General features: G+C 40.4%; 12 protein-coding genes and 1 non-coding gene across 25 annotated transcripts in view; 5 read left to right on the plus strand and 8 right to left on the minus strand.

Annotated features, from left to right (window-relative positions):
- zgc:66433 (DUF4592 domain-containing protein) overlaps positions 1–28,057 on the plus strand; it is a 36,145-nt gene extending 8,088 nt beyond the window's left edge. For 2 of the 5 annotated variants that reach the window (XM_026357742.1, XM_026357744.1), the window contains exons 2-16: positions 9,302–9,384; positions 12,765–12,939; positions 14,379–14,505; positions 16,460–16,600; positions 16,879–16,938; positions 19,717–19,872; positions 20,071–20,167; positions 20,766–21,072; positions 21,173–21,707; positions 22,783–24,121; positions 24,255–24,358; positions 25,021–25,180; positions 25,314–25,432; positions 25,555–25,648; positions 26,272–28,057. In XM_026357742.1, coding sequence (XP_026213527.1) covers positions 9,302–9,384; positions 12,765–12,939; positions 14,379–14,505; positions 16,460–16,600; positions 16,879–16,938; positions 19,717–19,872; positions 20,071–20,167; positions 20,766–21,072; positions 21,173–21,707; positions 22,783–24,121; positions 24,255–24,358; positions 25,021–25,180; positions 25,314–25,432; positions 25,555–25,648; positions 26,272–26,780 — 4,006 coding nt within the window. In that variant the 3' untranslated portion in view covers positions 26,781–28,057. Of the gene's footprint in view, positions 1–895; positions 1,024–9,301; positions 9,385–12,764; positions 12,940–14,378; positions 14,506–16,459; positions 16,601–16,878; positions 16,939–19,716; positions 19,873–20,070; positions 20,168–20,765; positions 21,073–21,172; positions 21,708–22,782; positions 24,122–24,254; positions 24,359–25,020; positions 25,181–25,313; positions 25,433–25,554; positions 25,649–26,271 lie in introns of those variants that run through there. The other 3 variants (XM_026357743.1, XM_026357745.1, XM_026357746.1) reach the window with 2 other exon arrangements.
- Positions 28,058–34,179: 6,122 nt separating this feature from the next.
- On the minus strand, positions 34,180–44,283 carry LOC113160193 (LON peptidase N-terminal domain and RING finger protein 3). The gene is made up of 12 exons (XM_026357301.1): positions 43,497–44,283; positions 40,880–40,998; positions 40,668–40,790; positions 40,425–40,541; positions 40,116–40,326; positions 39,954–40,038; positions 39,344–39,458; positions 38,839–38,960; positions 38,199–38,357; positions 37,939–38,101; positions 37,600–37,749; positions 34,180–37,361 (listed from the first exon to the last, which is right to left on the minus strand). Exons 1-12 carry the CDS (start codon positions 44,173–44,175, stop codon positions 37,203–37,205), a joined length of 2,202 nt encoding a protein of 733 aa, XP_026213086.1. The 5' UTR covers positions 44,176–44,283; the 3' UTR covers positions 34,180–37,202.
- Positions 44,284–46,785: 2,502 nt separating this feature from the next.
- Positions 46,786–51,061, minus strand: commd5 (COMM domain containing 5). Its single transcript, XM_026357304.1, has 7 exons — positions 50,921–51,061; positions 50,630–50,790; positions 50,074–50,102; positions 49,930–49,980; positions 49,509–49,604; positions 49,117–49,192; positions 46,786–47,555 (listed from the first exon to the last, which is right to left on the minus strand). Exons 1-7 carry the CDS (start codon positions 51,039–51,041, stop codon positions 47,454–47,456), a joined length of 636 nt encoding a protein of 211 aa, XP_026213089.1. The 5' UTR covers positions 51,042–51,061; the 3' UTR covers positions 46,786–47,453.
- A 31-nt stretch (positions 51,062–51,092) lies between these two features.
- fam199x (family with sequence similarity 199, X-linked) lies at positions 51,093–57,605 on the plus strand. The gene is made up of 8 exons (XM_026357302.1): positions 51,093–51,269; positions 52,236–52,414; positions 53,083–53,302; positions 53,557–53,715; positions 53,932–54,093; positions 54,424–54,607; positions 54,801–54,904; positions 55,512–57,605. Exons 1-8 carry the CDS (start codon positions 51,093–51,095, stop codon positions 55,683–55,685), a joined length of 1,359 nt encoding a protein of 452 aa, XP_026213087.1. The 3' UTR covers positions 55,686–57,605.
- Positions 57,606–58,122: 517 nt separating this feature from the next.
- Positions 58,123–59,481, plus strand: smim19 (small integral membrane protein 19). The gene is made up of 3 exons (XM_026357878.1): positions 58,123–58,389; positions 58,501–58,625; positions 58,910–59,481. Exons 1-3 carry the CDS (start codon positions 58,256–58,258, stop codon positions 58,987–58,989), a joined length of 339 nt encoding a protein of 112 aa, XP_026213663.1. The 5' UTR covers positions 58,123–58,255; the 3' UTR covers positions 58,990–59,481.
- Positions 59,482–59,765: 284 nt separating this feature from the next.
- Positions 59,766–67,771, minus strand: pld7 (phospholipase D family, member 7). 3 transcript variants are annotated; one of them, XM_026357373.1, is made up of 12 exons: positions 67,594–67,771; positions 66,953–67,060; positions 64,385–65,326; positions 63,995–64,182; positions 63,602–63,770; positions 63,404–63,518; positions 63,112–63,239; positions 62,232–62,435; positions 61,719–61,858; positions 61,262–61,427; positions 61,076–61,175; positions 59,766–60,767 (listed from the first exon to the last, which is right to left on the minus strand). In XM_026357373.1, exons 1-12 carry the CDS (start codon positions 67,738–67,740, stop codon positions 60,571–60,573), a joined length of 2,604 nt encoding a protein of 867 aa, XP_026213158.1. In that variant the 5' UTR covers positions 67,741–67,771; the 3' UTR covers positions 59,766–60,570. The 3 variants fall into 3 exon arrangements, with proteins under 3 accessions (XP_026213158.1, XP_026213159.1, XP_026213160.1); XM_026357374.1 differs by lacking the exon at positions 67,594–67,771 and adding an exon at positions 67,280–67,561; XM_026357375.1 differs by lacking the exons at positions 66,953–67,060; positions 67,594–67,771 and adding an exon at positions 65,479–66,507.
- A 243-nt stretch (positions 67,772–68,014) lies between these two features.
- Positions 68,015–72,488, plus strand: gpr137 (G protein-coupled receptor 137). Its single transcript, XM_026357378.1, has 8 exons — positions 68,015–68,103; positions 69,152–69,624; positions 69,930–69,979; positions 70,115–70,352; positions 70,611–70,760; positions 70,881–71,006; positions 71,178–71,293; positions 71,489–72,488. The coding sequence occupies exons 2-8, from the start codon at positions 69,238–69,240 to the stop codon at positions 71,583–71,585; spliced, it is 1,164 nt and encodes a 387-aa protein (XP_026213163.1). The 5' UTR covers positions 68,015–68,103; positions 69,152–69,237; the 3' UTR covers positions 71,586–72,488.
- A 153-nt stretch (positions 72,489–72,641) lies between these two features.
- On the minus strand, positions 72,642–81,728 carry syvn1 (synovial apoptosis inhibitor 1, synoviolin). Of its 2 annotated transcripts, none has more exons than XM_026357376.1 (16): positions 81,544–81,728; positions 79,775–79,926; positions 79,578–79,670; positions 79,298–79,450; positions 78,935–78,983; positions 78,578–78,681; positions 77,570–77,696; positions 77,380–77,479; positions 77,181–77,246; positions 76,821–76,937; positions 76,100–76,257; positions 75,314–75,484; positions 74,795–74,950; positions 73,925–74,111; positions 73,640–73,755; positions 72,642–73,543 (listed from the first exon to the last, which is right to left on the minus strand). In XM_026357376.1, exons 2-16 carry the CDS (start codon positions 79,904–79,906, stop codon positions 73,341–73,343), a joined length of 1,932 nt encoding a protein of 643 aa, XP_026213161.1. In that variant the 5' UTR covers positions 79,907–79,926; positions 81,544–81,728; the 3' UTR covers positions 72,642–73,340. The 2 variants fall into 2 exon arrangements, with proteins under 2 accessions (XP_026213161.1, XP_026213162.1); XM_026357377.1 differs by having other exon boundaries at positions 73,341–73,543; positions 73,925–74,108.
- A 1,147-nt stretch (positions 81,729–82,875) lies between these two features.
- Positions 82,876–92,670, minus strand: smad5 (SMAD family member 5). The gene is made up of 8 exons (XM_026357818.1): positions 92,433–92,670; positions 91,831–91,981; positions 88,276–89,190; positions 86,403–86,687; positions 85,311–85,418; positions 84,461–84,682; positions 84,093–84,349; positions 82,876–83,956 (listed from the first exon to the last, which is right to left on the minus strand). The coding sequence occupies exons 3-8, from the start codon at positions 88,676–88,678 to the stop codon at positions 83,813–83,815; spliced, it is 1,419 nt and encodes a 472-aa protein (XP_026213603.1). The 5' UTR covers positions 88,679–89,190; positions 91,831–91,981; positions 92,433–92,670; the 3' UTR covers positions 82,876–83,812.
- Positions 92,671–94,010: 1,340 nt separating this feature from the next.
- Positions 94,011–103,592, minus strand: ap1ar (adaptor related protein complex 1 associated regulatory protein). Of its 2 annotated transcripts, none has more exons than XM_026358117.1 (10): positions 103,396–103,592; positions 102,100–102,148; positions 101,992–102,018; positions 101,692–101,723; positions 100,722–100,818; positions 100,451–100,549; positions 99,501–99,562; positions 98,894–98,967; positions 98,621–98,743; positions 94,011–97,402 (listed from the first exon to the last, which is right to left on the minus strand). In XM_026358117.1, the coding sequence occupies exons 1-10, from the start codon at positions 103,464–103,466 to the stop codon at positions 97,131–97,133; spliced, it is 906 nt and encodes a 301-aa protein (XP_026213902.1). In that variant the 5' UTR covers positions 103,467–103,592; the 3' UTR covers positions 94,011–97,130. The 2 variants fall into 2 exon arrangements, with proteins under 2 accessions (XP_026213902.1, XP_026213901.1); XM_026358116.1 differs by having other exon boundaries at positions 99,501–99,565.
- A 201-nt stretch (positions 103,593–103,793) lies between these two features.
- Positions 103,794–111,908, minus strand: cfap100 (cilia and flagella associated protein 100). Of its 4 annotated transcripts, none has more exons than XM_026357972.1 (17): positions 111,808–111,897; positions 109,202–109,273; positions 108,873–109,024; positions 108,695–108,763; positions 108,380–108,477; positions 108,043–108,259; positions 107,895–107,959; positions 107,605–107,768; positions 107,391–107,471; positions 107,123–107,277; positions 106,912–106,993; positions 106,722–106,764; positions 106,479–106,633; positions 104,997–105,126; positions 104,689–104,891; positions 104,471–104,564; positions 103,794–104,300 (listed from the first exon to the last, which is right to left on the minus strand). In XM_026357972.1, exons 5-17 carry the CDS (start codon positions 108,473–108,475, stop codon positions 104,175–104,177), a joined length of 1,611 nt encoding a protein of 536 aa, XP_026213757.1. In that variant the 5' UTR covers positions 108,476–108,477; positions 108,695–108,763; positions 108,873–109,024; positions 109,202–109,273; positions 111,808–111,897; the 3' UTR covers positions 103,794–104,174. The 4 variants fall into 4 exon arrangements, with proteins under 4 accessions (XP_026213757.1, XP_026213756.1, XP_026213755.1 ...); XM_026357971.1 differs by having other exon boundaries at positions 108,695–108,766; XM_026357970.1 differs by lacking the exon at positions 108,873–109,024 and having other exon boundaries at positions 111,808–111,908.
- On the minus strand, positions 111,256–111,329 carry trnat-agu. Its single transcript has one exon. It is a non-coding gene; the product is annotated as a tRNA-Thr (tRNA).
- A 14,864-nt stretch (positions 111,909–126,772) lies between the features above and the next one.
- The window catches only part of gabra4 (gamma-aminobutyric acid type A receptor subunit alpha4), a 20,385-nt gene continuing 7,671 nt past the window's right edge, over positions 126,773–139,486 (plus strand). For both annotated transcript variants that reach the window (XM_026358668.1, XM_026358669.1), the window contains exons 1-8: positions 126,773–127,183; positions 127,316–127,434; positions 128,601–128,668; positions 128,912–129,132; positions 129,702–129,784; positions 132,496–132,639; positions 133,119–133,271; positions 138,260–138,516. In XM_026358668.1, the coding sequence (XP_026214453.1) occupies positions 127,095–127,183; positions 127,316–127,434; positions 128,601–128,668; positions 128,912–129,132; positions 129,702–129,784; positions 132,496–132,639; positions 133,119–133,271; positions 138,260–138,516 (1,134 nt within the window). In that variant the 5' untranslated portion in view covers positions 126,773–127,094. The remainder of the gene's footprint in view (positions 127,184–127,315; positions 127,435–128,600; positions 128,669–128,911; positions 129,133–129,701; positions 129,785–132,495; positions 132,640–133,118; positions 133,272–138,259; positions 138,517–139,486) is intronic.

The raw sequence follows: 139,486 nt of genomic DNA on the forward strand, positions 1-139,486 counted from the left end.
GTAGCCTTTTTTGGTACCAGGGCTGTATAGATGTGGTTTTGAGCACACTGACACCCCTTCCACTTGCTTTGTGTCTGTCCTTTCAGTATCATGGCATGACAACAATACAGGCTTTTATGGCACACTCAGCAGAGTTGACTTAGACAAACATTTTGTTTGTGTGTGTGACACAGAGAAAGAAAGTGAATAAGGAGGAGAGAGGGTGAGCTGCAGGACAGCTCCACACAGAACCACAGCTTATCCTGAAACTGATGAAAGATATTGTAACTTCTACTCACTTATGAGTATGTGGTGTTTAGGTGGTCTCCTGTGAAGGACTAGTTCAGCTAACATTAGATTACATTTTTTTCTAGGATGTGTCACAACTTGCACATGCAGAGTAATCAGAAAGTTCAAGTACGTCAAAAGTGAGCATTCATTTCTGTTTTCAGTAGAAAGCAGCAAAAGTTACTACAAGTCAGATGGTATGACGTAACACATTTTCTAGAAACATTAAACATAGACAGTGAAAAATAAATAATAGATAATTAAATATTTTCTTATAATCCTACAATGAAAATATTGGTCAAAAGACAGGGTTTTCAGTCAACTCTCTGGTTTTAGAGTTAGCTTTAGTACGTAGCCACCCAAAAATGAAGTATCTGGTTTGAAACCTGCTCTTGTTTGCCCCTGGATAGATTAAGAATCTGTTGTTTAAATAAGAAGAATAGTTTAGAGTAGTAAATCTGCCTCTGTTTTCATTGTAAACATACAGTGTCTGCTGTTTGGGAAGGGACAGACAAACAGAACTGGATGACAGATCACTCCTCATTCCTCAGTATTTCAAGCTGCAGAGAGCAGAGCATGAGCAATTTTTAATTTTAGTATAGTAGTTGATTTGAAGTTTTACATCCAGATCACCAGTAGTATAGAACTTTACCGTCGAAACAGGTGGCATCCTTAAGGCTGACAACAAGTGTGTCTTTCCCTGGGCCCCCATCTTCCCCGATGTTTCCCTTGGCTGACAGTCGTTACGTAACCACAGTAAGTTGAGTTTGTTCAGCAGGAATGGTGATGCAGCTGTGAATGAATGTGCAGAGTGACTGATGAGGGTGTTTGGTCAGTTTCTGTCTTGAGTCCATGTAAGGCTTGTTGCTAAGAGCACAGCACCGTTTCAAACAGGAGCAGAAAGGAGATGGAGCAGCGAGTGTGGCCGAGGAAGGAGAGCTGGAAGACAAAAGAAGCCTCAAACCAGAAAGAATGCTGTGGAAATAGTAACCATACCGGGGTGAAAACGTTGTGGAGCTATTTGGACGAGATTTTCAAAGCGATTTGAAATCTTTACTGAGAATTTCACTGATTTACTGTTGTTCCAGAGTTCCTTTGGGTCTGTTCAGTTTAGACATGAGTAAAATGTTCCAGGAACAAATACTTTTGTTACAATTATTACTTTATTCTGATTGTGTCAACACTTGTAGCTCATTACTCAGTGTTACATTAGACACAGTCAGTTTGCTGGGTCACAATCTATGACCCCTGTGTTTTTTTTTCTTCTAAACTTACATTTTCCATTCAAAGCCATCTGTAACATGAAACTCAAATCAAACTGATCAGTAAAGCATGTGAAAACATTGTAACAGTTAGTTTAGCAGTGTGCACTCTCTAACCTTAAAAGAAGCGCTCCATCCTCTACCACTGTTTTGCATCATACAAACTCTGTGGCACTGACAAGGTCGCTAGAGCTAATTCTGCAGTGAAGTTCATAAACTAATCTGGTGATTTAAGCTGTCCAAAGCCCAATAGCAGCGCTTCAGATTGATCGACCCATGCGCTCTGTCATTTTGTTCCTAAGGATTTTATATCATGTTCAATTAATTTTCATTTGGAGGCAGAAGCACTTTGTATCCAGTAGATTACTGTTCTTCTCATCTTTGAATCGGTCCTGCACCTAAAATAAATTCAACAAGTGCTGCCCAATATTGTTACTTTCTCAAATCTCTTTTGCATTTCAAGGAGAGCATTTCAAATAACACGTGGGAGTTGGGGTTCATGACTGAAATTTCAGGAGTCATTTTCTTCTTAGTCACCGTTTCCTGCTGACAATGCATGCATGTTCTAAAGACCGTGTTCCCAGTTAGATATGTGCAGCTGGACAAGAGACAGAGAAACAAACCAAGAGAGATGGAGAAGGGATGCTGAGATAAAGAGGCAGGAATACAAGAATGAACAATCTGCGGGGGTGGAGGAAGTAATGAAACGTTGGTGTGTAGCCATGTTATCTGGTCACATTCTTTTATATATTTCTCATATCCTTTTATGGCCCTTTGGCTCAAAATGAGCTTCTTCATGCAACGGAGATCGGTTGGACAATAAGAGTGATCCTGATCCTGGGTGAACACCGCCCTATTTACACGCTGTTCCCCATTAATGTTTTATTAGAGAACATGTAGACATGTGTTGCAAGATGGCAGAATTCTTAGCTTTTTCCTTTCAATAGATGAGAAAACTGATCCCACTCTCGTGTTTGTATGTTACAGATGAAGCTAGAACCATCTGGTGATATTTCAGAAGACAAAGTTGAACAGCTACATTATCAAATTCTTTGTTAAAAGTTTGTATTATTTTGTGGAGGCACGTAGAGCAATTGTATGACAGCATACAGAGAAACATTCAGATAAACCCCAGTGAAGGCTGCTGGAAGACACTCAGAACATCTGACATCCATCTGTAGGTGTGGGTGGATACATAAACTCTCATCTATTGTAACTTCTTAAACACAAATACCTGCTCTGGGCAGAGCATGTTGGAAACGTAGCAGAGTGTAGAAGAGCACGGTGAGGGAGTGCTTCAAGCTTAAGTTGCATAAGGTAGATCAACTCGGTTGTAGAGTCACCAAACACTGATATCAGATTAAAATGTGTTGATTAAAGCTACTGGATATTGTCAGTGTGCACAGAGGAAAGACGACTAGAGACTGGAGCGTAAAATTCAGGCAACGTTATCAGATTTGAACCTAAAACATCATAATTCTTTACATTTTTGTGTTTAATGTTACCAGAATCTCATGTTGCTGTTAACACACCTAAAAATTGACGTGTATGCTGGACTACAGCTATATCTGTACAGAGCTGCTCCTAGTAGAGCCAGTGTATCATTTCAGCTGCGTGGAGAAAATCCCTTTTAGTGCATGTTGCATTTCTGTCTTTCTCTCTCTCTCTGGAAATTGAAGGCTTGTGGCTCGTCGTAGACCCACTAACATCATATTACAGAAGCCAATTCATCTGCACTTCCTCTGCTCAGTCTCTCATCTCCTCTTGCTATGCAGGGACTGAAGTTCAGGACCTGTTTTAGTATCTCAAATGCACTATGGTGGAACAGATGGTTGATTCCAAAATACAGTAAACTGTAGGTCCCTGACTGGTCTTTTTTAGATTTTCACATGGCTCTCACCTGTGATATACTGATGACGAACCATACTGTAGTCAAGAGAATCCAGATTAGCAGTCATGGAAGAACAATCTCAGTGCTCATCACCTCAAACATCTGGATCTTTTTTAGTTTTTTTGTGTGTGTGTGTGTTATTTTGAATGCAGTGTATCATGCTTCAGATCATATAAAAGCTACTATAATATTCCAAATGAGCCGGTTTACAGCAGGGAGTTCATTCATAGATGCTTTTAGCTTGTGCTGCTCCAACAGTTTTCACATGACTTGGGTTGAGCGCTGCTTTTACGGCGTACAACAACACAGAACAAGAGGTTTGTTCTGCTTGCCTAATGGAAAGTCATTACTGTCATTTAATCATGTTATCCAAGGCAGGGAGTGTTACGAGGTTTGCTGAACTAGTTGCAGCTAGAGCCACTGAAAATCTGCAGCACTGGACATCTGAACAATGTCAAAATATTTGGTTTAAAAGCTGCCATGAACAGTACATTTGTCCCTTGCTAGACTCTCAACCACTGTCTCTGCAACTGATTCATTGTCAATCTGTTACTCTGCTGTGCCTAATTGCTGTTGTAATGTAATCAGGTCCATACTAGCCCAGTTTAGTGCTGGTGGTACAGAAGGATTAGGACTGGAGTGGAGTGGATTTGTGTTGTAAAAGCTTTAAGTCCAACAGGGGAACTGCTATTAAAACCTCTATGTTACTAGATGAGATTATTTATTTTAGATAATCAAGATAGATACATGCTTCTGTATGCAGCAAAACCATGTTAGAATCATTAATGGGTTTTTTAATCGTATTGAAAGCACATTTTCAAGTCAAGTCAAAGGTCTGTTCTCTGTTCAGAGTTGTCGAGTCAGACGTCAGAGCAGACATCTGCATGTCTGTGCTGATGAGCCAATTAGTCAGCACCATAAGCCTGTGAGGCTGTGAGTCTGGTAACACTGGTTCCATTGAGGGATTAAGACCGGACTAGACTGGATTTGCTTTACATCAGAAGGACAGGAACTGCATGGACAGAGTCCAGCTACAGTCATAAAGGAGCCATCATTCACTCCTGTGTTTTTCGGACTCTCTCTTAGATCTAATGATGTATTTATAGGGTTTTCTCCCCTGTTAACATGTAGAGATCCTGGATGAAGGCTATTTTTACCTTGTAGACCTGGACACTGTTCAGTCCAGTCATGATGGATTTGTGTTGTCTGGATTTGGACAGTGTTCTGTCTCCTTCAGCCGGACTTCACGTACAGCACATGGCATGGCACAGAGGTGTGTGTCTTTGGTCACTCGGTTGTGTGTATGTTCGCTTCATAGCCGAGATTTAAGGTCCTGGACAAATATGGACACAATATCTTCTGTGTGTGTGTGTCAGTGTCAGTGCGTGCTTACAGTTTGTGGGTGTTAATGAGGTTATTTCATCGGTACCTGAGTCTGTATTGCGCTGAATTCCGCTACGTGCTAATCCATTGTTATGTAATGAGGCTGACACACACACACACACACACACACACACACACACACACACACACACACACACACACACACACACTCATATCCTCTCATGCACAGACACACACTTACTGGCTTCCAAATAAAGCTAATGATGTGCCTGGGAGTGTTTACACTGCATGCAATCTAATGCTGCTGAAGGATTAGTACTTGAAATAAAACAGAGTTAATAAACAACTGCAGGAAAAGCACAAGTCATGAAACAATGCAAAATGAAAAATGTAAGAAAACAATGTTTGCAATAGCCTCATACAAATAAGGTATTAAGGGTCCGAAATGGCTGTTAAGTGTTACACTGTGCCTGTGAAATATAGTTTTAACATTATGACGAAAGACTCTTAACAGATTCATAAGGCGCTTCACACCCACTTCAATGTGTTCGACTGGAAGATAATGTTATACTGCTGGAGTCCATTTATGAACAATATTTGTTTAACGCAGCTATGAAATGAGTAATAATATCTATAAAAAATGTTTGCAAATACAACGTTTTAGAAACAAATCACTTCTTCAACATGCATTTTAAGTATCATTTTTAGTTTAGTCCTATATGACGGCGCTTTTCAAATGAGATACTTACTATACCTATAGTGAGGCTTTGTGTTGTATGACTTTATGTTGAAAAAAAATACCACCTGTAACTTTAGCATGTACTCAGAAAAATACTCATCGTGTCCTGTAGCTTTCATAGTAAATACTGGTTTATAGTTGGTCCACATCCAGAGATTCATTTATCTATGACAAACATGCGTTTGTGATACGTACACATGTGGTTCAGAAATGTAAGCTTCATAACCAAATGTCTGCCTTTTGTAGCTTAAATACAGTGACTACCAGTAAAAAGCTGTTGTCAGGCTATAAATGAGCTACATGATGGTTTTAAGACTTCAACGTCACCACCAATAAGCCTTTCTGATTTACTAAGCTGAAGTAAAAGAACTACTATCAAACACTATGAGGGTCAGTGTGATGACGCTACTGTTCCCAACAGCACTGTAGTCTCATGCTGACTGTTGTCTATTGACTGTTTCCTTTTTTAAGAGGCACATAGACAGGTTGGTATATCTAACAAAAAAAAAAAAAAAATCAAAAACCCCAGTAATATGAGGATGAGGGATCGATTTCCAGGTTCACTACTACAGCACTGTAGTGTTACCTGAACTACATACACAGCTAATTCAGCTTTGATGTGATGATGATCACAGTGCATGGTGGGTTTTGTTGTGTTTAGACCGTTTACAGTCTGTAATCATGAATAAGTAAGAAATGCTATTAAAAAATGAAAGTCTCCACTCTCAGTGGGAGACTCCAGACTGTCCCCAGACACCAGAGTTAGAATTATTTCATCAAATTCAAGTCCTACTGGCTTCATTTTTTCTTCTCCACCAGAATTGCTTTGTGCTAAGCTACAGTAATGTGTGTAAAGACAATTTCACTAACAACTTTTTACCATCTTTGGTTGAGAACATCAGCACTTCAACTGTCTGTTTTTCCTTTTTGTCTCTCTTGTCTTTCTATTATTCTTGTGTTTATCTAACAGACTCTTCTTTCCTTTCATGCTGCTCTTTCCCACAACCCCTCTCTCTGACCTCTTCCCTCCTCGTCTTGTATTTATCCCGCTGTCTTCGCTCTCACTCTCTCTTGCTTCTTATTTATGTGCCTCTTTCTCATCCTCTTCAGTGTCGCCTTCTGCTTGTGCTCCTCCTGCTCCATTCCTCACCTTTTCCCCCATCATCCCTCCATCTGTCTCGTAGATGAAGCGGGGGATGACACCGTGGGGAGCTGGCTTTGGAAGTGGGCGCAGGTCAGTCACTTTGACCCCTGACACTATGCCTTTGACCTTGGCACATGTCCACATAAAAAAAAAAAAAAAAGTTCCCTGACATGGCGGTTGAACTGGAAAGAACCAGTTTAACATTCAGAAATATACTTAGTAAGATAAGAAGATTGATGCCTGTGCATCATGTGTGGAGCTGGATTAACTTACTGTCACAGTGCTTACGGTTAATTTATACTTTCTGCAGATAGTATATTTTTTTATCAGATTGTTAAGATAGCATATTGGCATTATTTGCGTACATTTTCCTCACCAGATATAAAAAATATAAGAGTAAAATGTGAATACTCCTTGTATCTAGTTATTGTGACTATTTCTGGGTGGTGGTGTTTACTTTCTCTTACTTTCTTTAACTAGCTCTTCGTTGTTTGCCGTCTCCATAGCTGATGGTTTGTTAAAGCAGTGGTATCACAGACTTCAGTGGTTTCTGATGTATAAAGGAAAAAATGACAACAAAAATCATTCTCACGACTTTCACCAAAGGTTAAGACGATGATACAAGTTAAGCTTTATGTAATAATGACGAAAGGCCTTCAGCACGTCAACAAACTCTGGAATTTTTCCGTCTGTTTCTATAATATAAACCGTCTGTAAACAGAGTTGACAAGAAGCACTCCAGCTGCTTCCCTAATGGAGAGAGAGAGAGAGAGAGAGAGGGTCTGTTCACGCTGACAGCAAACATGGAAAACTCGGCCGTCCTGTAAACTTTGTAAAAACAAACAGCAGGAATGACAAAAATTCTCCCACTTACTAAAACACATTGTGTTTTACCATTGTGTTATAGTGTGGTGCCAAAACGATCCCAAATCAAGAGTTACTTACCAGCTTTTCCTGGAACTATGAATTATATCACATGGTCATAAGTGGATGGAGTTTGCTCAGTTGTCATGGAGATTTATGTGTTAATATACAAGCTCAGTGGTACTTCAGATTTTACTCATAGGCCTTTCAAGACTTCTCATCTTTGTTGGCTTATAGTTACACAAACCAAAAGCAGAAAAACAAATTGCTACCCACCTAAGCAGTGTCATCAACACTTTGCATTAACTCTGTTTGATCCACACAGTAACCGTAAAGTAAAATAAAAGACGTATTATTACGAGTACAAGCTTTTCCACATGCAGTATTCTCCAGGTTATGTGCACATCCAGCATGGGACTGCTTCAGATATCAACATTGTAATAAGACATATTCCTGTTTAAATACCGCACAAAACTAGCGCATTATTTGTCCCTTTAGTTTTCCTATAAGGTTGTATCTTTTTCCGCCAGTGTCACCTCTCAAAAGATTTTTCACAGCAGATTTTAAAACCTCTATTTCACCCTAAAGATATTTATTTCCCCACAAATGTTTGTGAATTTCTGTTACCATAGAATTAGTAAGGGAAAGACATCATTACATACATAATGGACAGCACTGTAATAATTAATATTTTAAATGTTATTACGTAAATCAGTTAAAAAAAAAAAAAAAAAAAGCCAGGGAGATGGAAGATTTGAGCCGGTCTCATTGTTTTGACCTGTTTGCACTCTGTGGTATTAAACGTGTGTTTCTTTGAAGTAACTCGTCATAGCTGTTTTGGAGGCGGTGCGGTTTCCTTCTTATTTATATCTGTTGTAAACGAAAGGTTTTTGAAGTTCAGCCTAAGAAAATGTTCCAGTCTCTCCAGTCCATAATCGTGTGATCATGACCACAACAAGCTTTGTGACAATGCACTGTAATGAACTGTACCAAATAAATGGTGGCTTAGCCACAATTATTCCAAGATATCAATTTACTGAAAGACAATAATGACTCAGCTTCCTGCTAAACTGCACAGGAAATATTGTGCATACAGCACACAGCTAATTAGATTTGAAACTCGAACAGGGAGTCGTGTTAAACTTTAATGGGGCCTCTGAAGGAGGGATCTAACTGGATAAGTATGGTGAGGTTGAACTCTCACATGGTGTCAAACCTCCTGGAAAAGGATCGTTTATAGTCCTGTGAAATAAAGTGAAGGTAGTGATTAAAACACTTTGATATTCCTCATAAAATATTAAATGTGTCTGATGGTAACGTCTGATGCTCTTGTCTCGTACAGTAATGATTCAGAAAACAGCCAGAATCCAGTGCTCCATGCTGCTGCACATCGAGTGATTTGTTTGTAAGGCTGTGTCATGTCTGTTGGAGGATTCTAGGTGTCCACTTGATGACTCCACAGAGGACAGGTTTAAATAGCAAACAGACATTTATCCCAACAATTGGAGATACATTACACATGGACAACTTTTAAGGAATGAAAAAATAGGTTGATGTTAATACATTTAGGACTTTATACAACGAGTTTTAGAATGATTTTGAAATAATAAAGTGGACGACCATGTAACTTGTTAATAACTGATCATATTTGAAGTGGTCAGCCTGACTAAACCCAACCCACTGGGCGGAAGTTTCAGTATTATTAATACCAATTTATCATTTTTTCATTTTAAGAACACACTATGTTGTAGGAAGCCGTTGTGCTCATCATGAGTTTCTCTCTGTCTCAGCAGTGACAGAGCTGCCATGGCGTCGGGACCTCCAGATGTGACGGCCAACCAGGAGCCTGCTGAGGTTCAGGAGGAGTGCTCAGGTACGGTACCATTTTGATCGCAGAGATCATTTTATTCATCATAATGTATTCAAAACCTTACACTTACACAACCTTGTAGAAAACCTTTTACATGGTTTTTACCTTTCTGCTTGAGTTTCATTGCATCTTTAGGGCGTAGATCACATTTACATTTACCAGCTTTTTGTCCATGTATTAATGAAGACAGTGAACTATGAATGCAGAGTTTTTACTGAATATTATTCATTTTTGTGAACCAGAAAATGCAATGATGAATGTTTTTTTAAGTGTTTGGTTGTTTACCCAGGACTACATTATTAATGCAATTGCAAACAGACATTGATCAAGTGTACTGTTTGCAAGTCTGTACTTTTTCTAAGGTGAGCTAATAATATTTGAGCAGATGTGAAGTTGGTTATATAGTTTAGTTTAAGCTTCACAGGCCCCATGACTAAAACAGCCATTACTGTAATACCACATGACACTAATACAATATGAATGGCTGCCTTTGGTAGGTCGACTAACAATCATGGTAATTTTATTATTTATTCATTTATTTCCTGTGTCACCTCTGGGCCCCCACATAACCAGGGACTCACTTAGTATGAACACCCACAAGCGTTAACTCTGAATGGTTTCACAGGAGCTGCTGTTTTCAACCTGGGTGAAAAAACAGATATCAGTTGTGGTACACGGAAGTGCGATGAGATTTCTTACACATGCAGCAGAGAAGACCAGCGCAGCTCAGCAGTCTAGATCGCCTCGCTGTGCTAGGAAGAGAAATTAAGAGAAAGAGAAAGAGAAAACTATCACTATCTCTATTGTCCATACACAGAGACGCAAACACACACCGCGTGCACGCCGTCTGTACAGATGGACAGCAGCAAATATGCTTCTGCTGATATGATGGAATAAGGAAGGAAGTATGTTGGGAATTCAGAGATATGTTTTTGGTGAAGCCACTATGGAAGGATTATTGTACACAACAATATAAGTAAACACAAAGATATATATTTTTTAATGTCAGAGCTTCATCATCAGCAACCATCACACATCATATAACCAGCAAACATCTTTTATTATTCATTATTATTATTCATGTGTTAAACAAGCAGGCTGTTAGTTCTGAGTTACGTTTTCAGTTTGAATCACTTCTATGCGTTTTCAGTGACAGAATTGAACCTCAGACATGATCCCACAGATCATAGAGTTTACCATTCATGTCCAACTCAGTCTGCTGCTGTTAACCCAGTGATGATGCCAGACAGACAGCTTATCTCTGACAGGCGCCTCCTAGAATGTGCTGTGTTTTAATTGGCTCAGCAGTGTGATTGGAGTCTTTAAATAGTAAATATGCAAGTTTGGGCTTCATTTTATTTATCTGTTTACTCATTAACTGTCAGTAAGAGGAAGCAGGGTCACAACTAACTTGGTGTGTTTTATCCCTATATGGTTGCATTTCTATTAGTTTGATGAGTGTGTTTTATGTGATTGGAGCAGCTTCCATCAGTTAATCCCCTAATTGACTATACCTTAAAATCACACCTGGGGGCTAGTTCTCCAGCACACCCCAGAAGTCAGCACTGTGTTTGCTATCAAAGCTGCTTCCGGGTACAGTTTTATAAAGATTTGACCTTGTTTCCTTGTCAAAGGTCACCATCTTTTCATTGTTTTCAGGTTGTGTTCAGGCTCTGCTTAAATTTACCTTAGACTGCCTTAGAATGCCAGTTATACCAGTGTGTGCGTGTAGTCATGGTTAATGTACTGTATATTGGGAAATTATTGTATGTTGGTCCTACAATCACCACTGACCTTCCATTGAATCAGTGGCCTTTTTTCAACTCTCTAAGAGTGCAGACCTTTAGCTTAATAGTGTATTGTGCCTAAAATAGCACAATAAATGGCACTGTCGACTGGTGTTTCCCCCGATTTTTCATCTTGGCAGTGCAGACAGGCCTCTGAAGTGTCATCAAAAAGCACGCTGGAAACTCCTCAAGTAACTAGAGCAGTTCACTTTAAGTTCCAGACAAAAGCGGGGAGCATTTGCGGCCAACATTTCCTTGCAAAACAGGATGAATAATAACATCATGTGTTGTTTGATGGCCACTCATTAAAATGATGTGGTTGTTGCGATATTTCGTATTCCGTGCAGAGAAGGCAGGTTGTCGCTGCAGTTCATTTTTCTGATGTTTTGTATCTATAAATAACACGTATAAAGCCTCAAAAGGAAAGAAAGCCAACTGCGTATATGTAAACACCTCACTCATTTCAGGATGTGTTACTAAGCAAGTGACCCAGGAGTGTGAAGCATCTTGGCTCGAGCACCACGTTTAGATTCTAGACATTTTTCCGCTCTAATTTAGCTTCAACCAGAAAGTGTATTTTTAGAGATAAGAAGGAATGCTCAAGGATTCCCCACTGGGAGAGGGACAAAAATGACACAGCTAGTATAAAAAGAATCTGTCTTCAGAGACACTTTTATGGCCCAGGGATGTAGATGCTCAGCATAATTAATTCACAGTTATCAACAGTTCAACCGTTTATTTTAGCTTCTACTTTTTCCTGTTTCCCTCTGTTGTGTCAAAATCGTCAGTCTCTGGGATTAAATGTATCAAATTGGGATAATATCAGGCGATCATTTCTCCCCTGATGATGCTCCGAAATTGTTTTAGTAACAGTGGGGATGTGTCAGTCAGATCATCCATGACAGTGAGATAACACATTAAACTCACTGATCTGTTCATCAAGGAACTGTCCTAAAATAAACAAAACTTTGTATGTTGAGTAGTAGTCTCATAAGACAAATAGAAGACAAAAAACATGCATGTTTCTTTATACTCACTGTTTGTCTTGAATGTAAAAAAGCTAAAGGTTGAGATGAGTCACAGTCCTGTGGGACAGGGAACGGACCACTGGGCATTTCAAGCTCTGGCTGAGTGCCTTGCTGACTGAAAGCAATGAAAGCAGTTTGTAGCTGTTTAATGAGTTATTAAAGAGATGTTGAGTTTTCCACTGTGGTGCTAATGGACGTGGACTCACTGGGGGGTAGGATTTACAAGTGTGTGTGTGTGTGTGTGTGTGTGTGTGTGTGTGTGTGTGTGTGTGTGTGTGTGTGTGTGTGTGTGTGTGTGTGTGTGTGTGTGTGTGTGTGTGCCTCCATGTTCGTGTACGCACTTCAGTCTGTGTGTGGTTTCTCCTGATGTGCCTCCTTGCACCTTTACAACTAATACAGGGATAATTGCTAGAGTTCATATAAGGGCAGTGTGTAAAGACGCCGCATGTGTAATTTCCTCACAATATATTTCTGTGCATCTAGTTGTAATGGCTGGGTGTAGTGCTGTGAGGAGAGTTAACATCTTTCTTTCACTGTCTTTGTCCCTTTTCTTTTTCTCTCTTTTCAGGAAAGAAAAAGTCCAAGTTCCAGACATTTAAGAAGTTCTTTGCCAGGAAGAAGAGAAAGGAGCCGTCAGCCGCCGGAGCAGACGCTGGGCTGAAAGCCAGCCAATCAAGTGACAATCTCAGCAAAACGTCAGAGAATAACACACTCACTCGATCGGAGAAGGACAAGGGCTCTGGGTAAGACCAGACTTATACACACAAATACACACAGCTAAAGTCTGGGAAAGTAAAATGACTCATTTTTTTCTAAACACATTAAATAGAGCAAACGAGAAGCTCGACGATGCACTGGATCCACGTGAACGTGACGTGAACAAACAACTCACAAAAACCCCATTCAGAATCCCATTGAGATTTTTACATCTCTAGTAAACAATGGAACACAGCACAGTTCAGTAGTGTACAGTACACCCCAGCATGTGGTGTAGCTATAATGTCTAAATGTCTTATGCAGACGGTGACGCTGTTGCAGACACATGCTGTCAGTGCCTTCAGACAGGTTTGCCTTCAGTTTCAGAATACAGCATTTATCAGTGTCACACACCAGTAGCTTTTGCAGACCGATCTAATTTGCAATGTCTGACCCTTTAAGATACCCAAGCTATACTATTCTTCCATGTTCCTGCTCCAGCTCCACACCTTGACAATGAATGAATGAATGAATGAATGAATGAACTTGTGGCTGTGCACAAGATGATCATGTATCTTTTCTCTTCAGTAATCTTTAATCAGAGAGTCGCTGGTGGTGATCAACAACATGCAAGTGGGGAAGTAAAGGAGCAGAGGCAAAAAGCTCCAGGGGCTGTTTTGAGTCACAGTTTCGACCAGGCCAGCTAACAAGTTAATGGTTAACTAACCAACTAGCCTCCTGAGTAGTCATTATATCGCCAAGCTTCCTGCCCCACCTGTTTCACATGGATAAGCAAATATCACAATTAAGATACCAATAACATATTGTTGCTATGACCAGCTCTTACTTCACATCATAGCTGCCACATTTCTGGTACACGCCACTTCTGAAAACCTTTGGACCTTTCCCCCCTGCTGCACAGCAGGGGGTCTCTACTTGTTATGTTGGTGTCCCTCTTTCAGATAAACATCTCCTCTTGTGTGAAAAGGATAAGGATAGTTTAGGAAAGGAAGATCGTGTTTTAACAAGCATCTCCTGTTCTGCCAGCCCACCTCAGTGGAGGCTCATTGCTTCCTGTTTTGCTAACAAGTAGTGAAATGTCTCTTCCTGTGAGCAGTCCTGATTTCCTTTGTTTTCCTAACTGTGCCACTTCCTGCCTTCTTGACTCTTGACTTCTCCTCAGCACCACAGGATAAACACTATCTGGTGGTTTTAATGTTGTGGTGGCACACACAGCAAGTTGTGTGCTGACACCTGTCGATCGTGGCCTCCACAACATCGCACGCCACCAGGTGTTGTGGCTGTTTGATTTATGAAATAAACTTCATCACAGCTGTCTTTATTGAAATTTCAAGCCCACATTCTTGTTACTAGATAGTATTTTTCTTAATGGTATTTATTTGAGTTAGTTTATTTTCTGTTAGAAGCTGTGAAACACACCCTTCTGCTTTGTTTATTTCTTCCTCCCTCTTCCTGTTTCCCAAAGGTCAAAGATAAGCCTGGGCAGCAAGGCCTTGTCACATGACTCCGTCTTTGTTTCGGACTCATCGGAGGCCAATGAGGCCCTGGGGGCGTCTCAGGACAGCATTCATGGGAAAGTGAAATCAATACAGGTACCGCTGCACAGATACACTTAAACATGCACATATTTTTTTTTTTTTAAAGTGCATTTGACCTTGTAGTTTGATAGTTTTCTTCAAGGATCCAGTTTTAAGCTTCTGGGGGAAAATTCAATCCCTGTGAGGTCTACGATGCCAACCTTTGACCCACATTTGACCCCTATAGAGACGGGGAAGAGAAAAGAGGATTTGACTGTGTAAAGAATAATAAACAAATAAAGACGCATACTGAAACTATTTTTAGCGTGTTTAAGGGTGAGAGCGTCTGACTGTGCTGCTCTCAACTGTCATAAACAGTATTTATCAATAAAGGAGTTGACACCAAGTATATTTACCTCAGGGATGTGGATGCAACAAGTAGCATGGAATCAGCTTAGACGCAACACTGTCGATCCATGCTTAAGGGTAATGCCTTGTGATGTGGTAAATGTGACAGCCGGAACAGCCAGAGCTGATGTGTGTCACAAGGACAGGTTAAAACTGACGCATAATGAAACGACTGGAAAACGATAAGAAAAGCAGACAGACAGAAGAAATGTCTGTCACAACAACCAGCTAAAACAGAAAGACGGGAGACGCAGGCGGACTGACCGACCTCCACTAAGCTACCTACGAGGCATTAAGACATTAACAGTGTTTCAGGGGGATTTGCTGAAAACTTTCTTCTGTAGCTGAACTGCGGAGAACATTTTTGGTTTGGGCTTGTTCACCGATGAGAAAAGAAAAGAAGCAGGGACAGTGTTTAATCATCATTTCAAAGATGGAACAATTTTCAAGCACAAGTTCATAACCTAGATACAAGTTAAGACGTTGAGAGTAAAGATTATTCAGTAAATTGAATTTACTGTATAAATTCAATTGAAATTTACTGTATAAATTCAATTTACAATAATAAGAATATTTTCTTTCTCTGAGCATTATATTATTATTATTATTATTATTATTATTATTATTATTATTATTATTATTATTATTATTATTATTATTATTATTATAACATAATTCCTACATTCACCCAATGATAGATCATTTTAATGTGCAGATATTGCAGAAATCCCTGTTCTGGAAGTAGGAGTCCAAATTCCTCTTATAATAATAAGAGGAAATATTTATATACTTTTTTTTAATAATTATTGTACAGAGTCAGATTTCAGAGCAGAAACAGGAAGTAATATCTCTTTCCAAAACTGATGGAAGAAGCAGAATCCAAGACGTTATTTTTTTTTTTGTCTTTTGTCACAAACCTACACATTTTAAATATTACTTACAGCACACATTCTCCAACAACAGAAACAAAAATGTAATATACTGTATGTTACACACAGTATGTTGACTTAAACAGGTTAAACTTTCAACTAGTAAAACCGATAACTGCGAGACAAGCACTTCCTGTGCCGTTATTTGAGTTGGAGCTCCTCTGTCTGACATTGTTGAAGAGTTACCGTAACAATACTTAAATGTTAATGTTGGTCAGTTCCTCCTGGATCAGTTCCTGGTGTGGGCCAGAGTTCAGCCTAACTAAAGAATAGGTGGTTTGTCCAGTGTTTATTTTGCACCTTGAGTCCTTGAGTGCTACAGGGTAACACAGTAAGCAGATAACATGTGCACACATACACACAAGGCCTAAAATAAACACTGTGTTGAGTGCCAGCTGACTGTCCTCACTATTTAATTTCTGTTAATCATATGCCACATTTGTGGGGATTTCTAGAAAGTAAAAAGGAAACACTGTAAAGACTTTAATGCATAGTCAAACACACCTTTGTTACTTTTTCACAAGGTTGTAGTTTATCAGATTTGGCTCCTGTGCAGCTCCACAAAACCTTGAAAACAGCTTCACTCTACTGTGACGTACTTGTATGAACAGAGATTATGACTCAGGTGTTTTTGGTCCCTACATGGGTGAAACACATCCATGTAAACACTGTTTGTGTTTGTTTTGCTGCAGCTCCAGCTGAAGCAGGCCATCAAACTGGGCTCTCCTCCATCCCTGATATGCATGAAGGGGAGACAAGATGCAGGAACCATGTCTGAGGACGATGGTCTGCCCTGTAGTCCACCTGAATACACCACACTTCACACAGTCATGGTAACACACACACATATACAGTGGTAAGTAAAAGTAGGTGAACATTTTGGAATTTCATGGTTTTCTTCCATTTTTCTGTCGTTCTGTTGCTGTTGTCTTGACTTAGATGAAGGTCAGATCACATTTTATGACAAATTAATGCAGAAAACCAAAGAATTCCAAAGGGTTCACATACTTTTTGTTACCACTGTCGTACTGATTGATTAGTGCTATTTGTTGCATTTGGTGTTACTAACATTTTTTTTGTCCACTATTTCCTCTCTCGCTGTATCTCATAGAATCAGGCTCAGGGGAACAGCTCCATCAGTCTGGAGGGAGTAGACCATGATGATGATCAGGTAAACACACTGTTAAAGGACTACTCCGCTGCACTAGACTCTTGTAAACTAGGAGTGTTTTGTTTCCTTCATGTACATTACACACAGTGTAACACAACAACCAACAGTTAATCCAGGTGTAGAACAATGAGCCCAAAGATGCTAAAATGTCTAATAAGCAGCAGAGTTTGGTGATATGTTTAGAAAAAAAATATTAATGCAACTTTAAAGTTTCAGTTCATTTACAACTTTTAGCCTCCAATACGTAAAGCACATAGCATCACTTGTCATTGTGGATGGGTTCTCTGTCAAATCTGTTCACATAGTTTCTAGTTAGGACACGTAAGGGATTGAAAGAGGTGAGCATCTCATGATCCAGTCCAGTCGCTGAAGCGCTGCTCTTGTAAATAAAAGCTCCTTTCATGCACTTTTTTTTTACCAGTCTCTCAGTGCCTATTCTTTCTTCCTGTCTTTGCCTCCCCCCCCCCCACCGTGTATCCTTCTAACCAACAGTATGAGCAGTTCAGCCCAGTGACTTTAAGTGTCCTATATGCTCCTTAACAGCTCTGTTGGCTTAAACAATTCCCTAAAGTAGTACAGGATGGACAGAAACAAAGTGCCAGTTTGTGATAAGAAAAACATCCAGAGACCCTCAACTAATCATTTAGCTTTAGTAGCTATAATGTGGGCAAAAGGCACAGTTAGCAAAATATGACAAATGAGCATTTAATGATAGTGCTGTTTTAGCAATTTCAGAAGGGTTTTGGCCCGTCATTTTCCCACTGAAAAGGACCACAAATGGCAAGCTAGGAAGACACGCACACGAAAACCTGAAAAAATATCCCTTTTAAAGTGCATTCCACACACAGGAATGTGGTCAAGGAGTCAGAAATCGCAGTCACAGTGGCCCTTTCTGGAGCCTTTCAAGACTTCATGGAGACACTGAATGAGATTTTGTTCTGAAATCAGAGTTGATTCCATCGCAGCACTTATTGAGCCAGACCAAAATGGCCGTATCAGTCAGAAATTGCCCTGCGCTCATGCTTCTGGGTCAGTCTGCCCTCTCTTTACTGTAAATGCTTTGTCATATGGCGAAATGTAGTTTATCACTCTACTGTTTAGTTCTTCTGCCCTGGGATTTAAAGGAAGTTATTAAAGACATGGAAAATTATATAAAATAATTTAAAAAGTAGTCAAAGGTATGCCATATTAAAGCTGCACCGATGGACAATGGAACATATGGCTGTAATAAACCCACCCAGACACTGGCACCAACACTTTTAATGTGTCTGTCACTGTTCTACAGCTTCGAAGTGGACGAGAGACAATGTTGAACTTGTTACTCAGAAGATGATGCATCACAAAGACGTTTTGTCTTGGAATCTTTCTGTTTGTCTTTCAGTCTTATTTGTTTTTACCCTGTTGGATCACAAACATTTTCTCAAATGAGATGCACTTTGTATTTACACATTAGAATTTAGCTTTAGCTCAAACAAATGCATATGGTGTCTGTGTCATAGTAAACAACTGTCATGTGCTTGATGCTTGAAAACAAACTTTGTGATGTGTGTGTAACAGCGGGTGTGGTCATAACGCAACTCTCAAGCAGCTCCTCCAACCTTAAATGGAAGTCTGCTGCTTAACCTCCCCATCCCCTGCACAGTGTGTCACTTTCTCTATTTCCTTGTGTCTGTTTTTCTGACCTTCCTCTTTTCTCCAGCCACAGTACTGTACATGTTATTCCACTGACTGTGTGTGTGTGTGTGTGTGTGTGTGTGTGTGTGTGTGTGTGTGTGTGTGTGTGTGTGTGTGTGTGTGTGTGTGTGTATTCAGACTACATTCCAATGGTTTCTCTGGCAGTCAGCATGTCTGCTTGTAGTTATAGCATTCAGAGTCTGCCATCGGCTTGCCTCTGACACTCTTTTTTTGTTTTTATTTGGTGAGGTTTAGAAATATACATCTCTGAGACTTTTGTCACACATCCAGTTGAGTGCGGCCAACTTGAGCAAAGAACGGTGGCTGAAAGTTGCATTTGAAAATCCAAAACAATGGATACTCCAATAACAAAGCCTCGGTTACTCAGAATAATTCAGGCATCACTGTGGACAGTTTTTTGATATATAACTAATAATAACTAGTTTCCTGAAGCTGTCAGTTGTTGGATAGATTCATATGCGAGGAGAGGCTGGAATAACGTGAATTTGTCTGAGCAGCGAGGGAAACATCTGCAGTGACAACAATGTAAGTGTTGGTCTTGCAGATAAGGATGACTAATATTTATACAGCTGGATTCACTTTCTCTTGCTCTCTCTCTCTCTCTTTGCTGGTGTTGCTCTATTTCCTTTATTTTATCCTTATCTGCCGCCTTCATCATTTAAGTGAAAACGCTCCTTTTATCATAATAAACACACCGGGTTCTTTCCAGCCTCGGCGTTGGGTCGTTTCGTTTCTCAAATCTGGCAACAAAGTGGAGAGAAAAGATTAAAAGCTGCGATGTGCCTCAGTCTGTCTGGAGTTGATCCTCTGGGAAACGATGGGGGACAAACTTTGAGGATATAGTGACGTGTGTTTGTGTATACAAATTCCCCTGGCCATGAGTGGACAAATCCCACATTCTGTCGATAGAGCTCCTCTAGAGGTGTCTCCAGATGATAATAAATATTTAAGTGTTGGTTTTTTTTGGAGTCCAGCTGCAGCAGGGAATTCATTTACCTGCAATAACAAATGCCTAAGGAGTTTCTAGTTAACAAGCTATCTGAATCTTTCAGTAAAACCTTATGTCTGTTTGTTTCTTCCCAGCTGTCCTGTGCTACTTCCAGTAGAGCAGTGAGCCCCCTGGTGGTTCCTGGGGACTTTAGTCAGCCGGCCAGTCCCTACGGCTGTCTGGATAACTCTGCTGCCAAACATAAGATGGGCCTCAGACACAAAGCCTGCAACAAGAGGAAACCTGCCAGTGTAAGACACGTACAATATGTTAACACAAGTACATACACTGATACACACACAACCAGGCACATCATCAGATGGTTGCTGATTTTGCGACTTTGCTTCTTCTGGTTAGAAGACTCTCTAGCTTGATCTCAGCGTCACTCTGGACGTCTGAGTGGTACTGATGGTGCTGATGTCATTGCTAATGTCATTGCGTCTATTCAGAGGCTGGAGCTGAAAGCAGAGACAGACTCTGTGGACGAGGTGCTGAATAACTCCATAACCGAAGCTTTAGCAGCTCATGAACAGCAGAAGGCAGAAGGTCAGATAGTTTTCTTCTATTTCAAAATACATGCATGGACGTCTCTGACTGTCAATTTTAAAATGAAATCTCTAATTCATGTTTCATATTCCACTGTTGTATTTATGTACGTTTGTGACACATTCACACAAGATTAAAGTTCTATTATTCACTTTTAAAATCAAGATTTGAAAATCAAGTTACTGAAAATAACTAAAACAAGGAATAAAAACTTTGCATCCAGAACTACTTCCTCATTTTAAAAAGAGTCCTGGGAGAATCCTACCCTAAAAAACCCAAAACTCAAATGCAAGTCTGCAGATTAATGAAGTTTAGGTTGATCGTTCATTAGCGTAACAATGGTAACATTGTAAGAGTGCACTATGATGTTATAATGTTTTTATTAATTACAAACTGTTTCTTTATTTTCTTATTAATCCTAAATTACGCATTTTAAGACTACTGTGTGATTATTTTTCCATATTCCATGCGTACACAAACTGATAATGAAATTTTAATTTAATGAGAACATTTCATTTCTACATTGCCAGCTGCAGACCTCCATGTACTTGCTGTCACTGTATGAGATCATTGACCTTTGTTTCTGTCTGTGATGCAGGTGTAAGTTTTGATGAGCTGAAATTGAAAGTGGAGCGGGAAGAAGACAATGAAGAAGAAGAGGACGAAGAGATGGAGAGAGAGAAACCGCAGAGTTCCTCACAGTCCCTGTTGAGAGATCAGGAGGAGGGGGAGGAGGAGAGGGAGGAAGGAGAGGAAGAGTCGGAGGCAGGACAGGATGTTTCTCACGGCCCAGACACTTCTCCTCCTCCTCCTCAGCCAAGTCTCTCAGAGGAGGACGTTTCAGACGCCCAGCCCCTGCCCTGCTCCACTCCCAGCTCCACAGCTTCCCCTGTGGACAGTCCCAGGTGATTAGAAGTGTTTTCCTCCCTGTTTTATCTTCCTTGCAGTCTCACTTGTTTTTGTTTTCTCTTCCTGTTAATCTGACCTATTAGTTTCTGCTTCCAGAGCCACACCAGAGCCCCCTGCTGGTCCAAGAGAGTATGTGTTGGACCCTGCTGGCCTTGCCTATGGAGCTGAGGAGAACAGAGATGAAAGTGCATTAGCACTGATAGGAGAGAAAGACAGAGTCCAGGAAGATGAAGATGAAGAGGAGGAGGAGGAGGAGGAGGAAGGGGAGAAGGAGGAGGAGAGTTCCTTCTTACAGGAGGTGCTGAGCTCCTTGAAGACTCCTCTTGCGTCTTGCTCGCTGGGTGTGGAGACTGAGGATGTCGTCCTGAAGACGGAAGAGGAGGTAAAAGAAAAGGAGGTCGAAGAGTTTGACATAGAAGAGGGAGAGGAGATGACAGAAGAGGAGCCAGAGGTGAATGAGGTTGTCACTTATCAGGCTGCTACCTTGGGCTCCTTATTGTTGGCCCACACCACAGAGGAAGAGGAGGACACTGCCACTGTTTCCTGTCAAGAAGAGGTAGTTCCTGAAGAGGATTTGAAAGAAGAAGAAACAGAAGAAGAAGTAGCAGTGGAACAAATCAGTCAACATGGTGTATGTATTTTTATTGATGATGTTATAACATCATGAATTACAGAGCACAGTAGGCCTTATGCAGGAACCTTGACTTACCCTAAATGTAAGGCTTGTTATTTTTTTATTAGTGTTCCATGTGGGATTCACAAATCTATTAGTGTATTTACAGTATAAAGCTCCATGAGCCACAAAATTCCCGTTTTCATTCACAAAAAAAGGCCCCTAGGAAAAAAAAGTCACGACAGAGTTTCAAGTTGTGCTGTTCAGCAAGTTCATTCAAATCTAGCAGCATGATTAGTGTCAAATGACTACAGGTGTCAAAACTTTCTTAGCAAAGGGGTACAGTGACATTAATAATAAAGAGGCCACGGTTTGATATGATATTGAAAAGTGAAAGTTCAGAGTTCACAGATAAATCACAGAACACTTGCCAGGTACATACTACTGAACAGCACAAGTTGTCATGGTGCCAAACACGAATCTAATAAATCAATCATGTACATTACAATGAAATGGTGAAGAGAATATTCATTATATATGTGTGTGGCCCCTGTGAATAAACATCCTATTAGCTCTGTTTTTGTGTTATTAAACCAAAACAATAAGCTAAAAGAGACTAAGTGGCAAATGTGTCCTTTGAAGCAGCTGCTTTTATTTGTCCTCCTCCAAATTAAACGACCAAAAAACAGGAGGCACCAAAAAATGAAAAGAAATCCTGAAACTCTTTTAAAGGGTTTTTGCACTTGGGAGAGTTGCTGCATTAATAAAAGTAAATCCCATAAAGTGAACTGTGACTGGTGTCCTTGTAATTATGTCAACTTGTTGTGCCCTCTCCTTTATTAGTGGTTCAATGCCACCTGTTCGAATATCACCTCATTCATCTGCATGTTGTGTGTGCTTGTGTTCAAATTTGTGCTTCATTTGGATAACAAGGTTAGTGAATGTCTAGCTTTGTAATCACAAGTTAATATAAAAGCATTAATATTAGTTGAGGTCTAGAAACCAAAACAATGAGCTGAAAGATGCCAAAATGCAATTTCTGACTCTCTATGGATCTCTGCTTTTCTCAATTTTCTCTCTATTTGTCCTCCAGCAAGCAGAGAAAGAGGCAGATGAACTCAAACCTGAGGATGAAAATGATGCAGTTACTACACAAACAGACATCCAGGTAGAGGAAGAAGCAGAAGAAGAGGAGGAATACCAGAGTGAGGGTGAGGAGGAGGCGATTGAGCTGGAGAAGGAGCCAGATGTGGAAGAGGAAGGGTGGGAGAAAACAGAGGAGGCTGATGAGGAGGTGGAGAAGAAAGAAGGGAAGGAGAGAGTAGAGGAGGCGGAGGAAGCGGTAGAAGACGAGGATGATGCCGAAGAGATGACGGAGAGGTTTCCCGATGCCGCAGATGATGAAGAGCAGATTGCTGTGCCACTGCAGGAGGCAGATGAAGGTGCTGCTGTGGTTGAACATGACACCACAAAACTCACAGACGGTGACGAAGTTCCTACAGAAGTGGATGATGAGGGATTCACCGCCGTGCACGAGTGCCACGCAAATTACAAGCAGGACCCAGGAGATGAGAGGGAGGGCGAGGAAGAGAGAGTGGAGAATGCCGTAGAGATCGAATCCACCAAAGAAAAAGCAGAACCAGAGAAAGATGTGGAGGCAAAGCAGCAAGTTGCAGATGAAACTGAAAAAGATCTGGAACAGGACAGCCCGTCGGAAGTGTCCCCTCTAGATTTGAAAGAAGTGGAAAATGATCAAAGAGAGGCCGCCGAACAAGTTATTGTTTCTTCCAAGCCATCTTCTTTGTCTATTCCAAAGTCCACCTTCGAGACTCAGTCACAAGAAAGCGAGTGCATCAGTCCCAGTAAGACCAGCACTACCACCATCCACATCAATCTAGTCTCTCCCAGCTCAGAGAAGGTTACATCCTTCTTCCAACAGTCACCAACTGCTGCACTGCCCGAAGAAAGTAAGTCAGCTTCTCATGCAGCAGAGCAGGCTACAGTATGTGCAGAAGAAGAAGAAGCTGTGGACACAGAGGAGGAAACAAAAGAAGAGAAACAGTCAGACCTGGAGGAAGAAGCTACGCCTACGGACTCTGTGGAGGCAACCATCAACCAACCATGCAGCAGTTCGGATCAGGGTAAAGTCCGTTTCACCATCACCCCCGCCTGGCAGAGAAAACAAAGTTTGACTTCTCCTTCCTCCCCGCCTGCCTGCCTATCTTCCTCGCCATCCACCACTGCAGGACCTGGAGCTGAAGAGGCGGAGGCTGCTCCAGCTGCTAACACGGAGCCAGCAAGTTCAGCTAAAGTTGAGCTGGTGCTGAGCCCTGGTAGAGTGAGGAGTGCAGGGAGCATCACGGCCAAACCACAGAACAGCGCAGCACCGCCTCCCTGCTCTGGTAAACCTGAAGCTGCTGCAGGCGCCAAAGGTAACAGCATGAAACATAATCATTTGTACAACATAAGCAATGAAAGGAGCCTGATCAAAGTCACATGAGCTGAAGTATTGAATTTAAAACGAAAGTTAAAGCACAGACAAACTTTCCCACCTCCCACCTACAGGGAGCTCTGTCATAGTGGAGGGAAACCCGGACAATCCATTTGGAGTTCGTCTGAGGAAGACATCAGCTCTGCAGCGCTTCAGCTCTGAGGAGGAAAACACAGAGGTGGGTGATGGCTGTTTGATGGCTGTTCTTCATCTACTTTTAAGGAATACAGTTAAGTGCAGCTTACTAAGCACTCATATTAAAGCCATGATTAAATAGTTACAGTTGTTCCCATCAGTCTACTCTCAACCACCCATAAAAATATATTAATAATACAAAAGTAATTAGACTTTTTTTGAAGCGCCTTTGGCCGCAGTTACAGCTTCAAGTCTTCGTGGGTGAGTCCCTACAAGCTAGGGTCTGTATACTGAAGCCTCTCTATTAATAACCAATGTAGAAAAAAATCCTCCAGCAACAGACAGGACCAAGACATGTGGCTGTGGACTAGTCATCTTAAACAATTCTCATCTGCTCCAGGAAATAGATCTGCTGCCTGTCAGATGATGCCTATGAATTCCTCTGAACTTTAGTAGCCTGCGTCTGATGCATATTGATTACCATAAATGACACGAACACTGACTGATCTTCCTTCCTCTTGCCATTCCAGCTTAATGTAGTTTAAGAAAGAGGATGTGACTGACTGGATCAAATAGTTACTACATCCATCTACATGAATGAGAAATATTCAGAGGTCAAACTGTTTACAAGAAGCTTTAACTAACTCTAGCCTTTACAGTTTTACTTTTAATTGTTTATTTAATATCAGATTTTCTCTTTTTCAGTCTCCCACTGAGGCACCAATTCAGCCAACCAGCTGTAAAGTCGAATCGCCGCAGCCAATCAGTGTTAAGCCCCCCATAAGTCAGCCAGGCAGCAACAAGCCTGCACTCCCTAAGAAACCAGATGTACATGGAGACGTTGGAAAGACCAAGCGCATCTCAGGTGCGTACACACATAAATACACATCTATTTGTCACTTGCTGTCCTTGTACTAGGTGCACGAGGCTTACGGCCTTCTTGTACGTACAGTAAGGTGCTCACCTGTAACAGTGTATCTGCGGTGTTATTGATTCAGAACCAGCTCCAGGCCACGTTGTGTCTGGTGCATCGGATTCTCCCAGCTGGATTTCTGTGGCCAAACAGAAACAGAAGATCTATAAAGAAAACTCACTAGACGAGATTACGGTCAAGAAGGTAATTGGCCACAATCTGTGTGTCTTTCATGTAGAACTGTGAGGTGACATACACTAAAGGATTAGGTGTTAGAATATGTTGCGTAAAAAAGTCTTTTGTGTCTTTTTCTTCTCTGACATCAGGAGGAACCGGAGAGGAAGAATTCACTTCCAACGTATGTCACCTCAGCTGCGAACAGGGAGCAGAGCAACAAAACAGCTGAACCTGCCAGCAAAGGTCAGAACACAAACACACAGGTCATTTGAAGTTAAACTGAAGAAGAAACTGTAGTTCACTGACGTTACACATAAGTATAGTGTGTACAGTAATAACACTGTAGGTATGAACCAAGCAGCAGTTCATGTCCTGTGTGTGTATTGACTGATTGTGTTGAGTGAAACACAGAATAAAAACAATGATGCTGGCAAAAGTGTTTAATTTAACATTACTAAATAACTGACTTTGCTCCCACTCAACTCATTCAAGAAGCTTTTATGAAAACAACACACAAAACTCCACCCTGCTGTTAATCCTGCTGCCTTTGGTACAATCGTTTTGACTGATGTAGTGCTGCCCTCATCTGGACAACATCTGCTACTGTCAGCTCTCGCAGAAGAAATTTCCGTCTAGTGGTTAAAGCAGTTTGGATTGATTGCTCATGTCTACAAGAAATATAGTTATGTTTACTGGACAAAATTACAAATGAGTGTCTAAGAATATAGAAATAGTAATGTAACACACACACACACACACACACACACACACAGCTTGTTTTTTCATGCTCGTGCAGTTTTTTCAATGCTTCTGTAATTTTGTCTGTTTGACATCTTCATGATTTGTTTTTTTTCTTCTTGCTTCAGTGAGTCTGTTGGAGACCAGTAAACCTTCAGCATCTGTAGATAAGGAGGCTAGGAGACCTCTTTCACCTCCAACTCCAGTGCCACTTCAACCGTCAAAGTCCCCGTCTCTGCCCTGCCCCGTCCCTCCAAAACCCCATGTTCTGCCTTCCACCGCAAAACCTCCACCCCAGCCCAACTCAGCCCTAAGATCCCTCTCCCCACCTACTCCAGTTCCAGTTTCCCAAAAATCTCCTTCTTGCACAAGCCCACCCTCTGTCACCAAAGCTGCCCCTTCCCTACCTTTATCAAAAACAACACAGCCCCAGAGTACAACAGTCACCTCCCCTCCTTTTTCATCGAGGACCACCCTGGAAAGTACTGGTTCAAGAGCTCCAGGGATTTCTGGGCAGGTCCCGTCTTCCCAGAGAGGCCTGCCTGCCCCAGCTTTGCCACAGGACGAGCCTCCCTGGATGGCACTGGCCAAGAAGAAGGCGAAAGCCTGGAGCGAGATGCCCCAGATCGTCCAGTGACGAGCCCCTGTGTGAATAAGGTCACGTGAATGGGCAGAATCTGGCTCAAAGAAAGACCCAAGCGGGTCAGATCTGAAAGTGGGCTGAGGGTCTGCATGGACGAGTATGCATTTGCACAGTTTGAGTTGTTTTCTGTTGTTTTAACGTTGTTTTCTTAGTATCCTGGCTTCAGGCTTCAGATTGGTACAAACTCTCCAATCGCGCAGCTAAAGACAGGCTCTGTTTAACCCTTTCTTCTTTATTTTTTATGTTGTACAGTCGAGGTTTCTAAATGACAGGCCAGGACCCCAAAAGTTAGTGCGTCTAGTGCTACTTGAAGTGGATCCATATTTGTTTCAACAAATCTGTCTGTCAGTCTGTCAGAAGGTGCCTACACATGTAGCCTCAGTAAATATTCATTTTTATCTAAGGTAACAGCACCTGAGATGTTTCAGGTGAAAGAGGAAAGCATCGTTTTTTTTTTTTTTTTATAAAGAGGATCCTTTATTCAGAGAATAAAGAGAAAATACATCTTGGGGTTGGTGATTCATTTATTCTAAGAATGAGTGTTTCTGTCAGTTAGTGTTTCTATGTGTGTGTGTGTGTGTTTATTTTAATGTTCACATTTGGAGGAATGTGGAGAATCTTCATGGCCAGAGAGTAAAAACGGGAAAACATCCAACTAAAGCTGGGGAACAATGTGCTGCACTAACCGCTGCTGGTCATGAGCTTTGGTGAAAAATGTGCTGATCCACTTTTCCACTAACTGTTGTCTGTGTATCACGTTCTTCAGACAAATATGTATCTTGCAACATGATCCACAGACACTAAACTAATGATGTTGTGTTGTTGTGAGTTTGTCCAGCATTTAACATGTCAATGTAAATTATTTTCTGACTTTCTCTTTAAATAATTCAGATGATCTAACAGCATACAGCAGAAATCTAATATGTCCAAAATGTCAGAGGTTAAGAAAAGCTATTACATCATTGACCTTTGTGTCTTTTTAATATTTTTTACTGCATCATCAGTGTGTTGCGTGTTGTGAAACCTTTTCCTGTCACAACTGAGCTTGTAAATAAGCAAATCAGTACCTATACATAGTTAGCCACTTGGAGATTGGTTTGGTGCAGGGTGCAAAGCGTCAGTAAAGCAAAGCGAGTGTCACAGCTGAAGTTTTAAGTCTTATCTATCTCACAGTAACTATGTATGTTTTATGAATTTAGTTTTATTTTGAAATGCCTTTTTGAGAATTGGTGGTGTACATAAAATGTGCAGTAAAGAACAAATGAAATCACTTTCTGTGTTTTTATTATCTCATCTGTGCATTTGTCCACGCTGAGCTATCAAGTCCACTCCATCTGACTATTGGAATTTAAAGTCTCTTTAATGTACAATAAATCATGATCACATATGACAATATTAACATCAACCTGCATGTGTTGCGTGTGCCTTGTTATAAATGCTTGTTAAGTAAGTAAGTAAATGAAAATTATTATTTCTTAAATTTGAGAATTCATATCTGGTCAGACGATTCTGGTGGAAAAAAGATTTCATTAGGTCAGTTAGTTAGTATCACACATGCAATTAAAGGACTGTGCTATGTTGCATTTAAAAACCAGAACTATTGTTTACAACTGATAAAGTGCCTCTGCTTCCAGACTATCTCAAAGTAGATGCCAAATTTGAAAGTTTTATAAACAGCCGACTCTTTGTGCCACGCCGATGATTTCATAATGTGCCTCTGTTTTTATGATGGTAAACAACAAGCTGTGCAGTTCCCAATAAAAAGACAAGCAGAAAACAAAATGAATGTCAACATTGTTCCAGAAGATCCTGTTCTAAAATTTATAATTTGACCGAAACATGACTGTGGAATGATCATAACAAAATCAACAGAGAGGAAGAAACAGTTTCCTGTTCAGCAGTGGAAGCTGACAGGCTGTCTGTGGATAAACTGACTCAGTTTCAATTCCACAAATGGCTTTATTTCATATTAAAGCACTTTTAAAGGTGTACTCTGGCATTTTGGGGATTTAACACTTAAAATCACTGCATCTCATTTTTAGCTCCTTGTAAAGCTCCAAAATTATAGATTCTACTTTTATCATAATTAAAACAGTCTGAACCTTTGAACAAAACCTTGCTTTCTTGCTGAGAGTTAGACTGAGAAAAGCTACTGTCATGTTTCTGCTTTGTTGAAGTTGTATTCTATTTCTAAGCTTCGTTTCTAATATTGAGAGTTATCTTGGTCTGTTCATAATCTTTAAAACTATTGTACAATAGTTGCAGGCACACAAAATGTCAGTTGGTGTGTACACGATTTTCATCTCGTAAGGGTCAAAATTAGAGCCAAATGTTTGTGCATGTGCATTGTGTGTTTGTGTGTGTGTGTGTGTGTGTGTGTGTGTTTGTGTGTGTGTGTGTGTACAGGAAGCTGTGATCAGAAGGCTCCTTAAACTCTACAGATATCTTTTCTGGGTGAGTTAGGTAACGCCACTGCTGCCCTACTTCTGATACACACACTATCACACACACATGCAGCTCCAAACCGGACCAGCCAAGATGTACGATGTGTAAGTGTCCGTGCCAAGTATCCATAGTGATGACTGCTGGGTGCTGACCTTCTCATTTGCAGGTTATATAACCAACCAACTTGGCAGCAATCAGAGGCACAGGGTGAGAAGACGAGGAGAGGAGAGGAGAGGAGAGGAGAAGAGGGGTATTAATGGCAACTTAAAAGAACACAAGAGACCACAGAAACTTTGGAAGACAAAAACAAAAACAGCTAATGGTCCTTGAACTTGGAACCAGGGAAACCGTTTCCTGTTTACGACTAAGACATTGTTTTAACCACGACCACCATCATACTCTAACCTTAACCATGTTGTTATGGCTAACAACATGCTAATATTAACCAAAGCACACATCATGAAAGACCTGGTTATCAGTTTGTTCATTGAAAACACAGCAGTGAGACTGGTCCGATTAAATAAACTTACATTTACTCATTTTGCAGGAATACATTTAACATTTCAGATAACTGTTTATCAGTCCTGCACACCAGTCTGGAGGAATTTTAGCTCATTCCTTTTATTAAAAAAATGCATTTTAGCATCAACATCTATAGCATTCAGGTCCGGGCTGGTCTCATCCAATCTAAAACATGCTTTGGTAGGAAGACTTGTGTGATTTGGGTGTTATTTTGCTACGTAATACAACAGAGATTAAGTTTCCTGTAAAATGTACAACTCTGAATTGATAGCTTCATCAATTATGACAGGTCGTCCTCGTCCAGATGCAACAAAAATCCCGATCCTGCTACCAACATATTTTAGCACTGGGCTGCACGCAGTTGTGTTTAGTGTTCTTCTAAGAACATCACTCCTGGGGAGGCAACAATGGTGTTAACGTCCACGGTCTTCAGAAATCCCCTCTGTTTGAACCATGACCCACTTCTACAAACGTGTGTTGTCAAGATCAGACTTTGATGGTGAAGACCCAGATTTCCCCTCTTTAAATAAGGCAGAACCTCGCAGACGCACACCTTAATGAAACATCTGAGTATAATTTCCCCTTTGAGAACTTCACATACTTTGTACTTATCTCACAAGTATGTCAGATTGGGTCATTTTCAACAATTAATAATTTCATTAGTCTATTTTTATTTTAACTTGGTTAAATTTGATTCTTTTGTCTAGTTTTTGCACCTGAGTGAAAATGTGATCATGTTTTTAGTCATATTTATACAGTTCACAGACATCACTGAAATATGCTGCTGGCTGCTTGTACTCTTTTAAAGCTAAACTTGTCTCCAAACAGCTGAGATGATTAGTTACTGTTATAGTTATAGCTCTCTGTTCTCCTTTTTTTTGGACATGACAGAGGAAGGCAGGCTAAACTTCCGCGGCGTCACAACAGACACTGCTTTGGGTTTGCCCAGGGCATCCGACCTCACTGACCTCACACTGGAATGACCCTGCACTGGGTGAGGTCAGATTTTCAAATTGTCATCGTTTCCCGCAACACTGAAGCTGAACATTTGATCCAAAGAAAGGCTACCGTCATCACTGGGACTGTGAATTTCAATGAACACAACAAGGACAACACAAAACTGATGTGTCTGTGAACTCTCTGTACAAACTGTATAATGCACGAGGACATTTTCATGTTCGCTGCTAAAGCCTTCGCCAAATTCAATCTTTCTGGTTGTTTTTCTTTCTCATTTCATGGCAGACCGTACTGAAACAGTTTCCTGTCACACATTCCAAATTACTGCTGTTTGAACAGTTCTCATCTGTGTAAAAGCAAAAACATGCTGTGCCTCTATTTATTAGAAGTCACTCCGAATTAACAGGTGGCACTGGAAGCAAATATCTTATGGAAGAAATTGACAAGTTTGAAATATGCAGGTCTTGCTAAAGCTTTCACCTCTACATTTAGATGGACTAGGACTGGCATACATCGGCTTTCTAAATCTGCAGTGTAATTATATTAAAGAACAATAATTAAAGAGTAAGCCAGGAAGGGAATGAGACGCTGCTCATTCCTAATTTGTTTGCTACATTAGCCCTGCATGGCACTTTTTAAGTTTCCTGACTGACCTAAATTCACATTGCATAAACAGTTTGTCCTCGTGTCTGCCCAGCCTCGCTCCGCTCCCTGCAGATCTCTAACACCCAGCTGAACAGTTTATTCAGTGTACAGTTAAAACATATTGGAGATGTACTCTGTGCATGTGTGAAGATAAGTTGTCACTTTCCCGTGGTTTAAAATCCCAACTTGTGACTTGTTTTGTCATTTTATGATTTTTTTATTTCCCTATTCACTTTTGTTTGTTCTCCCTTGGGTTTCCACACATATGCACAACCCCCCCACCCCACTCCAGCCTTATGTCCTATTCAACTACTGCTAATTTAGTAGTGCGGTAGTGCTACAACCTGCAAATACTAAATGTGATGACTAACTCCCTCCTAACCCACTTTATGTAAGTTGTTTGCTGACTGATATATAACAGCGCTTACTTATGAAATGCAGCAGCTCTGGTCACATTGCCAGCATGTGAACGAATAAGCCAGTGTTGTTTTCATTTCACTTATCCCCGCTCAACTTGAAATGTCATCCTACTTCATTCCTTCTCTGTCCTTTGCAAACTAAATTTTTTAACTCTTTAGTTTCATATGTTAAAGTTAGTTACAACTCTATCATGGTCAGTTCCATATGGTAATATGACTGTTAGCTTAGCATAGCATAAAAGATCAAAGAATGGATAAAACAAACATAATACTTCACATACTAAGCTTATATCTGCAGGTTAGTGGAGTTTTTGTTTTTTCTCTATGCTTCGCTCCAACACACTCTGCACAGCTCTTTTTTTTTTATTAGTCATCGCCAAATTACAGTAAATAATATGCTGCAACAATTACTAATGAAGCTGAATAACTTAAATTACCTAAAGCGAAACCTGTGACCTTTTTTGTCTCTTTTTGTAAAGTCTTTTGTAACAATTTTAGAGAAAAGAACCAAACCCTTTTGGTTTATTCACAAGCTGTAGCTTCAGACTTTGCATTGACATTGACACTTTGCATACATAACGAATACTAAAGTTAAACTATCAAAAAAACAAACAAACAAAAATAAACAGACAAGCACAGAAAACATCAGAGAGATGTCAAGACATACATACATACATACATTCATCTTGTATGATGTTACCCGGACACATTTAAAGACCAAGAAGTTCTATAGGACGGCCTGCAGGAAGCAGGCGATGCAGAATTTGACGTCGCTGCAAATATTTCGAAATACCAGGAGCGCCTAGTGAAGCTTTTCTTTTTTCTTTTTTTTAAGACATTACAATTTTAGAGGCCTAATAGTTAGCAAAGCACAAATATTACGCAGTGAAGGTTTGGACAGAGAGACCAATGCTGGACATCAGATGTGTTTCAGATCACTTAAACCGAAGCCTCAAAACAGTGATGGTGATTTTGGTTCTGAGAAGCAGCTCAACATGACAGAGATGTTGAATGACACACTTCTTCAAATGATTGAAATATTTGGGATCTGTCAAAATTCTGAATTTATAGCTCGGCTCAAAGTTCACATAATCTTAAAAACTTGATGTGTTCATGAAGAAAGAAGTAACATTTAAATCAATACAAAGAAAAAACACGTTTTGAAGTATAATGGGACACTGATGATATACAATATTTGTACTGTGTCTGAAACTTCACTTTCAACATGAATGAAACAATAGTAGGAAAATAATACAATTAGGAAGCATCATTTTTCTTTCCCTCTTTGTGGAAGTGCTTGAGGGAGGATCCAGAGGTAGTTCCACTTCTTCAAAAAGTCAAACATTGAATTCTGAAAGGTCAAGATATCAATGACTACACAGCCCAGTCCTATTTTTGTTGCATAGCAGTAAATATCCATTTTCTTCGTCATCTGCATGGTCATTATTTGAACATGTAGTTGGAGCTGGAGCACGCTGGTGCTGTTTACATGATGTGTGTTTGAGGGTAACTCTGGGATGCTCTGTTAGCCCAACATGATAAATGCCATGTCAGTGCCAGTTTGTCAGCATGATCACAGTTATAGAGAGATTGGAGTGCTACTAAAAATGATACTATCAAGCTGTAAAAACAGCTTAAATACATCCTGACCTTTAAGGATTCAGTAATTGACACAAAGACAAATGCCACTGTATTTAGAGTCTTACTTATTACATGCTGTTTGCTACTGAACAATGTCTAAGCTGTGATAAACCATGTATGGAGTCTCATTCATGACAAAAATATTCTTCAATTTCTGTAAACTGTAAAAAAAACAAAACAAAAAAAAAACAAACAAAACAAATTGGAGCTGTAATTGTTTGGGGTTTTTTTTTTACATATATTAATATAAGTCAACCAGGATTGCAAGGGGTCAAACTAAGCACAACATTTGTTGTGGGAAAATTAAATCCTGCAGTGCTTTTAAAAAACAGGACTATGATAAGTGACTTTTAGCAAAGAGATTAGCATTACTCATGTACATAACACCCATATGTCCAGTCACTCTATGAAAAGCACAGTTTGACACTAGGAAATGCACTTGTTCTGCATTCTTGCCAAGAGCTAGCTCAAAATATTAATATCACTCTCATGTCTCTATGCCAAATATGAAGCTAAAGCCTGCAGCATGTTAGCTTAAGTTAGCATAGAGAGTCGAAGCAGATGAAAAAGTTGGCCTGGTTGTGTGCAAAGTAAAAAAAAAGCTGCCATCCAACACTACATTTCATTAAAATGTTGAGATATAGAATTGGTTTTAAAACGTGTACCAACACCCAGTTGTATTTTCAGGGGACATTGAGCTAAGCTAACTGTCTGCTAGTGCTAGTGTTGTATTTAGTGTATATACAGTAGACATGAGAGTGGTATCAATTATGTCATTTAATTCTCTGCAAGAAACCAAATTAGCATACAAACTTTTTCAAACCGATTTATACATATATTTCAAATTGCTTTAGAAGTCAAGGTGGTATCTGTTTCAAATGAATGTGACAAACATATTTTATTTGGTCTTAAGATGCTTAATAGAGAACTCCAGGTTTTTGCACATCGTGTTACCCTCGTTGCCACTTCAGGTTTTACACCAACGAGAAAATGGAAGAAGTCTAACTTAAGGCACTAAAACTGCTGCCATAAATGAACAATAATTCACAGATATCAGCTTTAAGTCCAAATTAATTTTGGTGTCACACTTATGTTATGTTATGTTATATGCAATTCTATCAAATGAAGAAATAAATAAAACATTGGCTGTGATTTTAGTAATTTTCACAAATTATAAAAATAATAGGAATTGATGTCATTTCATTTGTCCCTTTACTTGAAGCTCTTTCCTCATGAGGAAATACATTTTTCCTAGAATCTAAAATAAATCTAAGTGATATGCTTTTATATAGGTTACAATTGATGCATGGGTTTTCACTTTCCTGCCCACTTTCACCCGGCTAATCATAAACTCTTAGTTGTGGTGTTACTGGAGGGATTTTATTATATGTGGTTGAAGCCAGTTATTTTTGTTTTGCAAGTTATTTCAAAAGCATTTATAAATGCTTGAATTAAGCACTTGGGTCATTACACAATAAATGATAATAATCCCATAAATTAAAAAGTACTTTTCATGTAATATCCAGGTCACATTGCAATGATCTGAAGGAAGTAAAATTTCCATTATGTATCAAAACAATATCTATAAATTATTGTAAGAAATAAAAAGGGTGACATTACACTTTACCATTTCTCCATTCTTCAGCAGTACATGGCTTTGTCCCTTTCAATACCAAATAATAATTGTGATGATTTAACATGACACACCCTGTGCTATTACACATAACATAAAGCGACAAATACACTAGTGAGTGAAGAAAACAATAAAATACAAAGAACCTGACCGACATAGAAACATGTCAAACAAAACACATGTAGATAAAATAAAAGATTTTGCAGACAAAGCTCAACAAGCTCTTGCATTTTCCAGAGATGAGCTTTTGTCATGTAAAAACAGTCATGTCGCAGACATCACCAAGGCCTCAATAATATCAAAATGTGTTTCTATTGTTTAATTTCTGTTTATATTGTCATGGAAACTATATTTGAATGAACAACTTTTCATAGAAGGGGTAAAATGAACCTGTTGTGCTTACATGTTCCATGTTCAAAGGTTCAACCCCATGTTGATTATTTCTGTGAAAAGAAGGCACTGGCCTTTGCTAATTGCTTAACGTCTCACTCAAATGAACGGAGATCTGCAAATAGACTTACAATAAGGGACTGTTACCTATTTAACCATCAGAAGCCTTAACTCAATTAAGTGGTAATTTAAGTACTTAAGTAATCTGTCTCCTGCCAGGCTGGAAATAAATAAACTGAGGCCTGTTTGCATGTTTCATTCCCTTATTTAAAGTGGAAGTGCAAAATACATCAGAATAAATACTAAATAAATACACTTAGAAAATAATGGGAGACAGTTGGGGAATCAAAGTCCACATATAGTAGTTCAGATTATGACAGGGCAATAAATTACTACATAGATTTGGGTCATCAGTGATCTATAAATAGGTGGTCTGAGACAGAATCTGGCCACAACTCCAGTTTCCAGAATTCATCCTGTGCAGGTTTTAGTTATAGTTATGTCAGTTCCATGTTGTTAAACCTCAACTGGTTTTAGATTGGTTCTTTTGGACTTAACAGGTAATTACTGCTGATGACTGGGGTCGGGTGCTAAAAGTAAAAAAAAAAAAAGCCTTTGGAAAGCAAGCAGCTCAGCATGTCTTTCTGTGAAATGTAAACAATGTCACTGCATGCATAAATAATGACAAAAATAAATAATGGAAGAAAATCCCAAAAAATAAAAATAAAAGGGTGAAAACAAAAACACAGAAACACAAGCCTTAAAGCACACTGATGTACAGGTTCAGTCTGTTATTATTCAGCTGGATGAGACACAGACAGAAATGGAAGGAAGCTATTAATATTATCAGTTACAGTAATTAAAGGTTTGTCTGTAAATGCATACACTTAATAATGGACATACCATTTACAGAGGTTACCAATCATAATCAATCATGTCTAATCAGTATTGTTATCATCATTCACTCTGGTATAGTGAGTGAAGGCAAATGCATAGTTGGGAATTTGTACTTAACTTTAAAAAACATTCAGTATGGAGGGGGACAATGCTGCTGATTTAGTGCTTCTGAAATTGAGAGTTGGCTTTGTCTTTGCTGTAAAGCTATGCTGGGACAAGCAGTGTAGTGTTTTGAAAAGATTATTGTTATTTTTGAGAATCACAGAATGTGTTTTTTGTTCTTTTGGGTTTTTTGCTTCTTGTTTTTTGGTGTATGCAGGAGAGGAAGTGGAGAACTGCACCAATGGAGAGGGTCCAAAAGGCAACAGGAAGATGGACAGATGAAGACACACCAGCTTATTGCTGTACAGTAGTAGTTAGACAAAAACATAAACAGTGCTTGTGCGCATTAGCATTGTTACATTTACATCAAATGTTATAACGGAAGCTGATGATACTGTTTCAACATATCGAGTCACTTTTTTGGCTGATTTTAATGAGAATCAGCCAGAAATCTGATTTCCCTCCTGTCTAAACATAGGTTAGGTCTACAGGTGTGTACTGTTGGTTTCCATAAGGAAAAATGATGAGAACATTGGAAGATATCTATTCATTCAGATCTCTGTTATTTTTGCTTGCTGTTGATGTGTAGGTGAAATGCAGCACTGCTTTCTGTATGAGACAGCAGAAGGAGTAACATCAACGTTCTTTGTGCATCAGAAGGAAAAGCAACAGGTCAACTGCTGCTTTTGGGCAAGGGGCTGCACACTGGGGAAGGGAACGTGGTTACTGCATTTTCCAGGTAGCTAAGTGTCTGTGGAGAGCATGTCACCGGTGTCTGCACTGGGTCATGAAGAGCAGCACCTTGCGGATGCCGCTGAGGCGATCTTTCAGAGAAGTGAGGGCCAGGAAGGGCAGCTGAGCTCGGCCCTCCAACGGAAGAACGGCTAATAACCACCAACACCATGACGGACCATTAGGACTGGCCTGAAGGGAGAGAGAGTAATGAAGAGAGAGTAGTGTGAGAGGGTTTAGAAGACTTTACACTCGCCATGTCTGTTGCAGAGATTTGGAAACTAGATCCAGTATTACAGTAGCACTTTCTTATTAAACTTCAGTTTAACATAAATCATTTCATGTCTCATGTAAAAATTTAAAACATGAGACACATTTGACAACAAGAATAAATCATTTAGCTCGGTAAATTCTGTGTATGTAGTTTCACCTGAAGTTCGCAGTCTTTCTCGGGCATGGGTCCAAAGTGTCCTTCAATGCGTTCCTTCTGCTCAGCCTTCAGGGAGTTGACCCAAACCAGGGCCTGGTCATACACAGCATCGTGCAGCGATTGTAGCTCACGTTTTGCTACACCCTCCACCTACACGCACACACACATTTCAATTACAACGGTTTCTGGTAAATCCTTCAGTTCTCCTATTCCATCGTCCTTGTCTTGCTATCTCTACAGCTCCCAGTAAATACGTCATCACATCACTTCGTCACATTTACTACATATGTCCACGCCTCTTTCCTGTCCTTACTTTTCTTTCCCCCACCCCCATCATACCTTTACATCCTCGAGGTACTCTATATCAGCTGTATTATATCCATCCCTCTCGCTGTGCTGAATGACTTTAAACCTCCGTCTGCCGATGGTGTCCACCACTGAGCGTCCGTCAGAGAAGAACTTCACATTACGGATCTCCAACAGACAGCCGTAGTCTGCAAACCTGGAGGCAGGAGAGGCCATTATTACACTTCCTGAATACATACTTGCATATTAAAACACATAAGCCAAGCACACATGGTTACTATCCTAGCACTGACCCTTTCAGGTTGTCTCCCAGACACATGCCAAAGCAGTTGGTTCCCGTCTCCATGCACCGGCGAATCATCAGTCTGTAGCAGGGCTCGAAGATATGGAGAGGACACGGCACAGTGGGGAAGGCCATGGTGCACACGAATATAGGCACATTCTTGTTGAGACTGCAGAGAGAGACACAAAATAAAAAAATTGTTTGGAGTTGTATAAATATAATAACATTTTCTACATTTCAAAGTTCAGGAATGAACTTTCAACTTTTAAGCAATGAATGAGAAGTCCTTAAAACAAACAGAGAAAAACAAACTTTAGCATCTACAATTCCATAACTGCTGGGCAAACTCCAGCTGTACCAATAATTAAAGCTAACCTTTAGCTACTGTGAGAGTGCATCAGTTTAAGGGCAGTTATTTATTGGTGGAACAAGTTTGTGTCGGCCTGCAGGAAAGTGATACCTGATGCCTCACATGACGTCAGTCTAAGTCAGTGTGTCAGAGGACTTATCTACTCTAGGTTAGTAGGTCAAACATTCACGTAGAGCGTGTTATATTAGTGGCCACGATCTATGATAAAAGAGGAGCATAAAGAATGAGAGTGACGTGATGGTAAGAAAGAGGAGAAGAGCAGAGGGGGACGTCGACTTACTTGGAGAGCTCAGCCATCTCCTCCTGGTGGATTTTCTGTCTTTCCATGAGTTCAGTGGGAAGGTACTTAGATATCAGGTTCTCCATTAATACTGTCTTACTGTACTGCCTCTGGACCAGGTACTGGAGAGGAGACAATGTCAGATATTTAAACAGCAGCAGAACAAAACAAATACTGACTTTGGCTCACAAAGTGTTTAGTGATGCTCATGTTAAGGCCTGCATGCAGCAACCTGATACACAGGATCCAGCTGTTTAGTGACCTTGTAAATGATCATGTAACAACATAACCAGTCCAAATCAAATCTAGTTTCTGTGTTATTCCAAAATTCACTATGAGCTACATTCATTCAACATATCACTGACACTAATTTTAATTCCATACGATCCCTGATACTGGTACTTTCTGTCCAAATATTGCAAACGGTATTGTATACAGATTTTAAATTGGGGAAAAAGAGGCTGCTATTTGTTGCAACACAGTAGGGGAGTATTTCACCACGTACCTCAGACAGCTCTTCTTTACAGAGTGGACACTTTGGGTTGTGATCCAGACACCTCTCCAGACACTGAAGACAGAACGTGTGACCGCACGGTGTCGTCACTGGCTCGTAGAACAGTCTGTGTGGGAAACACCACGCAGACCTGTTAAAACCAGTCACATAAGACTGAAAGATACACACAGCTCTACTGCCAATAAAACTCCGGACAAGTAGAAAGTTTGTAGGGTTGTAAATGTAATAATAACGTAGGCCTGTAGCCACACAGAAACAAAACCTTTTTAAAAAGAAATCTACAAGATTTTTCCAGAGCCAAATACGATCTTTGAACAAAAGGTTGGCGACAGGCCCAGTCGTGCAACACGCCCCAAATGTACAGCCACCTGTTGTATCACATAATCCAAGTTCCATAGCTCAGGTTGTTAAACGACAGCAGAGCAAACTCCAGGAGCTGAAGACGACTTTGATATGTGTTTGGAAGCTCTAGAAAAGCTAGTCTAAGTTCCTTGGGGCTTAAGTTGTCTGTCGGTTCAGCCTGGTCCTGGCTACCAGCCAACTAGCTGTCGGACTCTTGTTAAACATTTAGGCCTGAATCGAGCGTTGAAGTAAATCTCACCTCATACACAGAGAACACTCCAGATCTGTCGGATCCAAGATGCCACCAACCACAGAGCTCAATGAATCAGTTCCGTCTGATGGCTCTAAACAGAGAGAGTATGAGACAATAAGTAAGATACAAATGTTTCCAACACTGTAGCTGCACCTTTCAACAGCTCACCAGATTTGGCTCTCTTGTGGTCGTCGTTCCGCCCCGCATCCTTGGCCTCCTCTTCTGTGCTCTGTCGTTTCCGTTTAAGAAGAAAACAGTGGTCCAGCCTCCTGACTTCAGGCTTTTGCTGACCTTTGACCTCACTCCCCTCTAACCTCTCAAGTGCAAGAGGAGTGGCAGCAAGGCTGGACTCAGAAGACAGCAAGCTGGGACTAAGGGTCTGAGAGAAGAAAAGAATGGAAGGAGAGGATAGTGAAACCTTGTGTGTCTTGTTTTATTTAGACTGGGCTCTCTGTCAGGGGTGAGGACATCGCCTACCTGGAATCGAGCACTGATGTTGTTTTTGATGTGTGCTCTGGAAGACAGTATGTTGGAGTAGTCTGAGATGTGTTCAGGGACCTGATCTGTGACTGGAGCCAGAAGGTCACTGAGGAGCTGAGAGGAGAAACAAACAAATATATATAAACACTTATGTGCAGTGTAGTGCAGTATAATGTAGGATAATGAGGAAGATTTAATAAAATACATTAAAGATATATGTGAATCTGATGTAGGATTTACCTTCTGAGCCTCAGTCCTAGCCAGTTTACAGTCAGGTTCTATGGACAGACAAGTCAGGTACTCTCTCAGAGCCTCCTCTGTCCTGCACAATGACACCAGAGCCTGGGCCTTACGAACATAACCCTGTAGGCAGGAGGAACACACATTTACACGGTGCGTCACATATGTGTTTGTTATGCTGGACAAGTAAAGCCACAGTTAACCTGCCATACCTTGGACCAGTGAGGCATGAGTCTGCAGGCCATCTCAGCGTCTCTCAGAGCCTTTTCATAGTGTTTCAGGCTGGAGTGGATCTGGGAGCGATTACTGAACAGTATGTGGTCCATAGGTGCTGAGGAAGAATAAGTCATAAATTCATGTGTAAAACGAAAGCAAATGTAAAAAATAGTCATGATGATTTCCTGTGGCAACGTATTAAAATGTCTTATATCTAACTGACAATAAAATAAAACCGAGTAGAGCAGACATTTCTCACACTAGAGAAGGTAAAACCAGATAATATGTGGTATCTTTGCTGGAAAATTATTAACATAATTAGTTGATAAGCAGAACATTAACTGATCACTGTTACTGATTAACATAGCTAATCCTTTCAAACCTTTCAAATTAAAATAAATACAAATATTAAACAGAACTGAGAATTGAATAGAACAAATATTGATTTTGTATTGATTAACTCACATTTCTCTATATGTGACTTAAACAATTTATTATGTGTATGATAAATTATTTAACAAACCGTTTTCCTCTTAAAACTGTAAGATATTCACAGCCTATTGCAGAATCGAAAAAAAAAAAAAAATCCATAGCCACTGCCTAAAACGCTGACCTTAATGGTGATATAAGGTTTCGAGATCTATGACAGAGGGAATGTTTAAAATGGATCAGTTTCCACATTACAAAATGTGTTAGGAAAAAAACTGTGCCTTACAAAACCATGCAGCACTATAAAGGTCACCCACATTCCAGGTTTCATAACTATAAAAACTTATGCAAGTTGCAGTTAGCCCAGTGGCAATCAGAAGAAAATATGTTTCTGGCTTTTGTACGGACACAGGTAGTAAATCATTCAGTTACATAAAAATAGAAATGGAAACATAGGAGGTTCCCAGATCAAATATGATGGACCTACAGGTTGTAACATTAATCTCTGAGAACAGAAGAAGAACCACTGTTTAGAACTGGATGCTTATAAGTCAGCACTTATTTTGAACAATGCAGCTTTATTATAAATGCATATGGACACACGCACACATCTGTGCTAATTATAACTCGGAGTACATTGTACTGACTTGGATTAACTCCCTGGAGGCTTGTCCTAACCTGAACCATAATGCATGCCTAAACACAGACTTCATCCTCAATCCTAACCCAGATCCAACTCTATAATTAGAGTTAAAATTATGTGTTCACGCTAAAATAAATGATGTGTTCGCGTTAAAATAAGAGGCTAACCCAGCGGTGACCACATGTGAGGTAAAGCCTCAGATCAGAAGTCTTTTAAAACACTGACAGAGTGACTGGACCTGAATCGAGTAAATATTAATAAATGAGGTAACGCTCAGTACAGATTCTACATGTACTACCTATGTTTGACTCTGGTTCACACGCTTATTTGCACAACGCTTTGGTTAAGCAGGTGTTCCATTGTGAGTTTAGAGCCTTTGGTTAACAACCCAAAATGAGCCACGATGACACAGTTAATGGGGCAGCCTTTCAACCATCCACTAACATCAAAGATTAACATCCTGTGCAGGCCTGCAAGTGATTACAAGCCAGACTTTCCAAAATAAGACAGTTATGTCCGCCTTTGTTAATCATTACATGTATTTATAATGCAGAATCACACTGAATAACACCCTGGTACACACTCAGACCTGTGGACAACCTGGGACAAGCACTATCTATTACTGTGGGAGCTAACAAGGTCAACAACTGTTGGCGTCCTTGCAGCTCCACTGCAGCAGCTGGGAGATAAATGCTCCACCGGTGGAGCCCACCTTGTACAAGGAGGTTGGTGCGGTTGATAAATGATTTTTGCAGTTCAAAGCAGCTGTTAAGTGATCAGCCAGGGAAACAGCCTCAGAGGAGTCGACTGTGTGCGAGAGAAGTAGCTGGCAAAGTTGCCCAACCAATCCAGCACAGCAGAGTGAAGTCAAATGAGGTCAGTGATGAAAGACTGTTCTGCCCGAGTCTCTCCACTGACAGCAGCACAGAGTCTGTTCCACTGCTGTTAAACTAACACGTCTACATTTACTTTATTAGCATAGTGACTCAAATGATAAACACCATCCATAACTCTTTTTGAAATTCATATTTCACATCTGCACACTTATAGTTCACATTTGAAAATACTGGCAAGTGCCTCCCTATAATAACCCCTGTATGGAGGTCAAAGTTCACCTATTCCATCTCCACACCACCTCTGCCTATAGGAACCCTCTGGTATCCACCAGTGTACCTTGTGGTGACCTGCAGTAATACCCTTGACCTACATTTGCCTGAATCATTGTTTGACGTTACACAATGAGGGGCTGAGGGAGGCGGGTTACGTGCTTACGCAATGTTTGGTCCACTGGCCCAGCCTACATAACCCTGTTATCCAACACATGGTGATCTGGCTCAGATGCCAGCAGAGAGCCGGGAGCTCCTGCACACTGTGTCACTGTCACACCGAGTATGTAACACTCTTACCAAACTAAGTCATACATTAGTTGTTGTCACATGATCATATGATAATAATGTCATAAAGAATCGAGCCCTGTCTCCCTGTTGTCTTTATTTTCTCCAGCAGCTCTGATGACATTAGTCTTTTATTCAGTGTCCTACCTATCCGTATGGCTTGGTTGTACTTCTCCAGCGCAGCTTCCATCTTTTTCTCCGCGTACAGCCCGTTGCCCTCCCTCCTCAGCCGGCCGGCCTGGTGCAGGCTCGGGAACCACTTGGCCAGCAGGTTGCTGAGGACCACGTTCACCCTGTAGCTCTGGACGTCGGCCACCCTGGAGCTGTCCCTGCACTCCTTACACATCACCGGCCGCTCCTTCTCCTTCCTCTCCCTCTCCAGACACTTCTTGCAGAAGCAGTGTCCGCACGGCAGAGTCACGGGCTCGAACAGAAAGCTGAGGCACATCCGACAGGAGAAGTCTTCATGGCCGCGACCCGTGGCGGCAGCGGCGGCCGCCGCCAGCTCTCCTCTCCTCCGGCCACCGCTGTGACTCTCCCCCCCGTCCTGCCTCCTGATGCTCCCGGACAGGTACTCTATGAGGGCGGCCAGGTGAACAGGTCTCAGTCTCTGTATCTCCGCCGCTTGGCGGTACACAGCGAAAGCCTCTGTGAATTTGCCCCCGAAGGCGAGCGCATCAGCCCGCTTTACCATCAGCTCCTGCCGGCTCCCCGAATCCCCGAGTCCCGCTAACTGGCACTCGTAGATATCCGCCGCCAGGTCGAAGTTTCTCGACTGGAAAGCCTCCGCTGCGAGCTGCAGCATGCTCTCACTCTCTGTCCCCATCGCCCCGCAGGCTGAAGTCTATCCCCTCATCTGTGAGGTGCATATGTGATGCACCCCCCCGCTGCCATTCATGTTTGGATCCTCTGCTGAGAAGCACAGCACGCTCATGCTCCGCTCCAGGAAGTACTGATATTATTCTCAATGGAGCAGGGGAGGGGGGGGGTCTGTTATGTAAAGGTGCTGTCATGTGACGGCGGCCAGCTGATCCCATTGGGCGAGTGTAGAAAAACTGTTACAAAACAATTGAGCATGTAACAGTTTCAGCGTCGGGCCGGGAGCCGTCTGACCTGCATGCGGGACTCCAGTGAGCGGAGACGGGTCAGTGTGGGAGCCGGGAGGCGGGGGGGAGGGCACCAGAGGTCACCATCGGCGGGGCTGGAGGGTTTCTCACCACATGACGAACCTTACTGGTGTTACTACTGTAGAGGTTATTCCAAGTTATTGATGTGTTATAAGGACTATTGTAGCCCCCTGAACAGTAGCTGAGACTGAATCTGAAATCATCAGTCATCATGTTACATGTCTTTGAGTTGAGGATTCATGAGTTGCTCGTTCTGTTACAAAACTGACCTCTTTTTAAAAGAAAAGTTATGTGGCACAATAATTAAGCCACGGGTGTGAGCTTTTATAAGCACTGCATCCTGTTTGAGTTTAAGAAACAGCTGTTACATGACCTGCAGACAGCTGCTAAGAGTTACTTGACAGTGAAAACGGCTTTATACGAGGGTTATTGGCAAAATCAGGATACTTTGATCACTTCTTTTATTAAAGCTGAAATCAAATAAACTTTTCTTTGGAAAAAACTTTACTAAATGCTATGGCACACGGGCTAAAGGATGTTTAATATTACATTTTAATATAAGATAAGCTGTGAGAACAGATCAAATACAGCACCCTTTGGAAACAGAAGGGACCAAACACTTTTGCTCATGGGAACTTTGGAAAGTCTTTGGAGTCTGTTAGCACAAAGTTGGAAAATACAGTACTGTATATCAGTCCTGGGAAGTTGTCACACATCTTACCACTCACTCACTCCACCCACTAGACTGCTGAGACAGACAGGTGCAGAGCAGATAAACCTGTTCAGCTCTTACACAAACTTTACATACGAAGATAATGCACTTTATGAATAATGCCCGCATGAAGGAGGCTGCTGCCTGTTGTCACTGTCCTCAGATAACCCTGGGTATCAAAAAGGGCCCCATAGGGCAATAAAACCTGGCCACATGTCAGGTTATCAAACTGTGACACTGTCAGAGAACACAGTGTGTTTGATAACTGTCACAGGAATACATCAGTGAGTACGCTCCAGTTTAACCAGGCACTGTTGCATAAAAGTGCGTTATGACAAAGGAAATCATGCTGAATGAATCACATCAAGTACACTGTTAATTATAGCACCATGCACAGTATGTACATTGTTGTCAGCTGCAACACTAGCACTACTACTACTGATAATAATAGTCTATTCACAGCAGTTATTTGACATGGGGAAAATGAAACATAAACATAAATAACTAAAACAAACATGACACAGACAAGCTATGAAGCTAGATTTGGAAGTAGGTTGTGGTTAAAGTTAAGTTTAATGGCTCTGGTTAAGGGATTGTCCTCTAAATGGCTCAGATACTAGACTACATGGTATTATTAGCATTACCTGAAGCCTATCAGTAGTATTTCCTGCATCTCAAAATAGGCACTGTGTGTTACAGGGGTGTGAGGTGTGTGAATGGGGATTACAGGCTGGTCAGTCGATCAGTGTCCATGTCAGTAGTCACAGTGCTGGTAATATAGGTCGGCCGGTCTAGGCTGTGAACTCAATCCCTCACACAGACAATCTCTGACATATACACAGCTGCAGACAGACAGGCTGATACACATTTGAAAAGAGACAGACTGACATATATGCAAACGAGGACACACAGTATTACACAAGCACACAGATGCACACTGACCACATGCACACACACACACACACACACACACACAGTAGGAGTCTGTCGGGCATCCTCATGCCCCTTCACACCTTGAAATTCTGTTGTGCGTGTTTCTAAATAGGCCAACAACACAGTCTAGCCAGCTCTTCTAGCACAGGCTGTCTGGACATTAAATACTGGGCTGAGACCAGCAGTTATCCTCAAAGTCACCTCAAAGACTGTTATAAAACATGGCCCTACTTGTCTGGAAGAAAAGATGGATATTGATGTGCTGGACTCCAGTCCTGCACTGCCACCTGTATGTGATTTCACAATGAAATCTCAAATGTCAGTGCATTCATGTGGGAAATAACACTTAAACAATGGCAAAAAGGACAGAGGCTGACAGCATCTAGCTCCCTGCAATGATGAATAAACTATGTGGAAAACATACCGGTCTTCAGCTGCGCTAACATCACTGCCAATTGGTAATGAACAATTAGTCTTTGTTAATTGTGTAACACAACTTACATTTACACTGGCATTAACAAACATAACCTTTTTTGTACAAACACTGAATCACTATATGATTAAAGACTTTTGATAGATGAAAAGGTGAAAAGTGTTTATGCAACGATATGACACCGCCACCTCTTTGACACAGTGTTACAAACCAAACTTACTCTTTGTGATATAATAATGGACACATTTTATTAGAATTAGTTCATTACATATAGGTAAAAATGCTGTATCCAAACATGTGAAACAACACCAAGCATCATTACTTTTTATACAATAGTCATATAACCATTTTGTTCTGTTGCTGGTTTAAAGTACAGGTACAAATACACAAGTAGACAAAAAAAAATCCTCACTTTGTTCATTCTTTGACTCGTCCTCATGTTTCAGGAGCATGTGAACACTGTGTTCAGTCTCAAACAACAGAGCAGATCACATGACACCTGTTCAAGTGGCCACTTAGTGAAAGAGTCTGACTGCTCACTTGACTCCAATTGTATGCTGGCACAAAGGATGCTTTGCAGCGGTCTCAAATGCAATGACCACTAAACTGCATAACGCTAATGTACCTTTGTAGAGCAAAGCACTTAAATGAATGAAACCATTGTTTTTAAAGCACAGCGTCTTGTCTTTAGTCCTGTGATGCAGTCTGCTCTCTGTCCCGCCTTTACTATTATAAGTCTGTCGAGTTTGTTGGATCACCTTTAACGGCTAACATCAAGACAGGTTGTTACTCATATTTTACATTTTTTAAATAAACGTCATTGTGGGTGCTGTATATTTACAAAATTCTACTGAATGTCAAAAGCTAAAACCTACATAGAACGTATGATTTCCGGTTTGTCAATCTTGGATTTTGAGAATGCTCTTCTTCTCCAGATCGTTCATCTCTTTGAGGATAGAAGCCACGTTGTAACGAAGATCGTGGAACTTAGACACTGGCACCTGAACAGTGAAACGACAACATCAATTCACTGTATAAAATACTACAGGGTAGGATGATGGCTATTAGCGAGAAAAGTAAAGTACATTTTCACACAACTTAGTGATGACACTATAAAATGCACATATAGTTATGAAATATATTATAAACTACCATGCAATATGGAACATAATTCATATTCCTGTCTTCTTTGTGTTACAAGTTCAGAGTTGAGTGCAAGTCATCATTTGTTTGTGACTGTACTAGAAAAGATACTCCTGCTAATTAAACAAAGTGCAGAGAACTCTTTTGACAGTTTTCTGTGGTTACAGCAGGTGATGACGGATTGTCACGCTGCGAAACACATCCAGAGAAGCACACATCAGGTGGAGATAAGGCCCATCAATAGAATCTGCACATCGGATGTTGTTCCTACTAATCTTCTAATACAGCTGTAATCTGATTACATAACTTCACAGGACAGCTCTAGAAGTCCTCTCTCCTGCTCCCACTTTGCAGGAGCATAGCGCCCCCTGTTGATTTGATTGATCTTACTGTCCAGTTTGGCTCTGTGCTCACTCTTTGTATTAAAATCTTTATTAATCATTTATAACCAACTGTTATTATGACTTAGCAGTAAATAGTCATAATACAACTTATCAGTATTATAGTAATAAAACAGCTGATTCTGCGTTACACAAACTGCTCTTGTTGGCAGAGAAAAACTACATCCCTTGGTAAAAAAGAAGAAGGAGATGTAATTCAAAGATATTGATATCAAACTAAATGCAAATTAAATTCAAAAATTTAATACATTCATTACATTTTATGTTATTTTATTGAATTTAGTTCTATACCAATTAATTCTGTTCTGCTTGCTTTATTTTTGGAGTGTAATTCATATTTTGTTATATGCCATTTATAACAAGCAGAAACATGCAAATGCTGCAAAGCCAACGAAATAAAACTGCCAGAATGTGTCAGAAATACTTAATCACATTCTAGGTTAGGCTGTATTCAATTATTCCACTGTGATCCTGTTATGTAACACGTAAAACAGACCTACATTAGCTCACTGGCTAATGACCAACTTCTTTATACCCACAGGCTTAAGATGAACTTAGAATGTATACCATAGTGCAAACCATATCTAGTGTAGCCAAACTTAAAGACATTTATAAGTCAGTAGCTGATGTACAGTAAGTACTCAAAGTTAAAGAAAGTATTTATGCATAGAACAGTTTTTTTATTTATTTTGTTCTAAATGTGTAAACCAGTCCTTTGTCAGTTTAAAAGTAAAATGCATTGCACAGGATGATGCACTGTAATGTGAAAAGAAAAGAAAAAAAAAAACCTCAATAACTCTAATTAACGCATAGAAAAAAAATTACACTAGACTAAAGTATTCTCCAATACCTGTATCTGAAATAGAGAATTTAGGCACATTGATCTTTATGTCTCCAGTAATGTAGTGTCAATTTAGACTTAGATTGGGTTTCAATGTATTAACTGGATTTATAAATTCACAATGAGAACAAGCTATTTTAAAGACACTGTAAAAAAACTAGTCAATCCGTTATGTACCTCAAATCGGTGAAAACTCCCATCTGACAGTTTCATCTGCATCAGTACAGATGGCTGCAGGGCTCTGGCTAAAGAGCTGGAGAGACACAGGAGAAAGGGACAGACAATGATCTCATTAAAGCGGCAAGTCAGACACCACAGTTCATGAAAAGCAAAGCATGCATTATCACATGTAAATTTCCTCTTGATGGATTATGACTATGGTTCTTTTTTGCATTTACTGTTTTAATAATGTCAGATTAAAACACCTCGCACTCTACAGTAGAACTGGTCATGTTTAAGAAAGCACTTTTATGTTCCTTTCCTACTTCACTAATTCTAATGTAGTTCCCATTTTACAAATATTGGTATGAGAATAATTAGTTCAGTGTATTTATCAACCTATATATTACCTTGTTGAAATGGCAACGTCTACTCTCCAGTTAAAGTTTTCTATTGTTGGCAGCTGGGGATCCTTCTGGGAGGCCGCTGACTCTAGAGCTGCACGACTAAAAATACAGAAAGAGATGTGACATAGTGATCACAGTGTCTCCATGAATGGTATCTGAGTAACAGTCTTACCAGCAGCATTGTTCAGAAATATCGGTGTCCTGTGGCAGATGATTAATGAACATGCTGTTTTAGGGTGATGGTAACCAACCACAACACTGACTAAACAGGTTTTGTTTACAATGATGTGAAACAGGTCCATCTTTACTGTATTTACTGTTAAATATACTATAAATAGTGCTTTTTGCCTTCCTGACTGAACATAAAAACACTCAAATTAAATGTATAAATGGTCCAAACTGAGAACCTGTGAATTCAACATACCGATTTCCAAAAACAACACTGGAGAAATCTGTGATGAAGTCTTCTGATATTCTGATTGAGAGAAATAGGACAAATCCATCAGTTAAGACTGAAGCTGTGTTGTGTAAAAACAGGAGTGACAGTGAATGAAAAACTGAGCCTTACTTTAGTTCTCTGAGATCTTCTTTGAAGGCCTAAACAGAGACACAAACAAAATGTTAGTCTTTATTTATGGGATTAGAAATGTTTAAATACAATAATGAATTATAATGGATATAATTATGGTGAATAGAATTAAACATTTTCCCTCAGCAATTTATAACATTCTTTAAATGTTGAAAGGGGAAGAAATGAGAATTTTCTGTCCTAGATGTGTGGATGTGGGTATCTAAGATGGCATCTTATCAGGCAGATAAAGTGGAAATACCTGTGTGGGCGGGCGACCCATGATCATGTAAGGCCTTCAATAAACTCAGCACATACTCATAGTTAACATAATGTATTGTATCAGTTGACATAGGTACAAATGTATGACAGGACCTGGAAAACAAAGCTACTAACATATAACACATTGATATAACATGTAAAAAGCTCTTTGTTGCAAAGTGATGTCTACGTGTTCTAATAAGTCCAGATGTGGATCATTCTGCAGCTGAGTCGTTGAACTGAATTCAGTGTCAGTGTTTCAACGTATAAATCCCCAAGTTTAACACCAGCCTACCTCTTGTTTAAGTGATGCTGTGGGGATGCGGATGGCCTCAGACAGCACTCTGTACATCCCAGCTACGATGTGACTGAGCCTGTCCTGTGGGATCACACTGCTCTCTGCTATGGACTTCATCACCTCTCTGCAGTCCTTCCCCTCCAGGGCACTGACCACAGCTGGGCAAAGAACAATTCACACACATTTCACTTACTTACCAAAGGCTTCACCTGCAAGCACTTGTATTTGTACTAGTCTCAGTGGTTGGATTTTATTACAGCCTCAGTCTCACACAGAATTGGTTTTCACCTTTCAGTATTTTTCTGAACAACTCCTGGTCCACATCCTTAAGGTTTTTCGAGAGAGACTCGATTTCTGGTGGTATCCTGCCCCCCAAAAAGCTGGAGTCCTTTGCAAAACCCGAAGACATGACAAACCATACACTTAGAATCGCTGTTTACGGAAAACAGAGAGCAAAACGATGAATTTAAACGCACAAGTCTGTGCTGTATGTGTCTGTGTGACAACTTCCGCCTTCTGGTCACATGACGCAGGCCTGGCTCCCGGGAGTCTCGCGGTGACAGCTCCGATTATCGGTGGAAGAGAAACGATTTGCAAATGGAGGTGGCAGAAATGGTCTCAGTTTGAACGACAAAAGGTTGGTGTTTTAACTCACGGAGCGTCTTAAATACCACTGTAAATGGTTTATCAGTAGCTAAGAGTTGCCACTGTGGGGAAACGATTAGTTATCTGTCGTTTTATTGCTTAGCAAACGCTAACGTTTGCTGTGTTAGCAACCAGCTGACGATGTTAGCTTGTGTTGTTGTCACATGCTAACTGTTCGCATTCACTAGACACGGTAACGTTACAATGAAGTGTGCCAAAACGTTCATTAATGTCACACTTGCTACCTTTTTAATGCCGGATCGTCACTTTTTCAGTCTTTTTCCCCAACGTTGGTATGTTTACAGTAAATAATTTCAGTGCATTGTTGAGGAAAACAAACATTTAACGCTACGAGAGGCTTAACGTGAGAAACGTCTATTGTCAACAATTAAAATAAAACGCAGCGGGTTGTTATTTAGCATCTGTAGAGGCTAAAAGAAAACATCACCACTAAGTTATGTAACTAGATTTGCTGTCAGCAGTGTTGGTAGTAAAGTAAATACGCCCTTATATAAATGTAGTTATGTAGTTAAACTAATCCAGCTCCACTGATGTTACCTCTTTCTATTAGAAAGTTTTCATTTTATTAAAGAGTAATAGTGTGAGAGTTTTGTAGTATCCTATTTAATACTACATAATACTATAATCAATCTCATTAACATTATTGTGGTACAATAATTAACTAACTAACTAATGTTTGTTGGCATTGTTGCATTAGAGAACAATTCAAAACGTCAGAAATGTATTAGCCAATCTAAACTTGGCATCAATATGTTGTCTACAGACTGAGTGAAAAATACCACTTGCAGAGTAGTAAAAGTGCCTTTCTACATAATGTTCAATCTATACCACTTTTTGTTAGTTTTTCCATCAGATGTATTTGTGTGGTGACTTTTGAGGCTGTATTCGTATGTGCCATCTTACATGTGTTTTATCTTTGGCTCTGTTGCTGTGCCAGGTACATATAGCGATGTCTGAATCTCTGTATGAAAAGTTTTTGGCCCCGGAGGAGCCATTCCCTCTCCTCTCCCAAAGGGCGAATCTCAGTGATGTGGGAACTCTGGATGTCAGTGACTTTGGCTGTCAGCTTTCATCTTGTCACAGAACAGACCCTCTACATCGCTTCCACAGTAACAGGCAAGTAGAGTGTTATAAGATTATACAATGATTATATGTACAACTTACCTACCTTTTATGTTTGAATATCCTGTAGCCCAGAATCTGGATCACCGGCTGCTGAAAGATGTGACTTTGCAGCTGTTGTTGGTATTCATCTTACCTGTCTGAGAATTGTCAATGTACTTCACAGAGCCAGTAATTTCTGTGTACAACCATGGCAGTTGCTAGAACGTTTTATGTTGTCTCACCACACATAGCTTTTGCAGTTACTGGTGAAGAAGCATAATCAGAAACTCCACCATACCACCTATGGAAAGAGTAACAGTATTTGAAATGTTTCAACTTACTGCCCTGAATAATTGTCACATGGTGCTTGAAATGCTATTGGAAAATGTGAAACAACATTGTTTGATTCTGTTGTTCTGAAGGATTAGAAAAACCAAGGTCTAAATATTATGCTCAGTGTATTGGTGTATTATACTCAATGACTCTTGTCTATATAATTGTGTTTATCCATTGTTTGGCTTAGTTTTGTTGACATTTAGTTGTCAGTGTGTTTCCCAGAGGTTCAGTAGTTGAAATGAATTGTACATATGTTGATTCTGTAGCACTTCTTGGAAGTGGTCAGAATAATCTCCAGAAATGACTCACATCATTGACTTAGATCCACTCATTGTTCTCCCCAGGTGGAATCTAACTTCCTGTGGGACCAGTGTTGCCAGCTCAGAGTGCAGTGAGGAACTTTTCTCCTCTGTGTCTGTGGGGGATCAGGATGACTGCTACTCACTTCTGGATGACCAAGAACTAACTTCCCTGGACTTGTTTCCAGAGGGCAGTGTCTGTAGTGACGTTTCTTCCTCTATCAGCACCTACTGGGACTGGTCTGACAGCGAGTTTGAGTGGCAGGTTGGTTGTTAGCTGATCTGCTAATGCATGAATGATTCTATTGCAGATTTTAGTATACTGTTGGTGCTGATATACTGGAAGTTAGTAGAACAGGGTTTCCTAATTGTTTGGGTGTTAAACTGGTTGATCTAACTGAAATCACTGTAAAAAAAAAAAAAAAAAAAAAAAAGTAACTGGAAATCCTTTATAAACACAGTTCTTTTTTGTTGTCTCCATATTTCATTGTCGATCGGTCTTATACTTCCTCCCTCCAGTTGCCAGGGAGTGACATAGCCAGTGGCAGTGATGTCCTCTCTGACATCATCCCAAGCGTGCCAAGTTCACCTTGTTTGTTTTCCAAGAGAAAGCCAAAGCCTCACCCTCATCGGAACCTGGATGAACTACCATGGAGTGCCATGACGAATGATGAACAAGTAAACAAAGCTTTCTGTGCTTTTGCAGAGTGCACACAGTCAACAACAATAAAGCTGAGAACCTGAGTCAAACTATTAGCCTACTGTTTTGTGACATAACTGTGTGATAACTGTGTGTGTGTGTGTGTGTGTGTGTGTGTGTGTGTGTGTGTGTGTGTGTGTGTGTGTGTGTGTGTGTGTGTGTGTGTGTGTGTGTGTGTGTGTTGCCATCACCAGGTGGAGTACATTGAGTATCTGAGTCGGAAGGTCAGCACAGAGATGGGTCTGAGAGAACAGCTGGACATCATCAAGATCATCGACCCATGTGCTCAGATCTCTCCCACTGACAGCGAGTTTATCATCGAGCTCAACTGTCTCACCGATGAGAAACTGAAACAGGTGTTTACAAAAAAAAACATGTTTACAGAACAGAGAAGCTACACCAATAAACAAATCCTGGTTTTCTTCACACATCAACTCATGCCAACAGCAAATTCTGACTGTGATTATCACCATCAGGGGACACCTAAACACATAAAGAAAATGTTGCTTCCTGTGAAAGGTTTTAGCAGATGGTCGTTTTTTCAGCTTTGTTTGCTTTGTCATCATTTTGGATGACAAAGCAAAGTGCTTACTGCTAATCCATCACTGAGTAAACTAGGATAAGCAAGATAACAGTGTCATTCTGCATTTGAAAACATTAATTTATTGCCTGTGTGATGTCATCAGGTGCGTAACTACATCAGAGAGCACAGCCCCAGGCAGCGCGCCAGCAGCACCAGAGAGGGCTGGAAGAGGAGCAGCCACAGCAGTGCCAGCACTGGCGGTGTCAGTGGAGCCAGCAGCAGTAACGCCAGCATGGTTAGCTCGGCTAGCTCCTCCACTAGTTCTACAGCCTCCAACTCTGTAGCAGGTAAGAAGCAACCTGGTTGGCTAGCAGTCCATTTGCCAGTGATAGTGCCACCATCAGAAGGGCCTGCATTAATGGGGTATTCCATCTTGGTTGCCTTGGTTTAGCAGTCACAGTATCGTTTTTATTAATTAGAAATCAATAGTTACATTTGCATCTTTGTTGGAATTATTGGGCTATTGTACTTATGTTGCAGGTGGCACAGCCTCAGCCTGCAGTGGCAGCAGTGTTGCTAACATTAGCAGAGCCCACAGTGACGGCAACCTTTCGAGCGCTGCGGAACGTATAAGAGACTCTAAAGTAAGAAACATGAATGTTTGTGTGCATGTTGAAAAATGAGAGTGATTACCCATCATACATTATATGCAGAACATGATGTCTCTGTATGTATGAAGGAATTCCTGTACTTTCACGTCACTGTGTTGCAGGACTGAAAGGTACAGGAGTTCCTTTATTCCCACTGCCATCAGGCTCTACAACACCCCAGCCAATGACAGATGATGACTCAGTACTTTCACTAGCTTTCTATCTTCAAGAATACCTGAACTTCCCTTTGGGGATTATTAAAGTTTATCTTTATACTAGTGTCAATACAAGAACAAAATAGTAGAAACCGCAGCTAGCCCATAGACTAGATAATCTGCTAAGATCTTGGGAGTATGTTTTGAACGGATGAAGAAATATGGCTGCAACCCCTAAAAACTTTATGCAAACAAGTTGGTACAGTTTGATATAGGTTTGCAGCTCCCAGTGACATTTGTGTTGCTTATTAATGAGTAAGTGGTTTAATTTTCTAGGAACCTGAGCATATGAGCTAGTTTTTGGAGATCAAAGCGAGACACAATACAATCCAGTTGGCTCTTAACCTAGTTAACATTCCTAACCTCTCTCCCCTCTGACTTTTCAGAAACGATCGAAGCAGCGTAAGCTTCAGCAGAAAGCCCTCCGGAAGCGGCAGCTTAAAGAGCAGCGACAGGCTCGCAAGGAGCGACTCAGCGGACTGTTTCTGAATGAGGAGGTGCTGTCACTGCGGGTGACAGAGGAGGACGACCATGGTGACGACCTGGACATACTAATGTGACACCAGTGAATCAATCAGTGCTCCCTCTACGCCTGCTCTCTTACCACCCAGCCACTATCATAGAGCTTAGAGACCATGCTAATCGAAATCGCTGTGGGCATTAAAGCTAACATGCTCATAATGCATTTTTGTAATGTCTGCCAATAGTCGTTTCTAACATAGTTTGCTTTCTAATGCTAGTGCTAAAACTGTTAGCAGCTGCAGTCACTGCTAAGTTTGCTTTAGTAATAATGCTAAAATCCTGCCAGTGCTTACATTAGATACTGACCTCAGTCTAGCTGTGGATAGCATATGCTAATGTTGCAGCCTAGAAGCTTGCAGAAAAACAGAAATATACACTACTTTCGACACAATTTATTTCAGCTTTATACAAGATGATTGCTTATAGATTTCGTAACCGCTTCTATGCACTGCTACTAACACAGCCACTGCTGGCAGAAGGACAGATCAGGCAAGAGAAGCATAGTTTAACCATATTGTGTAGATGTTCTTCTCTGCGGTGATGGCAGCAAGTCTGCTTACAAATACATCCATCTTCTTCAGGGCTGTTCCATCTACACTGGCCTAACTGTGCTCATCTGTACCTCTGATTTAATCTGCTGCAGGTTGAGTAACAGCAGTAAAGAAAACAGCCAACACGACTGAAGTGTAAAGTATCGTCACCATCAGTTTGAACATGACAGCAGACTGACTGTAATGATTGAGTTCCCTCATAGGGACACATCTGAGGCAGACACGCTTACTGGTGAAATCTAATTAGCAGTTAATTTTGAAATGATTTGGTTCTTGATGTGGAAACTGAAGTAGAAAACTGACCTGTCTTTCTCTCAGTGTCGTGGTCCCATTTCACTGTCAAGGCTTAGAGGGAGCACTGAAACACTGCATGTTTAAGTCGTCACCCACACTGAGTCCCCACGTGGTCCAGTTAACTAACAACTTGCTTCATCATTTACATACACCTGTTAAATAGCTTCTGTGTTGTAAATAAATGATATATAACAGCATATTTACTGCATATTTGAGTCAAAGGGTTTTTTTTTTCTTTTCATGTTTGTGTGTATATATTAAGATAAAGTACTGAACTAATTGGTTATTTTAGCTTTAGCGCTGTAAATTGCCACTGGTTCTTTTAAAAAAAGATCTTATTTTGCTGCATTTAGTTGTGTTTAGTAAGTACTTGAGTTTGGTCTTTGTCTCAGACATGTTATGAACTTGGACTTTGTCAAATCTTTTTTTTTTTTCTAACACTACTATTGAGACACACTAATAATCACAGATTTACCATCACCCCTGTGCATGCTTTAGATTTATTTGACCTCTATGATATTTTTCAAGCATCGGAGCACTGCGTCATTCTAAACAGGAGGTTTTTACAGATCAGTGTCTGGCCATGTACTGTATGACTGATTTGGTTTTGGCGCTACACTTGAGCTGGTTTCTTAAGCAAGTGCAGCCAACATCAAGTCATTAACTCAGCTTAACTAGCTCAGATCAAATGTTTCAAATCTACAACCAAGTAGCTACTATGTCATTATCATATTTGCTAGAAGTAGCAAACAGAAATATTGTGTCTGTTTCTTTTTCTATTTGTCTTTTCTGTTTACCTTTAAAAGAGTTACTTTCCTATGGCTTCTCAGTTCTAACACAGTGAACCACTGCAGCCTGTTGTCCTGTCTGATACTTTGAGTACTGAGCTTCGGCTCTCGTCTGTCTAATGTACAGCAAGTGTGTTAAAAGCAGCTTCATGTATTCTGTACTAATGACTCAGTAAAAATCTATTTTGAAAAATAAGAGAATTTTGAAAAAAAATAATTAAAACAAGCCGCAGTATGATGCAACAGATGTATTTGTGTTTATAAGGTACCATGTAAATGCTGAAAGTGAATGGCATTCAACGGATTAAATGTGGTTTCAAAAAGGTTTTAGTGTGAGCTGAACTTTTTGTTTTTCGAATATTTCCTCTCTGTCCCATTATTTCACACCATTCATACCATCAGATGAAACCAACCGTGTTGTTCCCATGTGTTAGTTCCTCATGAACCACAACACAGTAGTATTGCGTCCACTGTCGTCCTCAGAGATGTTATTGCTGCAGGGGAGTTCAGTCACCCACCTTAGAAATGTTGTAACCATTACAAATAAACATATTGTTGCATCCTGTTGGTTTTGTCTGTGATGATATTTTCTGGATGTGTTGTGTTTACATACGGCAAAATAAAGGATTGCAGAAAATATAATGAAGCACACAGGAGATTATTTTTATTTATTACAAACCAATTTTTCACAGCACATGGTAAATAAAACAACAAGAAAAAAAATCTTCACAATTGGTTTTAAAAATGTAGCTCGTACTTGATTGAACTCAGCTGTGTTTGCGTGGTCAGACTGTAGGGGGCAGCAGAGCTCTGTGGGAAACAGAGTGCACGAAGAAGAAAAGTGCGGACGTGACGTCGTTGTGTTTACAATACAGCGACAAGACGCAAGAGGAAACGCGAGCTAACAAAGCGAATGTGACTCAATATTTTTATATATAATTAGTCGCAGTGTTTGGAGGGGGTTGTCGTGTTTTAATGGGTGCTCACGGGCTGTTGGGGAACGAGCCCGAGTCTATAGACTACTCGGTGCACGAAGCCTGGAATGAGGCCACTAACGTGTACCTGCTGGTTATCCTGGTCAGCTTCGGCCTGCTCATGTACGCCAGAAAGTAAGCGGCCTCTTCTCTCGCAGTCTGCTCCTTATAGCTGCTCTAATAAAGCTCCGATGGGTTATGTACTATTATTGATTCCTCTTTTTTTTTTTTCTTCATCTGATTTAGGAACAAGAGGAAGATCATGCGCATCTTCACTCTGCCTCCCACTGTAGGTAGCAGCCCGGAGCCCAACTTCTATGACAGCCTGCAGAAGGTCCGCCTGCGACAGCAGCTGGAGATGTACTCTCTGGGTGAGTATCAGTAGAAAACTGTTCCCCAAGATAGTGACCCGGTTCAAGTGTCTTGTTGACGATAGGGTCATGGTATATTCCTCACAATCTGTCTCACACATATTCATCTATATTATATTCATCTCTTCCTGCTTTATAATAACTACCTCTACAAAATGTTTTCTGCACATGATTTGATTGCTACATTCAGACATCGCCCTTTATGTAGTTAATTCATTTTATGACCCAGACTTCAGTCAGTCTGAATAGATACATGTCCTTCTAACTTCTGTTGTGTCTCTCAGCCAGAAAATTTGAACAGCAGCAGCAGCAGCAGCAGCAGCAGCAGGGTCAGACGGACAGTGTGCAGCTCTCCATAGAATGAGAGCAGGAGGACACTTGACTGTCACTGTGGGAGAAACACTCCTGTGTCTTCAGGAAAGGACTTGAAAGGCTGGCATGGTCAGAGATCTTGAAAAAGATGCCACTCCCATCCTATTTGTTTACGTCTGGCTCCCTGAATGAAAACTATCTTCGTTCACCTTCGACTGTACACATGGTGCAGACTCAGCTGGGTGGACCAACAGAAGACAGGAAGGCTTTGCAGAGTTTAGAAGCAGATCTGCTGTGGCACAGTCAGGACTGACAGGCGTGTAGCTACAGCAAATGTCACTGAGGTACTTTCAATACAGTATGAGGAAAAATGTCCAGTACGTAGACTCTCTAGCACATCAAACACTAATCCTCCATATTTAACATGGGTGTTAATTTTTTTCTTTAACATTTGGTAGATATTGTATGTTTGTGAGGTGTTTTGTCAAGTATGTAACCTAACCCTAACTTTCCAATGTGAAAATAAAAGGCACAAAACCCTAAAGTGTTTCCGTCAGGTGATCATATTAACATTTAGCTCGAAGTACCACTGGGTGCTTTACAAATTCACAGAGCTGCTGGTGTGGCTTATTTAAAATGACTGTTCTGTAGGCTTTGAGAGCCTCTCATAAAACCTGCTCATTAGTGTAACTGTGCAACATTTTAGATACTTTAAGCAGTTCTCAATAATTAATTTAAAGGCTTGATGCTAGGAGATAGTAGGGACAGATACTGATCTATAACAAATCAACAGTGTGCTTTTATAGTACTTAAAGAAACACACAAAGATCACCAACCAGTGAGCAGGTTTTATTTCTACTGAAACATCCAGTAAACTGCTCTGGTTGCCAGGGATCAGCTGAGGTGCTTCCAGGAGGTCCCTTTGTTTAACAGTCCACCAGTCTGAAATGACATCGGTCTGCTGACGACAAAAGCAGGATCTCAAGCATACAATCGAGAACCCTGGTAATTCTTTGATTAAGCAAACAGCACAGTAATTATCAGTACAGTAAAACAGAAATGGTTTTCTTTCAAATACACAGTAAACAAATCAAGAACAAAGCATGCTCCCTTATCTGAGTGAGTCTTTATATACAGTGGCAAACATTCAAAGTGTTTCTTCATGAGCCAGCCATTAATTATACATGGACAAATGACAGTATTTACAATAATGTAGTACTTATAGACTGAGCTCAAATGTGTTCACTGCATAAACATTACCAGCGAGTAGCTTCACTACCATAAACATCGTGGATACAGCTCTTTGGATATATGTTGTTTCTGCATCAGGCTGTTAAAGCTGTGCACAGATATCTTTGCAGAAGAAATATACAAAATACCAAGAACACAAGATGAGTTGCCCCATTTGAAGTAAGAAATTTGAATATAAAAATAAAACGTCCTGAAACCAAATATAAAAACACAAATTTATACAGAAAAAGGCAGCCAGTCAGGAAACAGCAGTAAACTGTGTTCATTCAGACAGTACAGCAAACCGATTTGTGCATAACAAAAATAAAGTTCAAGTGGCGAGGGCAAGCGAGATACTCATCTATTATACAAACGTGCTTTATTGAACAGCAAACTTTCATGGTCACCCTTGAGGGCACACGTCCACGTCATCAATAGAAAGCGTGCTGGCGTAGCTGGACCTCCAGTCTCTGAGGAAGAGCTCCTCTGCCTGGTTCTGCAGAGTCTGCTGGCCTCTTCCAACATCTGAGCCCGTCTGGTTTACAACCACGCCCACACCAGCCGTCTGAGTGAAGTAGTTCTCTGACCAGTTGGATGTCCCTGTGGGCACAAATTCTCTTATCGGGGTAGTCTTAAAAAACATTTTTAATCCCTGCATGTTTTGATTGAGGTGTACTGAGTTGCACTGCATTCACAAAAGAAAACTAATCGGGCACATTAACTGGCAATTATAACTAACTAGTTTGTAATTATGGATGGATGGATTATGGATCTTGTAATTATGAGATAATGCATAGCAGTATTGCTGTGCAAAAGTGGAACAACTCAAAACCTGCCTGAGTATACTGCAAATACTGACTCTCCGTATTTGCACAGTAATTAATTTGACAGTTCTGGAGAGAACATACCTATATAGACCACTCTGTCTGTAACCATGAACTTGGCGTGATTGACTCGAGCAAATGGGATCTTCATCTGCTCCGCTGTTGAAGGAACTGTGAAGATTTTCTGCACAGAAACAAAAACCAACACGAGTTAGACAGATCCGTTCTGTGAGATCCATCATGTAAAAGATAAGAGGTCTTCAAACATACCACGTGAATGTCACATTTCAGTGGATGCCTGCTGAGTACCAGCAGGGACTGCAGGAAGGTGAACATGGAGCCAGGAGAGTGCTTCCAGCAGCTGACCATCAGTCTGACCTCCACCCCTCTAGTGCAGCTTGCAGCTCGCAGGGCTGAGTCAATGGGGGGCCAGAACCTGAAATCACGAGACCAGAACAGTTAGAACAGTCTGGCAGAGGAAGCCGTTCAGAAGACCGCTCAATATTATCAATATTTAAAAAAGGACACAGAGGAGGACACATTTTCAATCAGCAGGATATCTGTGTCAGACACTGGAAAATGATATTTTTTCACAAGCTTCATTCAGTACGTGCCCCTTTCCTAGTCCTCATTCCATTATTTTGTTGGTAATACAGTAGCATGCATCTAATCACGCAACGTGAGTAATTGTGACAGTGATACTGGTGGTTCTTTGAGTGGACTGTACCTAAGTGGGTCTGTGAACTGAGACAGAGGAAGGTAGTCCATCACAGAGATGTAAACAAATCTCTGGGCGTCGTTGATGACAGACAGGATGGTGGAGAGATCATCAGAGCGGCCACGGGCTGAGATCTGTGGAGGGGCACTCTGCAGGAAACAGACACGGAACAAGTACTGAACATCATAAAAGCAACAGGAAGAGTTAAAATTAGAGCTGTGCCATGTGGTATTGTCTATAACAGGGGTTCTCAGTAGAGGTGGGTTTAAAATATCATGATAAAGTATTGAGTCTCAGCCACCTCAGACTGAACTGATACTCAGAAAAACATTTTATGGCATTTGTAGACATGTTAATAGATTCAATGTTTTGAATTCCTTATTTGGGATCACAGTCACTGGGGATGTTTTAGGACTCTGACACTGAGGTGACATCATTTTTATCGAACATCATTATAATATACTATCACATCTGCAGAAAGCGTGATCATTGGAAACAGGCTTCTAGCCGTGGTGAACTTACAGATAGGTAGACTCGTGCAGGTACTCCATTAAACTTCAGGTTCAGGGGATTCTGGGAGCTGGACAGGGCAGAGAGGCGAGCAGGCCAATATGGAGGCAGAGAACCATTGTTCAAACCACTGATGCTCCAGTACACCCCGAAGATACGATAGGCATCCTGAGCCAGGCAGCTGCAGTCCTCCACAGACAGACCCACCTCCTTCACCTAGATTCAGCAAAAAGCACATGATGTGTTCATTCTGTCACAGAAAGCACTCTGTCTGTGTTGGTGTGCAATCAGTGGTGCTGTTACTCCAGCAGGAGGAATGATTCTAGATGGATTTACTAAGCACAGGCATGGAACCACTTTGATCTGGAAGCAGCACAGTTACAGTATGTTGCACTACTGCACAGCTAAGACCTAAATGAAAAGTTAAAGATCAAGGACTTATCATGTCTAATCTGATCTAGACTGTAAACATACAGTCAGTTATACTGAGCATTAAAGCATCATCTCTGGATGCAGCTTTACTCTGTGTGGGACATCAACAATACTAAACAGTAATGTAACTCCCTCCTATCACAATGCATGATTGCACCCTTAAGCAATTTCCCAAGAAAAGCAGATGCAAATGTTTAGTTTATATACAAGCAGTAGTATTACTGGTTCACTAGTGCTATGTTATGTGTTAACATAACTGAAACACGAGTCCAATGAGTTGGGTAAATAAGCTGTAAGGTGGAAAGACAAATGTGCAGACTCTTGATTACTCTTATTTTCTTCATCTTGTTTGAGTTTTGCAGACAATAGTTGTATGTATGTTCTAAAAAAAGGAATACTGCATTTTCTGGTTTACTATTCCAAAATCAAAAATGGTAAAAAAAGAATAAGCATGTTTTACCTGACTGAGAGAGCGCCAGTCCATGTTGGCACTGCCCAAGTAGAGGTGTTTCTGATCGACCACCCAGAGCTTGGTGTGGATGATGCCTCCAGTTACATCCTTCAGGTCTACCTTTCTAACTTCTGCACCTGGAAAACACGTAATGCTCCCAGTTCTTTATCTATATATAAATACAGATGTTACTGTTTAATAAAATTATATTCCATCTGCATAGCATCTCCTGAGAAATGCATCTATTGCTGACAATGACAATGAGTTATTAGAGATGCTCTTTATCTGTCTAATGATGTACCTGTTGCAGCCAGTTCTGCTGTGTCTTTAGTTGACGTCTGGGGGGAGTTGACAGCGATCTGGAGATTCACACCTCTAGATTCAAGATGTTTCAGGTGCTCAAAAACCTTTTTTCCCTGCAAAACACACATATCAAATGATTTAATTTAAGATAGGGATTCAGGTTAAACATGACACTGGGGCATGATATGAAACTAACCTCAGAGTCAGACTCCAAATCATCTCCTCGAAGTGTGAAGTAGAAGGCAGCGATGTGAACGGAGCTGTTGGCCTTGTTCAGCAGATGCAGCCAGCTGTCCGCAATGCTCTGCCTGGACGACGGAGAAGACGTGTAGAGACCCACAGGGATGCTCTCCACCAGAGTCACTCTGAACAAGGAGAGGAAGGCTCAAGCTTTAACAACCACACGCGATCTGGCGAGCATCTCAAATTAGCAGACAGTAAAATCAGCGTGTCGTATTTGATGGTCCTTTTTATTTTTAATATGCTTTCAGTGTTTGATTTTTAGCCTTCATAAGATCACATATTCTTATTTTTGTTACAGGGGACTACTACACAGAACAGGATAGGACAGTTTGCTGATATTTCTTACCGACAATCAGCGCTACAAGACTCTGGCACTAAGCCAAAGCCCTCCAGCCAGTGCAGTTCCAGCTGAGCTGCGAGCTGAGCTACAGACATGGGAAGCCCATAATGCCAAACGTGCTGACCGAATCCTCCTAAAAGCAGCAAGGTGGTGGGCAGGAAGAAGCAGAGGACAAAACTGGAGCATCCTGAGTTCTACAAAATTATAGACATTTTACTTTAGGACAAATAGGTAAAGTTAGTTATGCCAACTATGACTGTGTGTTGCATGCCCTGCACTGTTACTGCAGGGTGTGGTGAAATTCCTATATATATGACTGACTCAGCTGAGAACACCAAGATGACAGTATGACTTGATGTCAGTGGAATCTCTGTCGCATGCTGCAAAACAACTCACCTTAGTGGACTTGCTTGATTGAGCTGTAACAGGCTTCTTGGCTGCACGAGAGGTGCTTTCATCTATTCTGCCTCCTTCCTCTGTAGGATTTGACAACTCTGACTTGCTGACTGGCTTGTGATGATCCTCCACCTGCCCTGAGCTATCACCCTCAGGCTTTTCACCTTCCAAATCCTCCTCACATTCAGCATCTGATGATGATCTACTGTCCTTGAATTCAAGCGTGTTCGTTGGCTCCGTCACCCACGGTGGTTCTTCATCCATTATAGCATCCACTTCCGCTGTGTCGGCGATCTCTTCAGACTCCGACTTATCAGTATCCCCAGAGGCTGTGAGGGAAATCCTGCTTTTGATGTCAACCTCATGCTTCTCTGCTGTGTCTTCTTTTGGCCTCTGTCTGAGGAGGTCCACATGTGGAACGTGACTTAGAGCAGCAACTGCTTTGGTAGCATCTTCTACTTCTGAGGTTTTTCTCTTGTCTTGCTCTGGTAAATGCTGCTCTGAGCCTTGCTCTGGTCTGAGGGCAGGCCTGGGGCTTGCAGTCATGAGCTGCTCAGACCCAGATAAACTCCAGCTCTTGGGTGCAGTAACTAGAGAGCTATGAGGTGCTGGTTCTGTGCTTTCCAAGCTGACTTTAGGGGATCGGACTGATGGGAGCAGGAGTGCTGTTTCTTTGGCATCAGGCGGTTTGGACTTCGAAACCTCAACACTTCCGCTACCAGTTTTCTGGGGAGGTTGAGTTACGTTGACAGCAGTCTCTTTTCTGAGAACAGGCGACTCTGTGTTCTGGTTGGCGCCGGGTGGTCGTTTATGGAAAGTAGGGATCCGGGAGGTGTGTTTGCCACCTTTGCGGTTCATGTCTTCCTTTTCCTCAAGCTCTTTTTTTGCAGCCTTTTCGTCGGCATGGAGACGGTCCAGCAAAACACTACAGTGCTTTAGCTCCTGAGAGAAACAGACCTTCTTTACAAGAAGCACACAACACCCAAAATACCTTTAAAAAATAAGCTGTTAAACACTAGACATTTCTAAACTCTAAATCTTCTTGTCTTTTGTCCATTATATTATTACTGGGTAACAACAACACTGCATATTACCTTGAGAAGCTTCTGTAGCGTGACAGGAGCTAGAATAGCCACACCTATTCAAATCAGCTCCCCAGGCATGTAACAGCTACACCTGAGCATGACTGCTAGAGACTTCTTAACATCTTGTTATATGAGAAGTACTTGTTTATGAATGTGACATGAGTTACCATGGGTACAGCATCATTCAACTTTACATTCTGAGAGCAGGTGAAAGCTGAATGCTCATTTTGTTCTGCTCCAAACTCCATTCACAAACCTAATTTTCATAAATACTAATATTGGCCCAAAGATCAGTGTATTACAAACACATATTGGCTTTCAGAACATGGATAGTAGCAGGCTCATGATTGTCAGCTAGAAGTCTCTTCTTAGACCATCAGGGAGAACCTCGCCAATCCACCAACATCGCTGTCAACACTCACTGGTAGCACCTAACGTTTAATAGCGATTAAAATGTTGAAACAATAATGCTGGAGCACATTGAAAAATAAACGTTTTATTATATATGTGTTCCTCCTTGTCTGCCTTATGTCTCTGTCTGCCTAGCAAGTGACAAAACAAAACTGTGTACAAATGTACCAAGGGAAATTGTGCCATTACAAAAGAGTGGTCAAAGCAAATATGAATTTGGGGCTTTTCTGCTTATTGCATTTTACTGCAGTTCGATTTCAAAGCAAAATGAAATATTTCTGATTGCATCTATAGTTCTAGTTTGGGGAGTAGATTCTAAATGTTCTCTGTACTGTTTCTGTGGTTCTTAAGTTGATCTGGAGGAGCAGGTTGATCAAGACCACAATCTCTGTAGAGCAAGCAACCCATGACATTATTTGAGCTAAAAAAAACTCATTTTAATCAAAAGAAAGAAAAACCAAAGAAAGAAAAGAAAATAATACTAAAAGGTAAAGCTATGAGACGATCTCCAAGCAGCTTTATGTCCCTGTGACTACAGTTGCAAATAGTATTAAGACGTTTAAGATCAATGGGACTGGTGCCAATCTCCCTAGATCTGGCTCCAAAATGAAAATCAGACATCTTGCTGAGACTGAGAGCTACAGAAACCACTCACTGCAACAAGCTAGAACCATGAGATCCCTAGAACCTTTAAGATTACTAACCTTATTATTATTGTTAATTACCTAACAATATATTTGCCCATGTTTAACCCCAAACATTTGCCTCAAAACTGAGTCAGTTATACTGTTAATAAGCGACTAACTAAGTCATCACTGTTACCTAAGATGTAAATCAGCTGTACTTATCTACAAGCAGAGTAAAGGAGATTAGGACACTTCCGCGCAAGCCTCCAATAGTTCCTGGTGATGATTACATGCTGCTGCACACACTGGGTATTATTTCTGTCATCACTGGGCTGTTGAAATACGAGCTGTGCCACACCCAGGCATCATAGGTGACCATGCTTTTTCTGCACTACAGGACAGAGGTGTGCTTATTTGGGTTTTGTGTAAGGTGAATTATAGCCTACCGTCAGATCTGCTTCCTCAGCAGCTTCCTCCTCTAGCTCGGTCGGGACACTCTGATGTTTCTCCATCACTTGGCTCTGGATGAGCTCGGAGTCTGACTCATCTGACTCCTGACGGGACCAGACAGGTGATATGGAAACTTAATGAGGCAACAGCATTGTGGCAAAGCACTAGCTAGCTATGTAGTCGTGTAAGAATGGACTAGCTATGCAATAGCAGTGTTATAGTAAACCATGCCTCTGATAAAAGTAGAACAAATAGAAACACAAAAATAAACGTTTAGTCATCTTCCCTCACAAAGAAACTCCATTAACGTGAGAAACACTTACCAGAGCTCAGAAACGTCCGGGCTAATAAGTTTTGGCTGGGCTCCCTCACGGTGTAACGTTACTTTCTTTAGCTCTTAACTGTTATGCTAACGAGCTACCACACATTACAGGCATAAAGTGATAACTAGTGGCTGTTAATATAGTGCAGTTGACAGCAGGCTGGTGTCGGGGTAGTGCCTCCTTGAGTATTTGTGTCGGGTTAGCCAGCTAACGTCGCCGCCGTTTACGTTAGCGAGCCAGCTACGTGGCCGACTGTGAAGTTTTCAGCAGCGGAGGAAGAGGAGGCGGAAAAGCTGAGTAATAAAAATACCCACCTCGTACGTCGCTCTCTCCTCGGCTACTTTCCTGTGCAGGCGGGTCGACCTTCTTGGCGTTACAGCTCCTGTACCCCGTAACTCGAACTGTACCTCAGTCGCCTGGCTGCGGTGGATGGATTTTCTGGATCGCAGTACCATCGGCATCTTGGAGCACTTTAATAATGCAGCACCGCCGCGACACCAGATTAACGGACGGGACGGAGCCTGCGGAGCACTCGCGTCTGTCTGCACGATAAACAACGATGGATTCGTCAGCGGGTACCAGCTTGCATCTAACAACTGCTATAGTTATTAAAACCCTTTGAGTGAGCCATCAAACCTGAATGTATAATATGATTTGTATGTGCCGTCTCTCTAGAAAAGTAAACAACAAGTTGAAGATACCGCGATTTCCTGATGTCGCTGATTGGCGGTTGGAATCTGAACCGTGGCCCCGCCCACCAGACGTTACGCTCGATACAAAACACGGAAACGAGGGATTAACGTCGTGTGCTGCTCGAAAATAAGGTCTGTTATTATTGTTAAATTATAAACGACTCCTTGATCGGGTGGTATTATCTCAGCAAGCGAATCACAGTGGAGCGACGGCACGAAATAGTGGGCGTTTGTACAAAGTTAGTTTCAGTTAGCGCAGCCGTTAAAGTGCTGGTTAAAGCGGAACACGGCTGCTTGTTTATGTGTCTCAGAAAGTAACGTTGAAGACAGTTCAGTGAATGCTAACTCAGCTAGCAGCTGAGTTTCAAAGGTCACGGCTATATGCACATGACTTAAACAGCACTTCCCGAAAGTAGTCATATCTCACATAGGTAGTCTATATAATATTTTAGAAGGCTAAAATGTAATTCGATGTATGTATGTCGACATGACAAGAGAGCGTTTGTGCTGTTGTATTGTTAGCGTTACAGTAGTTAAGTGGTGGGACAGCTAGCCACAGTAATGTTGTGTTGTTATACAGTTATAATCCTGTAATTTAATCATCCTTGGGGTTTACATACAACTTTATCATTTAACAGTGTTATTAATGGTAAATGACAGTAAAGTCCAATTTCTCCCAGTATGTGTGTTATGAATATATCAGACAAAGAAAAACTGTAAATGTCTCTACAGAGAAGAATCAGAGTAATTAGCTGTCTTGATTGCATGTGATGATGTAAGTACATTTTTAGTACTTTAGAGTATGATAATACAGCTTTAGAAGGTGATCCATGTAGATGACACTGTTATAAAGCTGAAAAAGGATTGTTTTCCAAAATAGTCCAAGAATGGCTTTAAAGATGAAAAGATGCATATGAATTTTTGGCCCATACAGTTGACATGGGTAAATTAGAGATAAATCAAAGACAGCGTCAACCCAACAAAGTAATAAGTCTGACTTATCAGAATCAATATTATTTCTTGCTGCTAAAAGAGACATGCTTTCTGAAATGATATATTTAATGAATATTCCATTTGTACATCCATACTGGTATACTATATATACTAATATTATAAGAGCTGTCAAGATCCAATTTATTTCCTCCATGCTGATTTCTTGTGTTTTTATTTTTGCCTTCAGGTCTTTGATGTAAACTCCTCAGACTGAGAGGAGCAGATCATCCATTTTCTCTGTAATGATGGACAGTTAATTCTGATAATAGTGAAATGGAAGCCCCGGTCACAGCTGCCCGTCCTTCCAACTCCTCGAGCCTGCCTCCCCCAGTCCCCATCCCACTTCACCCGGCTGTCATCCCATCAGTTGAGCTTGGTTTCACTATCCTCTACACCACGTTGTACGCTGGACTCTTCCTGGTGGTGTACGTCCAGCTGTGGCTGCTGTACCTCTACAAGCACAAAAGATGGAGCTACCAGAGTGTCTTCCTGTTCCTCTGCGTTTTCTGGGCTGCCCTCCGCACCACTCTGTTCTCCTTTTACTTCTGTAATGCCCTGGAAGCCAATCACCTACCTGTTGCAGTCTACTGGCTGCTCTACTGCTTCCCTGTGTGTCTGCAGTTCTTCACTCTCAGCCTAATTAGCCTGTATTTTACTCAGGTAAGACTGGGGAGGGTGGAGCAGGGGATATTCACTTAGTAGAACACACCAGCTGTAATGTGCATGGGACATATGGATTAAAACCTGACAGGATGACAACCAGAAAATGCAACCATAATAGAGAACTTGGAGTACCGTGGGATTATACAGTATTTGAGCAGGGGAATTCCTTTCAGTATTAATCAATGTGTCAAACAAAAAGAAAACCTTGTGCAGTTGCTTTAGAGAAACTGATGTGGCATTTGTGTTGCTTTCTATTTCATTCCTTAAGTCAACTGTGTTGGTTTCTCTCTCTTGTACCACAGGTGTTTCTCAAAGCGAGAGAGTCTTACAGAGCAGAAGGGAACAAAAAGCTGTAAGATTCAATTCTCTGTTAACGTTTTGGAAAAGATCCCTTCTTGCATCAACAACAGTGATGATGTCACCAAGCCTCTGCAACACCATCAGACTGCAAATTCATTTGTTACTCTCGCTCCCACATCTTCCACAGGTGGGCATCGCGGTTGGTGTACGGTGGTCTGAGCGCCATCTTCCTCTGCGTCAACATGGTGTGTGCGGCCCTCGGGGACAGAGGCCGCGGTGGATCCGGGGATCAGACATGGAATCTTGTCCTGGTTCGGGTTCTAGTCAACGATTCTCTCTTCATCTTGGATGCAGTGTTTCTGGCTGCTTTGCTGTTGCTCCTGACGCGACACTCGCGCTCCACCAGCCCCTACCTGATCAGCAAGGTGTGCCAGACTTCAGTCCAAATAGCAGCAAAATAAGACAATGCAGCAGTGAACCTTACTTACAAACACACCCCACAGAGTTTTAACACATCAACATTTGCTTTCACTGCACAATAAGTGTGACATCATCAGGACTAAAAAGTTATGACGTCTGCCTCTATTTTAACTTTGAAGTGCTCCTTTAAACATAAACCACTTCTTCCTCCTCTCTGTAAGGTGATGATATCCAGGCTAACTGTGCTTTTTCTACCTCACCAGGGGACAACGGTGTGGCGTACAGCAACGCTGGGAGCAGCAGTGATCTTGTTGTTTGTCAGCCGAGCCTGCTACAACCTGACAGCCCTCTTTCTTTCCCAGAACCACCCGGTAGAGTCGTTCAACTATGACTGGTACAACGTCTCTGACCAGGTAATCATGTAATGTTTTGGTTGGGGCACTCTTATTAACTAGTGTAAATCACTCTTCAGGCAGGAGTGTTGTCAGTATTCTTATATGTACCACTGCTACATAACCTTGGTGTTTTTTTAGGCTGATTTACGTAATGAACTGGGTGAAAAAGGCTACCTGGTCTTCGGCGCCATCCTCTTTATATGGGAGTTGCTCCCAACCACTCTGCTCATTGTCATCTTCAGGGTTCGCCGGCCGACTCTGGAGGTAGGTAGTGTGTCCGACAGAAACTAAAGTAAAAGTCAGCCAAGTAATCTGGAAACTGAGAATCTTCACCAACCAGTCCACTAGGTACTTAGACATTTAAACAGAAATGGGATGCAGGTTCTGCATTGTTGAAGCAGTTACATGAGTCCGTTTTATGTTTGTTTTAAACAGGCCAGCAGCATGGCCATCAACAACAGGGTCCTGCCTCGGCCATATTTCTTTGATGACCCTCAAGGCAGTGAGGATGCACCTATTCCATGGGATAACAGTTCACAACCACACTCAAGGTACGGTCATTACAAGCCTTCATGAAAGGGTTTGTTGAGCCACCACTCATCAGTGAGACATTGTAATCAATTTAAACACATTCTGATGTTGTAAGGCAACAAAGACCAATTACATCACTCCCCTGACTCCTCAGACCCTGCGCACCAGGTACAGCTGTCATTACTTCAATATTTGTGCTTTTCACTCTGTTTCAGCTGGTATGGAGGAGAGACTGCTCCTCTCCTGTTTGCCAGCAACCCTATACACCAGAACTACCAGCACCACTCGTTCTACTCAACCCCCCAGAACTGATCCTGAGTCCTGGCCACGATAAGGGTTGTGGTGGAATCCACTCCACAGACCTAGCGGCCTGTAGGACTTCTTTCTGTGAGCAGTTTTTGCACTGAAGATCTCAGGAAGTCACCAGACATTGAATATGCACCTTGTACTTTTTTTGTACAGACAATATATTTAAAATCTTTCTTTGCTCAAAGGGAACAAAGTCAGCGGGAGAATCCCTGGCACATGTGAGTCCAGAAACGCTAAGCTCAGTGAGCTTCAGCCACTTTTATTATGTGTCCTAAAATTGCACATTTAGCTTTATAATTCCTTAATAAATTAATATACAGTATGTAATGCAATATAGTTGCATTACACGTACCACTTTTCTCTTGTATAAGAAACAGACTAAATACAAATGATCCACTGTTTCTTCTGACACCTTTGTTAACTGCAACATTTAGTGTCTTTAAAACTTTAATTCCACATTAGCTCAGCAGGATCTTTTCTAATCACACATTTACACATTGCTGCAGGCATTCCATTACCAATTTAAAATTTAAGGCCTTTTGTCTGCTATTCCTCTGGTTTGTGTGCTCCATTTGTTTAGCACTTGTTCATTTTAAAGGTAATTTTGATTTGTATTCTTTTATCCAGATTAGCTTAGTTCATAACTACAGTTCTGCATTTTCTTAAAGCTGACAGATATTTTTGTCTTTACTGGAATGAGGTTTCCTCATAGGTCACTCACATGGGTCACTATGATTATCTACTGTGTAAACAAACTAATAAAAATAAAAATGAACTTACAGCCTGTTGCTAAGCAAAAAAACATAAGGGACTTGGCTGATGCGAAAACCTTTAGTGTTAGCCCCATTATCACAAAACATTAATATGTAAAACATGCTTCATTCATTAAAAAAAAAAAAAAAAAGACCTGATTCCTTAGAATATCATTTTGGTAGTAATTATATGGATATTCAACTCGCACACCACACACAAACATGTCCATAAAGAAAAAGGTTGTGTAAAAACACAAAGACCTCACAGTAATAACATTAGTACTATAACAAACCAGCAAACAGGATGTGCCACTGTCATTTCAGTCAAACACTTTATTCTGCATTATGTACAGATCTTCCTATTAAAACTTTTTATACAGTATGTACATGTTCAAATAAATCAATATGTTACAGTGTCTGCAGTGGCGACATTTGAAGAAACCAGGAAAAAAGTTGATGTGTTAAGAGGAAAGGGGAAAAAAAAAGTCAACTATTGGCTTCTGTGCATGTGAATCCGCTGGATGAGAAGCTGGATCCAGGTGCCATGTAACATGTTGATGTGGTGAATAAACCACCTTTATACTGAAGAAAGCTGAAGTAACCCTAAATCAAAGATGCCACCAACAGTAAAACTAGCAAACACAAATTCAAAGCGCTTCTCCCCATCATTCAGCAAATCTAGGTTTGAAATGAGAGTTTTGCTTCCATGTGATTAAACTTACAAACAGCTGCTGTAGTCAATCTGGGTGGAGAGAGAAAATGAGAAGAAAAGAAAAAACAGCAGACATGCTATTGCTTTCTAACAGAAACAGTCCAGACAGGCAGATCACTGCGTCTCCCAGCAGCCTGAGTCCAACTCGACACAGTAAGAAACCTGAGCCTGTGGAAGGCGAGAGCCATGAGGAAGAGAGGCAATGAAGAACCAAAGCAACCATCTAACACCGGATTATCCAAGTCCAGAGTTCCTGTTGGTCCAGAGCGGCACGCTTGAGTCAGAACACAAGGATCAGTTGTCTGGAGGGGGTGATGATGACGATGATGATGTTGGCGTTTCCAGCTTACGAAGGCGACGGCGCCTCAGCTCTGCAGCGTTCGGCTCTCCGTCATCATCCTCCACCAGTTCTTCGTCCATCTTCTCTTTTCTTTCCGACTCAGTAGAAGTAGAATCAGCAGGCTGAGAAGAAACTGTGGCTCCGTTCACTTGATCAGCTGGACATACACACACACACACATAAGAAAAATCAGAGCCAAAGGTTTTTATTTGGTGTTGTGGTGTCAGTTGATGCAAGCTGTGAGTTTGCTTACAGTTGGATGAGCCCTTCTTCTGCCTCTGGTTCTCTGTGCTAGTGCTAGCAGCAAGGGATGATGCAGTGTGATTTGTCCCACTGGCCTCTCCAGCACTGCCCTCAGTTCGAGGAGGCCTGTGGTGGAAACAGCAGAGCAGAAAGACAATGAAGCCTTCAAATGAGAATGACACTGTGATTGTTTGTACTGCTAATTCTAGTTAAGTTAATCAAAGGTTTGCTCTAATATATACATTTTACAACAACTCGGAAAAAAACTAATCAAGAATCAGAAATGTTCATTTACGTGAGTGTGGCGACGGTGCTGAGGTAGTGGTGGATGTTGAGCATGGCAGCGTCCAGCAGGGTGTGGATGTTTTGGAGACACTGGAGTCTGGCCTCGAGGCCCCGCCGACCTTCTGCCTCCAGCTCCCTTAGCTCCTCCTCGGACAATCGAGACAGAGACGCGGGAGGGGGAGGCATAGACGACACTGCTAAAGAAGATGAAATAACTGTAAAACCACTGATATGTTGACTTAGTAAATGAGTAAAGGCTTGCCAAGTATTTGAACACATTTGAACAGATCAGGCAGTTGGACAAATTTTAAAGTTTACATATACAGAATAAAGTAGAGGTTACACGTTATACATAGCAATCTATGAACAGAGCTGGTAGACCTGAGAATCCTTAAATGAAAGCCTGAGTGGACAGGATCACTTAACATCACAGGATTCTGTGTGTTCAATGAATGAGCCATCCAGACTAACACTGAACATTAGATCACATGAAATGATTGTTAAACAATTTGTGATTTACAAATGGAATGACACACGCCAGAAAAATATCCAAGAGGGACCATAGAGTAATGTTCAGCAAGTACAATGTACAAAATTTAGCCACATATAGCTCAAAGTGTACATATCTTATTTCTAGTCTCTCAGAAAAGTGACCTGACAGCCTCCCGGCAAAACCAGCAGGGTGGACAAGTTTAACTGTGCGACTGCTCCAAATGATTATTTCTAACATTTCTACTAATTGTTGCTAAAGTGAGCTGCAACAAGAGAAACTGATCAAGATTGTCAGGCGAAAAAAGTATTAACTAATCTTTCATGTGTGTTGCAAATGAAACCTTTGGTAACAATGCAGAGAGTATATTGAAAAATGACTGGTGCTTACCAAAGGGAGGAGGAGGTGGCATGGGCAGCCATGGTGCAGTGGGGAAGGGAGGAGGTGGGAAGGAGAAGGGGAAGCCGGGCATTGCAGATCCTGGAGCAGCAGCAGCAGCAGTTGCTGTTGCAGTGTCTGTGGTAGATGAGGTGGATTGGCTGGTGCCTAATGGAAACACACACACACACACACACACACACACACACACCACAAAGAATACTTTGATGATTAGAAATTAGAAGACTGATTAGAGAAAAAGACATGAATACAGTATATCTGTGAATGTGGGGTGATGGGTTCAAAAGGTTAACATCATCAGTTAAACATTAAAATAAATCATTTGATTCGCACAATGAGGTCATTGTTGATGGCATACTACCGATAAGAGCCTCAATCAGAACTCAAAACAGGATGATCAACTTCAACAATCACAACATCTGCAGATGCTGAGACAACTATAATTCAGTAGATGGTGTATTTTGAATCCTTTTTGTGAGCATTTGATGAGGTAGTATGAAGTCACACTACCAGCTGCCTGTGTAGCCTCTGTGCTGCTCTGTGGAGTATCCGCAGCATTAGGAGCTGCAGCTGCTGCAGCAGCAGTAGCAGCAGGAGGAGGAGGAGGAGGAGGGACTGCAGGAAAGGGACCCCAGAAGGGGAAGATACCAGGAGGAAAGCCTGGTAACATGCCTGGAGCCACTGAAAAGATACAAGAATAAAATAGATCATTAAAAATGGTCCAAATAAGTATTTACTGAAACTCAAAGCATAATTAACACTCTCTGCACAGAGGCTGACATTACCAGTAAGACTGTTTGATGATTAAGCAAAGAAAATGTGAACTGAGCTGATTTGCCATATGCAAGCCAGTTATCTGGAATATTGACTCGAAACATAAAGTCACTCATTGTATAATTTAAAAATGTCTGACTGTGGCTTATCATGACACAGAGCTTTCATTTAAAAGGACACTAGATGAGTGGGCCGACCACAAGCTCACAAACACAATGTCAATTCAAAGTTTTACAATGACAAAGCCTGTAAAGGGAAATGTAATAGCAGTAGGTACAAAGGTAAATTATGTAAGTGAAAAAGATAAATGCATCCAGGTAAAACAAAGTATTATTCTATGGTAGTGGAATGTGCAGTTGTGTAACTTTCACTGTTGCACAGTGGTTCTTTTAAAGCTCACTGCAACCACATGAGGGACGTTCTGCACTGCTAATAACTTGGGTGTTGAAAAGTTTCACGTACTGCTGCTTGCTGTGGAAACATGTTCAGGTTGTGTTCATATGTGCTGGTCATTACTCTTACCGTTAGCAGGTGGAGCTGGTGGGGCATTGGCAGGGGCTGCAGGTGCAGGGGGCGGGGCCTGGGCTGGGGCAGGAGTCTGATTGGTATTTGATGCTCGGAGGACATCCATGCGACAGGTAGGACAGGTCTGCTGTCTCTGGAACCAGGAGCGCAGGCAACTGTGGGGACAACAGAAAGGTAGCACAACATTATTTGAAATATTAGATGAAGCAATAGCAACTTACTACTTACTTTTAAGCACAAGGTAATACTATAGGTTCTTGTTTTAAGCTGCGTTTATTTGCCACACAGGCTGCACGATTTGGTGAAAAATTCCTACTGCAATTAGCGATATAAACAAAAACAATGAACTCTGTAAAAGTCATGTGACAATAAACAAAACTCACTCCCTGCTGCCTAAAAAGAGATAGACTAGGCTTTTCTTTATTAGAGCAGCAGATAATGAGCTAAATGCACACACACAAAAAAAGAATAGGTTGTCTTTTGCAGCTATATAATTGCACAGGCTAACATTGCAATTCCAACTGCTATTAGATCAAGCAGCACTATACAGGATGTGTGTGTAACATCAGTTACTACAGATGATGCTGACCACATCTGAAAGTCATGTTGTTTCGTTGCAGTCTCAAATTCAAGATTCAAGATTCAAGATTCAAAAAACTTTATTAATCCCAGAGGGAAATTGTTGTTGCTGAGACCGAGTTTTTACCACACGACTTACCTGGAGTGGAAAATGTGATTACAAGGCAGTTTTTTGGCTCCAGTGACCATTTCCTCCCGACAGATGATACAGACATTGTCGGAAGCCTGCAGATCTTCAGGAGTAGCATCAGGATACCTGAACACGAAAATGACAGGCAAAATGAAGAGAAACTTGAGCATGTTTTATATAGACTTGTACTATTTGTAGTGTCTGCTCGTCAATATCCTGACAATGTGCATATAGGCCAATCCTTTTCAATAATGGAACATTAAAATATCTGTCTACTCAAATAACATGCTAATTAATTCACTCACACTTTGAAATTAGAATTTTGCTAATACAATACGGTGCAATCAGAAAAAACTTAACATTACTCACAGAGTATTCATGTTGCGGATGGCCCTTCGAGACATGATAGCATCTGTTACAGCTTTCTTGAATTGCCTGGTAAAGACATAATAATAGAAACCTTAAGACTTAAGTATGAAATCATGAATACAATTATGTGATAAAATTATCTTTTCCAAAAACATCTCAAGTACTGAAAATAACAAACACAGATCACAAAGCTGCTAACCTCATAGCCAGATACATGGGGCGGATGGCAAACAGAGGGAAGGTGTGGACCTTGATCATGATAGTCATAAAGGCAATGTACAGGAGCACTTTGATGAAACCTGAAATTAAAAAAAAAAAAAAAGTACAATCAGATCAGAAAACCGCTAAAAAAAAAATGTATACCAGCATCACAGTGTGAACTACACTACCTGTGAAGAGCTCAGTGTAGAGCATATACACAGCCTTATTGTCCCAGGGGTTTTCACTCTGCAGGTCAATGGTGTGCAGGACATATTTGATGAATGTCGTCAGCACCATGGTCAGCAGGATGGCATACTGAGGAGAACACAGAGAGGACAAACCTTATTTACAAGAGGCATTTCAAATGTTATGCAGCAAAGTGATACAGCGCAAAAACAATAGAACTAACAAAATACACTATTCCAGAGTGACTTGATAGTCTTGAGATTTCATTGTACCCTCCACAGATTTAAGAAACCCTGTGCCAGATGCAGCAAAGCATCCCAGAACATAACCGAGCCTCCTCTGCGTTTCACAGTTGGTACAGTGTTACGTATCCTTAATTTTTGTGAAATCTGAACAAAATGTTTTGTCTCATCTGTCCAAAGGATATTTTCCCAGAAGCTTTGTGGTTTGTCAATGTGCGTTTTCTATTTTTTTTTTTTTTAAACAATTAACTTTCATCAGTGGAGTCCTCCTCGGTCGTCTTTTATTAAGTCCACTTTGGCTTAAACAGTGACTGATGGTATGCTCTGACTCCAATGTACCTCGACGTTGGATTTCACATCTAATCTCTATGTTAGTTGTTCTGAGTTCTTTAGTTACCATTTGTATTTTCTTTTCTGTATTTTAGTTAATTTTTATTTAATATTACTTTGTCAGTTTCAAGTTATTTCAGTGACCTTTGTGAGTTTTTCTTTCTTTAACGGAATGGTACCAACAATTTTGTCCACGTGTGTAGCTGATCTGACATTTTTCATTTTTGCATTTGTTTACTAATCATGTGGTATAGGTTCAGTCAGTAATCACATGTAGAGAAGGTTGTGTGAAAACATTTAACAAAAATGATAGAATCAGCTTCAGAGAGGAATGAGGGATTAAGGTTTTAAAAAGGGTCATAAGATGAGTTTGTTTCTATTTAAAAAAACAAACAAACAAACAAAAAAAAAGCTAAGATTTATTTCAAATGCACAAACCTCAAATCCAAAAACAAGCTGGACTGAAGCACCTCGGGTAATGATGCTGTGACAGGCATGGTTGACAAACAGGAAGTCCAGGACCCCCAGCAATCCCATGAGAGCTGCAGAAAAACAACATAAACCACATCTGTGTTGGGCTGCAGTACCTACTTTATATGAATAAACTCCATAGAAATCTATTACACTGAAGCACCTGGCCTATGCAGACAAAATGTTTTGCATACAGTTCAAGACATGTTTCACAAGCACAATCAATGGAAAGCGAAACAGATTAAGGGAGAAGTGAAACATTAAAAAAAAAAAAAACGCGAACACAGAAGGACATGTGTGACGTAGCTGATAATGTGTGCTTACATAACACTCTGAAGTGAAAAACCCAGGATATGTTTGGACTCCGTTCCATCTGACAGAAAATAAAGATTAGAAACACAGAAATAAATATTATTTGTTAGTTAATGCAGTTTGGTAATTATTCCTGCACTTGCAATGTCCTCTCTAGCCAAAATGGTTTTAATTAAGACCCTTCACAGTAGGAGCTATTTACACTAAATTTGTAACTCAGTTATCAACTACAAAATGTTAAACAACATTACTTGCTCAACTATGGTAGGAAGTCACACAACATCTGTCCCATGCTTTGTCCTGCGTTTCCTTTCTACCTCTAAACAATGTACTTTATATGTAGGATAAGGAAGCAGTTTCTCTATTATCACTTACAAAGTCCACCCGATCCTCTGCCAGCCAGTGGAAGCACTTAAGGAAGAGCAGGAGGGTGAAGAGGGCAACAAAGCGAGGGGAGAAATCATCCCTGAACACAGTGAATGCCAGGCACGTCTCGGTCACTGCGTACCAGGAGCGCTCAATGAGGTGCTGGAAAACAGGGATGACGATGCACATTAAACACAGTCTGACTGTTATAATTTACAACAATGACCATGCATTCAATAATAAAGGGAATGTGTGATTAAAGTGAGTAATAAGAAGAACAGAACTATACCTCCATCTCTGCAGCCCTGAGCTGCCCAAAAAATACCTTCCTCATGAACTTTCCCAGCAGAAACACCAGCACAAAGGCCTGAATGTACAACACCTGATAGCAGAAGCAAAATGGAAATAAAAAGCTTATTAGTCTTTAGGCTATTAGGCCGTAGGTAAAGGTAAGAGATAAACTCAAGATTTAGGAACTGCTCTTACTGCCATGCTGGGGCTGCTCTTGGTGAGGTAGACCACAGTTGGGTAGAACTGGTGTTTGAGGAAGTAAGCATGTGCCACCACAGCCCCAGTCAGTGCTAGACTGGTGGCAGTCACCAAGGCCGCTCGAACCATTTTGGACTCCACTACTGATACTGTGGATGGGAAACAGATGCGGGCAGAAAAGAAGACAGTCATTACTAGTGAAAGCAGAGTGATATGCAAATAAAGGATATCTCTTTGCTGGAAAGAAATCATTCTGGTGAAATACTACTGCTGCTATGTTCACTTTACTCAGACAGAAAACAAGTTTTTTTTTTTTTAAATACACCAATAAAAATATATGTACAGCATATGTTCGCAAAGCTTTGAAAGCATGATAGCAAATCATGACAAATTTGCTCTGTGGCCCTCAATAATTAAGGCTTTTGAAAAACAATATCACCTTGTTTGTAATGTTTTTTTTTTTTTATTTGTTGGCTTTGTACAACAGGACTGACAGTGCCCTTCTCTCTTTCAGTCTATGTCATAAAGTGCAGAGGGGTTAAAGAAACCCCTATCACAAATTACTGCTAAGTTTTTCACTTTTACCATTTACATTGATGGTTTCTAAAAAGTAGGATATGAAATACTTGCACTAGAGTCATTCAAACAACAAACTAAAACAAGCCTAAATATTTGATAAAACTCAGCACTGACACATACTTTATAACAGCATAGTATAAACAGAGTAGTGTAAAGTACCACATATAAAAATAAATAGATATGCCAATTATCAGCATTTTAATTTGTACTCAATCATTTTTGCACAAACAACAGATGATTTTGTTTTAATAAACAACACATTGAAACGGTGCAGTATCAGAGGATGTTCCAAAGACCAGTTGCTATATCTTTAAATATTACACTATACTGCATAGTGCATGTATGTGTTATATCATATCTGAGCTAACACTAACAAAACAAGATGGTGCTTGTTATTGATTACTGATATTACAGTAACTTAACTCATTCTCGAGTGTTATACACAGAAAGTCTTCAGGGATGTTCGGGTGACATGTGGCGAGGAATCAAAGAGCCGCCAAACTACCAGGTGAACTTCAGTGATAAGTTTGAAACCCCACCCTTTGGTTTGACATTGGGCTTTTGGCCAAAATGTGATTGGAAAATATTCTGCTGTCACCTTTATTAAAATAATAGATTCGTGAAAGTATAAAGCGGATATAGTATTCAGTTAATATACGTCTTAAAGTCACCGCCGGAACATCAGGTGTATATGTTTCGTATTAGGGTGCAATTAAATAATAAATATATGAATATAGATAGTTTTATTTTTTTACTGCTTTAATACAGACTAGTAAATTTGGGCACCACTGGGTACACTCTACATATAATATTTATTATACAATGAAAACGACTATCTTATCGACTATTCTATTATTTCGTGTAAACACGAACTATCCTATTTGAGGGACAAATCTTTTAGCCAACTTAGCTTGCTAACATTCAGGCTAATATGGTAAAACTGAGTGTCAGAAATTCAGTAGCATTGTGACAGCTTTCCAATGAAGGGAGAGACACTTGGAGTTGCAAACGCAATGTAATTATACACTTCCTAAAGCTGACCCACAAGTTATTAATTTGCACAAGTCACGTTATTTATTTCTAGTGGGTATCTAACGTTTACTATCAAATACACGTAATTAGGTTAGTTAGCTGTAGCTAACGTTAGCTCGCTAGCTTGTAACGTAGCGTTACTCTGCGGGACTTACCGCCTCGTTGTCTGCGGAAGACTTGCTCCTTGGTTAATCTGACGGATGTTTTCTTGCCTCCTAGAACCTCTCTATTCTTAGCAGCTACTCCATTTCACAGGTTTCACAGCAGCCTCCCTATAATATTTATTATCCTCGCCCTTGTTCGTCTGGCTACGTGTTTATCTTTGGCTTGCTCCTTAGGAGCCACCTCACATCCGGCTGTTAAGGTAAAATGACGCAAAAGCAATTCTGGGAACATCGGGGACATGGTGCCTGTTCGTCTTTGAGTAGGTGTAAAAAGCATTTAAAAGGTAATATTAGCTAAAACACAGTATCTGCATTCAAACGACAATTCTCGTAGTAATATTTGTAAAATAAATTTGATGTATTGCATTTATAAATGTTAGATGACCACCTTTTAGGAGATTTACGGTAAATACCAACGTGGCCCAATAAGAAGTTGTGTGACTGTAGCGTGAAGAACGAGACTGGTCCATCAGCTGTGTGAACATGCAACAGGGAACCAAAGTCAGTCTGGAAAAAAAGCGTTTCGGGGAAATATTGTTGAAAAAATATTCTGGTCTTCCTGTCGGAAATGGTTTATTATCAAAAACGGTGTAAATGAAGGTTCGGCGTATTAATTAAACCAATAGCAGGTCAAAATCTATAAATTTTTAAAACAACATTCAAAATATGTACATTAATATAACTAACAACTGGAAAGCAGCAAACAACCTGCAGTCCCTGCACTGACATTCATTTGTAACTGACCACAGCTAATTAAAAAAATAACCAGTTTAACCAAAATAATGGCATCATCATCATTTATGGATTTTTTAAACCAATGTTTGATAATTTCACCCTTGTGTATACCCTTGAGTACATTTTTCCATTAATAGCTATTTGAATTTAATACATTTTTTTAAATTGTCCACACAGCAGGACCATCTAATTTAAATGAGGATTTTACCTCATAAAACTCCCCTTTTATGATTGAGTTTGCCATTACAACCAATAAAGTTTTTAATTAAATATTTATCTTACCATTATAAAGAGTTTGATTTATGTCATCCACAGTAGATTTACTGATGCTCTGACAGATTAACATTTCAGACATTAAAACTTACCATCGATCTGTGACATGAGTCATTTGGTTCTGTCATCTATATCTAATATGACCATCTGTTCAAACACGTATTAACAACAAGTAGACAAGTACAAGCATGCCTGGTTGTTATTGTTGTTACAGATATAGATCTATCTTGATACATTTCCACACTGCTCATGCTTTTGTGTGTTTGTATTCAGTATAACTACAGTGTGAAACAGACTGGAGCACAGAAACAACCATTGTTACTAAATAACCTGTTTATTTCATTGGGCTAATGAAGTCAATTATCTATCAACATAATGCCTTGTACCCACGCCAAAATTTAATATGCCTCCACAAAATCCATGAGTGCACATTGTTAATATGGTGAGTATGGAAAATAAAGTCACTCTTACTTGAATGAGAGTACAAACAGGAATCGGTAATGATGATGTCTATTGTCTGATTGTATCATATCATATCATGACTAGTTCTATTGCAATAGATGTAACATTCACAATGTTGTTAGCTTATGCTGTGTTAAACTTGTTCAGTGATTGATCTCCCATATCAAAAAGTATCAGGTTGGCATACACAACTTTCTTAAAAGGCAGTAGCTCAGTGTTCATTTCTAGCAGTAGAGACTATATAAACAAAGCATTTGTTATAGCAGAGCCTAATGGTAAACATAATTGTGTCTATATCTTAATTGTAAATATCTGACATTGAGACAACGTAAGAAAAATGTTCAGTAAATTTCCAATTTGTCTGTCGGACATAAGGCAGAGTAGTGAAACAATTCTGCTTCATTAAAAACTACACAGAGAGGAATAAAATCACTTGAGAAAACAATTAAAACATAATGCAAAAATTAACATTTGACAGATTCAAGCTTGACAATAGATCCCTCGATTGTTGCAGGTCTTGAAGCATTGTCAAGCAGTAGCGTGTCCGTGTCATTACTGCTACATGGGCATTCCTCTCTTTCTCCAGGTAATTGCTTGTAACATTACTCTGTTTCAACAACTGGATGGCTGCTGCTTCTGTGATTGAATTCTCAGCCAAAATTCAATATCCTTTCCCAAAGTAATTGTAAACAGTTCAGCCATTAAGACCACCTTAAATTATAAAAATCACTGAGGGGGGATTTTAAAAAGAAATAGAAAAAAATTAATTCCAGGCTCCACCAATCCATCATTAGGACACGGAAGAGATGGGGTTGAGAGGTGAGCCCATTTGTGTTAGCACCTTGTCCAGCCACTGGAGGGGCCCATGCAGGTGCACCTCAATCCAGCAGGGGGTGCTGGTGACATCCTGTCGATGATACTCTGCTCCCCAGCCCTGAGAAGACAGAATAAAAATTACACAACCATGACACTGGGAATGATGGTGACTCACTGAAGTTCAGTGATGACCTTATGATGCTTAACTCTTCATGCACTATGTTGTGCTGTCTCTTTAGTTAATGAATTTTTACCTTAACAAAGCTCATCCTAATGGTGCACATCTTGGTAAGCTCGTAGACTGCCTCAAAGCCATGGTTGACTGACTGAGCCAGAAGCTGAGCAAACTCCTGGTTGTTGAAAATCTTGAGACTACATCCACTGGGGATCTTGCAGACAGTGGTGGGATGGAAGCCGTGATGATAATTACAGTTACGGCTCTGGACGAATATGCTGGTGTCACTGAGGCACTCTGCATATACCTCCCCCCCCACATAATACAGGTGTACGCCTGTTTAACAAAAAGAGACAACTGGTGAGAAGACATTGATACCACAAATATGCAAGAACATCATGTCTGTCTTATGAGTGTACTTCTAATGGTGTGTGCAACTGTCCTGACCTTTGCCAATGTGTCGGCGTGTATTCTCAATTGTGGAGTTGCGGTTAACATTGGACAGCAGTCCAAGACAGAAGCGGTTCTTGTTGTTTGAGGGGTCAGTAAAGCCATCCACAAGCACACTGGTTGACGAGGCATGGTAAGCCTCACCTACACGATTGTTAAGTTCATAGTAGACAATAGAGCACCAGTGGCTTGGCTCCTCATATTCCACTGGTTGAACATCTGGGAAATTGCAAAACAGTTCAGATGTAAACAGGTGAGTCATAAACATAGCTGATGAAATCTCATACACACCAACATTTTTTTTAAGAAGGTTTTGTGTCTTACAAAGAAACATGTTTTTAAGTTACAGAGAATAAATTTCATCAGCATGGAAAAAATGTCACCATGTATTTACTACAGTTCCTTTCCTTTTATTATTATTTATTCGTATACAATAACAACAACAACAACAACAACAACAACAACAACACAGGCTTCCAAGTTTGTAAATGTGTACTGTTGTAAACCGTTTTTGTGCTTCACAACTTCCAGAATCTACAACCTTATATGTTTAGAATAGAACACACTCATTTGTTAGAACAACCACAACTAGACTAATCAGCAACCGGGTTCAAGGAGGACAGGAGGATTTTGCAATATTATATAGTAAAGGCATCAGCTGAAGGACAAACAAATGTGGTGATTTTTAAAACAGCCAACTAAACTTCATTTAGTTCATACATTTCATGAGGCCACTTGACTGAATACTGCCACAGTGGAGCAGAAGAGGTAAAACTGAGTGTCAGAAAAAAAATAATCCCTTCACCATTCATAATTCAAATCATAATTTTACTGTACGTCTTCTCACCTCCTCTGGCCATGTTCGGCGGCACCAGGCTGCTGCTCGTTTCCATTGACTGGCTATCCTGGCCCAGCTGCTCGTCAGGGGGCATGTAGGCTGGGGGTGGGGTGTCAGCTGAGACATTAAGAGAGCAATTAGGGAGGATGAGACCAGTTGTTGTTGCTAGCAAATGGTCATGCAGACACACAAGTCTCCCTAGACTTGAACAATCATCCCAGGATCTGAACCCCGGAAATGGTGTCAGATTACATATCCCTCACTTGCTAAGCCACATGCTAACCCATTCCCAACAGAGATGCAACATGAGCTTTTCAAGTCCATATTGAGGCACACAGGAAAAAACAATGCAGTAACCCCCACTTAGATTGCAGTGAGGAAACTGACAATTATGCTGCTTGTGAATTCAGATGATGAACAGAGCATTTCAGTACAAATAAACTCAAATCCTAAAATCCTAAATTGCTATTAGGAACTTATTTCTGCCTGGCTGGCTGGCTGGCTGCTGCCACCGGATGCGTCAGCAGATCTGCACTGTAGCAGAACAGTGTGTGAGAGCACAAGTTACTCAGGCACAGACAAATATAATGAAGGCTAAAACAGTCATGGCTAATTTTCCAGAATTACTGAACAGGACAAAATTAGTAAGGCAAGGCTGTATTTCATCAAGTTAGACATATCTGTTCTGACTCCAGTCGGCAGCACTGAGAGGGAAAGTCCACTGCGTTAGTGCCTTGACAGCAGACAGCAGCCGTGGCTCTAGTGGACACTGCTTAGCTGACATTTCCTTTGTTCTCATTTAGGTGTAGCTTTATTTGGTTGAACATAATAATCTGGGGTTACAGAATCATGAAAACCTTGTGTTATATCAAACAGGATTCACCTGAACTTTGGTTAAAACCTTTTGTAATTTAACTCTAAACAGTACCTTTTCCTTACATTACGCAACTTAAAAAAAAAAAAAAAAAAAAAAAAACAACACCAGAGACCAGTATTTATCAACAGTTTGCCTCTTGTTGGAAACATGACAGTGAGAATCCAGAAAAACACAATAGCTTGGCATCTTTCCCAGGGTCAGGTACACAGACTTATTTAACATACCTGGGAGCTGGAACGGACTGGAGGGCCCCGAGCTGGCAGGAGAGTTTGGGTAAGTACCACTGCTGGCTGGAGAAGGCGGATATGGAGAGTTTGGAGAAATGGGGAAGGAGCCTCCACCGCCTCCGCTGCTACTGCCACCCCCACTGTGTGGCTGTTGGAAGGACTCTGGAAAGGTGGCGTTCAGCGGCATGTGTGGCTCATTGTGGGTGAGGTTGCGGAACTGTACCAGCAAGCTGTGCTGTGGGTTGAACTCGCTGTGCCGTGGTACCAGGACAGGAGGGAGCACTAGATGGCGGAACAAAGAAGACAGGGAAGCAAAATGTTTTTGTTGAAACTGAAAGGTGACAAAAAAGATTTTAATTTACATTTCCAGACTGGTGCTCAATTTAGAAAACAATTTTGATTTATTTTATGTCTACAACATACACCAACCAGAAAGCCTGTCTGCAGTTTGGCTTGTACTACACTAAAACACTTTTCTTTGTTAATTGTTGTTATCCCTTCTGTTATTAACAAGAACATGGAGCCATTATTTGGAAGAGAGAAGCCCTTGATGGACACACTGCTGTAAAAAGGAGCCACAGTGTACACACTAGGAAAGATTGTTTATAGACCTGCTGAATTAAGAAATGTCAGAAACTAGTGGGAAAAGGACACATAATTAATACAGGTTTAGAGGATGTCTTAGATACCTTAGATACATTTTATTGAATGTTCAAATGCCAATGTCAATTATCATAGTATTTTTTTTTAATTGATCTACAAATTGGTCAATTGTTTTTGCACCGACATAAATCCTTAAATTATTTAAGGGATAACAGATCTTCACAGTAGCGTTGATAATTCTTAGATTTTTTTGATACACCGAACTCCTCATATAATGTAAAAAGACATTTGTCTTTTTTTTTTTTTTTTTTTAAACAAATACATATACAACCCCCACCTATGTCTCGAAATATTTAATATAAAACACTGCCAAACTATAACAGCTCTGAATTCCTCAAAAGGCACTTTAAACCTTGGCAAACATAGAACCATAGAGGTAATCTGTATTTATTTACAGCTTTCTAAAAAAGAAACAGACAAGAAATTGTTTGCCCAGTCTTAATTTCCATCTACTGACTTTAAGTGTCATTGCTCCAAGGCAAGTGCTGCCTTTGTCCCTCTACTAGTGACATGCTTTGCTTTAATATGACTTACAGTGTCTCCTGACCATCATATCCTTAAAAATCAGTAAATACAGAGCTGGTAATTCCAACACAGCCCAATGTTAGAAAAGCTGCTCCCTCAGAGTCATGCATGTGGTGTGTGAGTGACAACAAAAAGACAGGGACGGGGGTGGGGGTTTTGTGATGAGAAAGTGCTGTGAGTTTTGTCTGAGTGGTTTATGCATTTAGTAAGCCCCTCTGTGATGCCACACCCTATCTGGAGTGCCTGAGGCAAATAATCTAATAAGACTCTAAAAGAGCTAGTGATATTGATTTTCTGTAAAATAGAGGAGGTGGGTGGAACAGGCCTTGTGTGATGACAGCCTCCTGACCTTTGCGGATTTGTTTACCAGCTCTCCAGTTTACTCAGAGACCCAGCTACTGAATGTGCAGAGCTCCACACTGTCTTGCATTTGCTACAATTTCACTGACTTAGTAATAGCAGGACATTAAAGAAGACCTCTTTTAAATCATTACAAATACAAGCAGCAAATTTGAAATGAAACATGTATGACATTAAAATTACATGTGCAGAGGTGTAGATATAAATTTAATTTGTTTAGATAAGATAAATAAAGCTGAAGAGCACGAAGTAGGTGTCAAACATTAACTTTCTAGCATTATAAATAATATGCACTTTCTTTGAACACAGCACAAGTACCTACCAGGACTCTCCACTCTCTTGTAGTGATATGGGTTGATGCAGACCTCCTTCTGTTTAGAGCCAAACGGATACTCGCACACCTCCAGTGGCTTGAGTTCATGGTGGGACTGGAGGTCAGGCCAGCGCCACACTCGACAGTAGATGACATGGGGCAAACCTTTTCTGTGGGAAACCTGTAGCCGGCCGTCCAGTGATCTTGGAATGGTAACACACTTACTGGGCTGTCCCGGGCAGCTCAGGGCTTTCTCCAGGTCTTCCATAGCACCTTTCTTCTTCTTTAGCTTTTTCACAAGTGCATCCACTGCCTTTTCTGCCCATTTCTCCTCCTCGTCTCCCTGCTTCCAGCCAAGCAGCCGTTTAACTGCAGGGCTAGTGAAGGAGAAGAGACTGGACATGGAGGTCATGCTGGAAGCTGTAGTGTGGTAACAGAGAGGAACTCTGTGGTCGAAAGTCAATCCAGGTCTGTCCAAAGAATCTTCAAGTCCCTTTTAAATACTGTTAGTAGCCTAAAACCACAGGTGAGCGTGCAGTCAACAAGATAAACAAATTCAATGTGTGAATTTAACTGTGAGAGTATGAGCGATGAGGAGTGGGGTAGGGGAGAGGAGGCTTTAGCCTTGTCTGACCAAGGACAGGAAGCAGGGGAGGGAGGGGAGTCAGCAAGCAGGACGCAGCTGCTGCTGTTCAGGAAGGGCCCTGCAGCAAGCTGTCCGGAGTTAGGTCACCACTGCTGATGGAGGCGGGGGGCGTGCAGGCTGCAGGAGCTGAGATCAGGACCTTTGTAAAACTGATGTGCTGCAGCGGGTCTCCCCCATGCACGCTGACAGGCTTAGAAACAAAGTACTGAGCACTTCTCGTAAGTACCTGCGTAGGGTTAACTTGTTCAAAAAATGAAGTGTCTTACTTCACCAGCCCTCTGCAAAACAGAAAAGAGAAGATACAGAGACATATAAGAACAAACAACAAACAGATTTGTTTGGCACAACATATGTTTAAAAGGCATATTATAAACACTATGCTTAATGAAATGGATGATCAAAAAGTCCCCTGTATCCTTTTGTATTTGACACATTGTTTCAACAGAAGGCCTTGGTGTCCAGAAATTTAAATGACTCAGTTATTTGATAGGTGTAGAATTTGCATATATTATTGAACATGAACTACAAACACAAAGAAAAACATTCCTACACTCTCACATATGGCTAAAGCAATGTACTTGCTTCCTTTGTGTGACCACGTGCACATGGACAGAAATTGAAAAAATGCACAGATGCCAGCAGATATCCGCACCATTAAAAAAGAAGGGATAGTTCTGTTAATTGCATAAAGTTGCTTGTGATGGTATTATGCTAAAGTGAAAACAGAGGCAATCTAATGATTAAATTAAAATTAAATCTCTTATTTTATTTTTTTTGTTTATTTAAAATGTAATTTAAATTTTAAATTTTTTTACAATATATGTCCGTTACGACATATGACAGGTAAACCTGTTAATCAACACTTACAATGCACACTGAGTCACAAATAATGACACTGAATCATCATCTTAACAATTAACAAAGCACTGTGCCAGGATGTCTCCAATTCTCATCCCTACAAACTACACCATTTTCACCTACTGCTTCTGTGATATTGAATCTTTAAATGTTTAATCTAATGTACAACTACATGTATGCAAAAAACATGCTGTGATAGAATGATACTTCAATCCATATCAGGAAGTCCCAGTTAGCAGACAGTCACACACATGTAGCCTGAAACAGCGGTTGTTTGGGGGCTTATGAAACCAGTCCTAGTCGAAAAGGATGTGACCACAAAGAGCTGCTTCCTCCCTCATCCCATCACTGCCCCGATCCCTCCCTTCCAGCACACAGCTGTCTGACAGCACTGCACCCACTTCCACTGCTCATTGTTCTACAGTCACATGAAAGCGGAGGGAAACCTCCTAAATTAGGACATGTAGGCATACACAAAAGTTATCAGTTTGTGAATGTTCGGTTTTTCAGACCTTCAGGCTGTTACAGTAGTTATTTCCACAAAGTTTGACCAGTCAGGGAGCCTGATACAACAAGGTCTCTTTTAGACTGGATCAGCAGTGATTCATCAATTCACTGTTGGGTGAGCAATGACAAATAACAGATTTCAAGATAAGGACACGTCTGATCTGCCCGAAACAAGCAGAAACATATTGTTTGATCAACATTTGGTAGGTATACCTTTCCTGAAAGGACAAGTAAAGAGAAAGCAAAAGCTTATTTGAATCTTAATGACTAATCGAAAAAACGGTTAACCACTCCTTGTTCTTTGTGTTTTTACCAGCAAAGGCTGAAAATCAATTTTGATTTGATCAATCAATTAATTTTGATTTGATTGATCAAATCAATCTTAAATTACTAAGAATGCTAAATGCTATCAATGTTCAGTGGTCTGTGTTACAAAAACTATTAGTGGCTTCTTCAGAAATCTCCAAGATTTTGATGATATAAATTGACAAGACATGTGACTTGTATATTTTTTCCCTAAAGAAACACACTGTACAATCATGGCCTTGGTATTTATATGACTACTGTCCACAGAGAACCATTTTTCAAATTTTCCATGGAGATTTTTCATATACTATACAGTACAGTTCACATCTTAGCATACCTATACAACTGAAGACATCACTCCCAACATGTCAAGATCAATACTCCTTTTCAAAAACTGAAAATCACAATTGGAAGAGAAGTTGGTAAACGATAAAAATAATTCCAAAATCGCTGTTACAAAGCTCTGAATGAGTTGTAGTTTATCACGTTAGTCCCCTCTCCTCTAGAGTTACACCGAGTGAGTAATGCCGTAGTTCTTACTTTTGTAAAGTGCCCGAAACACCTTACAATGAAAAACGCGAGATTAATAAATTGCTGTACAGTGTGAACTGCTGACAATTACGGACTACTGGGAACATACAATATGGAAGAACGATTCGCTGAGTGGTAAGCACCCCCACCCAGAGAAAGGGAGAAAAGGGATTCAGAAAGACGCATCTAATGTTACACAAATCCCTAAACAGTGGCAAAAATAGCTCTTAGTGCTGCTCCAATTAAAATGTGCCCCGAAAATACGCTATATTGTAGCTTTATTTCAGTTATTAGCCAAACCTGGCATGTAGCAGGCTAATGTAAGCAACCTCGGCAGTTTGCTAACCAGCTTAGCTAACGTTAGGAGAACTTGTTTAGCCTAACGTAACATTACTCAGAAACTCCACAACAACTAACGCTGCAACTGTCTGGTGTGACTCCGAAACCATATTTCCCGTTTAAAATATCATTTCGTGAGCCATACATTTCTTCATCTTGGCTGTCAGCTAAGTTACTTCTTCTCCCTCCTCTTCTTCCTCCATTCCAGAAACTTTTTGAACTTCTCACAACTGAAGATGAGCTAAGCTATGCTAAGCTAGGCTAGCTGCTAGCCCAGCCCTCCGAGGGAAAGTGGCTAGACTCCGCTCAACGTACCCCCACTGATGCGCTGGAGTTGAATTATACTCTTTTAGTCGAACAACTCTGTAGCCACGTACCTTTTCACAATATGCGCGAACTATACTCGTGAGTTTCCTGGTGAAGGTTTCCACCGGAGTTCTGGCTTTCTTAGGGCTTTTCTCTCGGGTTGCTCCGCTCCTTCCCTCCTGCTCCCCGTGCCATGTTCTCCAGGTCCTGGAGACAAGTAGACTGGAGAGGCGGAGTACATATCACTCCGCTGCACTGACAAACTAGTGCTCGCTTTGGTGTTACGGCTGAGGCGGATTCTACCACTCAATGTCTAAACCACACTAGCGTATCGCTAACTAACTAACTAACTAACTAATTAACTGACAGTTTTATATTCTGTTTCACAAACAAAACAACCAGTGGACACATTTTCAAAGCACTGATTCGTTTTCCTGCGCATAGATGAGAAAATGTTCCAAACGAGCGAACTTTATCCCCTCTAGTCAGTTGCAGAGAGGATCGATCGCCTCGTTTTGACAAGACGAACAAGTACACATGTAAATAAAAATAAAATAAAAAGCTGCTCCTGTGAGAGCGGTGTGTGTGTGTGTGTGTGTGTGTGTGTGTGTGTGTGTGTGTGTGTGTGTGTGTGTCTTCGGGCTGGTTCAGTGGATGAAGTCGTGTTTCTTACGGAGGTCGTGCTGCGGCTCCGGGACGTCTCACAAGTCGCTGGCACCAGTCGGTCTGAGGAGCAGCAGTCTGTGTGTCGTCGTCCTTTGTAGTCTACTGCTCGACACTTGGCGGTCCCCGCGGACTTAATCCTCTTCACTTCAATTAGTCTAACTATTAATTCCTATTTCACAACCATTTTTTGTAGAAGGGACGCTACTCGGGCAGGATATCTGAGGGAGTGCAGATCCTTCATTCAGCCTTCAGATTCCCGATGAAACGCAGTGTCCGTGTTCAACCACTAGGGGGCGAGCTGCGATCAGTTTGAGGCTGGACTGGTAACTTCACAACATCCCAGCTGTTGACTTTCAACTCTGCTTCCCATAGTTCTAGTTTGGTGTAAACATGTAAATGTTTTGAAATTGCCTGTACACAAATATCAAACAAATATCTCTACTTCTATCTGATAAACTCCTCCAGATTAGTTTCAGTTCCGATCATATCCGCTGGTTGCTCATGCTACAGAAGTTGTAGTCTCAGTCCAGATGCTCCTGTAAAACTCCTCCAGATGATGTAATCTGATGAACAACACCTCTCTGCTCCAGAGAGTTTCAACTAGAGACAAAGGGATACTAAAATACAGAAGTTTTTTTTTTAAAATAATGCATATAATCTGATTGAAAGGTTAATTAAAGAAAGAGAAATAGAATCCACTATTCTAAAATAGCTATAGGCCAGTTTATATGCATGCTTTAAAAGGACAGAGAAAAAAAGAAAAAACAGAGAAAACATCCACACTGGGATCTACTCCAAATTAAATAAGGGGGTCCATTAACTACAAATAGCCACAGAGCTGACCTCTAGGTTGGAGGTAGCCAGGCAATAAAAGGTAAACCTATATTGATCATGTTTGTTTAGTGGAAAGTATGTCACCCTGTCCTAGGCAGCCACTTGTGCCATCGTGGTAGACCATTTATTGTAAGGGAGCGGGTGTTTTTCCCACATGTCTCAATAGTATTCATTTAGCTGTTGTGAAAGCCAAAATTATCCACTCTTTACATAGAACTTGATGAATATGTCTGTAGGTATTCAGTGCCATCTGTGTTTGATTTTCTGTTCAATTCATGTTTTACCAAGGTGTTTGTACACCGTGGATGCAGCTCAAACATGACTCCCAAGAGAAGTTTAAAAACATTAATGTCAACATATAATATTAATATGGACGTATTCATCAAACTGGAACCCTACGTAGCAAGTTGGTGAAGTCGACCTTTAGTAAATCTTTATTCTGTGTTTGTACTAGTAACTGGACTGAATTAAAAAGCTCATTCAGAAATGTTCTTTTCATGTCTTGTCATCCTTGGTTTGCCTTTTCAGACCTTTTCAAGGCCTGGAACTTTGTACTGTATGTTATTGTTTAAAGTCGCATGAACACTATTCTACTTGTATAAAGGTGGATACACAAAAAAAGTACCATTCATGGTACGTTAGCTCGAACAGCTGATGTATTTCTGTTTCTCTACAGCTCAACAGTCTGACATCATCAGCCTGAGTGTCACAGCCCTAATATGACATATGGCAGGAAAAACTACACAAGATGGCTTAGATACCAGTTTATTTGGAAGCTTGATTAGCTGCAGCTAAACAAACCCAAGATGCTGCATGCCACTAGAAAAATGACTCATCATAAACGATGACTCATAAACAATCATTAATATAATTGAGTAATTCATTCATTGTTGACAGTAATATGTTCAAATGTAACCAGAGTAACTCCTTAGATTTTCAATTTTTCTACAAAACACAAGAGCTTGTGCGAACCGCAACATCCCAGTGTCGCTGCTTTGACTTTACATTGATCCAATTCAATATTCACAGATCTGAAAAATGCACTCACCCATGTTTCCAGCAATAAAATGTGTTACGGCACATCCCAGAGATGACCTCACACCTGCGTGATCATCTGTCAGTCAAACCTGATCACAAATAATAATCTGGTTTGTAAGTTCAAACTTCAATTTAGTGTCTTTTATGAGACACAGTTTAAATTATTTGATTTATTTTTGGTATTATACTTTTCTGTGAATGTTAATGGTGTTTGTCACCAAGACTTCTATTTATTTAAAAAGAAAAAACAAGAAATGTAAAATGTATCACTTCCTGTTCTCACAGGATTTCAACAAAATCGACAGCAGACACAGTGTGTTCAGGATGGCTGATGAGTAACACATTCATGAACTGCCATGAAGTTGAATCACAGCTGGATCTTAAACGCAGAACAGCATAAACCATATTTTGTTTTGAGAAATGTCAGAGAACAGTTGTGACAGAGAGTAAAATGTGACCAGTGTTATCTGTTTAAAACAATCTGTCAATTTATAGAATTTGCTCTTTATATACTGTACGTTCACTGTCTGTTACGCTACAAATGCAAGATTAACAAATGAGAGCGACAAATAGCGATAGCTTGTTCCCCAAAGTAACAATTCAGCGTGCAGTGTGTTTTTTTAAGAAGACCAATTCATTCAGTGGAGGAGGTCCACTGGTCGTTTGTCCTCAGCTGAGTCATGTGATTTTGTGAATCTTCACAAATCATTCGTGAGTACCTTGTGAAACTTTATAAAAACGACTGTACAATAAACAGGCTTTGGTTCTAAACAGTGCCAACCTCGGCCTCTGCCTCGTATTAAAATATTCATTGTGGTCTTGTTCAACCTGTTTCTCCAGAACTCCTCCTGATGGTATAATCTGGAGGAGTTCTGGAGAAACAGGTAGTTTTCATCTAGAAGTAAAACGACACTGAATTACAGGGACGACAGAGGGACGTTTAGTACCATTAATTCATTTAGTACTTTGTACTCCTCACAGTAGACATAAAGGCAAATTCTGTATTATTATCTAGTTTAGCTGCTGTGTGAGAGCTAATGTGACGGTTCTGTGAAATAATGCAATTTGAAATGTACCAAATCCACATGTAAACTATTTCATTCTACTGAAAGGTGCCCAAGACATTTTCCTACATTTTATTTTTATCCTTAGGCTCAGTGAAACAAGGAATGTTAAGATCCTTTTTTTTTTTACAGAAACAGTGATTAATCAAAGATCATACATTAAGAATCACAGCAGACATAATATTGAAATATGTTTTTTTAAAAACCAAAGCCTTTTTAAATTACACATAAAATTAAAATGACAAATCTCTGCAAATGAACCTGTGTTAACTAAACACTTAGCAGTAGTGCACGTTTTTCCTTTTTGCAAGTGAATCAGTGAATCGTTTCATCAAGAGGACAACCTGTAAACTACATTTTGATTCAAATAGATTAAACAATCAGCGTGAAAACACCAATGTCCTGACTCGTGCTCGACCACGCGTGATGGGTCAAAATCTCAGCATGTGAAAATGTGATACACAAGAACTACAATCATTTGTACAGTAGATCCAGGGAGGATCCATTATAGAAACATAATGTTTAGGCCACAGAGTCATGTTTGCATGTTTCACAACATTGGTCTTTTCTTTTTCACCATCCACACTCGTCCCCTCAAAAGGTATTGCTTCATTAGTAGCAGTGAACAACATTCAGATTATGAATGTTTTTAGTTCAGATCAGATTAAATTAACATTCATTCACTCAAACATTCATTTTTTAAAGCTGGCAAACAGTTTTTTTATGTTCTAGAGTCGTATATCCTGCCATTGTTCCTCTGTATTTCAGAGCACTAATTCCCAAATTAAGCAACAGCAGAATTACTTGGATTTGTGACACAACATATATGTACTATAGTTGGCATACCTTTTCTGAGGGCACTGGTGCTTTATGACTTTCTGTTCATCCATGTGTAACCAGCATTTATGTTAGGGTAAGAAAAATGATACAAAAGCATGTTGTGCAATCAATCTGTGATCTAAAAGAACTTTTAATGATAACCTCCCTCCATCAGCAGCTCAAGTAAGTGAAGAAGCAAATCCTGGAAACAGTAGCTGCTTTACCTTTTCATCAGCTCCCTTTTTTGTGGAATTCAGTTTAACACAATCATGCAATAACTTCATCAAAATATAGAGCAGAGCTGAAACAAAGGGGGCTGAGGTCTGAGTGTGGACTGTTGTGGGAGTTTGGGTGTCTCCTTCTGAGCTTCTGTGTAATGCTCTTGTCATTATCACTGAGCGAGGCCTCAGAACTGCATTTGGTCTCCAGGCACTGCTCTGCAGTCAGAAAGGGTAGAAAGCATAGAGGACAAATTCCCACCACTGGAATTTAAAATGAATAATGTCATAAATTATTCTGCATGGCCACTGTCCTCACAACCATTGAAACCTGTCCATTATTACCAGTAATGCTGCCAAATAGAGTTTCACCTCAGAGCAGCTTGGAAGCGTATTGGTTTCTGTATGACCGCCTGGGCACCGAGTGCTGAAAATAAGCACTTATGGAACAATATGTCAACTGGTAATGAATGTAACTGACGAGTTACACTGGACAAAATGGTCAGCTAATTTGAAAAATGAAGGCACTGAAAAATGAGAATTTGATAAAAAAAAAAAAAACAAAAAAAAAAAAACATGACTACCCTTTAGTGCAGTGTAGAGATCCACAACATATTCCTGCAGCATCACAGTCTCGTATGACAGAAGATGAAGAGCAGGTACATTTCCATGTCATGAGGCGGGAAGCTGGTGGCCTTCGACGTGAACAAAAGTCTCCTTTGGTACTGGACACTATCTGTCCTGGTTGTCCAACCTGAGGCCACAGTCCGAGGCGTCCTCAGAGGGAGTGTCTAAGACAGGATTGACAAACCCTTCAAACTCAGTGTCTGCATTGTCCTCTGGGTGGGTACTCACAAAATCATTCTCCCACTCCAGCGCGTTGGAGTCCTCGGAGGCCGAGGTCGGGCCACTGGTCATCTGCTTGCCGCCGGGCCTCAGGGCTGCGCGCAGGATGTCCTCCTCTGTCCGAGACCTCTCCCAGGCTGGAAGTGCTCGATTGATTCCTACAATACAAGGACACAAGCTTTCATTCTGACAGCAGAAGTCACTGAAGTCTAAAACGGCTGCCGGCAGTACTGTGGTACCTCAGACAAGCCACAGTCCACATAGCCCAGACTTCCTAAACTCAACGTAACACTACTTAATACTGCAGTTAGATGCATTTTTATGTCCTTTATGGAACTTGCTATATAATACAATAAAATACAATATAATAGTATTTATAGTGTATATGGCATCATTTTTATGGCTATTCAAATACATTGAAACTAACCTAGACCAGACACGTTGCTTTTGATGTGTAGAAACTTCTCGATGAGATCAGACACTTTGATGAGTGGCTATTCTTCCATTCAATTTTTTCAGTCAGAAAGGAAGAAAAACTATACAGTGCAACAGGATACTGTTGTACTTTGATCTTAGAGATCGTATTATATCTGCTTCTGTTTTCCTTGGATCTTTTTGCATCCAGTTAAGTTGTCTTCCTGTTAAAATTGGGGTGATTTTTGCTCTTGTGGGCACGTTCAGTGTAGTTGGCTTCTGTCCCGTGGACCTTAATCTTATTCTAAAATATTACTGTAAACTGTAATCATCTGGTCATCAAGCTATTTGAAGATGCTCTTGTAGGTTTTTCTATTGAATGTGCTGGGCAACTATTTCATATCTCCTTAGACAACTCTCTCCTTTTCTTTCTCTTGTGTGTGTTCACTGTGGTGCACACAATGACACCAAACAGCACAATGAGGACATCGGAATAGCTGAATCACTGATTATAAGACAGAAGAAACCGATACTAATTGAAGACAATATTAACAATGTGTTACTGGTGATGCTGACTTAATTCACATCTGTTATCTCAGCATTTGCACGGGACTATCGGGGAAGTGTTGACACATGGGCTTTACTGTAAGCTCTGCCTTTTCCTCCTCATCTTTATTGCAGTGTCACTTAAAAACAGAATCAACTGTGGTTGAGAAATAACTGGACACATGTGTGGAGGCAGAGGAAACCCTAACCTTGTCCCCCTAGAGCTATAAAACATCTGACAGACACCTCTGACAGAACATCACAAGAATGTCTGATGAATGTGTAATTCATGATAGACCACACATTGTTTCATATTTGCAGATGGGTGGATGGCAGTTGTAAAAAAGACCTGAAAGAAAAATGTATCTGCTTAGCAAGAGGGAGCTTTCTAATCTATGTGGCAAACAGCATCCCACCTTCCTCGTCCTCCCACTCTAGATCCAGTGAAGTCCCGTCATCATTGGTGGAGCGAGTCTTTGTGGTAAAATCCCAACTAACATCAGTGTTAGGAGTCACCACGTTTGTATCAGAAGGAAGCCCTGGAAACAGAAAGCGCATGTAACTCTTGTGCATTTTTCACCTAGAGTACCCTAAAGAATAAAAATATGATGTATATATTACCGCACATGTTTTATTTGTACATACTAATAAAGGTAATGAGGTATGAACAGTAATTAAGGCTTACTCACTGTTGCTCCTGAAAGCCTCGGACTGGGCTTTAACATTCTGGAGGTAGACATCAAAATCCTCCCCAGAGGTTTGTCTGAAATAGTTCATGATGGTCGATCAACTAGAGCATGCACAAAAACCTTCTTTCCCTAAAACTCCATTTGTACTCGTTTGGAAGAGATGAAAACTGATACTGTGCTCAGGTTTGTTAATGTTGGCTCCTGTTTTTAGCACTGCAAACTATCAGGCTTTGTGAGCTTTTCCATCTGCAGCCTACACACTGCGTGAGATGCGGAACAAACTGAGTTCTTATTAAATCAGCTGAGAACTTAAAAAAGAAATCTGAAAAAAATCAGTTAAATAACAACAAATAGCAATATCATACATCTGAGGGTCGAATAAAAAGATAATAATACAAATTCCTCAGTGAACAGTTTGCTGCTGATGCTGCAGGTTGTGGTTTTCAAATCTCTCTTTACATCAACCACCAGCTGTGGAAGCAGGAAGACTCTTTCATACCTTTTTAAAAATCTGCAGCAATACTGAACACATACACAGAACCTCATGACCACAGTTTGTCCTTCGCTCAACAACTATTCTGTTGTCTCATGAACTTAAGTGACTCACTTTCTTTGCTGAGTTTCGCCGCCGGAGCCATCTGCTTTCCCCCGTGTCCTCTGGGCAGACAGCTGCTAACAAAAAAGACAACAGCTCAAGTAGATAGTCAAACCTTCCCATGATTAAAATACAGACTGACTGAAACAGACTTGTTGACTCAAGAAAAGCTTTTTAACATTTTAGTGCTATATAGTAAACATGAGTAGTAACTCCAACTTAACAAACCAACAGCATAAAAGCAGTGTAATGTGGCATGAAGGCAAAAAAACAAAACAAACAAAACTAAATGAAAAAACTCATTCAACCAGCTGCACTTTCATTATATCACATTACAATTTTCAGGCCTTTCTTTGAAACAGTACAGGAAGTACAAAGCCACATTGATGACAAAGTGTCATTATGCAATACTACAACAGTCCAATGGCCTAATTTTCTCTGTTTAGAATATATCTACTTAATGCGACTGTAGGGACTGAAATGACTGTATAAACCAGCAAAAATAACAGCATAGGTCTGGTTGTTTTTGTCATTTCACTGCTCATAGTTACTATTAACAGCATATATTTCAAGTTCTATGTCTATTAGCATATAACATAAAATGTGTATGTTATGCATCATTTACTGGCTATTTTTCCATCCTGTGGTGCCCAACTGAAATAAATGTGCCGTCTTTTGTCTCTCTAATATAAAGTGTTCCAGGTGGCACTGCAGATAGGATGTACTTGCTGATTAGCAATGCTAACAAGTTGTTCACCACGTAGCTGTGGCACTAAGACAGACTATGTAACAATGGCTGTTTGATGGAGACAAAAAGAAGACAGAACAGAACGCTGTGTTCTTTTAAAACCCAGGAGGCTGAGGACTTCAGAATGCTGAGTAGCCTTTGCACAGGACCAGCAGGTTAGAGAAGAAGTTGTTTTAGTCAAACTGGCAGAAGGGAGCGCTCTGTGCCGCCTCACCTCCTTCATTTTTCGTTCACGTGCCAACCTGGCAGCCTCGCGCTGGGCGGCATTTCTAGCCTCTTCTTCTAGCCTTAACTTCTCCTCTTGTGCCTCTAACTGAGCAGAACCAACGAAATGAAACAAACACAAAACACAGAACAGAAAATTACAAAACAGAAAAAACAATGCAGCAAATTAAAAATAAGCAAAAAGTAGGCCTTAAACGTAAAATAAAATTATGGGGGCTGTTAAATCTAACAAAGACAGAGGCTTTTTTAAATTTGCTTACCTCCACTTGTAGCTTCTGGTCAATCAGAACCTGATTGTCTGAGATGGCAGCATAGCGGTGTTCTTTGAGGTGCTTAATCTCATCTTCACTGATGGGTCTACAGTAAGAAATGAACAACAAAATATAGTGATGCTAGAGTGAAGGGACAGAAGGCATGTGTACCACTGTGTTACATCCCCCTTTAATATAATTTGTCATCCAGGTGAGGCTTAGTCATACTTGTTAGGTCCAAAAATTTCACATCTCATCCAAGTACCTTCTTCAATACTCAGAGAGACAAGGTTGGACACACCTAACAACCCACCTTAGGGGATAAGAGGGGTTGGCAGAGGTGTGACCATTACATCCTTCACTTCGTCCCCTTCCATCGTTTTATTTAACGAGTCTATTCAGGCCAGAGGTGGAGTGAAACCAAACCTGGAGTAAGAATTTATGGTCTCTAACCAACCATCTTCAGACTGAAGAAGCTACTTGAATGAGTAGTGAAATGTTTTGACCTGACAAGAAGGAAGTCCAGTTGTCATGACTTAACTTCCAAATCCCCTTTTATTTTAATTACACTTTTTAATCATTTGGGAACTAAGGCCACCAATAATTTACCACTGTGAGGCCTATTTCAAAGTCTGTTATCCTAAAAAACAAGCTCAAATGTGGATACACTGAGCACATACATACATACATACATAGCACTAGAATGACATTTTCTGAAATAAGGCAGCCTCGAAGGGCTCAAAGGTCAGAAACATTCAACAGTGGTTTCCCACCTTGGCCTTTATACACTGAGATTTCCCCAGAGTCCCTGAATCTTTCCACAGGTGTATGTGCTACATATGGTGACAGATTCAAAGTATTTGCCTCTGTCCCAACATTTTTTTTGAATGTTGCAGCATACTACTACTACATACTAAACTTAAGTTTTTATTGCATTTTTGAAAAAAGTACCAACTGTAAGTAACAAGAGACATCCTACCTGGGGCAGGGCTGTGGGCTCTCTCCTTCCCCCTGCAAAGCAACAAACAGAATAATTGATGATACAAGCAGGTGTAGCCATCATTTTCTAATCATGGCTGGAGGATGGATATTGGAGGGAAGTCTTGTGCAATACAGTTAAAAAGCATTGTGGGAGTACCAGCATAATGCAGCTTTTAATTAGACAATACATCTCATTAAACATGCACTCTGTCTTTTACAGTGTAAATAGTTCTTAAACTTATTTAGCTGCTGGAAAGAAACACTAACAGATCATCAGAAAAAAGATGACAAGACTTACCTCATCACTCTCTACAAGATTTTCAAACTGCAAAATGAAAAAGTCACAATTAGACAAATGAAATCCTGATATACAAGAAAGCAGTCTTGGTAAATGTATGACTCATACCTCTATTGTGTAATGTTCCCCTGTGGTGCTGCTTCGGAAATATTTGGACCTGTAAAAACAGCCATGACGACGTGAACACAAGTGGCATTACGATAAAACTTATGATAAGAGGAGAAAATGTAGAGGAAGGAACTAATTGAGCAGTTACCAACCGTCTACCAACCTCACGATTGGTAGACAGGCATGTTAGTAAAAATGATGATTTAGATGTAGACATCATGTACACAGTGTACTACACACAGATTAGAATACCACCAATCTGGAACAGTTAACGTTATACTGTTACAGAATTACTCAGAGACTATGTGTAGTGCGTTAAGTTGTTGTGGATAATTTTTTTTAATCAGAATCTTTGGGATAATTAAAAGTAAAAAGAGCTACCTGGAATTTTCAATCACATGTCAAAATGTCCACTACTCCACTACCTTTATTTCATAACTATGGTTACTAGTAGCTATGACAAATAGTTTTATCCATTTAAAATGTAATTAATATTACAAAGTTGAATGTAAACTTTACAAGCTGCCTAGAAAAATGTAAGAAATATAATTATTAGATTCATATGTGGTTGTTGCAGCATTAAACTGGTGAAAATACATCAGTAATTCTAATCCAGTAACATCATAAGAATTAATATGAAATAAGCCATTGTGCATAAGAAGTACTAATATTTTAGGAGCGACTACTTGGATGTACTCACTAAAGTAATAATACTTGTAACAGAGTATTTCTACACTGTAGTATTCCTACTTTTACATCTTTTGCTGTGTCCATCAGCTCCAGCTTGTAAACACGGGGAAAAGACTCACACTTGGTGACAGTAAGATCTTGAAGTGAACACTGGAAACAAACAAGTGAAACCCAGTGTGCATCAGAGACTACAGAGTGCAAATACTAGTCTAAAACATCGTCTCATGCAACCTCACCAGGCCTGTCTCGGTCTGTCTGTGGGGTCAGTGCTGTCGTTTAAAGAAACCTAGCTAAGAGACTCTTGACAATAGGGGTGGGGTCTTGACTCCTGCTGGCACAGACTGGCTGCAGGTTGGACCCCTCAGAGGTTTTGCAGCAGAGGAACCAGCAGCTCACTGACTGGCCCTTATCTCTCCTTACGGCCTCACTATCAGGCTACAACACTGAGCGGTCAAACGGTCTCAACACACACTCACTGTGGTGTATCAGTTACCGGCTAACCCTCGGCTAGCTAGCTTTAGCAGTAACCGGATACGCTGCTTCAGACCTGGTGATGCTGTCGTGCTAGGTTGTTAGCTCGCCTAGCTAAAGCCATGTTTCACTCACCCGCCTCCTCTCTGGATTCTGTTGGCTTCTCTCCGGAAGAGCCCAACACAGTATGCCCAGCAGTTACCCATCGCATTGTCAGATATTACTCTTATCTAGCTGCCCAGCTACTTTAATGTCCTGACTGCTGCTACTGTTTTTCTATAGGGAGCTTCATCTCTGAGTCCAAACCAGTCCTTACTTCGTCCACTTCCTGATTCTCCTTCCTCTCCGGCTGATCTCAGACACAAATGTTCAACACCGCCACCTACTGTCGTTTGATTGCAGTTTCTGAGGAACACTAGGCTACACATATGAAAACTAGTTGGTAGTATGTATGTGTACTGTATTTACCCTAAAAAAGTACCACAAGTAGAAATACCAAATTCTTTATTCATGCTGAAGTACTGTACAGAAAACATTCTCTAAAGGGGACAGTATATTTTTGTAAAAATACAAACATACAAGTACTTTACTAAGAAACCAGTGGGTTTTAAAGAGTACTGCGTTTGACACAGGTGATAACATCAATGTCTTGTCAAAATTTTAAAAGTAGTTATAGTCATAGTTAAAATATTCTAGTAATTCCTAAAAATAAGGACAAATAACAATCTGTCTTGCTATAGAGATTCAGTGTGGAAAAAAACCAGCAGCTCATGAATGTGGAACCTGACAAGGTTCATCCATAATCATTGACCAATAGTCAATAAAGTATAGTACACGATTACAGTACAGATTTGCTTTATTGTACTTCTAATAAATTCTATATATCCAGTCATACATTCGTTTGTCTGTTGATTTTACTCTATATCATCAGAGGTAAAGAGGTAGGCATGGAGCTCGTCCTCAGCAGGGATGTTATCCTCTGTGCAGACTTTGACTTTCTGAGCAACAGGCATGTATCGGGGCATGAGCTTCCTGCCACTCTGAAAGCAAAGGCACAAGAATTTAAGTCGCTCTTATTCTTAAAATGTCACATAATGAATGCAGATCAGTGAAAGCTGGTGGAGGGTGCCATCCAAATAAATGTGCTAGTAATGCCCTGATTTTCAACAAAACTGCACAATTTTGTGCAGTTTTAAAGTAAATGACTTACTGTTTTCTTAGAGTCAGCAAGGGATCTTTCCAAGTACTTTCTCATCCTTTCCTTCTGTTTCTCTCTTTGCTCCTTCAGCTTTTCTTCACGCTCCCTGCAATTACACCGTGACCAATATCATTGCCTAAAGGTATATGTCGCTACACTTTGGCATCTGCTGCTACGTTAACCTGTTAAAAGTAAGTCAGTCATAGTAACTGTACTGAGACATACTGTACCTGGTCCTCTTTTCACTGTCCTTTATCTTTTTCATCATATCCAAAACATCTCTAGGGATGCTGTCAAGGCCCAGCAGCAGTGAAGACATGCGATTCTCAATATTGGTGAGCTTCTCCAAGGTGGTTAGGTTGGTTATCCTTTCACCCACACAGCTGCGATGCACCTCCGCTACTTTTTCACTGAGAGCATCAAACATCACATCCTGCCGGCAAGAAAATGTTGCTCAACATGGTGCCGCTTGACATGTTTCGTGGGTGTTACTACCACATACGAGGGGCATAAAACACATTACGTTCTGCTTGCTCACCTGGTCCTGTGTGTTTAAAGAGACATGGAGCTGAACTTTCTGCTTGAGCTTGTTTCCTCTAGCCTTCTCTTTCTCGATTCTCTGGTTTATTTCATTTATCTGCAGTGCTAGTTGCTCTTCATCCTTTTCACTTGAGACAAAAAATTATAAATAAGTACAAAGAGGTATAGTGGCAAAATAAATAACCCTAACATTTCAGCATTTCATGGTTTTATTTATTAATTTGACATTAAATCTGAATTGGTCTTCATCTAAGTCAAGAGTATTGACAAATACAATGTACCTAAAATATTAAATAGTGCTAGTGGGAAAAGTATGTGAACCTTTGGAATTAATAACTGGTTGACCTCCCTTGGCAGCAATAACCTCAACCAGGTGCTTCCTGTAGCTGTGGATCATAACTTCACATTGTTCAGGAGGAATTTTAGCCCATTCTTCCTGCAGAACTGCTTTAGCTCGGTCATATTATTTGGACGTCTCACATGTGCAGTTCTTTTCAAGTTGTTCCAAAGCATCTCTATTGGGTTGAGGTCTGGGCTCTGACTTGGCCACTCCAAAAGGAGGATTTTATTTTCTGAAGCCATACTGTTGTGTTTTGGGTCGTTGCCCTGTTGCAGCACCCAACTTAATACTACAGAGTTTCAGCTGACGTACAGACATTCTCACATTATCCTGAAATATTTTTTGATACACTTGGCAATTTATCTTTCCCTTAGTCACTGCAACCTGGCCAGGCCCCGATGCAGCAAAGCAGGCCCAAATCATGATGTTTCTTCCACCATACTTTACAGTTGGGATGATGTTTTCATGATGATATGCAGTGCCCTTTTTATGCCACATGTAGTGCTGTGTGTTCTTTCCAAATAGTTCAATATAGTTAAACCAGTCCACAAAACACTTTGCCAATACTGCTGTGGAGTGTCAGTGTGCTCTTTCGCAAACTTCAGGCGTGCAGCAATGTTCTTTTTAGTAAGCAGCAGCTTCGTTAGTGCTGTCCTGCCATAGACACCCTGCTAGTTCAATATTTTACCTACTGACTCATAAACACAGATGTTAGCCAGTTCCAATGACGCTTTCAAGTCTGGCTGTCATTCAGGGTTGTTTTTTTTACTTCATTAATGATTATTTTGTTCTTGTGTAGCCACAGTCCCAAAAAGTCTCCATTTGTAGACTGTTGAATTTCTAAAAGTAAAAGTAGCTCTAGTCCACACCATCAAAATAATTCTCTTCCACATATGCTAAAACCTCCAATTTTTTGAGGTTATTATTCCAAGGGTTCACATACTTTTTACACATGCACTATGAGGTTTTTATGGTTGTTCTCAATAAAAACATGAAAGATCAGAACTTCTTAGATGAAGATCAGTTCACATTTTATGAAAAATGAATGCAAAAAAAAAAACATAAAAAACAATGTTTTAAAGGAGCAGAATATCTGGAAATGGCAAAATCTCATTTCAGTTGCTGGCCCACAATACTTACATCTTCTTTCTGGTCGTCTCCATGGACTGTCGGAGCTCCTCCACTGTCTCTTCCACCCTTGTAGAGTTCTGAATCAGTGACAAATTCTGCTCCGTCAGTTCTGTCACCAGATCTAGAAGCTGCTGGGGGTCAGTAAAGTACAACTGGGGATCATCCTGCAGAGAGGTGACACAACATGTTGGGCAAGAGAGGCCACTGTGAGCACTGCAGACAAAAACTCAGGAATAAAAGAGGACATCTGACCTCATAATCTGAGCTGTCACTTTCTGGGTTAGAGGCTATGGTCCTGAAAAAGGCCAAAGAAAGAGTGTGAGGTTAGGAGATTGTTTTTGGTAGCAGTGTGTAAACAAGATTTCAAATAAATGAGCAAGATGTTCAAAGTAATACTAGCATGCTGTGTTCGTATGAGTGGAGTGTATTTGTGTTTCCTTACACTGTGTCATCATGGACTGAAGACAACCTTGTCTCTCTGGAAGGCAGGTCTCTACCTGCATTGGATACCTTGCTCTCCGATCCTATAAAGAATAAAAAAATAGACGGACATTAAACAGTGTCTTCCTGTCTTGATAATCTATTTTCTGTTTATTTAACTTGCACCAAAGTAAAGCCCTTGCCGTTCCTACAAGCTGACTCCTCAGACTTACTGTTGGGCTCATCCAGTGTGTCTCCACCAGAAGGGACTGTTGCTTCCATAGATTTAGCACTCTGGGCCTCCTGCCACTCTGGAGGAGACAGTTTAAACAGGAGCTTCTTGTATCTCTTGTAGTCTAGGAGAATTTCTTCATACTTGGTAAGTTCACTTGAAAAAGAGAAACAAGATTTAAATCCATGATACATGCCATTCCAAATATAATCACCTTTATAGCTCTTCTTTGTGCTCAATTGTGTTCATGACATTGCCTAAGGCATTACCTCTTTATGGCTCCTATTTCAGCATTCAGTTTTTTGATCTCAGCATTTTTCTCCTGTTTGGACTTGGCCTCCCGTTCATAACTGACAACAAAGACACACCAACCGTTTGTTACTTGACATTTCACACAAATGTTCTCTGGTTAGGGAAAACTTCTGTGTATTAAGTAGTAACTAAAAATTCAAACACAATAGTTTATATCTAAGTATTTCTTACAACGTCCGGGCCTCCACAGACTTCTTCTCGTTCTCCCTGAGGAACTCTTCAAATTTAAGGTTGTCTCTTTCAATGAGCTTTTCAAGTTGTTTCAGCTGTCTCTCCTCTTTTGCAATGGTCTTGTCCATCCTCAGAATCTCAGACCTTTTTGTCATCAGCGCCATCTGAGGAAGAAAACAATGAGGGCAGATAGAGTATTACAGGCAATTAAGGAGAATAAAAAAAAAAAAACCAACTCAGAACAATCCAGACTGTCAATCTCTGTTAAGATCGTAGCGGCCCCTCCTTACCTCCAACACTGCCTTCTGCCGTTCCATAGAGATTAAATCGTGTTTACTCTCTTTTGTAAAGTTTTCTGCATACAGAGGATCGATAATGGTGTGAAATGCATGTAGGAGTTTTTTAAAAACTAGTAAAAAAGTGTCATTCTCCTCTCACCTCGTTTCATCATGGCCATCTTCAGCTCATGTCTGCCAGGTATTTGATTAGGGAGAGTTGCCTTACTCTTGACATGTTTTAGATTTCTCATATCCTCTTTCTCCTCCTCCAGTTCTCCCTCAAGCTCTTTCTTCAATTTGGCCATCTTTCGTGCAGCGTGGGTCGTCTTCTCAGCAATTGGCAGAGCCAGGAATTTACGTGTCTCCTGAGAGCATGACTTAAAAACAGCAGAGATCAATTCTGCACTTTTTGCAAACAGAGAGTCACACAAGTATCACGCAGTGCATGTAAAACAGTTCATTTCTACATTCACAATTGCACTCATGCACACACCAACCTCATTTTGGTCCCCTTTTTCATTTATGCTCAGTAGAAAGATGCTTTTACTGTCTGGCACTTTAAATGGGCTCTGTCGTCTTTCCCTCCTCTTCATGTCTGCAAAAAAATTCAACAAAAACAAGAAAACAGCTGATCATTTTCTCTGGTTATGTTGCTCTGTCTTCCAGAGCTGACATTTTGAAAACTATTAAAGGCAAAGTCTACTTACAGTAGTAGTACGAGTTACAAGATACAAAAATACTTCAAATATACAAATATACAGGTGACAACATACAAACATGCTACAGAGGCCTGAATAGCTTCAATATTATACCTTGCTTATGTGATTTGACAGCACTTTCAGTTTCTGAAACAGCAATGCTCCCAGATGAGTTTTCTGGTCCTTCTGTTAAAAAGATAATGTTAACCCTTGTATGGTGTTCGGGTCTGTGGGACCCGTTTTCATTTTTGTCAATAGAGAAATGCTACAATTAATTATTTTTAACACTCACATTTATTGGCCTTGGCTCATTTTATATATAACATATATCAGTTTTGTGTTTTGGCGCTGTCATTTTGGCCAAAACATGATTAAAATATTCAAGCTCCTGACACCTGTCTGCTCTCACATTGCCACTCATTTTACCCTCTGCCTTGCAGGAACCTAAACCCAAACCCAAAAATGCACCAGAACCATGAACACTGGCTGAAATGACTGGCAAAAATATGAACACCACACAAGGGTTAATAACAGTAATTGTTAATCATTCGTCAGTTAATCTCAAAGTCAGTTTGCATTGTTTATTGTGTGTGAAGCACGAACAAACCAACAGAAGCATACCAGGGTGTGTTGACGTCATCTCTGAGGCCTCCTCTAGGATGTAGCACTGCACTGACTCAGCCTTTAACTTGGCTACAGGTAACAGACAGAATAGAAATGTTTAAGTATAAACAGCTATATCACTTTAATAATCAAAATGATCCATTTTAAAATGATCATTGTCAAAAGAAATTCAAGGCAAAACTGGGTCAAAAGGGCAAAAGTGGAAAACCTTTCCTTCAACCCTGTGGCACTGTGCCGATCAGCTTTCACAAGTGTTCACTGACACCTTCTACATACCATGTACCGTTCAGTTGTAAAAGTTTTATTATTATAACAGCACCAGAAAAATAAAGGGGAACAGGACTAACAGCGATTACAGACCAGTGGCTCTAACCTCTGTGTTAATGAAGTCAGTAGAACATCTGAAAAACCCAGCAGACCCATGCCCTGAACTCCTGCAGTTCACATACAGCGCAAACACATTGTCAACTTTGATGTCATGGCACAGATCATGGGTCCTATTTATTTAAAGCCATGATCCCAGCTCTGCTATAGGACAAGCTCTCCCAGCTGGGTGTGCCCAACCACACCTATTTTCCCCTGTTCTTCTTGTCCCTGTAGACCGACAGCTGAACTCCAAGCCACCACTCCACCAAGCTGATTAAATTTGCAGATGACATCATCCTCATTGGGCTCATCTCTGAAGGTAATAAGCCTACATTTAGTTGGGAGTTTGACCACCTTGTGACCTGGTGAGCTAGTGAGAGATACTTGTGGATTTCAAAGAGCAAAAACAGTTTCTTCCAGACAATAAACAAGCCTGAGGTTCCTGTACTGAAACTAACTGTGGCCCCATAAAGTACCACATTAATGCTACTAATCATATAATAAGGCTCTGTGAGATTTTAATCCAGGACCACCCCCCCTACTAGACAGACACTTTGACCCACTAAGCCACAGCACTGTTATACTGTTATAGTCACTGACCAGAAGAAAAAGAATCAACACACTTTACTTGTTTACAAGTGACCAGTGAAAATATCAGTTCTGAGGAACTGAAGGAGTTGCAGATTCTTTCTGAGGAGGCTCAGGTTCTTCAACATCAGCAGTACCATGCTGCAGATGTGGTGGCCAGTATTATCTTCTGCTGGTCTGCTGGGGCTGCAACATGACGGTGGCAGACACTAATAGGATGAACAAACTGATCAGGAGAGCTGGCTCTGTTCTCAGGGTGGAGTTGGACCCTCTACATGGATGCTGTCCAAACTCCTCTCAATCCTGGACCATCCCTCCCACCCACTGCACAGTGGGCTGCTGGACAGAGGAGCACGTTCAGCCAGAGACTGATCAACATTAGGTGCTTCACAGAACTCCACAGGAGGTCCTTTCTACCTGTGCCCATCAATATTTAAAATACCTCCCCCTCTGTAAGGGGAGGGGAACTGAGACTTTCTTAAAGTTTCTTAAGTCTGGTCATCTAATAAACAGATGTGTGCAAAAGCCTAGCAGTCTCTTTGGCCGCTTGTAGTGGTTAACCCATAAGAACCCACAGTGACATAGGTGTCACTTTTTTTATTTGTTCAAAATTATATTTATTTCTTTATTTATTTAAACGGTGTCCTGTCTGGCAGTGTAGCATGCAACACGGAGTACTCGATGCCTTGGTATCTGAAAGTTGAGTCATGGCAACTGGACCTTCTTTTGTCAGGTTGAAACATTTCTACTCATCCAAGTAGCTTCTTCAGACTGACGAAGCTACTTGGATATATGTCACATAACTTTCCTTTCAGTAAAAATGAGTCTGGATTTTTATGAGTTAATTTCCCTGTGGTTTACAGTTTGTCAGGGATGAACATCAGCATGTTTACACTGCTCTGCACTTCTCTACTATGCATGTTTGCATTATTGTAGCCCATCTGGCATTTATCCAGTATCTGGTATATTTTGATTGATTTTCATAGACTGTGTTCCTAACGTGTGCAGTAATTGTTAGGAACTAGGGTGATTCCCTTTTATTTATATTCTCAGCAGCCACCTTGATCTGCCTGAGGTAATGACAACGTGAATAATAAAGGCACTGCTGGGATTCGAACCCAGGATCTCCTGTTTACTAGACAGGCGCTTTAACCAACTAAGCCACAGCGCCACGTTCTCTGTGGGTCTCTTGGCTCAAATCGCTCACCAACACGGCATTTACTGAGAAAGACATGTTGGTGAATACTACATGTATTATGTAAATACAATTTAATAATACTAATTTCTTCCTTTGTAGCAGCAGCAGGTTATAAATTAGCTCTTTCTCGGACCGCGCTGAACTAATTAACACTAACGTTAACCGAGTTATACCTGCATGTGGATACTAACTAGAAGCTTTTAGGAACAAAATGAACAAACATTAAGCTAAGCTTCCATATCTGCTGTGTGTATAATGGAGGTTTTACTGGAGAGGACAGTTTAATGTTTCTTAATAATTAACTTCTTTGTGTCTTGTCGCGGTTAGCATTGCTTCAGTGTCAGCACGTCATGCTAGCTGCAGGTTAGCCCCCTGTGTGTATTTCCTATGGTGAACATAAAATCGGTATAGTTAGTGTACAGGTTGAAATAACACAAACAGTTTCACTTACCAGTTCAACCTTCGTCTGATTATTTTGTTCATACACATCTAACGAGAGCAAATCAACAAACAACTTCACCGTCTGCTGTTCGTTTGTGTACTGTTGTCATGGCAACCGTTGCCTTCACGTCTCCTCGTAATCTTTTTGACAACATGTTGACGATCACATGTCTGTTAAATCACATTATCTGTTAAAAAATATATTAATTACACACTCATCTCATTCTCCACTAGATGGCACAGACAGATCACATCATCTGTTTTAGGCAGCGCACGACATGTCGTCATTGTGTTATACTGAGCTGAAAGAAATAATATTTATAAGTGGGATTGCACATCTATGTTAGTGATCACTTCTTCCTCAGTTGAGTTGAGCTGATTGCCAACTCTTTTTTTAGTTTGTTTTGTACAAGTGAACATACTTAGATTCAGATACTGTACATCCTCTCCCACTCATCTGCACATGACCCCGCGCATCTCAGCTCAACACAGCTGCCCACACACTGTACTTGCTTGTAGGAAATCCCAGTGTCAGATTGTCAGGTTAAAGTAATGCAAACACATGGGAGGGTGTTGGCGCTCACAAAAGAAAAGGGGCATGTTGTGTAAGGATAGAGGATTGGTGTTTTATTCACATTTAGAGAAACTCTATCATTCTTATCCACATAGAATAGAAACCTAAAGCAAACACTAGGATTTATTTTGCCTTTTGCAACTTTCCACATATATTTTTGTCATTCAGCCTTGACTGTTTGGAAATTAACATTATTTTAAGACACTGTTTCTACAGCTAATTCTTTAACACGGTTGCACAGAAAGTTGTCCTACATACACAATCACTGTAGATAACTGTGGTTGCTGTAGTAAAAAAAAAATGCTGTAAAAGCAGCTGGTTTCTTGCAGCATTGCAAGGGCTGCTTGAGCATTACAGATTGCCTCCACCTCCTCCGCGTATGTAGCCCAAAGACAGTGGGTATTGGTATTATATAAGAGGTGAACATTGAGCCTTCTATGCATAATGAAATCGACAGTTTTTCTTTAAACATACTTAACACTTCCACCTCAAATAAAAACAAAAACATTTTAAAAAAGGAAAATAAAACAAACAATAAATGGGATGTGATGGATATATTATAGAAGCTACATCTTGCCCTCATTTCTTGTATTAAGTTAGAAAATGGCAACAGAGTTAGAGCTGCCACACTTTCATGCAGTTGTTGAGGTCACTGTGAGATGCAGACTGAGCTCAAGCCTACATGACAGTGCTGCAGGGCTACAGACTCAGCACAAAACAGCAGTTCATAAAGTGTCTCTGGCAAGTCTGATGAAACTTTGCTCACTGAACTCCATAGTGAAACTTTTCAATTCAGGTTTAACAGTTTCTACCTATTGATCCTTTTATAACTATTAATTGTTACCTTTCAATACTTTGTTCCAAGTCATAAAGATCTACCAAATAAAGGCATATATACATACACATTATGGGGAGTCATTTTACATTTATATTAGTAATTTAAAGTTGCAGTGTAGTTAACATAGAAAGACACTGTCAGACGCTTGAAAACTCAGACTCACGAAAAGGCCGAGCAGCAGTGCAGAGATACTTACCCTTCTAATCAATTGGAGTATTTCAGGTATTTCTGCTTTACTCTACTACGTTTTGTAGGGATGAGGAGAGAGTTGTGGACTGTTTGCAAGACTCGTGCTAAGGGTAGCTTGATTTCCCAAAGTTACATATTGTAGCTTTGACCACTGTGTCAGTGGCAAAATAAATAAAGGCTACTAAACTCAAGGATACCAGTCACACCATCCAAAAAACAAACTTCACAGAAATTTAGCAAGAATTTTAAAAGTTCTAAAAGATCACAAATTCACAAATGTTTTACTCAGGTTTGATCATTTCACTTGGCAAGAGCACAACTCAAACAGCATAAAATAGCAATAACAGAACAGAATTGTGAGTGTATTTATTTCATCACATTTTCCCAGGTGGAAATGTTATGGTATGTTTCTCCTAGGAGAAGTCTTTGTCTTCACTTTTTGACTTGTTTTCCATGTAATAATCTGGTGTCATCATATGTTAGTTATAAATATTTAATAATAGTAGGCGGGACATGATAAGCAAAGCCTCAAAATTGAATGAATAGTATATGTGGCATTATGATTATCCTTCTCTCTACTCTCAAACAGTCTGGTTAATTGAATGAATTACTGTGAATTGTGAATTTAGAAAAAGACTGGGAAAGAAGAATTTTCTAAATGTAGGACACTCAGAAGCATGTCTAATGCCAGTTTACACTGAATAATTATTTACTGAGAACTGAGTGAATCTTCAGCTTGACATAAAGCACAGAAATTGAGACATTATTTAAATCCTCCAAGTGTCTTTCACCACAGCAGAGTTGAGAGTTTTTCATGCAGAAACGGTCCTATGAAAGGTCTGACAGTACTTATCAGCATAATTGACAAAGTCTCTTTATAGTCTATCATAAAATTATAAGGACAAAATTTAATTTGAACTCAACTTGGATAAAATATTAAACTGAACCTGTCAGACCACCTTGTTACCTTTTGAATCTATAGTTGGACAGTGAAATGGAAGATAGTTTGCTGCTGATTTTCATGGACACTCTCTTTATGTTGTTGTAATAGTACAGAGCAATTGAAAATGACACCAAAATGAACAGAAAACTTATATTGATGCAGGAACAGATAATAACAGTTTAGTCATCCTGAGGTGAAGGGCTGTCCATTCTAATGGAAAGTGTCTTGGAATAGACTATGCTGCTTTTGGACAGGATACCAAATACAAGACAAAAATATAAATAACATTTCAGAAACAGAAAAGACAGATTAAGTTGACAGATTACAATGACAAAATAAGTGTAAATGTTTAGTGAACATGATAAGTCATGAAATATTTGTTGGCTTGCACAACACTGACTATAACAGTTAGAAAACACTGGGAAATAAACATTAATAAAGTGTGGCTGAGTGTCAGCTTGTTTTAGTGTCCTTCTGCCCTCTAGTGGCAAATAAAATCAACTACTGCAACTTTAAAAATAACTTACAACTTACTTATAACAGAATGCTTTATTTTCTGTGTGTTAGGAGGTCTTTGCAGAGGTATGTAGGAAAAGTAAAGGCTTCATAAACTGCCTGTGGGTTGAGTCTATACTGACTCATATAGCTCAAGAAGAAAAGATACAGATGATCTTTTTTATATTTGACATGCTGCTGAAGACATCTGACATACAACCAGTACACATTCAACTTATTTTATTCTATTTAACTGAATCAATGTTGCTTTTCCTGTTAGTCCTGAACTGAACTGAATATTTTGGGGATCTGTCCATGCCTGTCAGCTTTGATCCCAGCAGAATTAATCCTCATATAATTAAAAACTCGTTAGCAGGCAGACGTCTGGTCTTTTCTGGAGAAAATGCTGAATTTGGATACTTGGGCGACAAGTTGGCAGCAAAAGGACATCTTAAAGTCAAAAGCTTGAACTGGTGAAATGAAACAGACTTGAAAGTTTATGTATACCATCTGGAGTATTTCTGGGTTCTATTGTAGAGGCATATGTAAAGTGTTTCATTCTGTGACCTATAGTATGCCTTCACTATATACTGTTGGCTCTGCCCAGTGAACAAATCCTTCCTACTAGTATCTTGAATTTACAATGGCAGGAAATAGTTGAACTACATGGGAACATGGAAATGTTCATTGCTATTACTACTTATGAGATCCAGCTCTTGGACTAAACCACTAATGACGAAGGATAATGAGCTCTTTAACCTTGGCCCATAAATTTACTAAATGCAGTAATTGTCCTAAATCTGGAATAATTTATTTTAGCAGGATAATAATAGTCTTGATTTCATCAGAGCTTTGATATTTGTTTTTCTTCCAGTGGGATGAACAAGATAATGTGACTAATTGTGACAATCTTCTGGTGCAAAAAGTGGTCCTCTGGACATTGCACTTAATTTACCACCCACTGTCACCATTGATCATGTGTCCAGAGTTAAGCTCAGTTGCCAAAGGTCACTGAAAAGCAGGAGCACTTTTCTCAGTTTCACAGAAACAAATGGGGTTTCACTCTGTTTAAGATTAATTTGATATGTAGAGCTGGGGTCAAACCCCAACCTTACCACGACTTTGCTCATGACTTCAGTATCAAAGCACCTGTGCAGACCTCTGGTTTGTAATGGTTTTATCGCTGGTTGTATCAAATTGTGTGCAACTTACATTAGCCATCAGCTATATGAAGTCTTGTTGTAGGTCTTTAGTTTAAACCAGGATTTATAACAAAGGCAGTCTAATAAAAAACACAAATAATGCATAAGGGTTTAGTCAGAAGACAATTGCAGGCAAATCAGTTTCCCTTAAAGTGCTGTGCTACTCTAGGGACAAATAAAATCAAGAAGATTTGGGTTAGATTCTATTCAGCAGCCATTTTACTCCTCTGAGAGTTTCCTGATTCTTTCTGCCTGTCTGTCCCTCACTCTCTTTGTGCCAGAATGACACCATATACAGCACACTACAGCATTTATTTGTTAAAACAGCAGCTTTTCTTTAATTCATGAATGTAGCAGAGAAATGCCATTAAAACATATTTTTGTATATCCATAAAAAGTCTGATCAACCTTTAATTTTGATTGATGTTACTCAGGCTAAACCACTTTTTACATAAGTTACCTAATCACATTTATTCTCATCACTATCTGGATGACTTTCCACTGACAATCAATACATTGATGTGTGTCTAATAAACATAATGCTAGGTGTGAAAGGCATCACTTGTAGAGCCCACAACTGCACCATATGAGTATTTTTCAGCTCACAGTTTTAGATTTTACAGCCCATATCTTTTATTTTACTCATCTAATCAGTCATCATCATTTCCACGTGATGTTCCCCATGCTACCTTTGTTGACGCCATCAAAAACATGTAGCAAGCCTCTTGTTTTACATGAAACACGTGCTCATGTAAAACATAACTACAACATTATTTAGAACTTCAATGGAGAAGAACAAATAAACAGATCTGGCTATGGAGTTGACAGTAACTGCTGTGGACGTCATGGCACCCAGTAAATGAGGCATGGGGGAGCAAATGGATAGTAAATGAATAAATGTTTTTAGCTGGAGGAGGAGAAAATGTTTAAAACAGCTTCCAGTTACATGTTTTCTAGATGAAAGTCTCCTTTTAAACGTGCTGATTCAAAATAATTTGGACTACAACATGTGAAGGGATTCCACAAAACATCAGATATATGTAATATTCTGGCCTATATCTCTGTGTTGGAAATCTGGCCATTGGTCCGGGCCCTCTCCTGAGAGGCTCCTCTGAGAGTGAAGGTCTATTTCCAGTGTGCCTATTTATACAGTGCACGCCTCAATAGAGAGGCAAAATGAAGCAAGATTTTCCCAGCAATCAGGCCAGGAAACGAAAGGCTTTGACGATCAAGATCCCACAATCAAATATTCTTTATTTTGTTATGGTGCAGGTTTTATTTTATTATATATATTTTATTTTTATTTATTGTTTTATTTATTTTAATTTAACCAAGTCAAACTGATTTGATGAGAAATCCAATCCTATATCAAGAGTAAGCTTCATACTGGTACTTGAATTTCTTGATTCATTTATGTTATGTTATATTAGTATCACAGATTTTATATAAATAAACCTCTAAATTAGCCTGAATTTCAGTGTTTATCAGCCTTGTAAGTGCACACACAGTGACAGCAGTGTGCACAGACGCTCCGAGGGACAGAGGTGAAAGTGAAAGCCTCATCAAGTGTCATCAAGAGGAACACTTGAACACTCTGGTGGGACATTAGGACAATGTTATGTCATTTCATTATATTGGATTAGACTATGTTCAGAGAGTTTCTGTGAGTCAGTGCACCCATTATTCGAAAGTTTATTATATCTTCCTTTCTGACACAACGAAAACATATTCTAACATAATCAAATATCTACGATTATAATAGATTTTTAACTAAGCTAAACAACAGCTCATCTGCTAACATACAAACACAAACTGAAGTTCAGTTGATGAATCATTCATCCATTGTTTTTGCAACATTATGGATTTCAAGTGGTGTTTCAAGACACGTGATGAGTGCAATACCTGACTCTTAAGTAAATGTACCTGCTGTCTGGCGCTGGGGACAGTGTGCAGCTGTTTTAACTTAAACTGTTCAGCTGTAAAGGCAAAAAAGTGCTTTGGTTTGGCTAACTGTCAAATAAGATAAGACGAATTAGGTGATACAGTGTGTATGTATTTTTGGCTCTTCACTACATGCAGCAACTTTGACTTATGTACCTATGAGACCTGTTTTAATATGGACTTATTAAAGAACAGTCATTTGAGTCTAGACAATGTTTTAATGCTGAGCTGGAATTTTGTAATTTGCGTCATTACTAACATTGTATACTTTTTAATTACAGTTCTTTTTCTTAATACCTGACTCCTCAACAGCCACAATCACTCAGCACCAAGAAAAGAAGCATGTTGACTTCTGACATAAAACTGTTTGCATCAATCACACTGTAAAGTTGTCATCCATATCAAACAAACAGGTGCTAGTTTAAAATTGAAACTTTCACAGCAGCTAAATTCATTAGCCTAATCATCTGGGTTGGAAGCAAACCCCCTCTCCCCCCCATCCCCTCCTGCTGAAGTTTCTTACGGCAAGATAATATGTCTTCAGCAGGCTGCTGCTGCTAATATGCCTGGAGGCCACTGGAACAGTCTGCTTTGTGTTTCTAATCACAAGATCTATAAATGTTCGTTTAAAGGGGTTTTCTGCAAGGACGCAGCTGATTACATAATGATCTAGTATATTTGTAACATGTAGAGTTTAATGACGCTATCAATACCATTTTACTTAATTGCATTTGTTTCTGGTATCATTTACGCATTACATTTGCTAATATTTTGTTTTGACTTTTGGAAGCTCCCATGTCACCATCACACTAATGAAACACAACCGAACTCACATATACAGTGAGTTGTCTGCAGAGACTGTAAGTGATGCCACAGTTGCCATATTTACATGTCAGCTTTGTCCTTGTGCGTGTGCATGTTGCGTGTCACTGATACCAAGGTTATCCGGTGTCACCCCATTTCTGTAGCAATTGTCATGGCTCAGCAAAACGGCTCAGGGAAAGTGCTCCTGCATCTGCTGCTGCTGGTGGGGGGCCCCCGGCTGCTGTGGAGAAAACCGAGGAAGCAGAACAGGAGCAAACTGGGACTGTGTTTCCATCATGTGTTGCACAGGGGCAAAGCTGTATGCTCACATCTAGAGAGATGCATGGAACTTGCTCATATGGCTGCACATGGAATAAAATGTCATTAAATAGATTTAAACCCATAATTAGGTATGTAGTTTTTAGCAAACTAATTGTAAACCATCACACGTCTTTTTATTTTATAATACAATAGGTGATTATTATTCATTTTAGGATGTTTTGAAATATTTTTCCTGGTCATAAAAAGCCAAATTTGTTGTTTCTCTACTTTTATAAATTTCTTTCCTGGAGAGAAGCTACACTTGCTTATACACTTGTGCACAAACACAACTGCACTGACACATAATTTGCTACAGGGGAAACAGCCTCTCTCTAATATATACACCTTTTTTTTGTAACTTCTCCCAGAGGCCATGTCCCCAAAAGACGGATTCAAAATCATCACCAGAAATGATCTATAAATGTGTGAACACCTCATTTCCTCCAAAAATAGGAACAAAACAAAACAAAAAAACAGCCTCCTGCTTACAACAGCTGCTTGTTGTATGATGTGTGTTCAAGTGTCTGTTCTGGTGCTAAGATTAAATAAATAATATTTTATGCAACAAGGAACAAAGCTCTGCAACCAGACGCTTGCATGTTTACATTGCATTGATATAAAATAAATTATAATAGTACTTCTTATAATATAATAATAGCATAATAATAGATCAGGCTCAGTGAAGCATGGACCTGCAAAAACACAACCTGTTGTAAAACTTTATGAAAATTGATATCTTTGAAACTATATTTCACCCGAATTGTGAACATTTTTTCACATAAGTTTTATGTGAAGATTCTCATTACCTTCACATCAAGTAATTCAAATAAAACCTAAGGTTTATGTGAAAGTTTGCATTCATTTAACTTAACCCTGCCTGCTAGTTATAGGATATGTTGACAAAAGCCTTAACAGGATGAGATTTATTAACATCAACCCAACATGACTGAAAAAAAAACTCAAATACATTTTCACTGTGCTTTCATTCCTCCTTCATCCAAATGTATTTATATGCAGTACACTTTAAAATAACCCAGGTGAGTGTTTACCACTACTTAAGTTAATGTATGTTCACCAGATAAAAACTCAAACTTATTGGTTCGAAATTGTCTTTAGACAAATGTGTCTGAACATTCAAAGGAGAGCTGGAGACACTAACACCTGCTCAGAGAAGGAGGTGAAGGTGAATGTTAATCTTGTGCTCTGCTTGTTTCTTCCTCGTACAGAAAACAGACATGTTTTAAAGCAGGCAGCCTACCGGTTGGCCAGACCTGTGTGCATGGTTGACAATCATACCTGGAGCAAACTTGCAAGCAAGCAAGAAGTTTGCATGTGCTTGCCACAACCCAACTACACTTTCAGGCTTGTGAGACATAAGCATCAAGTAAGCAAGTGCTAACTTTATTGTTCTGACTGCAGACAGAAGGTCTGCAGGAAAGTACTGCCTTTCCTGAAGTTTTGAGGTGACTAATGCAGAGCACTTCAAACTGAAGATGGACACAGTGACCACGTCTCCTACTGGCTCTCAGTTGCTCATCAAACCAAATCGAAGTGTGACAAAGCGAGAATTGTCTAGGAAGAGGGAAATTTGCCATCTGTACATTATGGGGCACTCAAGTGTTGTCAAGTACTTGCATATAATGGGTGGGCAGGCTTGCTGAGGCAGATGAGAGGGCACTAGGGCACTGCAGATCCTAAATGACTCCCAGTCACTCGGATTCACAAGTGGATAATGGTTCATGCTTATGCTTCTTTTTGCACTTGAAAGAACAACCTCATTTTCCATGACTGTGGACGACAATGAATCGAATGGTTTCACAAGACATGAGATATCAAGCAACTGCTTTTCTGAATTTTGCTGCTTGTTAGTGCCTGAAGATCACCCTTTAATACTAACGGCAAACAGAGAACCTTTTTAAAGAGTGGACAATGTAGGAATACGAATCCCAGAGGAATCGTAATCCACATGTAGCCTCTATGTGGATCTGTTGTCGTCTGTTGTGCATCTTACAGCCATTTGTGTCCACAGAGTAAAGATAGCAACTGGCCAAGAGCAATGCGAGCTGCAAGGTTGTAAATAGAACCCTGAAGAAAAAGATTCATGCCAATATCTTTCTCTTCTGAACAGGAATTTGATGTTATATTTATAGACACGTGTCAGTGAAGGTGCACTGCTTTTTAGTGCCTTTTGAACCCTGAGGGAAGTTTCTTCTTTTGGCTCCACCTCCAACTCTACAGGGAAGCCAGAGGTCACAATGAGCTCAAAACAGCACTCCTGTCTGAAGGACAGTCTTCCTGCTCACGTTAGCCCGAGCAGTTCTGAAGCTGGCTTTTCCAAGAGCTGAGTGGAGCATAAGAGGAGCCACCCTCGACGAATGTGTGCCACAGTTTAACATGAGGCAAGTGGATTAACTGCAGCTTGAATATCTGGCTTCATGAATATTTCTCTGGCAGCACAAATGTACTGGGAGGAGATAAAATCCCCAAATTGACAAAAACAGAACAACTATTGAGCTGTTTCCAGTCCAAACTTAGCCTGGTACTAATGTTAAGTGTGTTAACTGTGCTGGTGTTTCTGCACACAATTCATATATGATCTACTCCTCGCTTCCAAGTTTCAGGTTGTATTTCAGGATTTCGGGACTCAGTGACCCCCGAGGGTCACCATGTGACCAGGGTAGCACGATGGTTTCTCAGCTTGAAGGCTCTCAGGTCATACACATTCAAGAGTGGTTTCTGCCCTCGGCCTTTATGAGATTTCCCCGGAGTCCCCGAATCTTTTCACAATATTATGTTCTGTGCTGTTGTCCCCAAGTGAGTCGTGTTCCCTGTCACAGAACAAAAATAGAATAACTGTAGGACCTTTCAGAAAAATTACAGTATACAGTTTTTGGAGCGTTTAGCATCCTTTGGCTCATTGTTTTGGTTTTAAAGCCTGTAGTTTTACTGTTTTGATTTAGACACCTTGTTCTTTAAAACATAGAGCTGGGGCTCTGTGAAGAACAAACAAAACAACAATTTATTATATTGCTTGAACCTTTATTTACCTGACAAAAACACAAAGTCATTTTGCAAATCATGAAGACGAGATGCGGACACGGACTGTTGAGCAGCTGAAGTCCTGAAGAACGGGCAAATATTCCACTTGTAAAACTGCAACAGCTTACAGTATATACTCAGTTCCCAAACAATTAAAAAGTGGCATTTGATGTAACACAGTGGTAAACATGCCTCTATCCCAATTGTTTATGACAGTGTTGCAGGCATCAAACTCTAAACTAGCTCATATTTTCTAAATTTAAAGTTCAACAAGGATTAATTATTTCTTTTTCCTCCTTTTTATCCTTTTGTTATTCTGTTTGCATCTTTTGCCTTTGTGTGTTCCTCCCTGTTCCAAAAGCTACATATTCCATTAATTTATTTGTGTGCGTGCTGATGATCACTTTCAACCTGTAATTTGTGCATGGTTAATCTGAAATGCATGTTTGAGAGATGAATTATGTGTTGAAGGAAAACAGTGACATAAGCTCCTCTCTCTGGTGTCTCATTTTCAGCCACTCTGCATGTCTCTCCCTCTGCATTTGTTTGGTGTTGAAGATGTCACATTGTGCTTTTTTTTTTTTTTTTTTTTTTTGTGCTGTGTGATTTCCCGACAGCTTGAGTCTTGGTTCTGACTCATTAGTTTCCTGCACTGCCACAATGAGCCTCATCAATCGTAACCTCCGGCGCAAAAGAGCTGCTTTGTTCTTACCTGGCCATCATAACTCTCAATAACGCACACTCAACAGCCTAGAAACAGCGTGCCTTTGCTCACTGCAGGGAAATAAATAATACAGACAAAGATTTTTTTAATGCTGTCAAAAGTGAGAGTATTTTGACAGTGATTTCCTAATTTGTGTCATTTAGGATGGATCAGAAAAGAAAACTCACTTTGGCATTTCATGTAGGCACATGTTGCCTCCGTGCACCATCAATGTGGGCTGCAGATTTGTGCAAAATGGTTTTACAAAGATCCAACACGTGAAAGAACAAATACAGTAACCTGCATATCAGCAAGACTTTTTTTTATCATGGTATTCCATTTGGTTTTACTGCTTTAAAAAGACATTCTTTTAAATGGCTGAATATCTAATGAAAGCCTCAAGTAAACATAACTTAAAACTGCACTGATGAATATTTTTGTATGACCAATTTGTTAAATTTCTAAGTCTTAAATCAAAAGGATCACTCACAGTAATGAACCCACAGAACATTATCTGCAAACGTCCTTCCAATGTTTTTCTTTGATTATGCACATTTTGAGTTGTCTCTGTTTGCTTTGCTATGTAAATAAAGCTGCTTTGCCTAAAAAAATGAGTCATGCTCCTTGTTCATAAATATTTTACTCTTGCTATCATTCAAATTATGTTATAAATGTGTAGTAAAGTGTAAAGTGATACACTCAGAACACCAGATGTGCTAAGTTGAACCAAAATAAATGATTCAGGGTAAAGCCATTGAGGAGCCATTTATGGTCCTCTAGGAACTTTTCAGAAGATGATTCTCTGAATAAAGAACCTTTCTATCAGATGTTCTTTAAAGGACCACCAAAAGTGCAAAAAAGAAGTTGTGCAAAAATAGATTTTTATTAAGACCAGGAATATACTTGCTGTAATCTGTGCAGCTGCAGTTGTGTAGCATCCTAGTGTCGCCTGCGTTAATTTGGATTATTCTCTGTTTAACTTTTAACAAATGTGGATGTTCACAAGGAAGAAATGACATTGTTGGTCAGGGATGATGAGGCTCTAGTCTGCTAGTTTTAAATCCTCCAAACACACAAATATTACACAAGGAAGTGTGTGTGCACTTATCTACACATATGCATTGGCAAACAGCAAATTTATTCCCAGCCTTTCAAAAAAGTTCTTTGTAGGTTCAGTTTAATGAAGTTTTTCTTAAATGGTTCCTGAAATTTCCGAAAATATACATGGTTCTAGGGCAGCATGGTGATGTAGTGGTTTAGCACTGTCGCCTCACAGCAAGAAGGACCGACGTTCAAACCCACGGGTCAGCCTTTCTGTGTGAAGTTTGCATGTCCTCTCTGTGTCTGCATTGTTGAGTAAAGAATAAAAAAAGAGAGGTGGAGAGAGAAGTTTAAACACTGACCCTGTGTCTGATTAAAGCAGATTAAAATCACAATGAGAAGTGAATGTAAAAGTTGTCAGTTTTGTAAAATTACAGAAAATAACGGAAAGGTGTGAGGATGTTGGAAAGACACGACTCTTGAAATTGAAAACGATACTGTAGGTTGCTGTGTGAAAAGGCAACATACCAACTGTAACATCACTATATATGCATATACATAGATATCTATATGTAGAGGTTGCTGCTCTGCTTCCAAGCCACACAAAACAATTTTTTGCTAATGCAAAAGGTTTACACAACATAACACTTAATGTATAACTGTATAAACACTAGTCAAAAAAAAGGTTAGGAACCTTTGTGAAATCTTTAGATAAACTGAATGCTATGATTTGCAAATCTCATAAACCCATATTTTATTCACAATAGACCTCAGAAAATATTTCAAATGTTTAAACTGAGAAAATGTAACATTGTAAGGAAGAAATAAGGTCATTCTGAAATCGATGACAGCAACATGTCTCATAATTTGGGACGTTCTTCTCTTATTTTTATGTTCATACAGATTTAGAACAATGTTGTTATATTTAAAGTGAGTGTAATTAGTAATTACAGTCAAGATACCAAAATAAAAAGAAGCTCAGATGTTATTATCTTATGACAACCGTCACAAAATTTCCTCAAAATGATACTTCCCCAAAAGGCACGTTACTTTCCACTTCTGTTTGCTGTTGAACAAAAGCAGAATAATGAGGATTATTTCACTGCCACTCTAAAAATCACTATGTGCAAAGTTAATGAGATCTCACACAGTAAAGACAGCAGTCTTTCATGTGTGCTGAGCTCCAGCTAACAAGCTCTGCTGCAGCAGCTGTAGGTGTGTGTGTGTGTGTGTGTGTGTGCGTCATGTGGTTGGGACTTTCTGAAGGCTGTCATCAGCCCTTTGTGGATCCTACAGGAGGTAATGTAATGACCCTCTGCTGCCATGCCCCTCAACCCCTTCCAGCACACACACCAGTCATCACAGAGCCAAGCCTCTGCTCTTCAAGCACACACATGCTCTCACACTGATAAAAAAGTAGGTTAACATAGTAGTTATTTATGCCGCAGGGTAAATAGCTTACAAAGCACAAGAACCTGCTCCAAGTCATCTCGGGACAAACTGTATCAAAGACAAACACACTGGCACTAAAGCCACAAAAGAGCGCAATAAGACAAATTCAATTTCAGATCTCATCATGTGAATTCAACACACAACAGACTTAAGGTCAACGTGGCTAAAGCTATACTTTTGATATTTTACCGCACTTTTAAGCGGTCATTATTCAACCTTTTGGAAAGTACTCTTAAAGTGCTGCCATTAAAAGAGCAATTTTTAATCAAACGTCTAAAAAAGAAAAGAAAAGAGAAAAAAAAAATCTCTTGGACGAATGCCTGCTCCCACAAAGAGCAAGCATATTACTCATCCCCCACAGAGCCGCCTTGCTCTAGTGTATTGTGGGAGGACTGGGGTGGGCGGCTGTGCAGGGGATTGGGAGCTGTGTTATAAGACTAGCTAAGACTACATGACTTCAGCTTGCATGAAACATATCTACATAATGTTTTCTCACCTTCCCTTCACACTAAGTGGCTCCCGTTTCACCCCAGTGTGTGAATCTGTGTGTGTACGCTTCAAAACTAATCAGGAAAGCCAGTGTGGTGGAACCTAGACATCTTGTTTATCCTGTGAGATTTACCCGCACTTCACCTTCAGAGTCTCTCTTTACACACACACACACACACACACACACACACACACACACACACACACACACACACACACACACACACACACACACACACACACACACACAGAAACACACACACAGTGAAGGTCTTGTGCTTGTCCCAGGTGCAGAGAAATCTGTGAAGCAGCATGTGGCTTGTCCCAGTTCCTCTACAGTACCTGTGTGCCTTTGTGTGCACGTGTGTGTGTGTGTGTGTGTGTGTGTGTGTGTGTGTGTGTGTGTGTGTGACTGCACATTGCGACAAGACTGACCCATTTGAATCTTAATACAGGCGCTCACCAACACATTCCTGAAACTAGTTCAACATGTAGGCTAGGCTGCGTATAACAATGTCACAAAGAGAAGAGAGGGATGCTGACTGATGCTGAGGTCAAAGGGCACGCTCAGAGTATATCTAGTTTTCTGTGGTTCTTTTCAGACATGAAAATAAATCTTAAAAGCAAACATGTGAAGGAAAAAAGGTGTTTTTACAAATGTGAGACTTTGAAAGGCAGGCGAGGTCGTGGAGATGAGCAAACCTATCTGTGACCTTTGCCAGTTTTGACAGAGGGTGAAGTCAGAGACGAACCCCTCTCTAAGTCATTTCAAAACAGTGCACGTCTGATCTGTGTCCTGACCAAAGCAGGTGTGTGTGAGAGAGGGAGCAGGCAAACAGAGCCAGAGAAGAAGGAGGGAAGAGAGAGAGAGAGAGAGAGAGAGAGAGTCAGAGATTGAAGAACAGAGAGGGAGGATTGTTTTCTTTCTCTGGTTGCAACCAACACCAGCACCACCAGCAGGAGCAGCAGCAGCAGCAGCCTGGATCCGGACTAAAGGTGACCGGGGCTGGGGGTTGAAAACGTGTGTGTGTGTGTGTATGTGTGTGTGAACGTGTGTGTGTGTGTGTGTGTGTGTGTGTGTGCGCGTTTGCGCGTCGTGCGTCTGGCGGAGACACTGCGGGACCAGGAGAGAAGCTCCCAACTTCCCTCCCCTCCTGCGCCGCTCTGCCCTCGGTGTCGCCGCCGACTCTCTCCTCCTGTTTTTTTCCCCGGGACACAGGCATCTGGCGTGGTGAGATGTGAAGAGGTGAAGTATGGCATGCAAACATGGTTTCTGCCAAGAAGAAGGAGATGGGGACAGCGCTGCGCCCCGCTTTCATTCGGACCCTCTTCTACTTTTTCTGTTTGGCGACTTGGTGAGTCTCCACAGCGTCTCTGTCCGTGGTGCTGAAACCTCCTGCTCTGCGCACATCGCCAATAACGATGCTTCTCTTTTCAGCACTGATGAAGTTAAGGTAGTTTGGTTTTCTTTTATTTTTGCTTTCCAGTGTAAAAAGAATTTCTGGACAAACAAGGAAGGATGAAAAGATCTATCCGGAGAATTTTACTCGCATTTTGGACCGACTTCTGGACGGATATGACAACAGGCTGCGACCTGGATTCGGAGGTATGTAGATAGAAAAACGCCAATTTCAGAGGTTGTGTTTAAAAGAATGAAACGTAGCTCATCACATGGGAACAATGATAGCAAATCAATGGCGGCCATACATCACTTAAAATATTTAAGAATTAAAAGAAACTAGAGGTCTAATGATCTATTTTTACTACTTTGTATACAGTGATTTGAAGCAAATCCTTCTATTACACCTTAAAGTGCCATAGGTGCTTGAGGTAGTGCTGTAGGCGCACTACTGAGCACCAAACACACCCAATATCAAGTCAAGTCAATGCATTTAGTCCTCAATAATTACATGACAACTCAGCAAATACAGCCACTCCTCTGAACTTTTTTTCTGCAGTGTGACGTTAGAGGCACAACAAACTGTATTAGGGTGGTTGTTGAGCATCAGATACACTCTGTGAGTCATACCCATAGTAATCACCCTACACCTTCCTAACACTTGATGAAAACTATTTTTTACTTCCTTACGTTCCATGCCATGGGCGGTAAAAACGCACCATAAAGCAATAAACTAAACTGTAAACCTATTATCTTGCTGGTTTTAACCTGCACACATCGACCCACTAGAACATCACCATCTCCGGACCACCAGTTTAGATAAAGAAAAGTAATAAAGCTGAGGAAAAGCGACAAATGTTAAACTGACGACAGTTACATAACCGTGGGTATGTTGCAGTGTAAAGGCTTAATGCATAGTTCAAGTGCTGAAAGTAGGCCTACGGATTTGGTTTTCATACATCATGACTGCCACTATGTTAAGAACCAGCATTATTCTACTTATAGTAGAAGCAGCCTGTTAACAGTAATGTACAGCTATCCAAGAATACTGTCCTGCAGCTTTGCTTTTCCCTGCACTTATAAACAAGGCCTTTACAGTGCAGCCCCCCTCCACATTCATTCTACCATTCATTCAAAATGGATTATGTTTTTACATCTTTCAGGCTATTTCTTCACTTCCATTATGTGGATATCCTGCACTACAGCTCGGGATCAGATAAGCTACTGCTCTTATTTTAAAGTTTGATCCTGAAGGGCTGTAGGCTTGTGAAGAGAGCTCATACACAAGTGTAAATAAGTCCAGACACAGATACGGAAGGATTTAAAACAGTCATTAAATGTGACATATTTTGTGTGTGTCTTTGGTTCATTAGGTCCTGTGACTGAGGTCAAGACTGATATTTATGTGACAAGTTTTGGGCCTGTCTCAGATGTTGAAATGGTATGTATTTCATCCCCAGAAAATGACACAACAGCAACTGTAGTTAACATATTGTTTTATACAATATGTGAGGTTAATATTACCCACTCCTGCATGCACCATATGGTCACACACCCTTCTTCCAAACTTGGCAGTTGCAGGGCATATAAAAAGCATTAGCAGCTCTTCTTGCTGTGGCTGGGGAAGCACACCCCTGCTCCTTTCTTTTCTTCTCTCCTGGTTTTGTCAACTTTCCTGTGTTAGGAGTACACAATGGACGTGTTCTTTCGTCAGACGTGGGTGGACCGGAGGTTGATGTATGAGGGTCCCATAGAGATTTTAAGGCTGAACAACCTGATGGTGACTAAAGTGTGGACACCAGACACCTTTTTCAGGAATGGCAAGAAGTCAGTGGCTCACAACATGACGGCCCCTAACAAGCTTTTCCGCATCATGAAGAATGGCACCATTCTCTACACCATGAGGTACCACAGAACAGTGCAATCTATTCCATCACCATATTTAATCTACTCACATTAGACTCCTAATGAGTGGCGTTCAGTTCAGTAATAGTCAGTCATCATGTGTGCATATTCTGTTACTTTAACATGCTGAGGGATGATGGAGAAATGGGCTCTTCATATAATAACTGGTGAAGAGGGTTATATTATAGTGCTTGTGTGCTCAGAAGACAAGCTTTGTTTAATTTAAAACAAACCAAGCAGCTTTTCCTGTGAAACAATACCCAGGCCCACAGTGTAAACAGCACAGGGGTGTGTGGAGGCAGCCAACTTTCAAATCTTACCCTCAGTATACTGTAACAGTCACATAACTGCTCCTTTGTCTTTTCAGTGAAAGGGTTTGTCAAACCCAAACCTTTTCAGTGTTATATATCACATCACATCACTGACTTGTATGTGCATCTGAAAAATCAACAGCGGCTAAATGCTTTGATTCTTCCTTTGCTAGTTTACACAGTGAGGTCAACATTTAGCACACTATGAAGTGAAGCGAGTGACCTTTTATTAAACCACTCTTCTCTGTGCTGCAACAGGTTGACCATTAGTGCCGAGTGTCCCATGAAGCTTGTGGACTTCCCCATGGATGGGCATGCATGCCCTCTTAAATTTGGAAGCTGTAAGTCCTGTGTGTGTATGGGTGGCTGACAAACACACACACACACACACACACACACACACACACACACACACACACACACACACACACACACACACACACACACACACACACACACACAATACAGAGCCTGATCTTTGGCCACTTTACAGGATCCCATAAGTTTAGTATTCCTGCGTGTTTGTACAGGAGAGACAGGCAACAGATGCCATTTACTGAGTGCAAAAAGAAATGTTAATCGTGGTGTATGAAGATTTTGAAAGTAATAACACGTAGTCTTTCATTCATTTATGACTCATTATCACATTCAAGCTTTGTATTTGAGTCATTTCTAAATATCTATAAACAAATAAACCCACAGCTGAAAAGGTGACGGCAACTTGCACCAGCCTCCACAATGCATTTTACATTTTGTGCCCCCTCCCCCCGGTGCTGTTACACAGGAGACCTGACTTTACATTGTAAGGAGTCTTACACAACACTTCAGCCGAGTTTTGGCTCTGTCTCTCCTGTCTATATGTCTATAATATGAATCAAAATATATGATGTGATAACATTATACATTTAAAACACAACAAATTACAGCAATTGTAAATATAAATAAAATTCAACATATGGTTAGCTCACCATCACTGAAAATTCACAGGAAGTGTATCTCTGTCTCAAATGAACAAACACGCTGTATATAGTTTTTAAATCCATACAAAACACATAGTGTAAAAATGACAACTGACAGGCTGTTCTTTTACACCTTTCCAACTTTTCAAACTAAGCTAAGCTAACAGACTATTGTTTATGTGTTGACCTGCAATCTCTTCAAAAGGTAAAGAAATCTTTAACGAATCAAAAGTTTATCCCAGCTTATAAAATGTATTTTCCCCTAAAGCTCGATGACGTGACTGTAATCTGCTTGGCACTGGAATGGATTCTGTGCTGAAAAGAGAAGGAGGAGCTGAGCACTTTGTCAGACACAAAGCTGAATCCTAACACTAAATAATGAAGGATGTCATTCTTCATCGCGAACAATGAAGCCCTAACTCAGCATCCGTGTTTATAGTGGGACTACTGGTCAGCAGAAATGGGAATTTCAAACGAAGGAGCTTCTCAAACAGAGCAGCTCCGTCTTATCAGAGAAGAGCAGCGATTTGAAGATTACATCGGCATGAGAAAGGAAAAGACAAGTTTGCCTTTACATTCGCCCAATTCGCTGTCAGTTGAGCAGAGTGGTGACATTGCAGAGGACAAACTCAATTTCTCAGTTATTGTCATGCTTCTCCCCCTCCTCATCCTCCTCCCTTCACCATCTTGCTCCAGTCAGGAGAAAGCGGCCATGGCTCTGATCTGGCCTGAAGCGAAGGAAAGGTCAGAATCCCTTCCTCTGCCTCAGGACAGCACAGCCCTATGCAGCTATTTTCCATAGCTTGTGTGTGTGTGTGTGTGAGTGTGTGTGTGTGTGTGTGTGTGTGTGTGTGTGTGTGTGTGTGTGTGTTCATTTTCTCTCTGTATGTCCTGACTTCATTTTTATCTCCATCACTTTTTTTTCCCTCTCCCTCTCTCTGTCTCCTTTTCTGTGTCTCCATCTGGACTCGTGCGTACAGGCATTGCGTTCCACTCCATGACACACCAGAGTCATTTCATTTTGGCAGCACAGTTGGTATCCTGCTGATGTGGAGTCCCATAGGGAGTGGCGAGCTCAGACAACTGGTATTTTGTTGTGCGTCCACAGATTGGCCGACCTCACCGGTATACATACAGCAAGGCACCGTGAGGATGCAACAGTGGGAAATAAAAGGGCATCTTATGATTTAGATGTCAGCGTGATGCATTACTGAGTGAAATATGACAGCTGCGAGCTCGATGAACTTTGACTCCATCATGTTGCTTTTAGTGGATAAAAAGAATAAGTGGATTTCAAAGGGTAGCTTATATGTGGTATGTAATATATGTCACATCATATATTTCTAATAGAAAATGACAGATACAGGCCAGTTAATAGCAATATAGTGCAATATGATGAAAAATCCTCCTTGGCCTCAATTAGAAAAATAGAAAAATTAAAGCTCTGAAAGCTCTATGTTTGAACAGGGTTGATGGACTAAATTAAATTAGTCAGTGAAGACTTTTAAAGCTGCCTCAGCAAATTTCCTCTTGCCAAGATTACAATTATCAAAGAAACAAGAATGAAAAAGAAGATTACTGTAGACAGTACTGTGTCGCTAAAGCTTCAATAATCAATATTCATTTACTAACAAAGGAAATTTAAATTTTGAAATGAGAACAGAGAATTAACCTCCGGATGCCTCTCAGCTCGTTTAGCATTTTAGCATCTTTCAGCTCTTTGTTTTGGTTTCGGCAACTTTAACGTTTGGGTTAAGTCTCGCTGTCAGTTACCACAGAACAGGAGGCAGCTGTGTTCAACTACAAAGCTCAGATAAACCTACTGTCCACTACCTGCTTCTGGAAATGATGCCGTGTTGAGGACCATAAAACCAAAACAATGAGCTAAAAGACTTAGTGGAGGTAAAGAAAAAAAAATGTATTGTAGCTGTTTTGAATATCTTAAAATATATAATATTTATAAGAAATATATATTAAAAGCTAGATTAACAATGGCCATAATAAATCTGAACAAGCACACACAGAGAAATCCCCCTATACACCAACTTACAGTCAATGACTCACATTAATGGGGTTTTGCTGTCTGCCCACAGATGCCTATCCTAAAACAGAGATGATCTATACTTGGACCAAAGGGCCTCAGCATTCAGTGGAGGTCCCCCCTGAGTCTTCCAGCCTCGTTCAATATGATCTTATCGGCCAGACGGTCTCCAGTGAAACAATTAAATCCATCACAGGTGAGACTTGCTCAAAACTTTGTCAGCTGAATTTACCTGACTGCTCAGCAAAATGGCTGCAGATATAATGTGAAAGACCCAAATGTTAGGTAGTGTTGATCTTCTGTAGTCACAGAAAAGATACGTTATGTCAAAGGTTGTACATATGCTGAGCGTACGATATATTTTCCATGTGAATAATGTACAAATGCAGCCGGGGAGCATCAAGTCTACACAGTAGACGTGTACCAGCCTCAATAAATCAAACACTGTAAACATCATGAGTTGAGGCCTCTCAGGGGATCACAGAAATACTGAAGGATCCCAAATACTGTAGATTTTAGCACCAGTAGGTTGGAATGGATGGTGAAAATGGATGTTTCAGAAATGGGAAGGAAAATGGTTCAACACAACCAAAAGTGACATCTGTTTCAAGCTATGTTAACTGAAAACTGAAATTCTTTGTTAATCAAACTAAGTCACTTCTGTTGATCCTCCAGGTGAATATGTGGTGATGACGGTCTACTTCCACTTGAAACGTAAAATGGGCTACTTCATGATTCAGACGTATATCCCCTGCATAATGACAGTAATCCTCTCCCAAGTGTCCTTCTGGATAAATAAAGAATCAGTCCCAGCACGCACAGTCTTCGGTATGTAGACCTCACACATCCCTCATCCTTTACAGCCTTTTTTGATCCTCTCTGTTTATTTATTTGATGCCTGCACGCCAGCAGAGCAATCAGAGCTGGAGTGTCTCTTCATCCTTTCTTCAACAAGGTGATGATAGCGTGCGGTGATTATGGAGGCTATCAAGAGCTGCAGTTGTTTTTCATCTGTAGGATTCTACAAGAAGCTGCTGCTAGTTTTAAACCGGTTACCGATTCCTGTGTATGTTTGTTACAGAATGTGATTGCTCAATTTACCTTTACCTAATCAAAATGCTCTGTTAAATTGATGGTGGTTTCATGTCAGTTTGGTCTCTGTGACATCTTGAGTTGAAGTGAGATGGACAGTTTCCACAGTATAACTCCAAAGTTGTGTTATTTAAATATCTTATGTTGTCAGCTGGCTGCTGCAGTCACCTGTCTAGATCGTTTAGAATTGAAGGGTGTGTAACTATACAGCTGAAGTCCCCTCTGGCGCACTAAGCAAGAAGGACCCTGGTTTAAATCCACGTTTTGGCAGGGTGCCTTTCTGTGTGGAGTTTGCATGCTCTCCCCCGTGTCTGCGTTAGTTCTCTCTGGGTCTCCCCACTTTCAAAGACATGCATGTTAAGTTAATTAGTGACTCGAAATTGCCCATAGGTGTGAATGTGAGTGTCTGTCGCTGTATGTCTGCACTGCGATGGACTGGTGATCTGTCCAGGCTGGGATAGGCTCCAGCACTCCTTCACTGGACAAGCGGTTTAAAAAATGGTCTAGGATGTTCTAGGAGGTGATGCTTCAAAAGCTGTGACCTAAATCCAGACGTTATTCAGAAGCTCAGCTCATAAAAACCGCTGCACTAAACAGCAATAACAGGTGAAAACTAATTTCCTGCTCATCTTGGAACACACTCATGGTTAACTGCCTGGCCTCACACGCTATATGTTACTCATACTGCGACTCTCTCCCTGTGTCTGAGCGACACTATGAGGAACATTAACATATAAGACAGAAGGTCATCCCTTTAACAGAATGATTTGACTTAATTCACATTAACGTTGTTTAATTTGTTTTAAAATCTTAACCCTACTCTGTGTTGCACAGTGTGCTTATTGAGCCTTTATGTTATCATAACAGGATTTTTGTTAGTTTTTTCAAAGATTGCAGTCTTTGTTTTGATTTTTTTTCCTTTATGCTTGCTGATGATGAATGAATCTCTTTTCATTTATTTGTTCATGGTACCAATATTATATTACTACTGTTATATTGCCTATGAAAAGAGTTCATTAGAGTACATTAGTGTTGCTTTCAGTTTTTGACCAAAGACCAAGTTGCACTCTTCCAGGTTCTCCTGGTACATTTTGGTCCCTGTCCTAAAATAAAGTGATTTGCATGTGTTGATAGAGAGGCTGCTAAAACAAGACACCGGTGCTGGGCTTCGTTGTTTTGTTATTAAGGGACATCGCACTCCGACAGCTAGCGAACCATGCTCCTCCACTTATGTTAATGGAAAGTCATTCGCAGGTAATGGCACAGATACTTGTTCTCCATTTTGAAAGGAGTTCTGGTAGATTATTTCGTGGAGCATAACTTTTAAGAGATGATTTTATCTTATCACCACGAGGAGGCAATGAAAGAGACAGAGAAACATGAGTTGATGAACAACTTTGTGATGTGTTGACTGTACTGTACGTGATGCTATGTGGGTCAGGGTCTGTGGAGTTACCAAACGCTTCTGGTTTAGTAGTGTAAAGCTTTCTAGATCAATTATAAGCTGTTAATGAATTTTTGGTTGTTTGGTGTTTCGGCATTGTGAAAATCCCATGAAATGTAACCGAGAACCACTACAACAGTGGCCAAACTAGCAGTTTTACAGCTGGGGACACACACACACACACACTGCAGTGTCACCTAATACACTGCATGTTTCTATAGTCAAAGGTTAAAGGAGTTTATGTGCTTAAATTGTTTGCTAAGCAGAAAAAAACCCTGTGTGACCCTGTGTGAAATGTCTCAGAGTAATAAGGCACTGGAGGATCAGTGCTTCTTTCCAGCAGTGGCCAATGTATCTGACAGTCCAGCTGCACTGAACCCCCCCCCCCCCCCCCCCCCCCCCCAGCCCAGGCTGTCCAGCATAACAGGAGCGTCACAGCAGCACTATTGTTGTATCGGTGGAGCCTCTGAGGCAGCGGATTTCTGCTGTTATCCTCTGTGCTCAGTGTGCGTGTGTGGTTGCGCTGTGTGAGGTTGGGGTGGGAAAGGAGGAGGGTGGTCGGCGTTAGGATTTCTCCTCTTCTTCCCTGCAGCCACACGCTGTTTTGACTTCCTGCCTCGGTGACTCAACCACAGTGCCCTGTTACTGGCGTAGAAGCCGCTCGTCAGGAAGACCAACAGGAGAGGAGGGAGGATTACAGTTAGAGCTTGCTGTCTTTAGACGGACGTGTCAAAGTAAAAAGCACATTTCTAAACAGCTAATACAGAGTGGACACAGGTGTCTCTCTTTGTCTCTGACAGTGTACAGGTGTTAATTTACATGAGATACATGTGCTCAAGGAACCTTAGTTTTAAATTGTGCTTATTCACTTTGCTTGAACATACATGAAGGTTTTGAGGAGAGGTATACTTCACGTAAACACACATCCTACTGTGATCAGCATGGTCTCCCTGACTCGTATTGTGGCTGATGATTGTAGGACATAAGATGATGATTTTTGTGTTTGCTGAGAAAGCAGCAATATCTCCAGCAATACTTGGATTAGATTAATTGTTGTTTAAATAAACTGAGATAGATGTGTTTTTAGTGGCACCTTACAAGACACTCCACTATTTACTGTGTTATTTAGTTCTTTAATCTTTGTAAATAAGCTTGTGCTCACCAGTCTTCCTGGGGTTCACTGACACAGCACATAAACAAACACCAGCCACAATCACTGTGTTATTTAATTATATGAATAACTAAATTACCTACACTTAGCACCCCATAATGACAGAGTGAACACAGAAATGTTTGCAAATATATGAAAAAGGAAAAACTTAAATATAACATTGGCATAAGTAATCAGACATTTTGCAACAACACTTGAAATTTATTTCAGGTGCTAGTCGTCTTTTGCAGCAGATAGGAGCCAGTAAATATTTTATTATACCTGATTCATGCAGTGAAATCTCCCTGTATTTGCCTTTTGGCTCTGGCCAGAGACATGAGAATAAGTAAGTAATAGTAATAAGTAATAGTGAAGCTATTTACCCTGAAAAAAAAAAAAAACCCTCACAAATAAAAACAAACCCCCCAAAAACCAAAATCTTTCCTAATTACAGAAACATATTCATGTAATATTTCTTTATCATCAAGAAAAAATGACTTTTAGATATGCACATTACCCAGTATATCCATCAACCGTTTTTGTTTGTGGAGAACAGCTTCATTTTAGAGGTTAATATCATCAGTCTGCGGCCTCAAGCTGCAGTTCACCTATCAATGTCATCCAGCTGCTTTTGACTGACAGGTAATTATATGGCGGTCACGTCCAGACACAGGGGATGAATTTACGTTGGGCAAGGACTCTGCAGCACAGATTGTTCTAGATCTCCAACGTAAAGGGGATTTTCTCCAAATCACATTAATGCTATTGGTTAGTAATACCAAGGACATGTGATGAGCTACAGGCTTATTCTGCAACCTTTTGTTATTGTAGGAATCATGCATGACCTTGCGTGCTGGCCAGATTGGTACCTGGTCTCATTTTATTCTAGTACATATTTTGTTCTGGGATGTTCTTCAGTATTGAGTTGAATAAACTCCCTTCACGTACATACTTTCCACAGCTGTAGAGTCTCCAGTTGCTACTTTAAAGAAAGAAGATTTACTTTTTGCAATGGAAAACTAGGTTTTTTGATACGCATCAGAGTTTTACATGCTTTCATCCTACACAAACATTATTTGGAGGTAGAGCTTCAGGCTGAAATATTACTATCCTGGTTAAGGCTCAATGTTTTTGTTTATCAATTGCATTTAAGTGAATATCAATGGAACAGACTATTTAATAAACTATGGCGTCTAACACCTAACCTCATCACTTCCTGCTCCCAGAAAGAGAAAGAGGAATTGATTGTTGCAGGTGGCGCCTGCTCACCTGCTACCCTCCAAAGGATGCATGGTGAAGCTAAAAAGTGAGCCTGAGTGAAAAGACTGGCACGTGTCAATTTCTTTATCAACTAGGTGCTAATTCTGTGACTGGTTGTTTCACCAAGGTCTGATAAACCAGACCAGAACAACCAGAGTAATCCCAACGATACAACACCATGATGCTATTTAAGTCAGTTGATGTTTCACTCGTGTCTTTTAGATTTACAGTATGTTCTGGTTTTACCACAATGGGAGTTCAGTTCAAATGGTTGAGTTTAAGAGCTAAAAATGTATCCCAGGCCAACAACACAATTTAAGTTGTTTCAAAAGAAAAGGTCAGAAATGATCAGTTAAATCGAGGTAACTATAGTCCTGAAGCTGTTCTGTTTCAAACGTAAGAATAAGTAGAGGGGGGTGACTGTGAGGAATGTCCTTATGCTTCTCCTGTCACTGTTTCTCCTTAATTAAGGATACAACACTAACACCTGACAATGTTGTGCTTATTCATTTTTACCTTGCCCACACGTGGCCAATAAACTCAGTTACAAAAGTGTACTGTAAATACTGGGTTATGTTTTGTACTTCTTCTATTTCAGAGACCCAGATATATTTAGTTCATTATCCCTCTGCACTCGGTTAATGAAATATGCTGATGAGGACAACACAGAGTGCACGGGCTATTGAACACTGCCGAAATGATCAACACTGTTCATTTCGGCAGCTATATGAAGAAAGTCCTTTACTGTGTGTTTCATTCTAAAAGTATTTCTTGAAAGTACAGATACTAACAACATGTGGCTGCACATGAAACTGTTCTGACATGGCATGTATATATGGTTGATGTTCTTTTTTTTCTTTATCGTTGCAGGTATCACCACTGTCCTAACCATGACGACGCTCAGTATCAGCGCTCGCCACTCCCTCCCCAAGGTCTCATACGCTACGGCAATGGACTGGTTCATAGCTGTCTGCTTCGCCTTCGTCTTCTCTGCCCTCATTGAGTTTGCTGCTGTAAACTACTTCACCCAAGCACAGATTGAGCGGGCCAAAAAGAAGCCAGCCAAATGTCCCCCGGTGCCCCAAACCACGCCTGTCAAGGTCAAGGACACGGAGGAAGTGCTGCAGGTGATTTTTGTTTCTCTCAAAGCAGCCGTGGCAAATAACACTGATGACACTTTACTTCAAGGAGCACTTACACAGCACGTCCCCTATTATGTGCTTACTGTATGTGGCCTTTAGCCTCTACTTTCGCATGGCTGGGAGTGGGCCTGCCCGAGGAGTGTCAGCTGTGGTACGGCTAATGAGAGATGAGAGGTTTCAAATGTAGAGAAAATAGGAGTGATCTGGATGCAAGTTTAGACCAGAACTGAACTTTTAACCGTCCTGTAATCTAATTGAACTGATAATCTTATTATTTTTACACATGCACACTATGCTTAAAATCCAAATTCATGTTCTAAGACTAAAGGTAGGAAAAGCAAATTCACATCAAGAGAACTGATAGTGACATGAACAATGACCACTTTATAACATTCACAGTGTTTTAGGATTTTTATATTTCTTTCTTGATTATGTCAACAAATATAACTATTGCTCTGAGACTCTTTGTTCCTGCATAATTCAAAACAAGAACTCTGTTTCTTTGACTTGATTATTAAGGTAACTGCTCTGTCAAATCTCCTCAAAGCCCCAAATGCACAAATTTAGGTTTTGTTCAGCTATACTAGTAAATATAGCAGCTAACGTGTTCACTCTGGTTTAGAGAAGATAAAAATAATATGAAAGTGAGAAAAAAAGTGTCTGACAACAGCATGGCAACCACAGAGCAGATGTTTGTAGCTGGTAGCTGCTCAAGAGGTGTTTCTCAATAATCGCGTTAGCAATTGAGCCTTTATTTTGAAATTCTGCGCAAAGAAATTGACAGAATCTGATATTTCTGCATCACAAGTTGAAGCAAATTACAATGGCAGCCTGATAGCTGACATATGGATTGAATGTGCCATAAAGCTATTTTAAAGCTCTTAGTCAGATATGACGAACGTGTTACAAATCACTGCTCATGTAACTGAAGGAATGTATTTCTGGTGCTTTGAAA

The sequence above is a fragment of the Anabas testudineus genome, chromosome 10 (assembly GCF_900324465.2).
Source record: "Anabas testudineus chromosome 10, fAnaTes1.2, whole genome shotgun sequence".
Lineage (NCBI taxonomy): Eukaryota > Metazoa > Chordata > Actinopteri > Anabantiformes > Anabantidae > Anabas > Anabas testudineus.

Bases quoted from the DNA above. Each gene is read 5' to 3' on its own strand.
- pld7 (XM_026357373.1), bottom strand. From the start codon at position 67,740: ATGCCGATGGTACTGCGATCCAGAAAATCCATCCACCGCAGCCAGGCG. The intron at 64,183-64,384 runs GTGAGTTGTTTT...ATAATTTTGTAG, and splicing joins AATCAAGCAAGTCCACTAAG to AACTCAGGATGCTCCAGTTT. The intron at 63,519-63,601 runs GTTAGTTTCATA...TGTGTTTTGCAG, and splicing joins ATTTGGAGTCTGACTCTGAG to GGAAAAAAGGTTTTTGAGCA.
- smad5 (XM_026357818.1), bottom strand. From the start codon at position 88,678: ATGACCTCCATGTCCAGTCTCTTCTCCTTCACTAGCCCTGCAGTTAAA. The intron at 86,688-88,275 runs GTAGGTACTTGT...TCCGCCATCTAG, and splicing joins CAAGAGAGTGGAGAGTCCTG to TGCTCCCTCCTGTCCTGGTA. The intron at 85,419-86,402 runs GTATGTTAAATA...TTAATGTCTCAG, and splicing joins CAGTCCGTTCCAGCTCCCAG to CTGACACCCCACCCCCAGCC.
- syvn1 (XM_026357376.1), bottom strand. From the start codon at position 79,906: ATGGTTCGAGCGGCCTTGGTGACTGCCACCAGTCTAGCACTGACTGGG. The intron at 79,451-79,577 runs GTATAGTTCTGT...CCTGTTTTCCAG, and splicing joins TCAGGGCTGCAGAGATGGAG to CACCTCATTGAGCGCTCCTG. The intron at 76,938-77,180 runs GTGAGTAATGTT...TTTCGTGTTCAG, and splicing joins ATCCGCAACATGAATACTCT to GTATCCTGATGCTACTCCTG.
- commd5 (XM_026357304.1), bottom strand. From the start codon at position 51,041: ATGTCTTCGGGTTTTGCAAAGGACTCCAGCTTTTTGGGGGGCAGGATA. The intron at 49,981-50,073 runs GTAAGGCTCAGT...TCTCTCAATCAG, and splicing joins GAAGATCTCAGAGAACTAAA to AATATCAGAAGACTTCATCA. The intron at 47,556-49,116 runs GTACATAACGGA...TTCACTGTTCAG, and splicing joins GGAGTTTTCACCGATTTGAG to GTGCCAGTGTCTAAGTTCCA.
- fam199x (XM_026357302.1), top strand. From the start codon at position 51,093: ATGAATTTAAACGCACAAGTCTGTGCTGTATGTGTCTGTGTGACAACT. The intron at 51,270-52,235 runs GTTGGTGTTTTA...TTGCTGTGCCAG, and splicing joins CTCAGTTTGAACGACAAAAG to GTACATATAGCGATGTCTGA. The intron at 54,094-54,423 runs GTGTTTACAAAA...TGATGTCATCAG, and splicing joins CCGATGAGAAACTGAAACAG to GTGCGTAACTACATCAGAGA.
- cfap100 (XM_026357969.1), bottom strand. The intron at 107,960-108,042 runs GTGAGAGGAGAA...CTCTGTATGCAG, and splicing joins GATGGCCATGATGAAACGAG to AAAACTTTACAAAAGAGAGT. The intron at 104,892-104,996 runs GTGAGCAAGCAG...TCTTGCCGGCAG, and splicing joins CTTTAAACACACAGGACCAG to GATGTGATGTTTGATGCTCT.
- smim19 (XM_026357878.1), top strand. From the start codon at position 58,256: ATGGGTGCTCACGGGCTGTTGGGGAACGAGCCCGAGTCTATAGACTAC. The intron at 58,390-58,500 runs GTAAGCGGCCTC...CATCTGATTTAG, and splicing joins CTGCTCATGTACGCCAGAAA to GAACAAGAGGAAGATCATGC. The intron at 58,626-58,909 runs GTGAGTATCAGT...TGTGTCTCTCAG, and splicing joins GCTGGAGATGTACTCTCTGG to CCAGAAAATTTGAACAGCAG.
- LOC113160193 (XM_026357301.1), bottom strand. From the start codon at position 44,175: ATGGGGACAGAGAGTGAGAGCATGCTGCAGCTCGCAGCGGAGGCTTTC. The intron at 38,358-38,838 runs GTAAGTCGACGT...CTCTCTCTGCAG, and splicing joins GAGATGGCTGAGCTCTCCAA to TCTCAACAAGAATGTGCCTA. The intron at 37,362-37,599 runs GTGAAACTACAT...CTCTCCCTTCAG, and splicing joins AGAAAGACTGCGAACTTCAG to GCCAGTCCTAATGGTCCGTC.
- gpr137 (XM_026357378.1), top strand. From the start codon at position 69,238: ATGGAAGCCCCGGTCACAGCTGCCCGTCCTTCCAACTCCTCGAGCCTG. The intron at 69,625-69,929 runs GTAAGACTGGGG...CTTGTACCACAG, and splicing joins TTAGCCTGTATTTTACTCAG to GTGTTTCTCAAAGCGAGAGA. The intron at 71,007-71,177 runs GTAGGTAGTGTG...TGTTTTAAACAG, and splicing joins TTCGCCGGCCGACTCTGGAG to GCCAGCAGCATGGCCATCAA.
- ap1ar (XM_026358116.1), bottom strand. From the start codon at position 103,466: ATGGGTAACTGCTGGGCATACTGTGTTGGGCTCTTCCGGAGAGAAGCC. The intron at 100,819-101,691 runs GTAGGATGTCTC...TTCTTACTGTAG, and splicing joins AGCCCACAGCCCTGCCCCAG to ACCCATCAGTGAAGATGAGA. The intron at 97,403-98,620 runs GTGGGATGCTGT...CTTGTATTGTAG, and splicing joins AGAGTGGGAGGACGAGGAAG to GAATCAATCGAGCACTTCCA.